Source organism: Eumetopias jubatus, unplaced genomic scaffold (genome assembly GCF_037043125.1).
Source record: "Eumetopias jubatus isolate StellerSeaLion01/CBP00866 unplaced genomic scaffold, mEumJub1_p1.0 scaffold_11, whole genome shotgun sequence".
NCBI lineage: Eukaryota > Metazoa > Chordata > Mammalia > Carnivora > Otariidae > Eumetopias > Eumetopias jubatus.
Window position 1 is genome coordinate 120,161,008 of NW_028274817.1, and position 125,319 is coordinate 120,286,326.

At 48.3% G+C, this 125,319-nt stretch overlaps 1 protein-coding gene across 7 annotated transcripts; it reads right to left on the minus strand.

The window, feature by feature from the left end:
• Positions 1-42,731: 42,731 nt before the first annotated feature.
• Positions 42,732-110,608, minus strand: CLCN4 (Cl-/H+ antiporter 4). Of its 7 annotated transcripts, none has more exons than XM_028115053.2 (14): positions 110,193-110,341; positions 108,749-109,020; positions 83,645-83,799; positions 80,933-81,032; positions 76,080-76,267; positions 73,240-73,362; positions 66,549-66,755; positions 66,347-66,427; positions 64,607-65,152; positions 62,871-63,057; positions 60,773-61,171; positions 53,821-54,037; positions 46,583-46,680; positions 42,732-46,024 (listed from the first exon to the last, which is right to left on the minus strand). In XM_028115053.2, exons 3-13 carry the CDS (start codon positions 83,786-83,788, stop codon positions 46,590-46,592), a joined length of 2,283 nt encoding a protein of 760 aa, XP_027970854.1. In that variant the 5' UTR covers positions 83,789-83,799; positions 108,749-109,020; positions 110,193-110,341; the 3' UTR covers positions 42,732-46,024; positions 46,583-46,589. The 7 variants fall into 7 exon arrangements, with proteins under 7 accessions (XP_027970854.1, XP_027970850.1, XP_027970849.1 ...); XM_028115049.2 differs by lacking the exon at positions 42,732-46,024 and adding an exon at positions 110,445-110,608 and having other exon boundaries at positions 46,511-46,680; positions 110,193-110,218; XM_028115048.2 differs by lacking the exon at positions 42,732-46,024 and having other exon boundaries at positions 46,511-46,680.
• Positions 110,609-125,319: the final 14,711 nt, after the last annotated feature.

Consider the following 125,319-nt stretch of genomic DNA (forward strand, 5'->3'; position numbering starts at 1 on the left):
GCGAGCAGATGTGATGCGTGTCCCTTACGGGCAGAAGCTTGAAGAGCCATGGATGGCTCTCTTTCCCTTGGCCGCGATGACCAGCAAATTACAGATGGTAAATGTTCTTTCAGCCTGGGTCCCCGTTTCTAGTATTCAATTCTCATCTGGTGGGTGCTCAATTTTTCTGACTAGACCCCGACCAATAAAGATGCTGATGTAATTTAATACCCTTGTCTGAACAACAGTTCCTCTGAAGAAGGGGATAGACCATTTTTCCGTAAGTATTTTCCACTTTGCGGGCCATATGGTGTCTGTCACAACCATCCACCTCTGCCCGTGTCTCGGGGCGGCAGCCTAGGTGACAGTCAGCGAACGGGGGTGGCTGGGTTCTGGGAAATCTCCCTTTACCAAAGCAGGTAGCAGCCGGGTTGGACCTTCAAGCTATAGTTTGCCAATGACTCTAGACTCTCAACGTACCTCAGTCTTCTATTCTCTGTGTATTTCCTCCTGGCCAGGGAGGGGCTCCTAGACACTCCAAGGAAGGAGGCAACCATAGCTGACACATTCATTCATCGTGTGTGTCTCAACTGCTGCGGGAAAAGCTTGCTAGAAATCAAAGTTTGACTCGAAATGTAGCAGCAGCAGAGGGGCAGAAATTGCTACGGAAATAAACATTTTGGTATCGGGATTTTTTTCTACAATTATGTGTGCTTTTGTATTAATTCAAAATTCCCCATAATAAAAAGGGGGGGGCAGGGAGGAAAGAGGAGGAGGGAAAAAGATCTCTAATATTTCATGTAAGCTTTTTGGAAGATGATTTCTGGGAATTAATATAATTCATGGCTTTGTATTTGGCAAAATTCACATAAAAAGAACATTATGGCTGGAATCATGGCCAGTATTTTATCTTGGAAATAGCATATGCATTTTTTTTAATGATTTCTCTAGTCCCTGAGAAACTATAAGGGCTCAGCTGGCCCCTTAATCTATATGACATTTTTATGACAATTAAAATATCACCCTAAGGAGGGTCTTTTGTTCCATTGTCAGATTTTATTGGGCTAGCATAAGCTAACAAAGCAGAATAAAATTATGCAGCTAATATTATATTTGAAACATCAATTTATTACATTTAAGGCTATACCAAGAAAATACACTGGCCTTCGGTGTCAACCAAACAAAATGAGTCACACAAATATTTAGGATCTGATTATAGTTTTTCCCTGAGAGTAAGTTTCTCTGGATCAGTTAACAAGATTCCTCCTCCCAGACATAATGAGAATTTTAACAGCCACTAAAAATCATCTTATGTCCTTTTGTCAGTTCCTTGCAGTAGTTGTATTTAAATTCATCTACCTCCTTCCAAAGAAAAACTGCATGTCTTTGGGGGGTGGAGGCACTGCTTTCTCTCTCCGCCCCCCTCCCTTTTGAACTGTAGCGTGACACAGATATGTGATCGAACCATTACTTCCAACACTTGTAACTGTAGGACTTGGGCCAAGTTGCCTTAGCTTTTTGAGTGTTGGTTTCCTCATTTGCTAAAAATAAATAAACAAGTAAATAAATGCCCAGGATTAAACTCTATAAAGCTCTCAGCACAGTGGCTGACCCCTAATAAGTAGTCAGGAATCGCCAGCTGTTTTCCTTTCTGTAGAACCACTAACTTTTTTCCAAAACTTCACTGCCCCTCTTGATCTAGTTTGATTACCAATCAATAATATTTCACCAAAGATCCTGGACTTAGTCTTAGGGGATCCTGCATCCTTATGCGGTCTTGTATGTGGTTAATCTAGTTAAGCTATAGAACCAACAGGGGAGGGGCACCTGGGTGGCTCAGTTAAGCATCTGCCTTCGGCTCAGGTCATGATCTTGGGGTCCTGGGATTGAGTTCCACATCGGGATCCCTGCTCGGGGGCAAGTCTGCTTCTCCCTCTCTGTGATCTCTCTCGCTCTCACTCTCTCTCAAATAAATAAATAAAAATCTTAAAAAAAGAAAGAAAGAAAATAACCAATAGGGGAACTCTCAAAATACAATTTCCTAGACCCAACCCCAGTCCCACTGAGTTGTAAGCGTGAAAGACAGGGCCCTGGAATGTACATTTGTAAGTAGCTCCCAGGGCGGCTCTTAAGCAAGTGGCTCGGGATCATCCACACAGCTCGCCTTGTTGCCACGCCTACGGCAGGGTTCACAATCAATGTCATGATTCATTTCCTCACTCAAGATCCTTGGGCGCTTCTCACACCTCTGGACAATATCCAAACTGCACCTTTCCAGAAGACGAACCCAAGACATGCAAGAAAAATACAAAAAATGCACCAGAAAACGTTCTTTCAGTGTTATGATCTTCAGGCTAACGCCACATTTTATTGCCATTGCTATTTTCAGCTGTAGGGCGGACTGAATTCAAGTCAATACAAACCGGAAGATAAAAAGATAGAGCAGCACAGCCTCCCAAATGTCACCGAAATGGAGGGGAGCGGCCCCTGGCATGACAGGCTTCAGGGTTCTATTCACATTCGATCCGTTCTCTTCATCACTCTTTCTCGAGTCATTTCTGCAGAATAAACGCCATCTCTGAGTGGTGATTTCTCACGCAACGTTGAGTTTTCAGTTTGCTGTTCATAGAGTCGGTATTGTCCCAAGCACACGGGCTGGCGGCAGAAATGCTATTCCCACCAGAGCTCGGACAGGGCCTGCCGCGAAAAGCCCGTGTGCGCAGCCGACCGCAGCGGCCGAGCGGCCGTCCGCCGGGGACCCGCGCCAGCCCCCGCGACACCGGGCCCGCCAGCTTGGACACTGGCCTGGCCGAGCAAGTACGTCTCACGCCAGGCCACTCGGTCCTCTCAGGGGCACGTACGATGACAAAATCAAGCCACGGTCCTCCTTTTACTTCACTTACTCCCTGATGGAGTCCTTTTGGCTCTTGACTGGGTCTTCTCGCTGTTTAAGGGGCGGTCCTGATCAGAGCCCACCTTAGTCAAACAACAACAGCAGCCCCTTTGGGGAAGAATTTTCCATTCTTCTCTGAATTATCGTTTACAACAACCCTAGAAAATAATCTTATCGCCCCCTTCTAACCAGTGGGGTTAGTAAAGGTCTGAGTGGCTTGTCCAAGGGCGAAGGGCAATGGGTGGAGGGGCCAGTTCTCGCCCAGGATGTAAAGCTCTTAGCACAGCCTGCCTCCTTCCACGTGGCCATTTGCAAAAGGGTCAAGGAGGCAACATTGATTTTTGCCTTACTTTTCACTGGCCCAGCTTCGAGAATTAACAGTTCTAGGGGCGCCTGGGTGGCGCAGTCAGTTGTGTCCGACTCCTGATTTCAGCTCAGGTCATGATCTCAGGGTCATGGGATGAAGCACCGAATCGGGCTCTGCGCGGAGTGCAGAGTCTGCTTGGGATTTTCCCTCTCCCCCTGCCCTTTCCCTCCCCATCCCACCTCATGCATTCTCTCTCTCTCTCTCTCTCTAAATAAATAAATAAATACAATCTTAAAAAAAAAAAAGAAGAAGAATTAACAGTTCTAAGATGAAAAGTACAGCATAGGGCATAGAATCAATAATATTGTAATAATGGTGTATGGGACAGACGGTAACTACACCTATCATGGTGAGCATTTCGTAATGTGCAGAATTGTGGAATCAATATGCCATACACCTGAAACTAATATAACATTGTATGTTATTTATACTTGAATAAAACAAAATTTTTTACGAAAAATACAAAGGATTAAAAAGCAGAGTTAGCCATTCTAAATATTTGTACCAAATTAGGTGGGGTGTTTGTTGGAGGAGAAAGACTTTTAAGGGTACACCTCCAATGTTTATGAGAGAATATAAATAGATAGATAAAATAGTGTTTCATAAAGGAAAAAATATCTATGTATATATGTATAAAATCATATATATAAAAAACCTGAATACACATAGAGTTTGGTCCCTTAAGCAAATAAATAACTTATACCCATTTTGCTCATAAACAATTACTATGGCTGATCCACACTATCATGGTTTTCCTCTTTTCATGTTGCCTAATCTTGATAATGTTTACATAATCAGTCGATGCCCTATTTTCGCTGACGGCTAGGACTGGGGTGAATCTTTTTCTCAGTTGAGACAGACATGTGGCCTGGCATGGTCACTGGATGGGGAAGAAGGCGATTCCATCCTGGTTCCAACTCCGCCACAAACCTTTGGTAACTCACCCATGCTCCCAGACCCCCATGGTCTCCTCTGTAAAATGGGTTGGGAGACCCTCACTCCTTAATGTCTGGTCCTTGGACCAGCAGCATTAGCATCATCTAGAAGCTTGCCAGAAATGCAAAAATCTCAGGCCCTAGCCCAGAACTGCTGAATCAGTGCCTGGATTTTAACAAGACCCCCAAGATTCGAATGCACAGGCCCTCATGTAGATGGCTCCTGTGAGTATGAGGGTACCTCACCTGGGGCTCTCTGCACCGCCCAGCTCAAATTCCTCACTCAGTGGTTCTCGGCTCTTGCCGAACATTGGCATCACCTGGAGAGCTTTGAAAACTCGGATGCCCAGACCAGTTAGCTTTGAATCTCCAGCAGCGTAGGCCTAGTGAGGCCACGGTTTAAATCTTCCCACGTAAGCCGAAAATTAAATAAATAAACAAATCTTCCCAGGTGATCCCAGTATGCAAGCCTGGTTGAGCACCTAGGCCTAAGTATTCCTCCCCTGTAGCCCATTCTCTGGTGTGCTTGTTACTCTACCACACATGCTTTTTCCAACCCCCGGGGAGTAAAAACAGAACTTGGTCCCTTCTCTTCTGGCCACTCTCTAGCACTGGTCGCAGGGCAATGACCGTGGCAGCCCAACTTGTCAGCCACTGAGCCCCGGGGATTTGGCATTCACCTTGGACATCTGCAATTTTGGTTTACAGACAGCCAACCACTACTTCTGCCAAAGCACTATAAACAGAACCACCACCTGTAACGATGCCTACTTGTTAAGCTCCTCTGGGGTCTGAGCGCTATAGAATGCAAGGAAGCAGAATAATCACACATCCTGGCCTATTTCTAAACACATGCCCCTTCTTGAGCTCTCGGAAGAGAAGGTCAGCAGAGGTGGGAGGACAGAGAGAGACAAGTCCAAACCAGACCAAAATGCAGGCCAGTCTGGCAGCTGCCAGGTGAAGGTCATGGACGAATGAGACCCGGAGATGGACAACGGGTCCTCATGGAGTAGTTCTCATAGCTGCATTTGACGATGCGCCACACTTCCTTCTTTCATGTTCCTGAGGTCCTGGGCTAATGAACTCCATCATGGATCGTTCCGTGTAGGCCGCACAGTGGTAGGCAGAGTAATGGCCCCCAAAGATGTCCACATCCTAATCCCTGAAAGCTGAGAAGGTGTTACCTTAGATGGCAAAGGGGACTTGGCAGGTGTGATATAGTTAAGGGTCTTGAGATGGGGGATTATCCAGGATTATCCAAACGGGCCCGAGGTCATCACAAGGGTCCTTACACCAGGAAAGGAGGAGGGTCAGAGAAAGGAAGTGACGATGGGAGCAGATTTTGGAGGGATGCCATTGCCGGCTGGAAGGGAGCCAATGAACCAAGAAAGCAGAAAAGGCAAGGAAGGGCTTCTCCTCCAGAGCTTCCAGAAGCTCCCAGCCCTGCCAACAGCTTGATTTTAGGCCCATTTTCAGGCTTGTGGCCTCCAGAACTGTAAGTTAATGAATTTGTGTCGCTTCATGCCACTAAGTTTGTGGTGATTTGTTATAGCAGCCGTAGGAAACTCAGCCCCCAGAAACCGGGAATAAGAATGGCCTTACTGTCACAGTCAAGATTCCCCAGCCAACAGGGGCCAAAACCAGGTTCCTGGCCACCTTGACAGAGTCTCGTGTTAGGAACGTGTCACTCGTTGGGGTGTGGTGCAGGTGACCCAAAGACCTCAGCCCACTGGGCCTGGAGAGGCTCTTCCAGAGAGAGCACCGTCCCCCAAGGGAAGGACACTTTCTCCCGCCCCCCATCCCAACCATGTCCCTTATTTCTTTAACAACTGCCACTGTCAAAAGAGGTTAGGCTTCCCAGTTTGTCTAACCATTTAAGATATTTTAAGAAAAACACTGTATTGTTTTGCCAGGAAATCCTCTGTGACAGAGATACATAATCCACACCACCACGGAAGCCAGCAATTTTAATCCGTTGTTGCAACAGCAAATTCATCCGAAAGATCAGGAGAAGTAATGTTGCCATTTGTGTGCGCACACTTACATTCGATGACGTCATAATGATGCTCCGTCAATACCCTATTATTGTCTAAGCGTTCCATCAGGCTTGACACACTTTGTTCGAGTTTCGCTATACCTTTTGGTACATAACCATAAAGAGACTTTCACCAGAAGCAGGAGATCCCATCAATGGCCCCACGACATCGTATGTCGTTTCTCCAGCAACACCCAATTCTCCATTCTCCACATCAACTGGGTATCGTGCACTTTCATTCAGCTGGGACACTAACTACCCCAGAGGCCGGGGAGGCTGCTCAACCTCCTAGAGTGCACGGGGAGGCCAAGAATTATCCAGCGCCGAATGTCAGCAGCGCTGCTGTGCAGGAACCCGCTAGGGAGCAGGGGTTTCAGGTAAGGCCAACAGGGAGTGATTGCAGACTCTGGGCCGCGGAAAGAAGCTTTCTCAGACAGGGAAGGAGTCAGCTGGCAGGCCTACGCTGTGTGGTCACCACACATGTGTTTTTGCATCCACGTCATTTTAGCTCTCTTGGGATTTAGTCAAGTCTTTTCTGAGTTACGATTCTGTTTTTTTCCTTTATTTTGTTTCCTTTTTTCTCTTAAATATGCTCAGAGTAAATAAAGCCTTTCTCACTTCTGTCAGGCAGAACCAAGATGGAGGGCAGATGTCCCCAGGGCACCAGCATATTTTCCAAGGACAGTGGGATGGTGGTGAGCATGGAAATTGTGTGAGAGAACCCCAGGGGAAAGAAGCAACCCAGGGTGAAGATTCAGGGGTGCCTGGTCCACCAGCCACCTCCTCTAGAGATCTTCTTTCTGGGGCTAAGACCACAGAAGTTTGGGGCTTGGTTGAAGAAGAGGGGCTGGGTCCTTTCCACGTGTAAGTGTCATTACCACCAAAAGTCATGGACCAGAAGGAAACATTTTGGAGACAGCATCTAGAACAGTCTATGGTGTGAGCGCCAAGCAAGTCTGTTCTCAATCATAACCCCCGGAGAACATGGCCTTTGTCTCCGCTTGCTTCAGATAACATTTTGTGATGAGCAACCAGAGGTGGGGGCTTCATAAATGCCCTTGAAAGACGACGGGGCGGTCACTGTCTTCTTGTAATGTTTCATCTGGGGGGAAAAAAAAAAAGAAGTTTCCTACCTGGGATGTGGGCTCTTTGGTGGCAAGAGTTCATGTTCAAAACTCTGAGTTGATAGAGCTCATCCCAGCGGTGGTTGGTGGTTTAGGCTCCTGCCACAGCAACATCACGTAGGACTCGCACCACCTGGCTCCTTGAAGGTGAAGGCACTGGGTTTGAATGTCCGATGGAGGTGCCAGTCTTGGGGTGTGGAGGGGGCCCCTGCACAAACCCAACCCGGGGTCACACTGTGCATTAGAGAAGGCGAGCTGGGGGCTCCTCTCTGGGGTGCTCTCAGTTGTGGGGGGGAGACCTGACTCTGGGACAAGGGAATGCTCATCAGAGACATAAGAACACATCACCACGGAAATAGCAGACGCATGGGACTTTTGCTCCTTTGGTGGCAGGATCTGAACCCCTCTAGGACCCTGAGCCAACAGTCTTTCTAGAGAACCAGAATGTTTCTGTTGCCCATTAGTCAGGGTTGTGCTCAATGGGGAGCAGAAGTTAAATAGAATCTGCACTGAGCTGACCTCGTGGTGAGCCAAGCAGGACCCCAAGATCACCCTGTGTTTAGTTCTCCCAAATCTGGGGTGCATGCTCAGCAGTGAGCTGGACGCCAACTTTGCTCCCAGTCTGTGGGAGGCAGAGAAGCGGAAGGCACCAGAGTCCTCCCTCCATAGCTAGAAAGGTGCTAGCCCTGGGTAATGCTTCCTGGTCATTGTAGTTGTTTCCCCTATGACCAGTACCAACCTGTGTGTATCCCTTTAGTGAAATGACACAATGTTTCCATAAATAAATTGAAGTCTTAGACAGCGGGTCAACTCAAAGAAAAAACCCCTCGTAAATAAAAATATAGGTAGGACAGGGCTGTGGCACAAATCGGAAGTTTGTAGGGAAAAGACTGGTATTTGGGAAACATGATAATCTCTCACGTCTTCCAAACTGAAGAGTAGTGCTGTCCCGGAGCAGGAACCATGAGTTTCTGCTGCAAAGTTCCAGACAAGTAGACCCTCCACTCTGGGTGACCCCAGATAGGTGCAAGTCTAGAAACCAGAATCGTAGAACTGACGGGCCGTTGAAAGACACAGCCAACCTTTTCCCTTTATGGGGGAAAAGGTAGGGGCCAGATTGTTTTAAGTGAGTCGTCCAAAGTCATAAAGTTAGCAATTACTGGAGTTGGAACTCTGGTCTCCCGCCGGCTCACCCCGGTCCATCCCCTCTCCAGATTCTACCCGTTAAGCTCCTGCCCAGCCTTCTAGACAAAGACTCCACAGGCCTACATTTGTCTAAGAGACAGAGCTAGCACACCAGCTCCCACACCAGGGTGCTAATGGAATTTCCAGCCTGGAGATGAGACCCAGAGCCAGCATGTCCAATATCCGGATGGGGTTGTAAAATACAGGAAGCAGGACGGGGGGAAAAAATTGCACATGGTTCATGAGCTGAAAACATTCATCAATCCCCAAACAGTGACTAGCTGTGAAAGAATGAGCCTGTAGGTTACACAGAAAGAAAACTACTTTTAACAAATATTAACTAAGAATCTATGGACAAAGATTTTTCTCTTTTCTTTCTTTCTTTTTTAAGAGTGTATGAACTTGGGGCACCTGGGTGGCTCAGTCAGTGAAGCGTCTGCCTTCGGCTCAGGTCATGATCCCAGGGTCCTGGGATTGAGCTCTGCGTCGGGCTCCCTACTCAGTGGGGAGTCTGCTTGTCACTCTCCCTCTGCCCCTCTCCCTGCTCGTGCTCTCTGTCTCTCAAATAAATAAATAAAAATCTTTAAAAAATAAAAAAAATAAAAGTATGAATTTTATGATGTCAGGTTTGTCTATGTTTGACGATTCATTTCTTATGGCAAATATGGGCCAAAAAAAAGAGGCAATCAGTTGATAGGACAGACTTTCACATACTCTAAGGGCCAAAATAAACTCCTTGGGTGAGAGACCAGGGGACTCAACCTCATGAAATATTTCACCTCTGAACCTGAGGCCTCAAACCAATAGTGCCCTGGGACACAGTGCACTTCCTACAGAGAGAACAGAGAGAAGAACCGTTCCAGTGGTGAATGACTGTGCCCAGCTCAGCTTCAGGAGAGCTGGGCTGTGATGACCTTTTATGTTTTGAGAAGGTCAGGCCATCTGTATCAGACCAACTGTGGCTTATCGTGAATGAATTGTGCCAAACAGATCATGTATTCCAAGTTCGTACCTGTGTTGAAGAAGAAACCAGCCTCCTCGGCTGTTGGTAGAAGGTGCCAGTATTTCTTCCATTTTAGAGGCGGCGTCAGAATAAGCAGAACACATTCAAGAGATGTGGTCAGAGAGCAGCAGATGCCAACACATGTAATCTGGCAGCTGTATGTCCCAGGAACTAGAAGGTTCCCATTAGCAAAATAATGGGTCATTGGTTCCTAGCAAGTGAAAACTTATTACTCAGAATTTATGAATTGATAATCCTATTTATCACAGGAATATGATGACTCATTATTCTCCCACCCAGAAAGGAAGCAAGTTTTTCCCTTTCTTGTAGTTTCCACTGACCATGTTTTTGAGCAAGGTCGACTGACGAAGATCATTTCCCTTGTTACCATGTACAGGTGTGCCTCACTGCGTGCAACAGGTAGATCCAGAAAAATATGAACACACGACATGTCTGAATATGGAAGTCTACTTTCAACCCCCGATGAGAACAAGCAACTTGAATGAAACTCGTGGCGAATGATCGTCTATCGTTAAGTCCTTGTTCTTCACACTGGTCATCGTCAGGTCTCAGAGAAAACTCCCATTTTTATTTATTTCTGTATTTATCAGAGAGAGCACAAGCAGGGGGAGCGGCAGACAGAGGGAGAAGCAAAGTCCCCGCTGAGCAGGGAGCTGGAAGTGGGGTTCGATCCCAGGACCCTGGGATCACCACCTGTGCCGAAGGCAGACGCTTAACCGACTGAGCCACCCAGGCGTCCCGAGAGCTCCCATTTCTTTCAGGCTGCCTCCAACTCTTTTCTAGCGCAGAAGAATGAACAACTGAATAAGTGCATTCATTCATTAATTTTTGATCTTGTACAATAATGAAGACTCCAACACAAGAACATATGACAAATCACAACCTATTTTTTAGTTTTGCAAGCTTTTTAAAATTTTATTTTCTGTGGTACACACCGTGCTATCTGGGCAAGTAAAAGGGCAAAGGTTGGTAAAAACCTTCCAATTAACTGTGCATTAAAATTCCCCGTGCGTGTTGCCGGCGGACTGGGACTGTCTCCAGAGGGCTGTGGGGCCTAGGGCAAGTCACATGGGGTAACTGTGTCGCCTTGTACTGAGATATATTTCCTCAGGGGAAATCGGGTTAAAATGAACTTCAAATATCCCTCAGATATTCTCAGATAGAGAAACCAGAGCTGAAATGTCAAGATCAGGAGATAAAATTGTGATTAAAAGAAGTCATCACAAGATAGGAAAAGTCACAAAGGGCAGTATTCAATGATTTCCTTGCATCTGATGATCGTGCCTCCCCTCTCTGTGCCAGAGGACGGGGATTCCACGACGAAATAGACACCGCCACACATTTCAAGAAACTAGTCAATAGCAATGAAAATGCACTTGCATGAGATGCTGGCTAGTCGCCAAGGGCTAAAAAGCCTGGGGGGCCATGGACGGTTTTGCAGGGGTGAGTATCCAAATCTTTAAAAATATTCTTATCATTTAAAAAAATTTAAAATATCCATGTGCATATGGAGATGGATATATACATTTCGGAAGCTGTGAATTAAATCACAAAATCGTTGGATGAATTTGATTTCAGACTCGTTATTCTGCAGCCAAGCTTGGTGCTTCTCACATTCCCTGAATCATACATTAGCAGCTCCTCTTAAAAATACAATGTAGCCGCTTTCCCACTGTGTTTACAACCACGCCTGGCTCTAAGTTCTAGTAGGAGGAAAAACAAGCTGAGAGAATGATGAAGTTCATGGACACGTCATTATAACAGGATAATTAGGTATAGTTTTCTCTTTTAAAGTTACCTGCCTTTAAAACCGGGACTGAGGTAGGACGTTAGGCGGGTAGCTTCTTCCAGCTGCGTTAAGTGGACAATTTCTTTTTTCCTGAAGCAAAATCCTGTAGGTAAGGAAACAGTCCATTGGTGGATTTCAAAGAGAGTTAGTTTATTTTCCCAGCAAGAAATTCAACTGTAAATTCCCCGAAATGATTTAGGTTTGAAATGACTCAATTCTAGAAAACACATGTAGGCCACAAACACCAAGATAACAGAGACTGTTTTTGTCTTGCTTGACACTGTCCCCCCAGCACCCTGACCAGTGCCCGATACGCCGTAGGCGCTCCGCAGATGGGAGGGTGGGTGGACGGATGGACAGGTGGGTGGAAGAAAGGAATAAGGGAAGGACGGGAGGGAGGGAGGAGGAATGATCAGTAAATTTCGAGTATACCAACCTGGCTCCTTTGGTCAAATTAACCAGAAGTTCTGATCGGCTCCCTAAAAAGCAGTACCTGGACATTATAACACAACCCTACAGTGTATTCTTTGGAGTCTGTGGTTAAGTATTTATTTAACAATATTAAAATGGATATAGTTCCCTTTCCATAGCATGGTTCATCTCTTCTCAGCCAATCTTTTTATTATCTTCACGAAGTCCCAGATTAAGGAACCCCTCTGGCTCCGTTATAAACTGATAGATGAACTGAACAAGCTCCACCTGGCTATCGGAATAAAGCTAAGTGTGCCCAGAGCGTAGGGCAAAACAGGTAAGCAGTAGCCTTCGTGTATTTTCTCTCCACCAGGTTTATTTCTGTCTAGGTTGTGCCCCATTTCACATTTGCTTTTCCAAGTTCAGGGCCAACCCCACTGTGATTTGTGCCCAGAGGTCAACACATTGTGTGTAATGAACGCTAAATCATTACTCAAGAAAAGGGCACTAAGAGCAGTAAGTGCTTGAAACGGAACTTGATTGATCTTTATCCTCAGATAGTGGTTTCTGGCCTCATGATAAGGTACTTCTTTCTCTTTCTATTGAGTGGCAAGTGAATTTCCTTTCGCAACACGCAGCGGTATATTTATCGATTTACTGCATCTGTCCACATGCACCGAATCTTTCTTCATTTAGCCACTTCTTTTGACCTCTGGGTGATACACTCGGGTAAAGCTAGGGCTCCTCCTCATTGCTTCCTTATCCTCTCACCCAGCATCGGCTCAGTCAATAAACCTTTAAAGCCTGCAACTTTACGGAGGCCCTGCTCTATGCCCAAGACATATGACCACACCCCGGAAGGAGCTCGTGGCCCAAGACAGGGAACAGAGAAGTGAGTGAATAATTACTTTCACTTGAAAAAACTTCTGTTAGAGAAATATTTGCCAAGGCTCAAGTATAAGCACGGGAAAGTGGCCACAGCATGCCCCTGAGCATAAAGAACCTTTCTCAGACCTCTTTGAAAGCCAAGTTTCCACCTTCGTGACTCAAAACACAATGAGCAGTCCCATGGGAGACTACAATTCTCTCCTTAACTGGTCAAAACCACACCGAAACTCCCTCCCGTTTCAGTTATCTGTTGCTGTGTAACCAGCCACTCCGAAACTTAGTGGCTTAAACCAGAAACGATGTGGCTGTTTTCCTCATGATTCTGTGAGTTGACTGGGCTTAGCTGGTAGTCCTTCTGAGCCATTTGGCTGTATTCAGCTGGCATCTGAGCCGGCTGGAAGGGCCAGGAAGCCTTCACTCACCTCTGGTGCCCAAGTGGGCTCTCCTCATGGTCACCTGGGGCTTTCTCATAGCACGGTGGTCCCAGGATAGTCAGACCTCTCAAATGGCAGTTGACTTCCAAAGGGAAAGACATTAAAGCAGCCATTCTTCTCAAGGCCTGGGCTCAGAAGTCCCGGAACGTCATATCCTTGACAATCTACTGGGCAAAGCAAATCACAGGCCACAGTCCAGATACCAAGGAAGGGGAAAATAGATTCCACCCCTTGACTAGTGGAGCAGCATACATGTACAGGGAGGAGAGGAATTGATGGTGGCCATCTTGGAAGATGACCTCCCCCATTTCCTAATATGGAATAACCCCCCCCTTTTACCTAAGATTGTCGAGTTACACCTATAACGATAAATTTCAATACTGTGCGACAGGTTACATAAAAGAAGTAAAAATTTGCCACCATGTTGTCAGAAAAGGGGAAATAACACTAATTTTGTAAGAATGCATCTGGAAATTCCACACAAAAGTGCAAACCCTTTGTGGTGATCCTCAAACCCTTGAACTTTAGTGGAGGTATTTAGGGCATCTAAATAGCTTCATGAATGCACATGTCTTAGGGAAAAATAAATGGTGAGTGGCGAAGTGGTTTGTATTAGACAGGGGAGTTAATTACTGCAGTAAACAACTCTCACATCTCAGTGGTCTCACACTTGAAAGGTTTTTTTCTCGGACATACCACAGTTCAATGCAGCCAGTCAGGTAGGCTCTGCTCCACACAGACATTCAAGGACACAGGTCCCTTCTATATAATGACTCAACATCCGTGGGGGCTTGAAGTCCTCCACTGGATGCTCTGCATTAGGTCATCCCTCAGGGAAAGAAAAAGTAGGGGAACTGTTGATGGGCCAGGCACAAAGATAGTGTACAACACATACCCCGTCTAACAGCGAAGAATTCTGGGAAATGTGAGCAAGCTACATGCCCCGGAAAGAAATGGAAAGCCATTTGGTGACCATCTAATCAGACTTTGCCACAAACTCTAAGTAACCCGTCCCTAACTATCCAAAACATAAATGACCTCTGTTCTTGAAAAAAATAAAGTTTAATTTGTGTTAAATGCCTGTTAGCTGCCATTTAAGAAGAATTAGCTACGAGATATGATTGTGAAGAAATATCTGGGCAGGGTCCTGTGAAGAGCTGTAGAGGCCCAAAGCTTAGAAAGATGTAACAAAAACTCCATCCACATCCAAACCCCTTTCCAGATGTCAACCTAAATAAAAACAGTACTGAACTGAAAAAAATGAACGTAAGGAAGTCCAACAAGTTTCTGACTTTTCCCTTGATTATTAGTTTGTTATTTTTTTCAAGATATCTAATCTCGCCCCAAGGATGGGGTGTGAGTGTGTGAGTGTGTTGGGGGGTGTGTACTATTAGTGTCCCAAGCCCCTGCACTGTCTGCCTATCAGATAATCATATCTAGCCCAGTACCCAAAGAACAAATGTCAGAAGATAAGGGACAGGAATAAAAAAAAAACTTTGGCAAATGCACAGTCTTCCCTAGCGCCCTCTATCCCGGCTCCCACCCCCCACCATGACACACCTCAACATTACTTTCAGCCCAACTCTGACCCATCTTGTAGATGGCAGAATGCTGCTGCTCTACATCGCTAAACTTCACGACTTCCTGGGTCCTGGGTAGTTTGGAAGAGAAGACCATTTGAACAGAAAACTTGGGTTTGCATGTGCTCGTTTGTTTTTGTTTACTTGTTTAGCTTGAGTCCTAAAGGAGTCTAACCAGAAGGTTTCTCCATCTAGCTTATTCTGATACTTCCGATATTGGAGGCTGAGATCTCCATACTAGTAATATAATTGTGATCAGCTCATAGAGAAGACGGTGCGTCTTTTCGCAAGAACATGGAAATAAGGTTTAGTCAGCCCAGAGTGGGCTAAGCTACAGTAATAAAACTCTCAAAAGCTTGGCACGACACAGGCTCACTTCTCACTTACGCGAAGACCGATGCAAGCTGGCCAGAGCTCACCTCCATCTGGTGGCTCAGGGGTCCAAGCTTCCCCCATCTGGTGATGCTGCCATCATAATATGTGAATCCCCGGGTTGCCATGCTTGGGAAAGAGGGTGGAAAGGCACACCAGCTTTTCATTTCCCTGGCCCATAAGTGATACATGCCGTTTCCACACACAGCTCATTCACTAGAATTTGTCAGATGGCTACCACTTCACTCCAAAGGAAGCTGGGAAATATAGGGGAGCACAATGTAAATTTGATGACCAATCATCTTTGCCATTTGAGGGAAATAAGTTCGCTATCAGCAAGTTAAACAAGGCAACATTCACATATCAAGGATGCACTCCGGAAGTCAGGAGCATGTGGGTAAATGGGCGACTGAAGAGTCTGGGAGGCATCCAGAACTCCGGGAACAGCTTGCTGCTCTGGAAAATCATTGGTTAATCTAGAGATTAACAGGCACGGGCGCTTTTGGTCCCTGGCACTGGGTCAATTTTTCCTTTGCCTGGGAAAGAAAGGATTCCCAAACTGACACTTTTCTCAATGAGGAAAGGTGCCGCGAGGCTCTTGTTTCAACCCCAAATATGATATAGACGTGCTGCCGAAAGGGAAGAGAACTGCAGATACGAGTCTAAAATTCCTGAGATAAAGCTTCTTCTCCCAAAACGGTGACTTGCTCTCCTAATGATGTTATGAGAGAAGAAGGAGAGAAAGACTGCCCTTTGGTGCTTCCAATGAGAAGAGTAAATCGTAAGCAGAAAACACCAATTCTCATCATTTTTGCCCCCGATGAAATCCAATCACTGGGTCATGCTGGCCAAGCTTGACTGCTGGCTTGCCCCCGTTGGCCCAGCCCTCCGTCTTGAAATGGGCATCCCCAGTTCCAACATTTGAAAGACAGAGAAAATCTCACCAACAGATTGCTAAAAATCCCAAAGCGGCTAACATGTACAGTTGACCTTCGAGCGACTCAAGGGTTAGGGGCACTGACACCCCGCACAGTTGAAGAATCACATATAATTTTTGACTCCCTAAAAACTTAACTACTGGGGCGCCTGGGTGGCTCAGTCGTTAGGCATCTGCCTTCGGCTCAGGTCATGGTCCCGGGGTCCCGGGATGGAGCCCCACGTCGGGCTCCCTGCTCGGCAGGAAGCTTGCTTCTCCCTCTCCCACTCCCCCTGCTTGTGTTCCCTCTCTCGCTGTGTCTCTCTCTGTGTCAAATAAATAAATAAAATCTTAAAAAAAAATAAAAAAATAAATTTAAAAACTTAACTACTGATAGCCTACTACTGACCACAAGCCTTACCCATTAACATAAACAGTCAGCACATGTTCTGTATATGTGTTATATACTGTATTCTTACAATAAGAAAGAAAGAAAGAAAGAAAGAGAAGAAAATTTTATTAAGAAAATCATAAGGAGGGGCACCTGGGTGGTTCAGTTGGTTAAGTGTCTGCCTACATCCCGGGGTCCCGGGATGAAGCCCCGCATCGGGCTCCCTGCTTCTCCCTCTCCCTCTGCCCCAACTCCGCTTGTGCTCTCTCTCTCTCAAATAAATAAAGAAAATCTTTTTTAAAAAATCGCAAGGAAGAAAAATGCATTTATGTACTGTATTGCAAAAAATCCACGTGTAAGGGTACCACACAGTTTAAGCCTGCTTTATTCAAGATTTGCTGTAATTATTACTTGATACTGTCATGGAAAAAAGAAACTTCTTGTGTTTGCCTGCCTCTTAGTGTTTTGAAATGTCCATCTAAAAACTTCCAAGAACCAATAAGATAATTAGGACTATCAAAAAGAATGCCTTGTCCCTGGTTTTGGTAAGCCCACAATTATACCAGCATCAACTTAGAGAGGCAAATCAGTAAGTGATTGTAAGCGATTCCATCGTGTTATATTCTTTCTAAAGAAAGGCTACTTTTTTAAGGGGGCATGATACCAGTCTACCTATAGATTCGAAAAATGTGTATAATAAAAGCCAAATATGGTGGTGTTTACCCAGGAGAGAGGCAGGCACTGATTCTGACAAATACAAATACTCTCATTCCTTAGAGATAAATACTATTGAGAGAGCTGGGTGGTTCTTCAGAGTCACCGGGACCTGGACAGAGTAGCCCTTGGGATCATCCACCAGCCTCAATGTTTTTTAAAGATTTTACCCATTTATTTGAGAGAGGGAGAGAGAGAGAAAATGAGTGGGGGGGCAGAGGTAGCGGGACAAGCAGACCCCCCACTGAGCAGGGACCCCCCCCCCCCCCCGCCCCACGCAGGGCTCTATCCCACGACCCTGGGATCAGGACCCGAGCTGAAGTCAGACGCTTAACTGACGGAGCCACCCATGGGGCCCCCCACCAGCCTCAATTTTAATTTCTTGTTATCTACTCAGTCTTCTCGTTTCTAAGCCAACTCCCCCAATACCTGGACCCCGGGACAGAAGGCTTCAGAGTGGCTGGCGCAAATACTCCCGCCCTATACAAAGTTAGTGCTTACATTTGTGTTCTGTGTTATCCCTCAGTCTCTTAGCAGACTGGTTACCTTGGGTAAATTCCCAAGAGCCCAGCATCTCTGGTGACATCGACAAAATAGGCTTTCTATTCTCGAAAACCCGGAACACGGTGACCCCCTGCATTGCCTTAACTGTCAGCCGACCACCTCATCTCGCCTCACTCACCTCTAACTGCACTAGTAAAGCCTCCTGCCCTGGATACACCCACATTCTCTCACGGCCGCAGGGACTCGGTACAACTTTTAAATAAAGTCATTCTCCTTTGTTGTAGTTTGTAACTTAACAGGAAAGGACACAAAAAGAGCCCAGTTCTTTCAAGTAGAAAGTAGCAATCAGATCATCCTTTGCTGGTGAAATTTATCCAGCTACAAACATGATTGTACCATCGTTTGCCTTCCGTCTGCTCCTTGGGACCATGGGAGAAGTTTTAGGATGCTGTATACTGGATTTCCAGAGCAAAATACCACAGAATGCCATTACTATTTGTATTCATATCAAATCTCTGCAGTTAGAAGTGAGGTTGATGAACCGGACCTTCTATTTCGTTCCCTCGAATGCAGGGCATGAGAAGTCACTATGGGAATGCATTCTGATTCTTGTTCACTCGGAAAAATAAGGATTTTATTCATTTTTGTTTGCCTGCCAGCGAAAATAACAGCAATTTCAGCTCTGTTTCTTCATACCATATGACTTGGAATTTATGCCTTTTACTTGGCTGGCTTCCGATGGCCATTTATAGACCCATAATTTTATGGACCACCTTCCCATAAAATTCACTCCCAGTTTGTAAAGCCAAGGCCGGTGATGCACAAACCAGGTGTTTGGAGACACATTAGACAGAGTAGCTCAGAGCAATGATAACACCGAGTCCAGGTTAATGACAGGTTTCCTTGGACCTTGGATTTCCAGGCTAGGCAAGCTCAAGCCAACCCCCAGACAGAGCGGCTCCAGACCCTTCCTTAATGTGCCTGTTGGCAGAAGGCCACTCCTATGGAAGGTGGTCTTCGGAATTCACGTGGTCCTACGTCGGGGGCTGCCCGGGGTCAATGGCTTGGTTGTAGCCCCTGACTGCACCAATGTCGAGCCCCTGACTCATGAGAGTGCCGTTAATAAGACATCAAAAGATAAAAGCATAAACTCCAAATCCAGGCCTGCCTTTTATTTCTAGGGCTGGTTTCAGTGTGGTGCGTGGGCCAACTCTGGGGTGGTTCTGAGGAGAAGCACGCGTGAGGTGGCGATTGGAAGCCCTTTGTTGTACCCACTCAAAGCTTGGGCTCCTCTCCTTCCCCCTCCCTCCCTTCCTCTTCAAGGTCCCTTACGTCCTGAGTGAACAGCAGTCGCTTTCCCAGGTGCCCGTGGGTCAGGCGAGTTCTCCAGGAAGCAGACCCCAAGATGGAGTTAGGAATGCCAAAGGTGTGCTGGGGAGAAACACCTGAGGGAAAAAAGGGAGGAAGAAGGATTAGGCAGAAGACGCTGCCAGACTTGGATGCGGACCTGATGATTTCTCCCTGAGCCCAACAGGCAGAACGGCAAGAGCAAGAACTACCCCTACAGGAGTCCTGCACTGGGAAGAAATGGCTAGAATCCTGGGAACATGGCCTTGTGCGGTCCTTAGCCAGGGACTGCCCTATGAAGAGCACGACCTGGGTTCTCAAGCTGAGGCAGTCGGCCAAACACACTCTTCACAGGTCAGCGGCAAGCTTTTTCTCGGAACTTGAAGGAGGATCTGGGCACCACATCTCCATGTCTGCCATAGCCAGCCACTCTTCCACGAGGAAATAACCCCACTCCCAATTCCATGTAGCTCTAGCTGGGCAAGGAGTTGAGACCCTTTGCTTTCTGGGTCACAGGGACGAGCACATGCCCCAAGGAGGGACAACTGGAATCAGTTTTGAACATTGGTCATAAGGTGGTGAGGGTCTCTCTCTTTCTCTGTGGTCATGAACTCTACAGACCACATGAGCGTATTGCTTCTTGAGGGCACCTTGTCCCCATGTGGGTCAGCCTGTCTGAGGATCAGGAAGACGCAAGCGCAGTCAAGAGATGGAACAAGGGACAGAAAGGTAGAGACACGCTGTTGGTGGGTGAGACACATTTATGGGCCACTTCAAATCCTCTTGGCCTCTGCCCTGACTCCATCCACTGTTATCAACATTGATTCCATGCGGGCTTGGACCAGCCTCACACAGGGTCAACCTCGCCACCCTGGGACTTCTCTGGGGCTGCAACAAGTTCATTTCTACCTGGGGGCTTCGGTCTCGTGGCACACCTATGGAACCTGCTCAGCAGTCACAAGGGCAACCTATAAATGTGGGAGAAGTCAACACCCATGGGCCACGCTTGATGAATGGGGCACAAAGCCAATGAATCAGAGCTTCTCCCTTTTGTCTTTTGAAGACTCCCACATCGCCAGGCAACCCATTCATGCATCTTTCACTTAGTTCTCCTGCATTCCCTTTCCAATGCCTCTCCTACATGAACTATTGGCACATAAGCCTTTGTCTCAGCTTCTTTTATGGAGGAACCCAGACCATGACAGATAACACTCTTTGAACACCTGGATCCAGCTATCCCTGAAACTACTCCCTTGGACTTCCCAATTCCTTGAACCAATAAAGTTACAAAGTTTCTTTTTTTCTTTCTTTGGTGTGTGTGTGTGTTTAAGCTAGTTTGGGTTGAGTCTCTGTGATTTGCAACCCTTACAACCCCATTTTCCTCTTCTAAGTCATTCATCACCCCCATCGCATCACCGTGCCTCCATGCTCCCCACACGTCTCCACCCTCCCGGTCAGCCCCAAGATGACGAAGCGTCGCCAGTGACTCGTCCCCATCCATCTCCTGCCACGGACAGCCAGATGCCAAATCCTGCAGCCTTTCGGTATTTCGAATTTATAGTGTGGCTCTTATAGACAACATGTTGAGTTTGAAATACCTGAGGGATCTCCAGCTGCATCCAAACAGGAGGTTAGAGAACCGGTCTGCCGTTCCAGAGATAGGTCAAGGCCAGAGATGCAGCAGAGCTGGTCAAAACCGAAAGCGTGGACAAGGTCGCAGAGGCAGGCTGTACGTGAGAAGGCCAAGGCTGGAGCCCCTTTGGAGGAAACGTTGCTTGTCATTGCTCTCCCCAACATTGTAAGCATCTTCCTCAAGCCCAGAGGAAATCGCAGCAGCAGAATGTCAGGTGCTGCGGAAGGTAAAGGGGGCCCTAGGAGGTAGCAGAACCCTTGCTGGGAGTCTCTTTCCCCCAGTTCAGACTCCAGCTGTCTGGGCACCAGCGAGAATCTGGATGAGGGAATGAAAGGAAGCCATTCTAGCATCGTCAGCCACACCTCTGAGCGTCAAGCCTCCCTCCAAGACAGTTCCTTTGTCAGCACCAATCAGATTACTAAAGACTACTGGCTGGGGCAGGAACACGGCTTGGGCAGGGGCTGAGAGCGGCTTGGGTTCTGCCCTCTGCTCTAGCCTCTACTCTCTAATTGGTTATCTTCGATTTCCCGTTTTCCCATTAAAAACCTCTCCACTTCTGGTGGTTGTCGATCACTTCCACGGTAGAGCAGTGGGTCTGAAACGTACTTAGTTCCCAATTTGTGCACAGCTGGACTCGGGGAAGGTCCCCAGGCTTTGCAATCACGCTCAAAGTGCATCCAGAGGGATTGGAAAGGGGACGGGGAAGAGTTGACATCCCACAACCCCGATCAAACTCGGCTCAGACAAGACTGGTAAGTGTGCTCGGAAGGAGGATACACTATGAGGTTAGCTGAGTAAAATGGGAGGTGACAGCTGATTTTTGAGAAGGCATTTTAATAAATTTTCTAAGCAAGGAAAGAATACTTGCTGACAGACAGCGGTTGCTACTGCGATGATAGACAATTTTCTGGGGCTTTGACTAGGAAGGCATTTTGTCTTAACCAACGTGTCCATATTGCAAATGCCAGACGGTTGGCGTGGGCAGCACACGGTTCATAATGACATTTGAAACTTTGAACGCTGGAATTCTCTGCCCTTTTATTTTTTTCCAAGCCTACTGCTTCTAATCTTTGCCTTTGAGGATTACATAGTAAAAGACAAGATAAATTCATCGGTCACCATTCCTAAAACGTTAGTTTGCCAAAACTGATCTATCGCAGGAATAAACAGAGTCCAGCTCCTGGTGCTCGTGTTTTTGCAGGATCGTGGACTCCAGTGAGGTGGTTGGGGATGTAGGGGGGTGAAGAAGCTGAACTTCAAAACGCAAAAGGCACAAATGTTCCTTTCACCTCCCCAATTCTGCGTTCCTCCTTGGCCCACACATTCCTTTGTAAAGAGAGGCTTTACAGCACCCACTTTCCTGAGCCTCCTTGTATTATCTATAAAAACCTGTGGACTAGCTTGGCACAGGGGTGTCGGATGGTTCTTACTGCTTTCAACATCATGATTTTGCAAATGAGGTATGCACTTTGTCCAGCGGAAAAGTACTAATTGAGAATCTGCCATAAGGTCAGACCAGGGTTCGGCCAAGTGTGGCCCAAGGGCCCAATCCCACCTGTGCTTATGTAGACATCACTGGAACAAGCTGGCGCCGTGAGCCAGGAGACCAGCCGGAGCCTCAGCCTCCACCCCCACAGCCCCCTCTGCGCCCAGACCTGCCTCTGGGGCCAGTCACCACCCACCCGCTGGGGCCTCTGCTACTGGCCTCCCAGGGGCCGTTAGCAGCCCAGAACCCTCCAGCTGCCCAGGTTGAGATGGCTTCACTCTTCAAGAGGAGAGGGGAAGGGCGCCTGGGTGGCTCAGTGGGTTAAGCGTCTGCCTTTGGCTCAGGTCATGAGCCCAGGGTCCTGGGATCGAGCCCCGCATCAGGCTCCCTGCTCAGCGGGGAGTCTGCGTCTCCCTCTTCCTCTGTGCCCCCCACTCATGCTCACTCACTCTCTCTCTCTCTCAAATACATAAATAAAATATTTTTTAAAAAAGTAAAAGGGGGACAGGGGAGTGTGCTGGGACCTGGGGGTCACTGAGGCAGGGAGTGAAACTGACCAAGGCAGCATGTCTGTCCCCCGCCAACCCTACCCCACCCTTGTTCCACCCAGCACCAGGACCCAGCTGTAAGGGGAGGAAGCATCTCCAGCAGATGACAGCTGGGCACAGAGTTGCCCACCATGAAAGCCCAGCCCCCCAGGGCAAATGGGGCATGGCGCAGTGGGACGTGTCTCTCATTATCCCAGAACCCACAGAATAGCCTTAATTCTGCCTCCTGGCTTGCAAAGCCTAAAATATTTACTATCTAGCCCTTTACAAATTAAGTTTGAGGGGGAATAGTCCAAGATGGCGGAGGAGTAGGAGACCTTAGTTTTGTCTGGTCCCAGGAATTCAGCTAGATGGCTATCAAATCGTTCATATCAAATCCTATCAAATCATGAACCCCTGTGAACACAACAGGAGATCTAAGAAAAGAAGAGCTGCAACCCTACAAATAGAAAAGTGACCAATTTCTGGAAGGTAGGAGATGCAGAGAAGTGATTCCGAAGTGATATATGGGAAGATAAACTGCGGGGAGAGGGAGCCTCCATCAGCCAGCGCCGGAAAGTGATAGAGCAGCGAGCACAAAATCAGAACTTTTAGAAGTCTGCTCTGGTGAGGGACGTCCCTGCCTGAAAGGCGCTCAGGTGGCAAAGGGGGGTGGAATCCTAGATGAGACAGTGTGGTCCCAGGATCCTTGGGGTCACAGAAAGACTGGGGGTCCCTGAGGGTGGCAAAGCTCCCAGGTATCGGAGTGGGGAAGCCGGCTATAATCAGCGAGCCCAGGAGTGGGTTCTCAGCTCTGGGTGGCCATAAACCCCAAACCGTGGCACGGTCGGGTGATCGCTGTCAGAGCAGGGGCCCAAAGAGTGGCAGACCAGTGAGACCCCACCTCCTCCCCCGGAGGAGCGGCGTGAGTGTGCACCACAGTCTGCAGGGTTTGGAGACTCGAAATGGGGTCCCCTGCCTGAGATACAAATGCTGAGTCACAGGCCGGGTGAGCACAGAATGTGGACGGAGACCAGGGAAACAGGAGTGGTTGATTGCTTTTTTCTGAGGACGCACGGAGGAGTGGGGCCCCGAGCTCTTGGCTCCAGGGCTGGAGATTGGGAGGCCGCAGTGTTCATTCTCATCCTCTAAAGCTGTGTCTTCAGGGAACAAAAGCCACATAGAACAAGCCAGAGCCACTTACTTAGCCTGGCCCTCTGGCAAAGGCAGTGCAATTCCGCCCGGGGCAAAGACACTGGATGATCAGCGCAACAGATCCCTCCCCCAGAAGATCAGCAAGAATATCCAGCCAAGACCGAGTCTACCGATCAATGAGAACTGCAAAACTCCAACACTAGGGGAAATAGTATACAGAATTCATGGCAGTTTTTTCCCCACGATTCTTTAGTCTTTCAATTATAATTTTTTTCCTCTTTCCTTTTTCAACCAATTTCTTATTTTATCAACTCTTTTTTTTTATCTTTTTTAATTGTCATTTTTACAGTTACACTCTATCCTTTCATTGTATTTATTTTTGTATATATATATATAGGTTTTTCTTTCTTTACAATTTTGGGATGCAGTTTCTTCTAACAAACAGATCAAAATACACCCAGAATCCAGTGTATGGCTCTGTTCTCTTCATTTGTGTGATCATATTCTTTTGTTGTTGTTGTTAAAGTCTTTTTTAATTTTCATCTTTGCAGTTACATTCTATCCTTTCAATGTACTTAATTTTATTTTTGTATATACATGTTTTTCCCTCTTTACAATTTTGAGATGTAGCTTCTTCTAACAAACTGACCAAAATACACTCAAGATTTAGTATATTGCTCTGTCCTGTCACCTGTCTGTTTATATTCCTCCTTTTTCTTCTTTCTTTGTCTTTTAATTTTCATTTTTACAGTTACATTCTATCTTTTCATTGTATTTAATTTTATTTTTGCACATATAAAATTTTTCTTTCTTTACAGTTTTGGGATCTAGTTTTCTAACAAACGGACCAGAATAAACACAGGATCCAGTGTATTGCTCTGTTTTGTTCACCTGTCTGATTATATTCTTTTTTTTTAATTTTTTTTTCAGTTTTGGGTCTCTTTTGATTTGTTTAGTGTATATTCCTCTGGGGTCGTTATTGCCATTTTAGTATTTTGTTCTCTGATTCATCTATTCTTCTCTGGACAGAATGACAAGATGGAAAAACTCAAAAAAAGAGAACAAGAGGCAGTACCGACTGCCAGGGACCTAATCAGTATGGATATAAGTAAGATGTTGGAATTAGAGTTCAGAATAACGATTATAAAGATCCTAGCTGGGTTTCAAAAAAGCATAGAAGACACTAGAGAATCCCTTTCTGGAGAAATAAAAGAACTAAAATCTAATCAAGTCAAAATCAAAAAGGCTATTAATGAGATGTAATAAAAAAATGGAAGCTCTAACTGCTAGGATAAATGAGGCAAAAGAGAGAATCAGCGATATAGAAGACCAAATGATGGGGAATAAAGAAGCTGAGAAAAAGAGAGATAAACAACTACTGGATCCCGAAGGGAGAATTTGAGAGATAAGTGATACCGTTAAGCAAAACAATATTAGAATAATTGGGATCCCAGAAGAAGAAGGGGGGCAGAAGGTATATTGGAGCAAATTATAGCAGAGAACTTCCCTAACCTGGGGAAGGAAGCAGACGTTCAAGTCCAGGAGGCCCACAGAACCCCCCTCAAAATCAATAAAAATAAGTCAACACCCCAACATATAATAGTGAAACTTGCAAATCTCAGAGACAAAGAGAAAATCCTGAAAGCAGCTCAGGAAAAGAGATCTGTAACCTACAAGGGTAGAAACATTAAACTGGCAGCAGACCTATCCATAGAGACCTGGCAGGCCAGAAAGGACTGGCATGATATCTTCAGGATGCTAAGTGAGAAAAATACGCAGCCAAGAATACTTTATCCAGCTAAGATGCCATTCAAAATAGAAGGAGAGAAAAAAGGCTTCCAGGACAAACAGAAACTAAAGAATTTGTGATCACTAATCCAGCCCCACAAGATATATTAAAAGGGAGCCTTTAAATGAAGAGAGAGCCCAAAAGTAACACAGACCAGAAAGTAACAGAGAAAAAGAGAGATAAACAACTCTGCATGTTTACATACATACAGTATACATACACATTCTTCTCGAGTGCACATGGAATATCCCCCAGAGTAGACCACATCCTGGGCCACAAATCAGGTCTCCACCGGTACCAAAAGATTGGGATCATTCTCTGCATATTTTCGGACCACAGTGCTTTGAAACTGGAACTCAATCACAAGAGGAAATTTGGAAAGACCTCAAATACATGGAAGCTAAAGAGCATCCTACTAAAGAATGAATGGGTCAACCAGGAAATTAAAGAAGAATTTTAAAAATTAATGAAAATGAAAACACAACTGTTTAAAACCTTTGGGATTCAGCAAAGGTGGCCTTAAGAGGGAAGTATAGCAATACAAGTCCTTCTCAAGAAACAAGAAAGGTCTCAAATACACAACCTAAACTGACACCTAAAGGAGCTGGAGAAAGAACAGCAAATAAAGCCTAAACCCAACAGAAGAGAATCAATAAAGATTAGAGCAGAAATCAACGAAATAGAAACCAAAAGCACAGTAGAACAGATCAACAAAACTAGGAGCTGGTTCTTTGAATTAATAAGATTGATAAACCCCTGGCCAGATTTATCAAAAAGAAAAGAGAAAGGACCTAGATAAATAAAATCATGAATGAAAGAGGAAAGATCACAACCAACACTGAAGAAATACAAACAATCATAAGAACATATTATAAGCAGTCATATGCCAACAAATTAGGCCATCTGGAAGAAATGGACGCCTTCCTAGAGACGTATCAACTACCAAAACTGAAACAGGAAGAAATAGAAAATTTGAACAGACCTATAACCAGCAAGGAGATTGAAGCAGTGATCAAAAATCTCCCAACAAAAAGGAGTCCAGGGCCAGATGGCTTCCCAGGGAATTCTACCAAACATTTAAAGAAGAATTAACACCTATTCTTCTGAAGCTGTTTCAAAAAACGGAAATAGAAAGAAAACTTCCAAACTCTTTCTATGAGGCCAGCATTACCTTGATCCCAGAACCAGACAAAGACCCCACCAAAAAGGAGAACTACAGACCAATATCCTTGGTGAACATGGATGCAAAAATTCTCACCAAGATACTAGCCAATAGGATCCAATAGTACATTAAAAGGATAATTCACCACGATCACATGGGATTTATTCCTGGGCTGCAAGGGTGGCTCAACATAAATAAAAGAAAGAACAAGAACCATATGATCCTCTCAATAGATGCAGGAAAAGCATTTGACAAAGTACAGCATCCTTTCTTGATTAAAACTCTTCACAGTGTGGGGGTAGAGGGAACATACCTCAATATCATGAAAGCCATATACAAAAAGCCCACAGCAAATATCATTCTCAATAGGGAAAAACAGAGCTTTTCCTCTAAGGTCAGGAACCTGGCAGGGATGTCCACTCTCACCACTGTTGTTCAATATAGTCCTAGAAGCCCTAGCCTCAGCAATCAGACAACAGAAAGAAATAAAAGGCATCTGAATCAGGGCGCCTGGGTGGCTCAGTTGAGTAAGCGGCTGCCTTCGGCTCAGGTCATGATGCCAGGGGCCTGGGATCGAGCCCCACGTCGGGCTCCCTGCTCAGCGGGGAGTCTGCTTCTCCGTCTCCCTCTGCCTGCCTCTCTGCCTACTTGTGCTTTCTCTCTATCTCTCTGTCAAATAAATAAGTAAAATCTTTAATTTAAAAAAAAAAGGCTTCTGAATCGGCAAAGGAGAAGTCAAACTCTCACTCTTTGCAGATGACATGATACTCTATGTGGAAAATCCAAAAGACTCCACCCCAAAATTGCTAGAACTCATACAGGAATTCAGTAAAGTAGCAGGATATAAAATCAATGCGCAGAAATTATTTGCATTTCTATACACTAACAATGTGACAGGAGCAAGAGAAATTAAGGAGTCGATCCCATTTATAATTGCACCAAAAACCCTAAGAAACCTAGGAATAAACCTAACCAAAGCGGCAAAGGATCTGTACTCAGACAACTATAGAACACTCGTGAAAGAAATTGAGGAAGACAGAAAGAAATGGAAAAACGTTCCATGCTCATGGATTGGAAGAACAAATATTGTTAAAATGTCAATGCTACCTAGAGCAATCTATGCACTCAATGCAATCCCTATCAAATGACCATCAGCTTTTTTCACAGAGCTGGAACAAATAATCCTAAAATTTGTATGGAACCAGAAAAGACCCTGAATCATTGTTTATATTTCTTTGATGTTGGTTGTAGTTTTATTATTATATGTAATATATAACGTAATATATATTATACACTTTTTTAAAAAAGATTTTTATTTATTTATTTGACAGAGAGAGACACAGCGAGAGAGGGAACACAAGCAGGGGGGAGCGGGAGAGGGAGAAGCAGGCTTCCCGCGGAGCAGGGAGCCCGATGCGGGGCTCGATCCCAGGACCCCGGGATCACGACCTGAGCCGAAGGCAGACGCTCAACGACTGAGCCACCCAGGTGCCCTATATATTATACACTTAAACATTATATGTTAATTGAATTTAAATAAATAAAGAAAAGAAAACAATCAGAAAACAAAACAAAACAAAAACAAATTAAGCTTGAGACCCCTGTGTCCATTCTCATAAACACTTTGTCCAGGAGTCAAATCATGAAGGTGAAGAGGGGGCTGCACAGGGGGGACGCCTCAAGAGCCTATGTTGGGAAATCGGAAGTTCTTAGCATGTCTTCAAAAGAGAGACACAAACTGTATCTTCACAATACCAAGTACACACACTTCTGAGCGTCACATTGACTTCTGACCTTTTGCGTCACTCACACACCAGCCTTGGTCATAGTGGGTATTTGCATGCCACCTACTGGGCACGAGCGGCCCCCATTCAGTGGAAAGGGGGGTTCTCACTCCCACAGCAGGCTGTGTGCGGGACAGTTGGCCGGAGGACTTGAAGTACCCTGCCACAGTCGATTTTCACACTCCTGGCGGAACAGAGTCTCTGAGCCTCTTCGGGGTGGGGGCTGTCCTGTGCATCGTAGGATGTCTCTCGGCATCCCCGGCATCTACTCATGCAGTGGTTTGAATTATGTCCCCCTCAAAAGCTATGTCCAAGTCCTGACTCCCAGTACCTGTAAATGGGACCTTATTTGGAAATAGCATCTTTGCAGATGGAATTAAGTTAAGGATCTCGAGAGGCGATCACCCCAGACTTAGGGTAAGCCTTAAATCCAATGACAGGTGTCCTTATAAGAGAAGGAGAGGGAGACGTGAGGCACAGGGACATCGGGGGGAGGCCACGTGAAGCGGAGATTGGAGTGATGCCACCACAAGCCAGCGAGTGCCAAAGATTGCTGGCGGCCACAAAGAGAGGCATGGAACAGATTGTCCCCCAGAGCCTCCCTGCCAACACCTTTCAGACTACTGGCCTTCAGAACTGAGAGAACGAACGTGTCTTGTGTGAAGCCTCCCAGTTCGTGGTGGTTGATGTGGCAACGTCGGGAAGCGAATACGATCCACCGGAAGCCAGTAGCACCCTCCCCCAGGTGGGACAGCTTGAAATGTCTCCAAATATTGCCAAACGTCCCCTGAGAAGCAGAGTCATCCCTGCTTGGGACCCACTGTGTTAGCATCACACTTTTTAAACTCAAAAGGGAAGGAACCTTCTGATCTAAAAAGAAGGAATGCCTGAGCCTGTAAATGCTCCCCATCACCATACACACTGAGCCTAGGTTCGTGGGAACGTGGGGGTGGCAACTGGATCGCGGGAGTTGAAATGCAGAAATAATCCGTGCCTCTCTTTTTCGTTGGTTAGACATTCTCCCCCAACCGCCACTGGACACAAGCAGGAACCCTTTCTTTCTTTCTTTTCTTTCTTTCTTTCTTCTTTCTCTTTCTTTCTTTTTTTCTTTCTTTCTTTCTTTCGTTCGTTCGTTCGTTCGTTCGTTCGTTCTTTCTTTCTTTCTTTCTCTTTCTTTCTTCTTTCTTTCTTTCTTTCTTTCTTTCTTCTTTCTCTCTCTCTCTCTTTCTTTCTTTTCTTTCTTTCTTTCTTTCTTCTTTCTTTCTTTCTCTCTCTCTCTTTCTTTCTTTCTTTCTTTTCTCTTTCCTTTCTTTCTTTCTTTCTCTTTCTTTCTTTCTTTCTTCCTTTCTTTCTTTCTTCCTTTCTTTTTTCTTTCTTTTTCTTTTCTTTCTTTCTTTCTTTTTTTTTTCTTTCTTTCTTTCTTTTTCTTTTTTTATTGTGTTCAGTTAACCACTGTATAGTACATCGTTCGTTTTTGATGTAGTGTTCAGTGATTCATTAGTTAAGTACAACACCCAGTGCTCATCACCACACATGCCCTCCTCAATACCCATCACCCTGTTACCCCCTCCCCCACCCTCCTCCCCTCTGAGACCCTCAGATTGTTTCCCGGGGTCCATAGTCTCTCATGGTTCATCTCCCCCTCTGATTTCCCCTCCTTCAGGTTTCCCTCCTTCCCCCTATGGTCCTCTGTGCTATTGCTTATGTTCCACATATGAGTGAAACCATATGATAATTGTCTTTCTCTGCTTGGCTTACTTCACTTACCATAATCCCCTCCAGTTCCATCCATGTCGATGCAAATGGTGGCTATTCATCGTTTCTGGTGGCTGAGTAATATTCCATTGTCTATATGGACCACACCTTCTTTACCCATTCATCTGTTGAAGGGCATCTCGGCTCCTTCCACAGTTTGGCTATTGTGGACATTGCTGCTATGAACATTGGGGTGCATGTGCCCCTTCTTTTCACTACGTCTGTATCTTTGGGGTAAATACCCAGGAGTGCAATTGCTGGGTCACAGGGTAGCTCTATTCTTAACGTCTTGAGGACCCTCCATACTGTTTTCCAGAGTGGTTGCACCAGCTTGCATTCCCACCAACAGTGTAAGAGGGTTCCCCTTTCTCCACATCCTCGCCAACATTTGTTGTTTTCTGTTTTGTTAATTTTTGCCATTCTAACTGGTGTAAGGTGGTAACTCATTGTGGTTTTTGATTTGTATTTCCCTGATGGCCGGTGATGTGGAGCATCTTTTCATGTAGCAGGAACCCTTTCTAATGCATTCTGATCACTAAAAACTGAGAGAACTATCATCTGCAGTTCTTTGTGAAGTGGGAGGTGAATCCAGCGTCCATCACATGCTCTGAGACCCTCCCTACACAGATGAGTGTCTCCATCCAGGAGGAAGTACGAAAGTTCATAGAGGGGCTATTTTGGTGAAGAAGGGCTCCCAACCCTTGCCTCTTCCACTACCCATTAAAGGGAAATGCTGACTTCATCTCTATTTCTGGGAACAAACTTGGGCCATTTCCAAACAGCGAGTGGCTGTCGTTACTGGAGAGAAGCGTGGGCTCAAGAATCGGGGGGCCCGGTTTCGGAGGAGAGCTCTGCAGTGCACTGGCGGAGTGAGCCCCTCGATCCCCCAGGCCTCCCCAGCCCTCCCCAGCCCTCCCAGCCTCCCCCGCACAATCATCTGTACGTGGTGTGCTCAGCTCAGAGCGAGTGTTCCGAAGCATAATGAACTTGCAAAGTGCTCAGCCTGGAGTTTGCCTGGCAGAGTAAAGTGTTCAGGAAGTATTTGCCATTATTAACCAGAATGAAGCAGGTTCTCGAATAAGCCAGCGAATTTGCTGGGAACATAAAAGTCACTGGTGCGTTGAAGGCACCACCGGAAGTGCAGAGCCGCAAAACCTTCAGGTTCTGGACCAAAACGGAGAGCGCTCAGGCAGAGAATTTTCAATTATCTGGATGAGGGATTAACCACAGATAGGGTGGGTAATCAAAAGCGGCAGTTAATCCAGAAATAACTAGACCGCAATCAGCTGCTGCCATCAAGAGTGGGTGGACTTGGCTCCCGGCAGCCGCTCACCCACCTGCGTGTGAGGTCAAGGTCTCTGCTCTGAGAAGCTGCCAGCCACAGAGTGAGAGCAGACCTCGGAGAGCCGCCAGGCCCGACCTTGATTTGGTTACAGTTAATCCACCAAGTTGATTCCCCAAACTAACTGAAAATAGACTGCCAGACATCACAATTATGTTGGATCCCCAAGAAGTCATCCAGAAATACATAGTTCACGTCTTTGGGAGGCAACGTTTGTGTCCTCCACAGTGCGGAGCTTCTGACGAAGCAAAGGTCGGATCCAAGATGATCATAATCATGTTAGATTATGAGAGAAGAACTCTGTGGTTCTGTCATTTTTAAGATTGAGATTGAAATCATTCTTCATACACATGAATGCGCTCAAGGGATCTAATGCCTACAAAGGTCAAGGTGCACATGCACATACGACTGGAGTTGCAGTCAAAGGCAGCCACGATAATGCACGTGAAGTCCGGACTGAGAGAGGTCAGAATAGAGGAGTCAGCTCATCTCCAATAAATCAGGGAAGTCTTCACCAAAAGTACCAAAGGAGTCAAGAGAGTGCGGGGGGCCAGGTAGTGAAAGAACAGAGACAGTCTGGCTGTCTGGGCTGGTTAGGGACCTCCTAGACATAGGGGGTCACACCTGCCAATGACTGAAGGGAGTCACTATACACCCCAGCCCCCTTGGCCCCTGTGGGGGTGACAGCTCTGGGGTGCATACTCTCTAGTGTCCCCCACATCTCCGGCTGTCTACAGCAGCAACTTGCTGGATAGCCCCCTTTGTCGGCTGCCTTTCCCTCTCTGTCCCCCTTCCCCCCCGTTCCCTTATGCTGTTCCCTGACATCACCTTGCAAATAAACGGCTTGCACTTGAATCTTGGTCTCGGGGTCTGCCTGTCATGGCGGGGTGCTTGGGAGTGAGGGCAGAATCACTGTGCTTCAGAAGACAGCCACTGGCCAGGTGGACAGATGACAGTCGGGCAAGGCAAAGGGCAAACAAGTGGAAGACCTGAAACTTCTAAGGCGGCCCGAGACACAATAACATACCCCTAGGCCCAATGTCCCTACTTGAGGAAGGCGCAGATGAGTGTTTTTCAGCCTTCACTGTGTGCTCTATCTAACGCTAGGTGTTAGCTTTCATCCTTTCGTAACGTGTCCTCTTTTCATTTATTCAAGCCTGGCCTTGATTCACAGCCACAAACACTTTCTGAGCCATAGAAATGGTTATATTGCATACAAATATACAATGCACTCGGTTATAAGGCTTTGGGATAAGACCAAGAGGAAAAAGATATATTCCCAGTCAGCGGTGAGCTGGTAAATGTTCTCCAGTGGGGGCGGGGCGGGGGGGCGGAGCCTGGTTTATAGTCTCTGCCGATTTCTGTGGCGTACAAATTCCCACCATGACCGATTTCAAGCTAGGAATGTCACAGCGACCAGCTCACAAAACTCCTGCGGATTTCACCATCGGTCTCGTGAGCTGGTACAAGTTCATCACACCACTGCTTAGGAATTCATAATGACAATAAATGCCTAGTCTAGGTAGACGATCTACCTTATCAGATTGACCCCAACGTGGAAAACGACTCAATACCACAGAGCTTTGTTTCTTACTCCGGTGACAGTAGCTGGCAGATAACAGGGAGCCAGGAGGTCCTCCTCCGAAGTCATTCAGAGGCTTCCAAGGTCACCCGGGTCATCTCCCTCCCACCCCAGGAGAGCAGAAGACTGCAGCAGATTGCACATGGGAAGTTTTCGATGGGCCTCGCTTCTGCTCACATTCTGTTGGCCAGGACCAGTACAGGGCCACAGCCAACTGCAAGGGATGCTGGGAAATGTAGTCCAGCTGTATGCCCCGGGGTGGGGGTGGGGAAGGAGAGTGCAGACTTGTTGAGCATCGCCTGTCTCTGCACAATCACAGATTTGAGTACACATGTTGTGTCAGGTAGTGTGCTCACCAAGTTTGTACGGGTAGATGAATTAACGTCTTTTATCGCCGAGAACCGAAATTTAGAGAGCTTAAGTGATTTGCCTAAGGTTGCCTAGGAAGTAGAAGAGCCTGGACTCAAAATCATGTCCATCCTATGCTGAAGTTAAAGCTCTTTGCTTGCTCATCTCTACCTGGCTTCCCCTCTATAAAAATGGTGGCTGGAGGTAAGGTGATCCTAAGTCAGAAGCCAGCCGAGTCGGTTCTCCTTTGAAAAGACATAGTTCTCAGTCTGGCCCCTTCAGACACTGTCTTTTGTCTTCCTGGTGAGCTTAAGTAAGAACGGATTCTTCTGGGTACAAAGTGGGGCCCCATGAGACTTTCTGGCCATTCCAGGGTGCGAGAGCAGACAGCCACCAATAAAGTTCTGCATCGGCAGCTGCCAAGCAGTGTCTGAACAGTTTGTCGACACAAAGTACTCAACCAGGACGCCCGGGTGGCTCAGTTGGTTAAGCGTCTGCCTTCGGCTCAGGTCATGATCCCGGGGTCCTGGGATCGAGTCCCGTGTCGGGCTCCCTGCTCCTTGGGAGCCTGCTTCTCCCTCTGCCTCTCTCTCTCTCTCTCTCTGTCCTTCATGAATAAATAAATAAAATCTTAAAAAACAAAAACAAAAAAACCAAAGTACTCGACTATGCAGACTATTTCTTCTTTCTATAAAATATAAAGCAGTATGTTTATTCCCCCAGTATCCTTCGCCAGCCTTTTGCCTCAGCCTCCTCGAATCCCCAAGAAAGGAGTCAAGTTGCAAACAGTGCCCTGGGATTTGCCCACAAACCCGAGTCCCCCTGTGGGGGTGTTTGTGCTGGTCAACTTCATCCGTCTTGGATGTCACAGCTGAGAGCAACTTTTAGAAACACTTCTCTAAAGATTACGATGCTCTTTCTACGTAGTTATATTCTTGTTCCCCTTCAGATGCGGTTATTAGATGCACCTTTTGGGTAGTTTTCTACAAAAGTAAACAGAATCGCTTAACCTTCTTCTATCTAAAAGAGAGAGAATCTATTAACCAAATCCAGAAATACTGAAATTTAATCTCATTTCTATTCTCTCTCAACACTGAACAGCAAAAGAACTTTCCAGTCAGTGGGGCATTTCTCCCTTTGATGTGACACGTTCAGTAAAGTCATGGGCATGGATTTGCCGAGCCGTTAGTCTCTGCGGCATTTAGAGCCTGCCACACTTCTTTCTGGTTCAGTTTGATCAAAGATACACCAGGACACGTAGAGTCTGCAGACTCGGCTTTCATATTCAGCCTTTGGAAGTTCAGGATCTCTCAACTGAGCAGCCCTTCCCAGGCCATGAAAGACCAAGCCGATTACCATTTTGTTTTGACACGGAGTGTTTTATGTGACATTTTACACAATGGTGGATGGGTCTCTTTTGGGGAAACGCTCTATGTCTCCCGAAAACTCTGCCAGGATTATTTTCTTGATTTATGCCAAAAGGTCACAACGAAAGAGCAGGTTTTCGGCCCTTATCCATTCTTCAAAAATATGTGCTGATTATCGTCAATACACAAGCTACTAGGGCTGACGCTGAAGAACGATAATGGAAACATGGCTTCGGGAGTTTGAGAAGCTCACAGATTTGACCAAGACAGCAAATCCTGGTTTTTCACCTTCAGAGGTCCCACTTTACAAAGCAATACTCTATGTTAGCTCTGGGCCAAAGAAATGAAACAGAATCACAAGTGACCCCATTTGCTTCCAGGGACCGTGCTCTGGAATTGACAAGTAAGCTACTATGGAAAGCGAGGGCTGCTCCTTTTAATGCTCAGACTCCAACTTGAATGTCAAAGGGCGGACGTGAAGCCATCGTGAGCTCACACAGTCCCATCCGTCTTGGAAACAGCACGTGCCTGGCAGTTACATCCTCTGGGTCGAGTAATTGCAAAACCAAAACCCAAATCAGATGCTGTGATTTCACCCACCAACAGCCCTGCTCGGAGCCTGTAAGCATTGTTTATACTTTCCCATGTCAGTCTGCGGGAGTCCCCTCTCTGCTTTTCCTCTCCCATTGGCAGCTGGTGCTGTGAACGATCCGTTGAAACAAACATTCTCTCCCAGGGCAGGCCCGTGTGTCCCCTCGCTCTGGGCGGCCAGTGCACGGCCTGGAATTACGTGTGTCTCGGTGCGGTTTTCGCATGAGGCACGGCAAAGCCTTCAGAGGGGGAGGCTCCGAGGGGGACGGAAGACCAGGCTGGATTCTTCTCTCTGCCACCCCCCTGCCCCCCACGGAGGTGTCCCTTCCCCTTGACTGAGATGCCTCTCTGGGGACAGTTGGGAGCTCACGTTACAGTATGACTTCTGGGGCCTTTGAAGTCCCGGCTGCAGGCGCCAAGCCTTGCAGATTCGGGGCCCGCCCTCCCCACGAAGGGGAGGGCCGCACACGTGAATACAGGTGCTCGGTGAAAAAGGAGCACCTGGCTGAAATCGAAGCAGAGAATGTGCCTTTAGCTCCAAGCAGAAGGGGGTTCATTTAATCACACAAGAATGTTCATCTCTACATAAAGTGCTTGATTCAGAAAAACCCAAACCTCAAAAAATAAAAACGAAACCAAAAAAGCCCTTCAGACTTGCCGGCACAGCCAAGGACTGCATGAGATTTTGCTAGCGCTCCCAGGGGCGCCCCCGGGGAAAAGCAGATCAGCAGAGGTTCCGCAGGAGGATGCGCAGAGGTTTTCCTTTCGGCTGCCCTGGTGTCTTGTTCTGCCACTCACGCCCATGCAGTCTTACTTTTTCCATTCCTTCTCGTGCTCGCTCTGGCTCTCTACACCCAGGCCTAATTTCCCGGAGGTGGTGCCTGGGCCAGGCGTGTGCGGGTACGTGTGCATGTGCATGCCTGTGAGTGTGTGTGTGTGTGTTCTGGTTTTAGCATCTCCTCTCCATCAACACTTTCCCATTACCTTAGACCAGTGGTCCTCAAACTTGAGCTGCACCTGAATCGGCTGGAGGGCTTGTTAAAACACAGGTGGCAGGGCTCTGGCCCCCAGCTTTCTGAGTCACTAGCTCAGGGTGGGACAGAGGATTTATTCAAATCTCTAACAAGCTGCTGGCTGACTCTGACGTTTCTGAGCTAGAGACTGGCTGGTTAGACCAGTCTGACTCAGAGACTTATCTGAGCTAAGGTGACCTGTCATGTTGTCGGAAAAGGTTCCTGGACTTAAAGTCGCTAGAAGAGCCAAGGAGAGCATGAGCTCTAGTCGGACCACCAACTAGCTGTATGAACTTGGGCAAGTCCCTGGAGCCCAGGGGTTCTCAATCTTGACCACACTTGGGGATCAGCGGGCAACCTTTTCTAAAGGTGATGCCAGACCCCACCCAGGATGCACTGAATCAGAATCTCGGGGCATGACACCGGGGCATCAGTGTGCTGTAAAAGCTCCACGGGCATCTCTCCTGTGCTTTACCCTCTCTGGGCCTCAGCTTTGCCCTCTGAACAATGGGTATGATAGTTTTTACCTCGCAGGACCATCGAGAAGAAAAAACATAAATAGTAAAATGCCTTCATAAACGAAAAAGTATGAGTCAAAGTACTTTCCTGGCAGAAAACAGATTTAAATTTTAACAGAGATCACTAATACCACTGTTAGAGTCTCATCAGGACAGATTGTTTCTGGCACAAGTTAAACTGTTGGAGAAACTTGGAGGATAGAGAAGCATTTGAACATGCTCATCTTATTCCACCAACACACACATCTCTCCTTGCTTTTGTTCTGAAAGCAGCTCGTCGTATTTTCCACCCAGTGTAAGAAAGTTGAATTACTCTTGGTCGCTCTCCAGTGGTCTGGTGACTCTGACTGACTCTAAGCCAGGGGTTGGCAAACTTTTCTGTACAAGGCCCAATGGCAGATACGGTAGGCTCTGCAGGCCCTGCAGTGTCTGTTTCCGCTTCAAAGCAGCCACAGACGGTTGGTAAATGAATGGGCGTGGCTGTGTGCCAATAAAACTTTATTTACAGAACCAGGTGGCAGGCTGGACTCGGCCCGCTGTGCTGTAGCTTGCGAACCATTGCTCTAAACTGTCAGGGAAGACACAAAAATGCTCAAAGTTGATTCATGAAAGCAACGGGGGAGTCTTTTGAACGAAACATGGCGAAGAGCCATTTTCTCTTTGTGCCCGTGTGTGCAGGCCGACGGTGGGCTAACTGAGGGCCCGGCCGGGCACGATGCACCGCAGGGGGAAGTGCAGTCTTGCACTTCAAAATTACCCAGTTGGCGCCAGATGTATGCCCGAGGAAGATGACCGCAGTCTTCCCAGGCGTGCGGTTAGGTTCTCTGAAAGAAAGAAGCCAACGCTCCCCCCTTCCTTACGTTGTTGCTTTCTGCTTCGGGGAGGGGGACACTCTTTCCCAGGCACCCAGAGACACCAAAGCCTGTCCACCCTGTCTTTGCCTAACTGTAGAGATTTGCACCCAGCTTTATGAAAAGCTCACCAACACTACCCCGAAGCAGGGTCCCTTTGTCCACGCTTTGTAAATCCCAGGGCTCCCTTCTGCACCATTCGAGTGGGAGGGGAGGGGGACTGCAGCCACGCCCCACCCCTGCACACGCACACCCTCGGCAGCCACCGGAGACACAGAGCATCACGTGGCAGCGCGGTGGTGAGCGGGACAGTTTGGGGGCTGAGAAGTCGGACTTAAGAGACCTCATGCCAACGTCCACAGTAGCCAAACTGTGGAAAGAGTCAAGATGTCCATCGACAGATGAATGGATAAAGAAGATGTGGTATACACACACACACACACACACACACACACACACACACACACACACACACACAGGAATATTATGCAGCCATTAAAAGGAATGAGATCTTGCCATTTGCAACGACGTGGATGGAACTGGAAGGTGTTATGCTGAGTGAAATAAGTCAGAGAAAGACATGTATCATATGATCTCACTGATATGAGGAATTCTTAATCTCAGGAAACAAACTGAGGGTTGCTGGAGTGGTGGGGGGTGGGAGGGATGGGGTGGCTGGGTGATAGACATTGGGGAGGGTATGTGCTATGGTGAGTGCTGCGAATTGTGCAAGACTGTTGAATCACAGATCTGTACCTCTGAAACAAATAATGCGATGTATGTTAAGAAAAAAAAAAAAGATAGCAGGAGGGGAAGAATGAAGGGGGGTAAATCGGAGGGGGAGATGAACCATGAGAGAGGATGGACTCTGAAAAACAAACTGAGGGTTCTAGAGGGGAGGGGGTGCGGGGATGGGTTAGCCTGGTGATGGGTATTAAAGAGGGCACGTTCTACGTGGAGCACTGGGTGTTATGCACAGACGGTGAATCATGGAACACTACATCACAAACTAATGATGTAATGTATGGTGATTAACATAACAATAAAAAATTTAAAGAAGGGGAAAAAATAAAAAAAGGGAGACCTCATGCCAAGTTGCTCTCCACCTTGTTTCTCTGGACAGGCTCCTTCGGGGATGCAATCACCGCAGCCACTGCTCCCTCGTCCCCCGGAAGTTCCCCTTAGAGAATAGAGAACTCTGGATCTTAGAGCTGGAAATCAACTCAGGAGGTCTCGCTCGGACCTGCCACCTAAGGGAAGCGCTCAAACTTCACTCTGCACACAAATCTCCCAGGGAAAATGCAGATTCTGGCTCAGCAGACCTGAGCGGGGCTTGGAATGCTGCATTTTTTTTTTTCTGATGTAATAAATATAGAATTTATGATCATTTGGTTAAGAAACAAGGCTGAGGTTTCTCTTCACCTATTAATCACAAAGTATTTGACTAAGATAGGAAAAAACATGAAACTATTTAAGTTGTTAAAATTAAACATTTTAAAAAAAGATTTTATCTATTGCCATTGAGGTGGGGGGAGGGAGGGTGTGCGAGCAGGGGGAAGGGCAGAGGGAGATGGAGAGAGAGAATCTCAAGCAGGCTCCACACTCAGCATGGAGACCCACTCGGGGCTCGATCCCATGACCCTGAGATCATGAGGGCACATACTGAATGGAGCCCTGGGTGTTATACGCAAACAATGGATCACGGAATGCTGCGTTTCTGACCAGCTCCGGCGACGCCGAAGAGGCCAGTCCCTAAATACCATTCTGGTTATCAAGCGCAAGGTCCCAGCTGCACAGATGATGTGCTGGACGTCCATTAAAGGTGACTCACGTCTCCCAGGCCGTTCAGCTCTGCAAAGAAACTAAGAAGGACACTTCCTGGACACTCACGCTCCCGCCCCCATAGCAGTGCTCCCCAAGGACAGGTCTTTGGAACCCCAGTCCCAGGAGAAAGAACTCTCCAGTTAGCTAGCCACAGAATCCACTCTTGTCCTCGGGCACCTATCGGCATCGTGCGCGAGCACGGGATTCTGGGAGCACTTTGGCAAGTGCGTCCCCACTGCAGGCGGACCTACTCCTTCTCCCCAGTCCTCTCCGCACTATTGAGACTCCTGCCCCACGGAGCAGCTGGACACTTGGCAACTCCCCGGAGAAGGTAAATCACCCACAGCCATTGCCGGAAATGCTCATCTTTCTGGGGACGGACTGAAGTTTGAGAAATGTCAGAAAAGGAAACCAGTCCGTCGAAAGGCAGCTAGCTCCAATTTCCGCTTGGGTTAGTATTGGCTGGAAACAGGTGGGAGCCCCGAGTGAGTGTGAAATGAACACGGAGCCCCGCAGAAGGAAGGAATGTTCTACCAGCAAGCATCCTCTGGACTCAACCTGTCACAGGCAGCCTGCGGGACGAGAGTTTATGTATGTGTTTCCAATTTCTCTGACAGAATCTGTTTGGATTGAGGGCGGCTGTTTAATCTTTGGAATATGTGTTCCATAACAAACGCTGGAATCACATCGAAATTGCTCCCTGCGCTCTGTGAGCCAAACCCTGACTAAAGGGGTTTGGAAATCCCCACAAGGTGCTCTTTGCTTATTGCTCATTCGGAAAGAAAAGACCATTTCTTTAATGAAATGCAATGTTGAGGAACTGCCAAGAATAGATGCTCCCTATCTGCTTTCACATATGGTAGCTTCTTTCTAGCCAATTAACTACCAATGAACTGGGGACGAGCTGTAACAGGCGTGCCGGGCTCCCCTGCGCTGGGCCAGAGCACGTGGCCCCAGGAGGCCGTGGAAGTTTCTGGTCCCGTCTCAATTCATGAAAGCCCAGAAGAAGCCTGCCTGACCCAGACGTTTATTTGCGAAGCCATTCTGGTTAGCTCTAGCTAAGCTCCCAGAATTAAAACTGATGGGTTGTCACCTTTCGGACAAATCCTGTTTGTTCATTCTCCCCCTCTGGTTTTTAACTACATCGTGTTGAGGGGAAATAGCCAAGGCCCACAGAAGGCTGGTCTTTCATGACTTTTACTAATGAGACTTATTTCTACATTAACACCACGCCGGAGAGATTTTTGTCTGGAGGTGCAATGGTATTGGGTTTTACGTTGTCTGAAAAGAAGCAAGTTACACGCAGTCTCGTGTTTCGTGAACTCTTGCTCCAAATTTTAAGCTAATCAATAGTTCAGTACCACGCCTATTTATGCTTTTCTGCTCTCTGAGCCGATACAAAGCTACAGAGAAATGGAATTTCTTACCGAGTGATTTCTTTTCTAATAATTTACCATTACTTTGGAGTCAGTGAGGCTTTTTTTTCCTTTATATTCCTTAAGAGATCTGAGTTTTTGTTTTTGTTTCTTTTCGAGTTTTTGGAAATGACTGCAGATAGAGCTGGAAAGAAGGACAACTGGTTAGCCCGATCTGTGTTACTCATTTTAGAGGTCTTACAACTCAACTGAAAACAACATAAAGTTAATTTTCAACTGAAGCAACCCGGAGGGCTTCATAACGTGAAATGGTCCCTGCCAAGTGCCTTATGTACGTGTCTCTTGTCGAATTCTCACAGCCACGCGGCTGGTCAGGAGCGACAGCTCACTCGACAGAGATGGGATAATCTAGGCTCAGAGAGGTTCAGTCCCTTTGACAGTGTCACACAGCCAAAAGGCAGTGGAGCTGGAATTCAAGTGCAGTCCTATCACTAAGCATGACTCCCTGAAAACTCACTATTGAAATTCTGTCAGAATGTTGGTTGTTGGCTCTCAGGGTATCATTAGGCCATGGAAGCTTCCAGGCAGGGCTTTAATACCACTGATACGTGCCAGTGGCCTGACCTAGGTCTCCAACCTCAACGATTCCCCAGAACTCTGGACTTTGGTGTCCGACAGAGCTCTCCAACGGAGCACTTCACCTAGTCTCGCCCACGTCAGTGAACGGCCACGTAGTCGCGCCATTGTATACCCACTCCACTGGCAAATCTGTTGGCTCTACCCGGAAATATGCCCAGAGTTCAAGAGCTTCTCTGGGACAAGCCTCCATCATAACTCGTGTATTTGAAATAGCCTCCTAGCCAGATTCCTGACTTCCAGTCCCGCTATACAACAGCCAAAACGGTTCATGTACAATGCAAGTCAAAGCACGTCCTCCCTCTAAATTCCTTGTCTGTACCTGGCCCTGTGACACTTGGAAGCATCTGCTTGTATTAGCCTCCCACCGAAGGAAAAACAAAACCAACTTCAAATACCCCACACTCATCTCTCCGCAAGCACCATCCATCCCGCAGCCACTCACCCCTGGTGGGACCCCAGGAAGTTAGGCGTGCTTCCACCTCAGGACATTTGCATTTGCTGGTCCCTGTGCTGAGGACGACCTTCCCTAAGCTGTCCCCAGGCTGGCTCCCTCCCCCAGTTAGAAGGGATTCCTCTCACTGCTTCTTCTAGATCATCAAAGAGATGTGGGCATTCTCTGTGTTTTTTCCTTCATATTTTTGTAAAGTTGAAAATTAAAAAAAAAAGCAACTGGCAGGGAAGGACATAATTTAAGCTCTTGTGATTCCCGAAGTCATAGATAAGAAGTTTGAAGGGGGGACAGAATTAATGTTAGACCATGGCCCAAGCTGTCCTGCCCGGCCTCCGTGCACAGGGCAGAAACACAGATGGCCCGCGGACAGTGGTCCTGCCCCGTCCTTGGACGTCTTATAGCCCCAGTCTGAACTGTTATTTGGCCATCACCCACCAGGCTAAGATCAAGGGATTTTAAAGCTGACCAAACTGACGTCACCATCTTGCGTGAAAATCTTAAGAATCAGTCTTTAACTTCCCCAGATACTTGAGCCATCACCGGAATCAGGTTTCCAGAGGGTCTGCTGGGCAGAAACATGCTGCGAAATCAGTATCTCTTCCACTTACAACATGCTTCTTGAGGACTGTGCTTGTTTTATTTTAAAAGTAAAGTTCAAACATTTAATTTTTAATAAGGTGCCAACGTTTACACAGAAGGTTACAATTAAAAAAAAAAAAAAACCACATTGCTGTGTGGTTGTTCCAACACCAAATGCGAATAGATCTCATAAAAGTCGCATGTAGGCTCATTCCCAGCACACCTAGGACGGCAAATAAATAGTTATTACTGCACCGGTGAAAATGGAGTCTGGTTAATGTTCCCAAGTTAGATACACATGCTCCTCCCCACCACCACCCCCCCCCCCCATGTAAATCATTTCAAAGGCTCGGAGTGGAGGGCGATAAAACCCTGCCCACGTGAAATGAGAATGAAGGCGTACTATTACAATTATGTAACTCGGTAGTGCTCCTCCTTGCGTCTCTCATCGCTTCCAGCTCGGCATCTGATAATGAGCACAGAGCAGATTTGCACATGTTGATAATGTAAAGTAACCAGTTCTCACCTAAGCGAAACAAATTTTGCGAGTTTCTGGGACTTCTTAGGGCCAAAAATAGATCTACTGAGATGTCTTCTCCTTTGTAAGGTTTTTGGGAAGTACTAAATAGAGGACTTGGAGATTGCCTGGTGGTGAGTAACAGCAAACACGGAATAGTGATTTGCTCCTCACACACTTATCTTTCCATGAATGCCATGTGCACATCTGCAGTCCCAGGGGATGCGCTGAAAAACGCAAGAAATTTGAATGTCCCTTTCGGGATACGCTTTATTTGGTGGCTGTCCCTTCTACAATGCATTTCCTTCGTAGCAGAGAGGGAGAACAAGCAATAGGTTGATGTGCCTCGTCAGAGAACTCCTTTTCCATTCTTCATTTATGTTTATTTACATAAAACACTGACTCAGAAAGAATCCAGAAAGTTCTACAAAGGCCTAAAGGCTTTGGTTCTGGAAAAAGATAAAAACACATTATTCCGAGAAATGTTTATTTTACTTCCACATCTCAGCTCTACTCCTCTTGCTCATCAAATCACCACGTAAAGTGGACGAAGTTCTACATCTGGATACAGCAAATACCTTCAGAATCCCTACCCGCAAACTTTTACAAGAAAGAGTGACAAAGAGCTTGGGAGCCAGTCCCCCATCGAGTTTTGTCTGGGACCCCAGGCCGGCAATCAACTCCCCCATCCGTGACCTTCACCTACCTGTCTGACCCCGGCCTTCTGTCGCCAAGAGCCCGAACCCCACAACAAATGAGAGGTTCGACTTATATGAAGGAAAACAAGGTTATCTGAGTCAAGGAGCACTCCCAGTGGTTTCCCGTGAACCTGTGGACTCCTCTACACTAGGCACTGGGGAGGACACAACACAACGCCCCTCGGCGACCTTGGCCCGGAGTAAACTGTCCCTTCATCCTTCCATGGCCTTGGCTGGAGGAGGAGGAAATTCTGTGGTTTCACTGACCTTTGGCCATCTGTTCACTTGTTTCGTGTTCCCTTCCGAAGCTCCTTATTTCAGCTAAAAGGGCGTCCTGGATTATATAAATCCAGGCTATGACTAACAGTCTTTTGGGAGGCCACGTGGAAGTAAGAGGGAACTACATGAAGCAATCTTTAAGACCGTTTAGGATTTAAAGTCCAGAAGAATCCAGCTTCACTTGCATGTGTTCCATGGAAACCCCAGTAACAACACTAATATTAGGATCTGTTACTCGACACTTACATGCCGCGAACGAGACACGAAGATTGAACTCTCTACCACTGACTGGTATTTCCACGATGAAGTGGCTATTCGATATTAGTTTGGAGGAGCCAGCATGAGCTGACTTAACTTTTTTAACCCAGAGAACATGTCAGTACATTTTCTTATGCCAACTAGAAGTTTCTAGGTTTTTATTAGGGCTAAGAAATGATGGCTTCTGACTGGCAGTTCTAGGTCAAATCTGACAGAAGGGGTGGGAAACTATGAGGTGAGGAGAGAGTGTCTAGAGGGTTTAGCAAGAAAGAGGGTAAGGAGGACAGGAAGGACGACAACAGGCACATGATGATGGCACCCAATCCAGCGGACAGCATTCCCTCCCCAGGACCAACGCCCCTTCCTTATTAAGAGAATCTAAATTTCGTTCAGAGACTAATATGTCTAGCTAAAAACCTTCCTTCCCACATTCACATGCAGCTAGGGGGAGTCATGTGACAGAATTCGAGCCAATAGATGTAAGCTGAGCATCTCCGGGAAAGTGTTGCTTTCCTGATACGGGCACTGCCCCTTGGTACGGGTCTCTTCCTCCCTCTTCCTGTCTAAGAAGCAGACATCCTACCTGGCAGCTCAGGAACCACCTTGTGGCTCAGAGGCAATGAGCCAGAGGACAAAGGATGGCAGAAAACAATACCAAAGGGCATGAATCCTTGATGATCATACAGAGAGAGCCGAGAGTGCCCGACCCCCGGGTTTCTCATTCAACTCTCCACTGTCTGTTGGATTTTTCTGTTATTTGCCGCCAAACGCACACCTGCTACGTCAATATCTGGTAACAAGGCTGCAAAGGGTGAGGGCCTCCCAGTGAGCTGGGAAGAGCCAAGACTGATGTGAGGCGGAAAGGGGGAGCAATCATACTCACACCGATCACACCGTGGACCTAAACCACAGCTACGTGCCTTCTCCCAGAAAAGACCAGAGTCCTGACTAAAGAGATAAATGCACCATAAGTTCAATACAAAGGTGCCCAGTGCTCAAACTCGCTGTCTACGATTTAACTCTGCCCTTCTGTGCTCTGCGTACAGGCATGAAAGCGCACGCTTAGACATTAAAGCTGGACGTTTTGCATCCTACGGAGAAGATAATGGAACAGATTTAGAATCAATTTAGCATTTCTCTTACAATCCATTTGGAGGAGTTCCCACTGAGACTTCGTATGCCTCACCCTCTCTGCAGCCATATTTAATAAGATCTGAAAGGAAAAATAAGTAGTAACACTGGGTGGCCTGTTTTGACCCTCACGTACGCTATTTGGAAATTAAAAGCACACTTACGACAAGCTGGCAGCATATAGGATATGGCCCATGGAAAGTGCTGGACTGCTCAATATTTAGGAATGCACGGGCAACAGCAATAAACAGGTGAGGCACATGCAACACATCTGCGACACAACAAGCAGGTGTGTATACCCTCCAAATCAGCACGAATCCCTCTGCGTGGGAGGAAATATGGGCAGCACGAAACACGCCAATAGTTCATTATGCAGTCCCAAGATGCTGGTCTTGCACAGATAAATGATTTCTTCATACTCTGTCACTGCAGGAGACCCTGGATGTTGGTTCGGAAACTGATGGAGAAGCAAAACGCTAGGCTGAGAACAGGAGCAAGAAATGGGATGGTCATGAGTGAACCAACTGGCAAAAACCTTCCAGCTTTCACTATGTTCCAATTTAATTTCTCTTGTCTTTTCCAACAGAGTAAGTGCAAATATCTTTAGTCCGATTCAGTAAAATAGCAGCAAAACTTCAGGAACCAATAAATAAAAGATGCTGACAGGCCAATACTCCTTTGCCTTTTGGACTCAAAGCTTCACAAACATCAGCCTTAAACACAAGGGGCAAACGTTTCTGGACTCAGCATTTGTGTTCCGTGTCCCTGGACAAACCACATCGTTTACACCCACCCCCAGGCCCCCCTGGCAGTTAATAAACTCATTAAGAAACACAGCTGGAAACTCACAAAGGGTTAAAGCTCTAAAATGCCTACTCATTGATGTCTTTTTTTAAAAAAGGTTTCATCCTTCTTCTTTTCAAACAAAGCTTTTTTTTCCCCACTGCCCCCAGCGTACAATCGTTCATTAGGATAATAACATATCATTTGTTTATTTCTTTTAAAATGACAGTTGTGTTTTTCTCAAAATAAATGCCACCTTGTTTCTAATTAAACATGATGGATTCAGGGTCCTGGTTTGCCATCTGGGCCATATGTCTCAAAACATCCTTTTTCGTGATGATGCCAAGAAGTCTCCTGGAGAAGAAACAAAATAGAGAACAGGGGTCAGCTCTGCAACATTGACTCATGCCTGCCCTAACCCCAGGGCCTTTTCCACTTGGATGCACAGCGAGACATTTCCCAGCTTTCCTGGCAGTTGGGTGGGGACAGCTGAGTCAGCTCTGGCCAACGGCACGTAGGTAGAGACGGAAGATGCCCCTCCCGGGTCACCTGCACATTTCCTGACACTGTCTCTCAGGGGGCGACCAGAGGCAGAGGAGCCAGTGAAGGACTCTGAGGTCACAGAGGACTGACCTAGCAGCCACCAGATTCAAAGACCTGGGTCCTTGGATGACTCTGTGGTGCAGAGCCCACGCCTGCTGAAATGAAACCCACACTGGATGTGACGTGGGGGGGGAAATGAATCGCTATTGGGTTAGGCCGCTAAGATGGCAAGCTTGTTAATTAACAGCAATAAACCTACGGTGACTGATACGCTCTCCTAACTTTCAAGACGATAATCAATTGAGAAAGGGCTTGTGAAAGCCATTGTCGAAACTGGACCACATCACAGAAATTGCAAGTATAAGGTATTTTAAGTATAAGATAACAACCGATCCTACTTTAAATCTATCATACTGGACGGGTAAAGTCTGACATTCATGTCTCTGGCCAGACACGTGAATGGCCTCCTCTTCCAAAATTCCATTGCTTTCAACTTGCAAAAACAAGGCCTCTTCCCAAGGTTCCTTGTGTAAGGCCCCCTAGACTACACACTGCACAACCCCAAGGAACACCGTTCACAAACATGACAAGGTAAAGCGTGCCCTGGAGTGTGCAGAACGCACTGGCACAACCATTCCCGGCAGCCCTTGCCTCAATCTCGATTTGATTAACTACTTAAATGACCACCTGCTGGTACAAATCATGTCCCCTCAGTGAAGTAAAAGGTTTGAAAGAAGGGGACGTGCACAGCTTCTCTGGAGAAAGAAAGTTCCACTGGCCAAATGAGTCTGCAAGATGCGGCTCGGCCCGTCCTCCGCACACCCAAGAAAGAAAAGAATGAGAAGGAAACAGTGTCAGGCTAACGCTGTGTAGCTATTAACATGCAAGGCTTCTACTCTGTATCTGTGCAAGATAATGATATGCCGCCACGGCCGAGAACACAATCGTAATACCCTGTGATTTATTTAATCACAGCCAAAGTCGTCAAAGTCATCTCCTGTGAACCAGAAGGGAATGTGAAGAGGGAATGCAAGTATTTGGAGCAGCGTTCGACTCAGTTACCTCTGGTGAAATGGATGCTGGGTAGTGAAACTGTCAGGCTACAAGTCTGACTTCTTTGTCCCTGACCACACTGGACCTTGACCAACCCCGAAAAAGTGATTGTTTTCTGGTTTTAGTTTGCCCGTCTATGACCCTGGGGGAGACAGCGGGTACCACCTGTTCCCCTCTATCTCATGGGAACATCTGCAGGAGAGAGGAAAACTGCAAAAGGGGACTTGAAAAGCATGGATGTCAAAGCGCTGAAAGTGTCACGACTCTCCCGTGATGATCCAAAAAACGGGGGGAAATGTACAAAAGCGAGACAGAATTAGCAAATCGACATTCTGTAACCCCCAATATAATAATTAGTTTAGTCAATAATTAACCATGGATTCCAAAACCACTGGGTAAACGGTTGCTGGAAGACCAAAAATTCACCTGGTCTCAAAGGATCCCTCCACAGATTACGTACAGAGAGAAAAATGTCCCTTTACAATGGAGGGCTCTGGCCACCACCCCCTTATCTAAGTGGCAGAGCTTATCACCAACAAAGCTGGAAAAGCTGACACTGTGACATCATCTATGTTGGCATGTCGCCAGAAACTACTTCAACCAAATCAAACCACGGGGAAGCAATCAGATTCAGAATGTGAGACTACTGATCTGGATTCTTCAAAAAAAAATCTGTGTCATAAATAAACAAAAAAAAGGGCAGGAAACCGTTCTAGATGAAAGACGAAAGGGGCAAAACAACCAAATGCAATGTGTGAACCCTGAAAGAATTCTGGATTGAAATTTGATATGCACTGGATATTGAATGATATACTGAGTCATTGTTAATCTTGTATAATTACAGTTTAGTGGTGATCTAAAATAATTTCCTTAACTCGCAGAAGACGTATGCTTGATTCATAGCTGCCAAGGTTTGAATGTCCTTCAGTAGGTGGATGGATACCCAAACTGTGGTCCCTCCAGACCAGGGAATATTATTCAGCGCTAAAAAGAAACGTGCTGTCAAGCCATGAAAAGCCATGGAGGAACTTTAAGTGCATATCACTAAGTGAAAGAAGCCAGTCTGAAAAGGCCACATCCAACTCTAGGACATTCTGGAAAAGGCAAAAGTATGGAGACAGTAAAGAGATCAGTGGTTACCTGAGTCGGAGGGAGGGGAGGAGGGATGAACAGGTAGAGCACAGAGGATTTTTAGGGCAGAGAAACCACTCTGTGTGATACCGGAATGGTGGACACAGGTCATTCTCCATTTAGCAGAACCCACGGAACGTACCACACCAAGGGCGAACCCTAATGTTAACTAGGGACCTGAGTCAGCGTATCAATATCAGTTCATCAAAGGCAACAGATACAACAAACGCAAGATGTTAATAAGGGAAATGGAGGGGACAAGAGAGTTTAGGTAAATGGGAACCTTGTACTTTACGCTCAATTCTTCTATAAACCCAAAACTGCTCTAAAAAATAGTCTATTAATTAAAGAAAACAAACCCTTGTGGGAGAAAAGTGGTCCCCTGAAAGGAGAGGGGTGCTGGTGCAAAAGGGTAAAACCAGGAACTGCTTTCTGGTCCAGCCGTTTAGAGCTACTTGGCTTCAACTGTGTTCATGTATTACTTTAAACACATTTCTAAAATTTATCAAAATGCAATGAGGTTGAAGATGTCCCATAAAACAAGATGCTGCTCTACTAAACCGGCCAAGCGGAGTCAGAGTCCTGACTTAGCGGAGGCGGCCATAACGAAGCACCACGGACCGGGTGGCTTGACGACAGAAATGACCGTTCTCACGGTCCCAGGGACTAGAAGGCCCAGACCAAGGTGCTGGCGGGTTTGGTTTCTCCAGAGGCCGCTCTCCTTGGCTCGCAGTCCTCACGTGGCCTTCTCCCTGGGCCCGCACATCCCTGTTGCCTCTTGCCTCTTGCCTCTTCCTGTCCTTGTAAGGACGCCAGTCTGATCAGATCAGGGCCCCAGCCCGAGGACCTCATTTAACTCTAATTACTTCCTTGAAGACCCCATCTCCAAACCCAGTCACGGTGGAATGTGGGGCTTCAACATATGAATTTGGGGGGACACAATTCAGTCCACACAGTTCTTCCACTTCATTTAAAATCAAAAAGGGACAGTAAAAAGGCGAGCAGCTTGTTCCTGTAATACGCCACTAAGAGAGCCGGGGTCGGAGGAGAAATGGGAGGCAGCGTGAGCAGCGGGGTCCACGGAGCAGGGGCAGCTAAGGGACGGTCCTCTGTGGTGGGCGGGGGGCCCTCTGCTGCTGGCGATCGCCAACTAGCAGACAGCCTCTCAACTGACACCGCTCTTTTGTCCTTTGCCATTTTCTCCTTGAAAGCCTGGCTCGGGACCTTGCCCTCTAGAACACCTGGGTAACGCCACCCAAATTGGATTATGTCCGTGTTCCCCGGTAGATGACGAGCTCCCTGGCTTTATTATTGTTTAGACACCTTTTGAGCCTTTGCCGGGTCTCAGCCAGAGACACCCAGAAAGAGGGTGATGAAGCTAATGTTACTTTGAAAAAGTAGGACTTGTTAGGGTTTGCAAAGCCATGAGGACTCTGCTATCTCACACACACACACACACACCCACACACACACACCCACCCACACACACACACACACACACCCACACCCACACCCACACACCCACACCCACCCACACACACGCACACACACACCCACCCACACCCCACCCACACCCACACACACACACCCCCCACACACACACCCCCACACACCCACACCCACACACCCACCCACACACACCCACCCACCCACACACACCCCCCCCACACCCCCCCACACCCCCCCACACACACCCACATACACACACACACACCCACACACACCCACACACACCCCCCTCCCGTATCTGTAAAGCCTGCTCTTGTTCCTTCCTTCACCCCGGAGCAGTCTGGACGACGTCCTCTTAAAGCTCTGTAACTCTAACACGGGAAAGTCAAGCTACTCCACAATGTTTCTGGGGAAATACGAATTCAGAGCGGTCTTGGCTTAGAACAATTATTGCAAAAGAGGAAAGCTGAACATCCACCCGGAAGGACGCAACATCAAATCCAGCAGAGATCCTTAGTGGCGCGACGTGTCCTATTAAATCAAGTGTCTGAACTTCCAGCCCCTTTGGGTGGCAGTTCAAGTGAATCGAGGGAATGATAAACGGCCAATCTATGACCATGAACATAGCCAATTAGAATAGCCGGGCTCTTCTGAGAAGGCCACCCCGTCTAAGTCCTGGGGGCCCACCTAGCAGGCCTGGGAAAGCTAACTCAACCTCCCCCGCCCGCTCTGCCGGTCGAGAATCTCTGTGGGGAAGACTGCGCCCAAATGCAGGCTTAGCCACCGGAGGCTCCGTAGACTCGGGGCCTTCGGGGCACAAAGCCTTCCGTGGTTCCTGGTGTGGTTTCACGATGACCTTTGGAGCCCAGGCCCCGAGAAATCCTGCAGACGATGCAGGTCCACGGGACGAGCTGGGGCTCTCGACGCGAGCAGGGAAGGCACATGGTGACGGAATACATCAAAAACGCAAGCTGGCTCAAGACATGCCTGCCCTGGCTGAAAGCCCAAGGAGATGAAAGGCCCGCAAACAAGGATCCCCTTGCCAGCAGTAACGTATCAGCATCTGTGTTTGTTTAAAATATGTAGAGCGAGAGAGAGTGCGATTTTGTTTTCTCGCTGAACATTCGGAGCCAATTTCGGCACCCTGATCTTCACAGGAAAACCTCATGGGGCTGCGTGAGGTGTGAGCGGGCGTGAAGGGCAGAATTTCCTGCCAGAACTGGAAATTCCAATGATAACTGACATTGGATTATTATTTTAAAGGAAAAGAGAAACTGCTATGCCCTTGAGACGCCACGGGTGATCACGGTGGTATTTATGCCGGGCGCTGGAAATTCAGGTATGTAAATGGGCTAGAGCGTTTGGCAAAGTGGAGTCCCCGACCAGCAGCAGCACCCGGGAGCTTGCTAGAAATACGGATTCGCAGGCCCCTCCCAGACCCGAGGGATCAGTAACTGCAGTGGCCCCAGCACTCTGGCTTTAACCTGCAGCTTTAATCCTCTGGGGGAGTTCGGCAGCCCACTGAGTACCTTTAAAAATCACCGGCAGAAGTGATCTCTAGCCCCAAACATTTATTTGTTGCTTACCGATTGTCCCTCCCATGTGCAACACACTCCCCTAGCTGCAGTCAGAGCTGAGGACACCTGTCGTGGGGGCTAGGCGTTCTCTGGGTCAGTGTGCACATTCGGCCCCTTGCACAGCCAGCACAGTAGGAAGGAAGCGAGTGAGTAAGGAGGGCTCACTTGGCTGTTCACGGGCACCTAGTCCACAGTCACTGAGATCCAGAGCGAGTGACCTGGGCCAGTGAGTCTTCGTTGCAACGCGGGCCGTCCCGTGCACTGCAGGCTCTCGAATAGCATCCCCGGTCTCTACCCACTAAGGGCCAGGAGCATCCCCTCTCTCCAGCTGGGACATCCAAAATCTTGGGGGGCAAAATCACCCGGGTTGGGAACTGCTTGGTTGAACTGGAGCATGGGCTCCACGGTGTAAACTACGTTAGAGAGTTATGGCCTCGACACGGTTAGGGTGCCAAGGTCTCCACAGCCCCAGCCCACTTCCTCCCGTCAGCCTATAGAGGAATATGCTGGGCGGACAACCCTAGCTTCCAGGCTACCCTGACTGAGCCAGTCTCCTCCTCTACCCAAGCCTCCGAAGCCGTGGGATTTGGGGTGTACCTCTGAGCCCAAAGAAGGGCCCCTGGGGCACGGCACCTCTCAGGCCATCATGAACCCTCCATCTTTGCAATGCTAGTTTCCTGGCTTGCGGTAACACAAAGCGAAAGTAATATTGCCTCGGCAAAGACAAAGCCATGGGGGCCACCAGATCTCCCAGCTCGTCGGGAACGGTTGTTCTGAAAACGTGTGGTTGTTCTGAACAGATTGCTGTATTAGGGAACAATCTGAGCATAATGTGAACTTCACATTTGCTTATGGGTCATGTCATCCATGAGAAATTCCAGGTGAATGCAGAAAACTGCCCCCAGCTGAACCCAGGGGCACAGGAATACGGTTGGCCCCTGAACAACACCGGTTTGAACTGCATGGGTCCACTTACGTGCAGAGGTTTTTTCAAAACATACAGGACAGTACCATAAATGTATTGTCTCTTCCTTATGATTTTCTTAATCACATTTCATCTGGCTTCCTTACTCTACGAATACAGTACTCAGTACACTTCCAGACAAGATGTGTGTTAATCCACCGTTCATGGTATCGGTAAGGCTTTGGTCAACAGCAGGCTACCAGTACTTAGGTTTGGGGGGAGTCAAAAGTTCCGTGTGATTTCTGACGGCTCGGGACGCTGGCGCCCCCAGCCCGCGGGCGCCCCGGGTTCCACCGGACACAGCTCGCAAGCCGCAGCCCTTACGGTACCCACTTCTACAAAAAACTTCGGCACTTCTTCAAGGTACAGCGATCTAGGTATCGTAGCATTTACGTAGTTCCTAAGCACTCACCGGGCAGAGGCTGCGCTCCGTCTTCCTAGGTGCGCCCGGTGAGCGCGCCCTCGTCTCCTCGCGAGCCTGTGCCCTTCACTGCCCGCGTCCGCACCGCGCCGACATGCGGTGGCTTGCCCGGAGCCCGTGACAGCACAACAGGCTGTCCCTTCTCCCCGAGCCAAGTGTCACCCGGGGCGGGGGCGGGGCCCGCAGAGAAGCAGCCCAAATCCTTCTCCTTTGGCTCCTCCCCTTTTTGACTCAAACCCTCAGCCTCGGGCCGGACAGCAGCCCCACCGGGAGGTCGGCTGCCCCGCGAGGCCCCCGGGGACAGAGACCGTGACTCATTCGTCTTGTTCTCCTTGGGGTCCGGCCAGAGCACTCACCCACTCCGTGTCACCAGGCACTGCCGGAGCCCCAGCTTCCGGAAGATGTCCACCACCGTCTCCATGGGGGTGTGGTCCGTGACCGTGAACGGGCTGAGGTTGAGGACGCGCCGCAGCTTCAGGGGGTGCGGGCTGTTGGCCGGCAGCTCAGGGGGCTCCTCCGTGAAGTACATGATGGAATTGCTCACGATGCCCTCCTGCCTCTGTCTGGCATTCTCTAGAATGGGTGAGCAGAACAGTTAGCCACACAGAGGCCCTTGCTTAGCAACTCCCTCCAGCCCACACCCACAGGAACATACGCTTTCCCTCTATCTGCCTCCTAGAATCCCACAGAGAAGGGGTTCAGAGGGCAAATGCCACGTTCTTAATGAAGAGCTTCAGCCAAACATCGGTGAAATTGGCATCTCTCTTAAGCTAATGCCGTGCAAGGGTCCCCCTGCTGTGACCCAATCGTTCATTGCCAAAGTTTTGACAAGTGGGCCTGAGCAGGGTGACTTCTTTAGGAGAATGTACTGCCTCCTCCTGGGCTCCGGGGCACCCAAAAGGCCCAGGGCCCTCTACCCTTGCTTTCCTAACACTCCGCTCACCTCACCATGGGCTCAAGTTGGACGTGACAAGAAACCTCGCTTAGCTGCCCAACGACCTCAAGTAAGTTGTTTTTCCTTTTTTTTTCTTTTCTTTTCTTTCTTTTTTTTTTTTTTAAACAAACTGACCTTTAACTGGCCCAACTGGCATTACGAATCCTGAAAGGAACAAAAACCAATAGGACCATCCCAGGCTCACAGCCCAGAAATGCAGCTTAATCCCAAATATGCCCCTTGGGACCAAAGAAATAACTCCAGAAAAGCCACATTCCCCCCACCTCTTGGATCTCCTCTCTTAAAAATGGACCATTTTGTGGATTCCTCAAAGAAAGATAGTAAAACCGTTATGGTAACAATTAGCTTCTTTCTATCTGTAGGCAAGGACATGCAAAAGCAGGCCGAAGAAAAGTAGGGTAACAGGAGCTCATTAGAAATACAGCTTTATGCAGTACTAGAAACCCAGGCTATTTTAAGTCACACATGAAATAAATCCATCGGTCTCAAGATATTTCTCCAAGGCGATTTTCCTTCTGTTGGAATTTTAATCTTTCTTTTGGTTCATGGGAAAAGGTTAGGAAAAATGTACAGTGAGGCTTGCCTGAAAATGGATCCTGGTTTCTATAATACATTTCTTGCCTCCTCAAAGACTACTATTCACCGATATTGTTCTTTGAAAAATAAAAATCTAACTGCCTGCTCTAAGGCCGTTTATTGCAATAGAGTACTCTAATGGAAAACTGGCAGCATTCGGGGTCAGGCTGAGTTTGAAAAAGGGCCTCTGTTTAAAAGAGGAACAGTAGGCCCGCTGGGCAAATGCCGGCACATTATGTGGGTCAGGTTAAATGTAGTTGCATCAAATGGGATAGGGTTCAACCACAAATACCAGATGACACTGAGGCACAACATGTTTTCAAGTGTGGATGCTACGTGATACACACCGCACATTTCTCTCCTAAATCACCACAGTTCTGGCCCAGAGCACGGAGGCCAGGAGGCAACCATCAACACGTACTTAGGCGCTGCTCCTTCTCGCAGACCGAGAACTCTCTAACACTCCCACGTGACAGGAACCCATCTATTTCAACAATGAGGTCGACCGGATCAAGGATCAGTCTTCATCAGGACTGGATCAAGCCACAAACCTCAATCAAGAACTGAACACACGATTTGCTGAACCCCTCCTAAAACCAAATACAATTGAGTAAACTGTCGATCCACTTGTCGAAATAAATAACCACCGTCTAGTTCCTCTGAGTCTCCTGATTGGGTTAGAAGCCCTGATTCTCCCAGCAGCTAGTTCAGTGATTTCCTGCTCACCAGTACATTCCCAGCGCCTGGACAATGCCTACTATAGAGTAGGCACACGACTGCTATTTGCCAAATGCATGCATTAGTCAATCAACAGGTGAATGAATGAGTGAGTTCTACTAAATGTCAGCGGACTTGGTTCTGCCTGCCGTGTGGAACAGAGCCTATTTCACGTAGAAGACACTGCGAAGGAAAGCCCACGAGCTGTTCACTGCCGCAAAGCATCGAAGGCCCCAGCCGGGCTCAGAGCCGGAGATGTGGGCCATGTTCCTTGTTACTCCAAGAGTGGCAACTGCACCTCTCTCTGGAAGGGCTCGGCTAGGCCACTTTGGAACTCCACTAGCAAGACTTATCTGAACGCTTCCAACGGTGCGAGCGGGGGTGCTACATACAGGCCAAAAGCTGACGAATGGAAGAACCAGCAAGAACGCTTTTTGCCTCTCTCTGCTAGGGTCAAACATCTAGTTCCGGTTTGGACGGGAAATCTTCATCAGTCACCACAATGCCTGCGACAAACTACAGCATGTATGCTCACAGAGAGCGGAGGCTGACTCCTGCCCCGACCCCCCCCCCAAACCAGTCCTCCCAGCGACTAGAACAGTGCCAGCACACGGTGGGTGCACAAGAAATAGTTCCTGTAGGAAAGCTTAAGCCAACTCCCCACCCTGGGGATGATCCAGCGCTACAAGAGTGTAGACTCCCAGACCCCAGGGACTCAGGGAAGCCTGTGTTGGAAAAGAAACCCCCCCCAAAATGCCCAATGTTTACGTATGTAGAAGACCCAAAAGATAAGAGGGAAATGCACCAAATATTAACCATGGCCTTCTATGCTGTTGGGAAAGTGGGTGCCTTTTTTTATTTTCCCTTTTGCTTCTGATTTCCCCAATATTCTATGAATATGTATTGCTTTTTAAAAAACGGGGGCGCCCGGGTGGCTCAGTCGGTTAAGCGTCTGCCTTCAGCTCAGGTCATGATCTCCAGGTCCTGGAATCGAGCCCCACGTGGAGCTCAGAGCTCAGCGCTCAGCGCTCAGCGGGGACTTTGCTTCTCCCTCCCCCTCTGCCCCTCCCTCTGCTTGCGCTCTCTCTGTGTCTCTCTCAAATGAATAGATAAAATCTTTAAAACAAGCAAACAGGAGGATGGGTTAGCCTGGTGATGGGTATTAAAGAGGGCATGTTCTGCACGGAGAACTGGGTGTTATATGCAAACAATGAATCATGGAACACTACATCAAAGACTAATGATGTAATGTACGGTGATGAACATAACATAGTAATAAAAAAATGTTAAAACAAGCAAATAAGAATGTACCAAACTTCACTTTTAATTGTTTTAAAGGTTAGTTAAGCTGTTCTTAATACAAGAGGTTTGTTATCTATTGTACCAGAACTAGTATCAGTGGCCACAGCTCCTGAAAAATGAGATACATTTTGTGAGTACCTGCTAAGGTACCTTCCACTTTCTAGTGGACAATACAATGGCAACGCCAAGCACAGAGAGGGGACTTAAGAGTGCTGGTAAAGTAAATTTCACAAACTATGACAGACCAAGAAATTTTAAGGCCGGAAATAATCACATATTCAGGAAGCTATTCCCATGGCTTTTAGAGCAATGGTTCTCAACCGGGAGCAATGCTGCCCTGACCCTCAGGGGACATTTGGAAACATCTGGAGCCATATTTGGTTGTCCTAACTGGGAGATGGTGTTGCTACTAGCACCTAGTGGTCAGAGACCAAGGATGCTGCTAAACATCCTACGGTGCACAGGACAGCCCCCACGGGAAAGAATGATCCGGCCCCAAATGTCAACAGTGTTAAGGAGGAGAAGCTCTACTTTGGAGTCATCATATTTTTAGAGAGAGAATACTCTTATCATCCTGTTCATCAAAAATGCTTCCATGTCACAGATGTCATTAACTAAAAATGTTAAAGTGGAAAACTGAAAGCAACTGTAGTGGTGGTCAGTACAAAGAAGATGTGATAAAAATAAAATAAAATAAAAACTATTTAGAAGAACAACCAGATGATTTTATGGTTAAGTTACAGTTTACTGCAGCACGGAAAAGTCCCTCTGTGCGTGTGTTTCAAGCCCCAGCGGAAAGCAGCAGACGACACCACTGTTCCCCGTGGCCTATTCCAATCATGAACAGCCCTCCCAGGAAGAAACCGCCTTATCCCTAAATAGCCCTTCCAACAGATCTGACACTTTGTTCAGTTCTGGACGCAGATCCCTTTCTGCAAGTAAGCATCTTGCACATGCTGGAGAGCCATCATTAAATCATCCACCAGACAAAAAAAAAATGAGGGTTCCCTTAGCTCTTGCCTGTGACTCTAACTTTCCATCCCTTTAATCATCTTTGCGGCTTCCCGCTGAGTCCTCTCTGAACCGGTCCTCACCTAATTGCAGAATTCAAGACTAGAAGAGTCTGAGCCCTGCTGAGCACAGAAAGAGCCTCATGTTTGCAAATAGCACCGAGAGGCAAAGTCCCATTTACCGGGAATTTGCACATGGGTCACACATGGCCCCATGTGTCAGAATGTGATGGGGAAGCGCGCCGCATGTCCTAGGTGGGGTAACCGCTCCCTAACAAGGACATCGGCTATGGTCTGGTATTCCAGAGATGGTTGGAAAACAAACCATTTTCAGCTTCACGTGAGCAGTTGCTACAATTTTCTTTCTTTTTTTTTTTTTAGATTTTATTTATTTATTTGAGAGAGAGAGAGAGCACAAGGAGGAGGAAGGGGCAGAGGGAGAAGCAGACTCCCCGCTGAGGAGTGAGCCCGACGCAGGACTCAATCCCAGGACCCCGATATCATGACGTGAGCCGGAAGGCAGACACTTAACCGAGTGAGCCACCCAGGTGCCTCAGTCGCTTACAAATTTTAACATGATGTATAAGAAAAACCCTTATTTGCCTCATTTACCATTCTTGTTCAAATTATCTTGGTTCTACCTATCTATAATCTTTGCTCCTAATTCCCCTGAAAATGAAACTGGCATGAGACGGTCACTAGATAAATGCTAAAGTCATATTTCTAGATTCACGAAAGACCCCATAATTCTGCAAATACAGGTCACCAATTTCTCCACCAGGGTACTGGGACTCTGCTATTTCCATAGATCAGGGAAACAGCTTTTCTGATTGCTTAGAGTGAAACACCCCTTGCCTTTCCACACACCACGTCAACAGCAGCTTCTATACTATTATCAGTCTGATTGAAAGCACACAGGTATTATTTACACGGCGTGTTGCCTCTTCAGACATTCCAAACATAGCTTCTAAGAGCACGCTCCGTCGGCAAGCCTAAATTTCTTCACTGCCCGGTTGATGACAATTACTGCTTCCCACTTGATTACAGTAATGGGTTTCAGCAAAGTTAGTAAGCTGTCTCTTAGCAGGTGTGCCCGGAGCTGCACAATAGGTAACGGATCCAGTGATGTTACTTTAGTTTTTAAATTTCAGCTTTTGCTTAAAAGACTTGAGGGACTGCATAAATTTTTCAAGGCTGCTGATTACATTATTTTAAAACAAACCCAACCCTGCTCACACGGCTTAAAGCAAACCTCATTATTTATAAGGCAATATTTACGCCCAAAGGCACTTACCTGTTAAGCGACAGGACCTATAATAAAGACAAGCATCACTGAACACATAGGCACGAATGTGCTATCGGGTCTAAAATACAAACCCAGTTGTTGCCTTGGGGGAGGTAAATACGTTTGAGCAACAAACTAAAATTAGAGGATGTGGCTTATCCAAACTTATTTTTTTTTTTATTATCCAAACTTATTTTTATAAAGCCTTTGATGAAGATACTTTAAAGATATTTGAAAAGCTATTTAACATCACAAAGAGATTTCAGAAATTGAGAGGGCGCGTCAGAAATAGTTAACCAAGGGCAGGGATAAGCAAAGGGTCGTCTGGTGAAGGTGTGTTCCCAGTAGAGCGTGCGGCAATCCTACCCGGGCCCGTCCCACCCCGGCGAACTTCTTAAACACCCTGGAAGGCGACATACGTGGTAAAGTCATCAAGCGTCCAAACGAGCCGTGTCGTGGGCCCCAGCCGGCCGTGAGACGCCGGGATGGGGCGATCACGGCAGCAGGCGGGCTGAGCGGGACGGCACCCTGGGGCGGGGGGCTCTGCTGGTCCCTGCCGCCTCACGAGCGCAGGACGGACCCCACCCCGAGGGGGTTTCCGTGGCTCACTGTCCTTCTTCCCAGGTCTCCACGTGGCTCACACCCAGGCCTTTGTCTTGGGACTCCTACCTCCCACCTCCCTTGCAGGGCAGGCATCCCTAGGCTGCGGACCCGGCAGCCTTGCTTCTCTGAGCCACTGCCTTGGGCACACCGCACCCGGGCATCACCCGCCTGCTCCTCTCCCGGCCCAACAGCCTGCCCCTCGGCCCCGCCGCTTCCAGCTGGCACACCGGGGGGGGGGGGGGGGGAGCGTCACACGGAACGGACCCGCGGGCCTCCGAGTACTGAGTGGGACATAGCGCCGCCAAGTGAAGCGAAGGGCTTGTGCGGTGCCCAGGGAGGCGGCTGGGACGGAGAACTCACCCTCGACGTCGGGAAGCCTGCCTGAAAGTCTGTCTCTGAGAGCAGCTCGCCGGGACCAGTCCGGGCTCCCTCGCCTCCATCCTTCCCAGCTTCACCTGACAAGTCCCGAAAAAGGCGGCAGCGGCGGGCCACCCAAGCAGGGGCGAGCCCCAGAGGCCGCGTGCAAACGCCGCTGTCACTGTCCAGCCAAGCGGGTCTCTCCCTAGACATCGTTCCTCACAGCAGCGCCTGGGGACCGGCGGCAGCAGCAGCAGCAGCAGCATTCACCGGGAGCTTGGGAGAAATGCGGCCTTGCCCCCACCCCCCCCCCGAACCTACTGAGCCAGAATCCGCATTTTAACCAGATCCCCAGGGGATAGGAATATGCGCGAGAAAGCGTGAGAGCCCCGACTTAAAGCCCTCGGACCTTTGCAGTCTCTCTAACCTCTTTGGGAATTCAGGGGGGACAAAGGAGGCCACTGGCCTCTTAGGACAGCCTGAGCGTCCCCCTCTCTACTCACTTATCGCGAGAATCAGTTCCCTCCTCTGGGCAAACCCAATGAGGCGCTCGGAGTCCCTGGAGACCACCACAGGGAAGCCGTTGTAGTCGGTCTCCTTGATGAGCGTCTCCACGTCCTCCACGGTCATGCTGTCCTGGGTGAGCACGGACAGAGGCGGCTCGCCCCGCCGTGGCCGCATGACGTCGGTGGCCAGTGTGCGGTGGGTGAACTCATCCTTCACGTCCAGAAATGGGTACCCATTTAAGTGGATATGAGCCTCGTAGATGCCTTCTTTCCCAAAGGCATCGGCCACCCACTTGCTGGTCACGGCTGCCGCCATCAAGGGCACAATGTACTCCAGACCGCCCGTTAATTCAAACATGATGACCACCAATGACACCGTCATCCGGGTAACTCCACCTGCAACCGAAGACAGGAATACAATTCTGAAACTCAACTCCAGACCCTAAGAGGGCATGAACTATGGAAATGGACAAGCTGGCTCTAAATTCTCCAGACACCTGTTCTGAAGAGACGGTCCTACACGTTGCCCGTGGCAGACCTCTGAAACGCCGGCCAGGCTCTGCCGAATGCAGCCTTGCCCCAGCGGCCGTAAGTCACATCTGACTGGGGGGCTTTTCTTCAGTGAGAAGACAACTGGGTTGTCTCTTCACCCAAGACCACAGGCCTGGCTTTTTGGTGAGTGGATCCTATGTGGGCTATGCAGGTTTCCGACACAGCAATTGTGGCTCTGTTCCAAAACCCCGTAAGCTGGGAAACTATAGAGATGCTTAGTGGTTATGGACAGGAGAGGGGCCCAACTTTGTATCCCCTGGTATTAGAAGAAGAATCCATACCAACTCGTACTAGTCTTCCAATGAGCTTAAACTGGAGTTTCTCGATCTCAGCACTAGGAACAACTGGGGCTGGATCATTCTTCGATGTGGGGGCTGTTCTGTGTATTACAGGATGTTTAGCAGCATCCCCGGCCACCACCCACTACATGCTAGTAGCACCACCCCTGCAGGTGTGACAACCAAAAATGTCTCCTCCGTTGCCCGGTGTTCCTGAGAGGCACAACTGCCCCCCGTTGAAACCACTATTCTGGATGGCCCAGCTGCAAGATGGTGGAGACTCCATCATCACCCGGGGCCCTGAATGACTGACTGGAGAAAAGCTCCCTACTAACTTACATCACACACACACACACACACACACACACGCACGCACGCACGCACGCACGCACAGAGCCAATTCTCATTATTCATGGTAGTTATGATGTACAAAGTTGCCACAAACACTGAATGAGCAAATATTGAATCGCTGCCCTAGGGGAAACACACGGTTAGGTTCCTGCGAGCTTCTGCTCACAACATTTTGGTCAACCCATCAATATAGAATCTTATTTCATGTGTATTTCTGTTTAAAGACACCTTATTTAATACATGTAGATGATTCATTAACGTGGAACTCACAGCCAACAGCACTGTAACTCCTGCCTGAGAAGACTTTCTCCGACATGCCTATTTTCTCCGTAAGACACATCCCACCTTCCTGTGCTTAGGATCCCCAGACAGACTTTAGCACTATGTTTGGGGGCCATTTAAAACAACAAAATCATTCACAAAATGCCAAAAAAACATGACACTGACTAGACCACGAAAAGGATACTTGTGTAGGGTATCCGCGCGAAAACAAGAGGGTGGGCCTTCACACCTCGTTCACCCGGAGCTGGGAACATACGTGCTAAAACACCTTACGCTTTCCACTGCTCTTGCGCATGTCCGAGGATGACAGCCAACGCCCCGCGAGTATTGGCTTAGGGGTCACAAACACATTTTAGCACGTAGGCAAATCCCCAAATATGGGCTCCACAAATAATGAGAGCCGACTGCATATGATGAGCAAGCTCTAAGCCCTGGTGTGTTAAGCCACTGAGATTTAGCGCCTTACCTGTGACAGCAACACAACCTGGCCTATCCTGAGAATGCCAGCACTCGAGCCCATGTCCTCCTTCTCACCGGGGCCCGAAGCCAGCGCAGCCTGGTGACGGCGCTTGGCCTAGCTCAGCTTTCCTTGCAGCCCGGCCCGCCCCGGCCCGGCCCACCTGTGCCTGTACCTAGGCAGGCCGCAGCTCCCACCATGGCATAAAGTCCGGGGGTGACACAGTCGGCTCCGGGCCTGCACCAGTTCCTGAAGACGATCCAGTCGTGGTGATGGTAAGCAAGCTGCTCCACGCCGATCCCCACCATCCTGCCCGCCATGGCCCCCACGGCCATGCTGGGGATGAAGAGGCCTGAGGGGATCTCCAGGGGCACACAGGGAAGAGAAGCATGAGGGAAGGTCTGCATGCCCACTTCCCCACTCCCGGTGAGCAGTCGTGCCCCCCACAACACGCTCGACCTGCGCTTGTCTTCAGAGGAGGGGCAACGCTTCCAAATGGAGGTCCACGGGGACAAAGCGGGACAAGTGGCTTCACCCGTTTAGTCAGTCCTAGCTACTGTGACTTGGACAGAATGCAGTTTTACACTTTCGTTTCCTCTCCTTCAAGAGGGGGCCTGGTTCTCCCGCTGGGGATTAAAGAATGAGAAGCCCCACTGCAAATAACATTCGAAGTGTACTCACCACTTCCTCTCTCCCCTTGCGAATCATTCACATTAGCTTTTTTAAAGTTAAATGTCAAGCCGCAGCATGAGAATGGAAGAGAAAGGCACGCGACTGTTCACAAGTCAAACCAAGCAGCTCGGTGCCGCCGCCCAGCACCTTTGGAAGCTTCTCACGGGCTCCCTGTCCCGTTGAGGATACAATGGCCCAACACCTGCCAGAGAGACAGGGGCCATTCCCTCTTCCTAACGAACTACTTTCCAAGAAGTATTCTGAATATTTTCATGCCCGGTGAGAGGCAGCAAAGAACCAGAAGGTCTATGTAGGAAACTAGAAGATCTTGGTGGCAGTGTGTTTCACATTTTGCGGTGTGGAAATGCGCTTTCATTTATCGAGTGATCGGACATGGGCTAGAGAATGTGCCCGACTCTCCATGTTCATGGACACGGCAAGTGATCGCCAATCCTGCCTGGGAGTTGCCCAAGATGGTCATCGAGCTGAGGATGGAAGTGGATTTATAACCAAATTCCAGGTAAGTTTGGATCCTCGAGGATGATTTCTAGACTTTGGGATGTTCCTGAAGAAGAAACTTCCTTTCTGAGTGCCCCCCCCACCCCCGATTCCTAGTCATTTAACTCCCTGTAACTGCAAAGTAGACTTCTCCCAGCAGGCACCAGAAGAGGCTGCTAGCATCTTCCTCAGACACACAAATAATCCCTTTGCTTGGAGATGGCAGATCAGAGACAATTGGCTGCTTAATAAAGTCCACCCACCCCTGCTCCTAAAGCAAAAATTCAGGTTTGTGTTTGACCATTACACACTCAAGTACACAGCTTCTTAGCCTTTTTAAAATGAAACAAATCATAAAAGTCCCACACAGAAAGCAATAGTAGGGGAATGCTACAGGGGTTCTGCAGGGTTTGAAATGTTCTGCTTCGGTTCCTGGGTGCTCATTACACACACAAGCGTGCATTTTATGAAAATTCCTCAAGCTACACACAGCTCTGTGCGGATGATATACTCTGAGCCTTCGCTTCTTCACTTGTAAAGTGATTACAATCTAGTTCTCAGACGTGTTGCTTATCAAAAGCATTGCTTCTTGGTGATTAAAAAGAATGTCAAGTGCCCGGCACGAGAAAACGGTCAGTAAGGGTCAGTTGTTTCCCCCCCCCACCCCGGTCACCATTTTACCCTGGCGAGGAGGTGATGAACTGTCCCCCCCGCCCAACCCCTCCTTCCCCCTTCACTGACCTTCATGCCAAACGTAAAGATGGTAATGACGATTTTGAAGATCAGCGCCAGGGCCAGCTGCCACATGGCCGTGTAAACCCCGACGCCGGCCGGCCGGTCCGGGATGTCATCCACAGGCCGGGTCATGTTGGGGTCATTGATGTAGTCACAGAGCTGGGACGACTCGAGGGCGCCGCAGTCATTGAATAGCTCGGAAATGAGCTCACTCGTGCTCCGGCGCGTGTAGGGGTTGGGGTAGGCGCTGATGGCCGTGATGGCGGTCACCACGATGACCTCCAGCACTGGGTACTTGCCCAGCTTGGTGGTTTTGCGCCTCCTGCACCAGGCGATGTTGCAGCGGATGAAGAGGGTTCCCCACAAGCCTCCAAAGACCCCGAGGAGGATGAAGGGGAAGAGCTCGGCCATATACCAGGGCGTGTGGTATTCCACGTAAAAGAGAACGAGACGGCTGTTCCCAAAGGGATTGATGGATCGTAGCGTGAAGGCTGCCACCAGGGCCGCGAAAAAGGACCTCCACAAGGTCTTCAAGGGAAAGTAGTAACTGACCTGGGACGAACAAGGAGAAAATGAGACTGGCCGAAGAAAGGGCTGCCCTGAGCCCCCAGCCCGATCGGCAGCCACCCAGTGGCGCTTAGCGGGACAGTCACACGGACCAAAGATGGGCAGTACTAACTTCCTCAGGCTAGGGTTCATTATCACCAAGGGGCACCAACAAAGTATTTAAAGGACTCAGTACCTAAAAGTGAAACAGACACTAGTCAAGATGTGTCTGAGCTATTTTTTAAGAGAAATGAAAATACTTCATCCTAATTTTGTTTATGTCACAAAGACCCTCTTAAAATCAAATACACCTCTGGATCTGATTCTACAGACAACGGAATAGGTCAAGGGTTGGAAAACCCTGGCCCAGCAAATGTATTTATATGGCACATGAGTTAAGAATGGATTTTTACGTTTTTAAATGCTGAGGGTCAAAAAGAAATATTTTGTGATATTCAAAATATTCAAAAGAAAAGCAGTATTTTGGGGTGCCTGGGTGGCTCAGTCGGTTGGGCATCTGCCTTCGGCTCAGGTCATGATGTCAGGGTCCTGGGATCGAGCCCCACATCGGGCTCCCTGCTCCGCGGGGAGTCTGCTTCTCCCTCTCCCACTCCCCCTGCTTGTGTTCCCTCTCTCGCTGTGTCTCTCTCTGCCAAATAAATAAAATCTTTAAAAAAAAAAAAAGAAAAGCAGTATTTTGTGACATGTGAAAATTATATAAGGTGCACACTCCAGCATCCACAAGGAAAGTTTTATTGGAATGGGGCCATGCCCATCATGTGAGTGTTGTGTGTGGCAGCTTTCCCGATATAATGACAAAGCTGAGTAGTTCCAACCAAGACCGGAAGACCCACAGAGCCTAGAATATTTACTCTCTGGCCCTTTGCAGAGAACATTTGCTGACCCCTGGAATAGATCCATTCGGGGTGCCAAAAACAGAAATGCCTCATTAAGTTATTAGGAGAAAGAGAGACTGCAAAATTAAAAAAAAAAAAAAGGCAATTTTTAAAATAATACTGGAAAACATATTTAACAGCAAAAACTGTGGCTTCTTAATGAGCTGCAGGAATCTTGTCAATACTCCTTGGAATGCAGTCCTCAAAGGGTTGGAGATGGAGGTCTCCCACTGTGCTAGCCATCGACATGTTCCTCAGCCCCCGAAACCACGAATCCGTCCCCCCACCTGCCACCCCTCCTCACCTCCTCAAGACTGAAGAGCACACCCCCGATTGGAGCCCCAAAGGCCACGGAGACTCCGGCAGCGGCGGCGGCGGAGAGCACCTGTGAGGCAAAGAGCTCTGTGTAAGCCCCCAGCCCTGCCATGCAAACCTGCGATGCAGGCGAGCCGGGACGGGGCTTCCAGAAGAGGCCATCACTGCAGACCGGAGCGGAGCCTGCTCACCTCGCGCCTCTTGCCCTCGTTCTTGCTGTACTTGGAGAAAAGGCTGCTGAAGAAGTTGCCACAGCAGCAAGCCACATGTACCAGCGGCCCTTCTTTCCCCAGGCTCAGGCCAGAGGACACCACCAGCACCAGGGTGACGGTCTTGATCAGCAGGGTCCACTTCCCCAAGTAGCCCCTGATGATAAAGCCGCTCAAAATGGTCTTTATCTGAAACAGAGGATGGAGAACGAGGGTGAGTGAGCCGCTTTGAAGCCGCAGCGAGGGAAGTAACTAATTCCCCAGCACTAGACTCAACTTGATCATACCAAGGAGAAGTTACTTTAGTTTTGGATCTGACTATAATTTCATATTAACAGAATTTATAACAACATATAATTTTATATTAATGTTAACTTGAAACCATTCAATGCGTAGCACATCTTAAGAATTTCTAAAGTAGGGGCGCCTGGGTGGTGCAGTCGGTTAAGCATCCGACTCTTGCTTTCAGCTCAGGTCCTGATCTCAGGATCACGGGATCGAGCCTTGCGTCAGGCTCCATGCTCAGTGCAGAGTCTGCTTAAGACTCTCTCTCCCTCTGCCCTTCCCACCACCACCCCCACCCCCGCACTCACACTCTCTCTCTCTCTCTCTCTCTCTCTCTCTCTCTCTCTCTCTTTCACACACACAAATAAAGAAATATTTAAAAGAAAAAAAGAATTTCAAGAAAAAAAGAATTTCTAAAGTAATAAGAGATCATAATGAGGACTGAAGAAGTAATTATCAGGGTCTCATTTTCTTTATGGCATTTTATCCTGTTCATGTTACCCTCTGTTGTGTTGAAGAGAAACATGTATCTGTTGATTTTAACTGTTAATTTTTGATTATCGAGGGAAGTTCAAGATAAAGAGACAGAAAGCTGGCTAGCTCTGTGACAAAGCAAATAGAACAAAATGTCAGCTCAGCTGTAGGTCGGGGTCGGCAAACTATGGCCCGCGGGCCAAATCCAGCCCACTGCCTGCTTTTGTATGACCCATGAACTAAGGGTGCTTTTAACATTTTTTTAAATGTAGTTTATAAACAAGACTACTAGTCTTTTACTGAGAATAGTTGCTAGATTTTGCCTCTCAGCTTACAAAGCCTAAAATAGTGACTCCCTGCCCTTTACTGGAAAAGTCTGCTGACCCCTGCTGCAGGCCAGGGGTATGGGAGTTTACTGCGCAATTATTTCAACTTTTCTGTAGGCTTGAAAATATTCTTAACACGATGCTGGAAAAAGAAGAGGCTCAACATTCTAATAACACATCTCCAGGGGACGTAAAGATGATTGACGCCAGGACAACTCCTTCCCTTCCGTCGAATCCTGCCCTCTGGTATTGAGAAGGACTTTGACTACAGGTAGAGTCATCTTGCTCCATTTTCAGATCTGCCACATTTTGTAAAGGCCAAAAAAAAGGCAAATACTGTCTTTCTTCCTAATGGTGCAGTTCACCTTACGCTTTTAGAATTCAACTGGCCGCCAATCTCAGTGATGAATTTCATATACTGGGAGTCCTCTTTACCTAAAACCCCTATCTTTGGATACAGAAGTATCACCAATGGGTAATTTTTTACCCTCCACCTCTCCCACAACTGGCTGAAATGGAGTGAATGTTCACTGTGTGAGCTGGCAACTTACAAGCCTATGATGAGTGAGTCAGCCAATGAAATCTGTGGTCAATTTCGGTTTTCCCGCTGTGTTAACACAATGGGACAAGGTTATCTCTTGTCAGTATCAGGATATTTGCATATCTTCAAAGTGCCTCCTAGTGGACACTGCTCTGCCGAGAAATTAATGTCTCAAAAAGCTATTACAGTCCTCAAACCCTTCTCAAGGCCTTGACGCCCACTGGAATCACCTGGGGAATTAGATACCAGTGAGCACTGGCTCTCCCTGTGGAGATTTGATGCAGTTGGTCTGAGGTGTATCCCAGGCATGGGATACAGCCTCCCCAGGTAATTCGAAAATGCAGCCCAGGTGGAGAACCACTGCTCCATTCCTGAAAAGAGTACTACAGGTATTCCTAATTTCTCCTTACTCAGGGGACGGTCCCAAATCACTCTGGCATCATGTCACCTTTGGCGATTTGGGGCGGGTCGTGAAGTGAGCTAATCCTCAAAATTTTAAAGGCGTATGAATGGAGCAACTTCATCTCAGGCATTATTGATAGAGATCTGTTTCTTAATTCACGGAGAAAGGCCACGCAAGTGAGCGTGCAGGCACGCATTTCCCAAGAACTCAATGAGCTCCTTCCTTTAAAGCACGAGTGAGGTCTTCTAGCTAGACAGTCGGACAGTGTTTCCTGAACTAGCCTCTAACTAATGGCAGACAGACTGCTCGTGGTGAAAGTGGTCTTTAACTAGTGGCAGTTGGCTTATTTGAGCCCATGCTCGGGGGATCGCAGATCTCTTTATTTAAGGGATGTTTTATTATGCCTGCCACAGTCCTGCCCTTTTGTGTTGCCTCGAATAAAATTATCTATAATTTTTTGTCAGTTAGTTAATGTGGATTTGGACCCTAGGGTACAGTTTAAGAATGTAATACCATTTAGAAGATTACAAGCATCTAAATTACCTGAGCCTCTGCCAGCCACGACATGTGGTGAAATGAACAATGTAATAGGTATTTTGTAATTCTCTATAATGATTTTATAAAATCGTCATGATCAAATTAGGGACTAAAAAAAGCAAATTCATTCCCGGGAAATGCCAAAACCTAATCACTTACTTAGTATGAATTAATAGAGACTGCATCAGGCAGTGCTTTCACAGGATGTATTGGGGTGGTTTTGCAACTTGCTGGTGTTAAAGGTAAAACCTTTCTGGTAAATAAATATTTGTGAGAGTGCTCACTTTTTGTAATGAACTGAAACATCAATTCAAAACAAGTTTTAAGAGGACGTGATTTCTTATAGAGTCAACAGGGGTTCTACCAACAAAGCAAACAGCAACAGAAAGAGGGACACCCTTGCCATCTTCTAACTCCCCATAGCCAAGAACACTTTTCAATGTGCTCTAGAGAGCTTAAACAAGAGCATTTATTACACAAAATAAATGTCCTCTAAGTCTGCATTTTTAAAAATGTTTCCAGGGGCACCTGGGTGGCTCAGTCATTAGGCGTCTGCCTTCGGCTCAGGTCATGATCTCAGGGTCCTGGGATGGAGCCCCACATCGGGCTCCCTGCTCAGCGGGAAGCCTGATTCTCCCTCTCCCACTCCCCCTGCTTGTGTTCCCTCTCTCGCTGTGTCTCTCGCTGTCAAGTAAATAAAATCTTTTAAAAATAAATAAAATAAATAAATAAATAAAATAAAATGTTTCCAAAGGAATGTCCATTCCAGGCAATCAAAATGTTTCAGAAGCAAATGCTAGGGGGAATGAGCAATTTGTAAACGTGCCAAAGGGCACCACTGCCCAAGTCCACTCTGACACTTCAAGTCACATGACATCACCTCGGACGAAGAGTTTATTTTCTAAATACCTCAGTGAGTATCTTTGCTAAAATGAGGGAGAATGGGCCTGCATCTCAATTCGAGTGAAGTCGGTTTACACAGCTAGCCGGGTTTTGCCTAGGAGGTTCTTTTTATGCATGAAACATTTACCTACATTTCCTTTTTACTCTGTCCCTTTCCTCCAAGAGCTGGACCCTAAGGTCAGGAATTTGAAGCTGTCCCATAATAATAGTGAGAATTCTGCTACTACTGAGTCATACTAACCAAAACTTAATTATAAAACCTCCATGGGGTTCCTGGCACTTAAAAAGATTATTGTGGGGGCACCTGGGTGGCTCAGTCAGTTAAACGTCTGCCTTGGGCCCAGGTAGTGATCCCAGGGTCCTGGGATCGAGTCCCGATGTGGGGCTCCCTGCTCCGTGGGGAGTCTGCCTCTCCCTCTGCCTCTGTGCTCTCTCTCCCCTCCCCCCACCCGCTAGTGCACACTCTCTAATAAACAAAATCTTTAAAAAAAAAGATTATTGTGAACTCTTTCACAAATGGAGAAGTGAATCTGTTACATGTAATATATGGTTAAAAGTGTATTAATAAAACAAGCACCCATGTGCCCACCAGCACATTTCAGAGAAGAGTGGGTACCCATGAAAGCCCTGTGTTTGCTTCCTCAGTGGAACCTTCCTGCTCCCCGAGCCCAATCATTTCCTTGCCTACCTTTATACATTGAGCATACGTGTGTGTCACTAAACAGTGTGTGGTTTCACTGTGGCTGTTTGTGGACTTTGTATAAATAGAATCATACTTTATATATTCTTCTGCCACTTTTTTCATTTGCTGCAGCTCTCCTGAGTTTCATGCACACCAGCGTGTGCTTGCACGTCCCCCACATAGGGAATATCATGCTCGACTTCGGATTTAACTCCTTTCGAGTTCAGCTGTCACAAATAGATGCCCACTTTGGATGAAGACTAAGTCCAGGCAGCCCCTCCCAGACAGAGCTCACGTCCAAGCCCCTTGTCTGTCTACAAGATCACAAGCTGAGCCATGTGTCTCTGGTTTTTGGAAGGGGACGATGGGATTGCCATCACCCCTTTTATTGCTGCTTTAAATTTTCCAATTCCCCATTGGCCACCTGCTCATTTTGGAAAGGCAGCTTGGGTCCAAAAAAGCCTACTGTCAGGCAATGGGGTCATCAAACTGAGAGGCCAACACCAGTCTGTGCTCTTTAGCGTCCAGGGGGCCTCGGGTCTTAGATACCAAATACAACACAGTCTGTTCTGCCATAATGCTGGTTTTGAAAACACACATTTGTTCCAGTGTGATTCAGGCATTGGGGAAGAACTAGAGCATAACGTAAATTTCGTGTCTGTTTATGCCCAGTTTCATCTGGGAGAAACACGTAACTACACAGAAAAATGGCACCACCAGAACGGAGCTGGGCAGGAAGGCACAAAACGCACACAGTGTGGGCCTCCAACGTCTACCAGGTCACACGTGCGCTAGCAAGTCTATGTTTCTTAACTGTTTCACATGTGTAAACCGGGCTACTGGGTTTTTTTTTTTAAAGATTTTATTTATTTATCAGACAGAGAGAGAGCACAAGCAAGGGGAAGGGGAGAGGGAGAAAGCAGGCTTCCCGCCAAGCAAGGAGCCCGATACGGGGCTCAATCCCAGGACCCCGGGATCATGACCTGAGCGGAAGACAGATGCCCAACCGACTGAGCCACCCAGGCGCCCCTGGGCTACTGTTTTCCTAGGTTTCTATCTTTTCACATGTGTCACTGATGAAGTTTCTGAGTGTTGTGCTCATGCTGCCGTTTGCCCCGGCAGGGTGGAGCGCTTGCCCGTGCCATGCTGCACGGCCCGGGACCTGTAGGAATGCCCGTGCTGCACGGGAGCAGAATGGACTCTACGAAGGCAACAGCATGGTGCTGCGGCTTGCTCTTCCAGTTCCTGCCGCAATATGTCAATGCAAACCAACAAAAAGTCAGCATGACATACTCTATTTTTCTCTCTTTCCTGGAACAGGACAACGTTGGGCTTTGTTTTTGACAATCTTTCAATTACTCCAGCCCTTTCCAAGAACTGCCTGGAACAGCGGCTGTGTTGGCAAGTACCACCAAAGAGTGTGGGTGCAAGGGAGCAGGCACCAATGCGGGTCTGTTGCCACCACGGGTCGCATCTTTAAACTCACCATCTCCACCTCTAGGGGCACTGCTGAAGCACCAGCTTGATTATCGTGAAAATATAAGAACTTTTAAAAAACATGTTTATTTATTTGTTTTAGAGAGAGCAGGGGAAGGGGCAGAGGGAGAGGGAGAGAGATTCCTAAGCAGATGCTGAGCTAAGTGAGGAGCCCCACGCAGGGCTCCATCTCACGACCCTGAGATCGTGACCTGAACTCAAAACAAGAATCAGTTGCTTAATCGCCTGAGCCACCCAGACACCCCAGTATAAGAACTTTTAAACTTATTTCTGGCTAAAATGTTCACTGTCTGGCCTTTTGGAGGAACTTGCTCAATTATCATTATTGTAGCCTCCTAGGTCTGAAGTTTAATCTCAAGCATTCTTCTCTATCAATGAGGTCACCTCCCTCACACTCGGGTTACGTGGAAGTGCTAGACGATATAAGAGCTCTAAACTCACAGGGGTGCATTCACAGTGCATGCCCTTGAATGTGGATTTACGTTTTTTAGAGATTGCTATTACCCTGTCACCAGAGGAGCAAAACGTGGCAAGGGAGTTGACTCATAAGAGAGTTGACTCATCAGTCAACGTTCCGAGCAACAAACCTCCGTTACTGTCTTTTTCACCTGACATCATAGGTGCACTGAAAAGTTTCTCAAGTGCCACATTTATGTATGCGGTTAATGAACTCGGATTCCACAGGCTTTAAGAGTTATGCCTGGTTTGCAAAGACAAGAATTTAATTGTTCTGAGAAGCGAAAGAGCATAAATCCTGAATACAGAGCATAAATCCTGAAGCCAGACAGCTGGGTTCAACTTGTAGCTAACCAGCTGTGTGACCTCAGCCAAGTTGCTTAACCTCTCTGTGCTTCAGTTTCCTCAACTATTGCATGAAAAATAGCAGAACCTGCCTCACAGGCTCACTGTAAGGACTCAATGAGTTAACAGATACCAAATGCTCAGGACTGTGCTTGGCACCTAAGTGCTACGTAAGTATTTGCTTTTCTCATTATTGGCACAAAAGAAATCCAGCCACCACTCACCTCTGGTATACCCGAGCCACAGGCATATGGTGCAAATACGCGCACCAGGGAGACGGCCAAAAAGGCAAACAGCAATGCCCACAGGATGTACATGAGGTAATTCAGAATGTAAGCACTGGCACCCTGAACAACACACACAAAACGAGAAAGAACACGTGAGCCTTGGCAGAGCCGAGCTCCGCCCCCCCGCCCCCCCGCCCCCCTCCCCCCCCCCCCCCCCCCCCGGGCAGCGGGAGCTTCCGGGGGCTTGCGCAGCTTCGCCTCCGGCCCTGTGTCCGCAGGGAGGCCGGTGCTGGTTTCTGAGCCGTTGCTATTGCGAGTGCAGGTACACACCAACCCAGTCCCGGGCGTCCCTCCGGGAGCTGTTTCCACGTGCCCTCCACCGGGGGAGATCTCCGCCTGCATGGATGCGGCGGACCGCACGCGGCTGGCATTGTCACTCGCGCTAGAGGTCACGAAAGGCATGACGCCGAAAATTCTGCCGCGGAGCCCCTGGAAGGTTCGTCTTGTCTCGGCTGCGATGCACCGGCCTCCCTCGGCCTTCATGAAGGCCACATCCACGCCGGGGCAAGCGGCAGAACTGTATCCCGCTGTGGTCCCGGACCCGCAGCATCAGCATCCCCAGGGCACACGGGCGAAATGCAGACTCTCTGCCCCGGGGCTGCTGAGTCAGACACCCCGGGGTGGGGGGCGGTGAGGGGGGAGCAAAATGTGTTTCAGGGAGCCCGCCAGGCACTTTTAGAGGGAAAAACACGATCACCTCCTTCAGAATAATGCACCGAATAATAATTCCAAATTATCTGATGAATGAAGAATGCTCTCTGAACCAAACACGCAGTCTGGGGTCTTTGATGCTGAGGACCTGGTCTGCTGGGTGGAGACATTTCTCTCGGCCTCAGCTTCTTGCCACCATCTGGATTAGTCAAGTGAGGGGCCAAGGGAAGCGAGGTCACCTACAAGTCAGGCTATGGATAGGGCCACATGTGCGTCTATTAAATGCAAAACCACGTTCCAGGAGACCTGGAGGCCTTTACAATCACATATATTCAACCCTATGCGAGAGAAATCAGACTGAGGAATACTTTTCACCCACTTAAAACCGTACTTTTTTGAGACTAAAAATAACTTCTCATTCTTGCTAACAGTGATTCTTTGAATCAAAGTATAAATCTTAGAAACGGTTGAAAAGATGGATGGCCATATTTCCCCCCAAAAAAAACGTAGTGCAAATAGGAGACAAGAAATAAAATATGGTGTCCAGCCAATTCTGCCTGCCCACTCCCATCAGCCCAAGTAGAGAATTTTTTGCAGAAGTAATGGAGAGCACTGAGAATGTGTGAGATTTCAAGATCCCTGTCTAACTTCTGAGATTGGAAGGAATTCATTTTCAATTCCACTGAGGAAGAGGTTTAGCAAAATGGCCAAGTGCACTCCACATATCTTTCAGCTGTGGTATCGGGCAAAAAAAAAAAAAAAAAAAAAAAGGGTGTGGTTGCAGGGCTGGGGGGAAAAGGGATAAAGCACATCCATCTTCCAGAAATACATCCTCACATTACCCCCCCTGTGAATCTCACCAACCTAGCTCCCCCACCCCACCTGGGTTTCTGATCTGTCCGTGACCCAGAGTCACTGTAATCGCCACTGAATTCAGTTACAAGTTAACCTTCTTCCCAAATGAAGACTTTTGGACAGATGTGAAGCTCTAAGCGCCGTGAAGGCAAGTGCCAGTCTGTAGTTCACCGGGACACTCCTATCACAGAAGGCCCAGAAACATCCTCCGCAAGGCACTCCTAAAATGCACTGGAAGACGAGTACTTAAACCATACTGAGATGGCACATCACACCTGCTAGGATGGCTAGAATCGAATCCAGACAATCACAAGTGCTGACGAGGAGGCGGACGAACAGAAACCCTCACACGCAGTCGGTAGGGTTGGAACATGGCAAAATCACTCCGGAAAATATTCCTCAAAAGGCTTAACACAGAGTTGCCATAGGACCCAGCAATTCCCCGACTAAGTCTAGACCCAAGAGAGATGAAAAATATGCCCACACAAGAACTTGTGTACAAACGTTCAAAACAAAATCATTCCTAACAGCGCAAGAGCGAGAGCAGCCTGTGTTCCTCAACTACGGAGTGGATAAATGTGGTCTAGCCATACAATGAAACAGGATTCAGGCACGAAAAGGAAGGGAATGCCAATTTATGCTACAACATGAATGAACCTAAAGAAAAAGCATGCTGAGTGAAAGAAGTGGGACACCAAAGTCCACATCGTGTGGGATTCCACTTGGAGACACAGAGATCGGGGGTTGCTTAGGGCTGGTGGGTTGGGAGGAGTGGGCAGTGGCTGCTAACGGGTACAAGGTTGCTTTTGGGATGACGGAGGTGTTCTAAAATTGTACTGTGGTGATGGTAGCACAACTCTGTGAATCTTCTACAAGCTAGTGCTCTGTACACTTTAAATTGGAGAACCATACAGAATGTGAATCATATCTCATAAAGCTCATATTGTGTTTTACAAAAGAAAAGATAACTTATCAGAAGGTATAAAAAGCAACGCTGCTTCTTCAGCACAGTCAGCAAACCACTGTCGGTAAGAGAAACAAGACTTTTACGAACATATACATATATCGTGCATGTGAATCAGCAGGGAAAGCTTTTCCAGCGCTAGTTGGCACATCAGAGCTGGAAGAAGCCAAGTCGCACTGGGACCGAGCCAAGGACAGTTATCAGAACAAACACTGGAAGGAAGCCCAGACAGGCACAGAAGGCCCAGTGGTGTTGCACAGCACCCATGAAATGGCGGGCATCCCCAGCCAGGACCCCAGAAACCCACCTCCGACTGATTCACCAGCAGCTCCGACCATTTCTGCCACAGGGGACACTTGTCCCTGTCCTCAAAAGTGGTCTCGTTGGAAGTCCAGCAGCACTGCTCGTGGCTGTACCAGAAGGCAGACAGGCAGACCCCCTCCTTCAAGTCGGTCATCCAGTCGACGGCGAGATCGATGACCCCAGCCAAGGTGCCTGGAAGAAGCAGCAAGAACCACTCAGAGGAACCATCCTGTGATGAGGCAGGAGAACACAGGGCCCGGGGGCCGACGCGGGAGCCCAGCAGCCAGGCGCGCCGAGCCGGAGGCCGGTGCGGGGGCGACCTCACTGCTGAAGGGCCACGGAGAGGTCTCCTGAGCACTTCCGCTGTGGGCAAGGCCGTGCCAGCCCCATGAGAAACGGAGGCCAAGGATAGGTGGTGCCCGGGTGGCTTAAATCCAGCAGGAGCGACAGACATGCAGGGCTTAAGTCATCACAAGCCACTGGGGCCAAGCAGCTTTTAGAATTGACCCCTTCCAAATTCTAGAAACAGGGTACACAGGCCCTATAAATGAGGTAACCCCCTCAGTGGCTTTTGGGGCCTGATGCTGGGATCACAAACATTAATATTTCTCAGGCAAACCTGACAATTCAGACAAAAGGGAGGCATAAGGACTATAATAGCCTCATCATTTAAGTAACATTTTGCCACCAAATTTGGAAAATCCCACTTATCAGAACTTTCTGGATTTTTTTAAATCATGGATAAGGGATTGTGGATCTATATAAGTAGGTAACTACTTTAAAGGCGGGTAGAAGTGAGATAAATAAGTGTGTGCAGTGGCCCACAGAAGGCTCCCTTGGATCTCTTTCTAGAATAACCCATTCCAGAGTCTTTTAGGGAGGCAGGGAATACTTTCAGGCTACTAAATTTTTCAAACTTTTACTGGATCCTTATAACAACATCAATTCTCCATCTGCATCTGCACACCTGCACCAGGGCTTACCCGTCCCTGCTCTCCTGTTACATCAAAAGCTGCCCACTGTTCTTGGGAGAACGCCTGAATCCTTAGCAGGTGGCAGACTCGAAGAGCTGGCCCCTCATACCCTTTCCCACCTCATCTCTTTCCATCACTAACTGCCCCCATCCCACCCACACCACGTTCCTGGAGCGCACCAGGCTCTCCTTTCTACACCACCTCAACCAGCACTGTCCTTCCCAGACCTGCCAACCTCCTATTTATCTTCCAGATTCAATATTGACATCACCTCCTCTGAGAAGCCTCTCCTGATTTCCTAAGTCTGGGCTAGATGTCCCTCCCAGGCATTCCGCCATCATCATACCTCTCATATCCTAATCACATGAGTGTGTGTGTGTGTGTGTGTGTGTGTGTGTGTGTGTGTTACAGTGTCTAATCCATAAGTGCAGGGGGGGGTGGAGATCCTGTTGTGTGGTTTGTACGCCAAGTAGGGGTCAGGCCAGATGTCCAGACTCTGTGTCCACTCTAAGTGGGCAAGGGCCACCTGCCTTGTCCACTGTTGTGTCTGTGTTGGGTACGTGGCAGGAACTTTATATCCATAAATCCATAAATGAATGAAAATCAGAAAACCCAGGTCCATCCATTTACTCAAGGGGTAGTTACTAAGCACCGAGTTCCTATGTGCTAGTCCCTGTTCCACGCCCCGGGGATATGGCAGGGAACAAAGCCGACTCAGCTCCCAGTCTTCATGGACGTGCACATCGGCGGGGGTGGGGGGGGGTGGACAGGACACTGGACAACGTAAGTAAATCAGGGCTCTGTGAGAAGACAGTTAAGTGCTAGGGAGCACATTACAGCATGTGACAAAGGTGCAGCCCCTTTGGAAAACAGCCTGGCAGTCCCTCAAACAGTTAACCACAGAGCTGCCATCTGACCCAGCAATTCCACTCCGAGAGACGTGAAGACATACGCCTGTGCGAAGACTTGCACACGAATGCTCACGGCAGCACTGTTCACAGTAGCCAAAAAGTGGAAACAGCCCATAGGCCCATATTGCTGAACAGAGAAATCGAATGTGGTCCAGCCACACAATGGAATCGTAATTGACAACAAAAAAGGACGGAGCACTGATGCCTGCTCCAGGACAAACCCCAGAAACAGGACGCCGAGTGAAGAAAGCTGACCACAAGACTACATACCGGAGGATTCCACTTATACAAAATGTCCAGAATAGGCAAATATGCAGAGACACAGAGTTCGATGAGCGGCTTCCTGGGGCTGGGAGGCGGCTGGGGGCAGCCGGGCTTGATAGCTAAGGGGTATGGAGGTCCTCTGGGGGCTGACAAGAATGTTCTAAAATGGAGTGTGGTGATGGTTTTACAACTCTGAATATGCTAGAAACCGCAGCACTGTATGCTTTGACAAGGTGAACTGTATGGAATGTGAATTATATCTTAATAAAGCTATTACACAGACACACACACACACACACACACACACACACACACACACACTGGGGCAAGGGGGATGAGGCTGCGAGAGGAAGAGGTGACTTTTAGAAAAGGTGGTCAGGGAATGCCTCAAGCGTTGTAAGACATTTGAACAAAGACCTAAAGAAGGGGCGCCGGGGTGGCTCAGCTGGTTGGGCGACTGCCTTCGGCTCAGGTCATGATCCCGGGGTCCCGGGATCGAGTCCCGCATCGGGCTCCCTGCTCGGCGGGGAGTCTGCTTCTCCCTCTGACCCTCCCCCACCTCAGGCTCTCTCTCATTCTCTCTCTCTCAAATAAATAAATAAAATCTTTAAAAACAAAAAAAACAAAGACCGAAAGAAGGCGAGGGTGGGGTCCTGTAGCTATCCAAGGGCGAGACCCAATGATCATCCCAGATTTCGTTTGCAAGCAGCTCATCCCTCCCCCAGGCTTCTGGGCTGACTTGCCCGACAGCGCCGCGTGGCTCGGCTTCGGTCGGTGGAACAACAGCGACACCCAGTGGGCACTCCCGATAAGCGCCCCGCAGAGGAGCCGCCGCTTGGGCCTCTCCATCATGGGAGTCAGAGTATAACGTCCAGGGTGTCGCTGAGGAGAGAGGACTGGCCAGGCAGGGGGACCCCCTGAGTCCTCCCGCACTGTGAGAACAACTGGGGAAGAGAAAAGTGAAGGGGACACAATTTGCTGGCTTTCACCGGCACACTCTAGCCACCTTCACGGCCAGTGTCTTCCCCTTCGCACCTTCCTCCTGTATTCGTCTGGGGGGCGGGGTCCACAGAGCACCCTTCGGCGGGGGTGCTCAACCCTGGCTGCGCAGCAGGATCACAGGTGGAGGGGGCTGGGGGAAAGGAGGGGGGCTTTACCCAATGCTAGGGCACCATCTCCAGGGATACTACTGACTTGAAGCCCAGGCAGCCAAATTTTTTGCTTCCATTCCCCAGGTGATTCTTCCTGAAAGAACTGGAGGAAATTGGGTTGACAAGGAAACCAACTGGTCAATACCAGATTTGTTCGAGAGAGCCCAGGCCGGCTCTTACGTTAGTCAATAAATCCATGCTGTGCCGTCTGCTCTGGCGAGACGCTAGAACATCTATTCCAGATTTCTGCATTCCCTCTCTTTACTTCTCCTGCCTAGAAGCCAAGAATAATGATACGGTATACAGTTTCTTAAATCTATTCTAAATAAAGACATCAAAATTCACAGAAAATCCCTCCCCTGCCCACTCACAAAGGTGTTGGTGGAAGCAGTCAAACAAATTCGTGGCAAAACACCATATAGGCATGAAATCGGATTCCCTGCCAACACTGCTGCTGGTCTATACCCGGGCTGCCCCTGGGAACAGAAGGCTCAAATTGGGGACATGCGAGGACAGCCACCGTGAGTAGAGGGAAAGGATCCCCCCTTCAGCGCCGGCTGCCCTCGCTGGCAACCAAGCCCCTCCCACGACTGTGTACGGGATCAAGGAAGGAATGCCCAGAAATCTAAACCCTCTGTAATCACACAATTTGTATCTATGCCCCGTTAGTATTCTGTCTTTCTTACAGCATTTCCTATATTCTGCCTTTATGACAGTCATTTGGCTGATCAATCCTACAACCGCAACTATTATGTTACTACAGGTAGGTGATTTTTATTAAGGGAATTGCTGTTAGTGTGCTCAGATTTTTTTTTAATCTTAGACATTAGCCTTCAGAGCCTCCTAAAAGGAAATAATGTCTCAGGACAGAATTTCCATGGAGAGCTGGTACATCTGATATTAGAAGGGCAGGTTTCCCCTCCAGATACGCCTCCATTCACTCTGGAAAACATCGACTACTTGCAAGCATGATGCTGGGATTATAAAAATGGAGGATGCAGAGTCCCTGAGGGTCAGAACAACGCACGGGCTGGACATATTTGCCCTGGGCCTACCTCAGGCCCTACAGGTGTCTCGGATTATTCTGAGTATCCTAGGACGTGTACGATTCACTCCAGGGTCCGCCAGTATTGGTAAAGACCACTCTCAAATGGCACTTTATTATTAGAGATCAAAGTGTTCCCATACTTGCTTGCCTTCTACGTAACCCAGTACTACAGAATGCAAACTATGTGCTTTCGATAAAATCCAGTATGGCCATAAACCTGGGTGCTGTGCAGACACGGCCCTCTAATTACAGCTTTTTTCCAACGACCGCATCTGGGCCCATGCCTTGGGGGTCTTGCCTTACTGATGATACGCTTTATGTTAAGTGTATGGTCGTGTAGTTTGCTCTGAGGCATTTCAAGTAATAAATCGCTTGCACGGGGGTAAAAGAGAACCAGTCCACTTTCAGAACACCAGCCTGAACAGGAAGAGTTGGTGCTCTGGGGCTCGGCGGCACCTCCAGCCCCGGCCCCGGGGGCAGGGGGGTACTGCGTGTGCCCCTCCACGTACCCGCCAGCAGGCCGATGAGCAGCATCACCACCCAGCCTGACCAGGCATCCAGCAAACTCTTGATGAACTCCCATATGGACTCCTTGCTTTTGCTGGTTATCTAGAAACAGAGACACAGTAGTTGATTCGGGATACATTTTCCAATTCACGCTTCCTTCCCTGAAACAGTTTCCTCCGGGAAATGGGGTGAGTGAGAAAACAAATGTAATTAAGCGACTAAATTGCCACTTTCGTCCCCTCACCCGCTACCCGGTGCAATGACAAAGCGGGCTTTCGGGTTCACGCAGTTGCAGAGATGCCATCGTAGCCACCAAAGACTTAGAATCCCCCCAAAATTCACTTAATTAAAAAAAACTTCCTCAGTGTGATTTGAACTTTGAGGATTCAGAAGCCACTCTGAAGGGAGACAGCCATTCGTCGTCACCATTTTAAATGAGAATTACCACTTTAACCCTCACCTTACGGCCTGCTCACAAAAGAAGCTCTTCAACAGAGTTCATTTCCTTCTTTTGTTTTCAAGGTCAAAGGTTAGCAGCAAGACCTCTGAATGGGCTAGCCCGGGTCACCTTCAGCAGGCGGATGAACGCGTCTGAACACACTGTTCCGACGCCATTCCTCCCTGAGCTCCTTAGAGCATTTTCTGGAAAGATTTTTGACTCTGCGGGTCAGCCGGCCTCTGTCCCGACTACGCAGCTCTGCTAGGGGGGCACAGAAGGAGCCGTGGGGAATGTGCACGCGAACGGGCACGGCTGTGTTCCACGGAAACTCTCCTCACCAGAGCAGGTGCCAGGCTGGACCGCGCTCGTGGGTCAGAGTTCAGCAAGCTCCGCTCCGGGCCGGAGGCTGCCCCCTCTGCCACTGTCCTCCACACCGGAGCCAGGAGGCTGGCTCATCTCCCGGACTCCCTACCCCACTCCTGCCAACTTGCGGGAAATGATGGGACCGAGCGGCGCCCCAGACGTCACTCCCCGTCCCGCTCGGAAGGTGCTCTCCCCGAGGCCGCCGCCGGCCCCCAGGCTGCGGGGCTGCCTCCTACTTTACCTCTCCACGGAGAGCAGCCTGGCTGGCCGCCCCGGCCTCACCACTCTCTCCTCCTCTCGCTCGCGACCGCTTTGCCGGTTGCCCTCCTTCACCTCTCTCCCCGCCTCTCCCAGCTGTCTGTCACAGGCGCCCCGCCGACCTCCCACTGCACCTGCTAAACCTCGGCAGGGCCCGGAGTTCCCGGAGTTCCAACCCCCTCCTTACTTCTCCCTCTCCGTGCACACCCAGGCCACCTCGGCCACTTCTCAAGCTTCGGCGCCCACTCACATGCTGGGGCCTCCTCCTTCGGCACCGCAGCCCTGACCGCACCCTTGAACTACAGAGTTCTCGCCGCCTGCCAACCACCCCCAGCTGCAGGCTGGGTAAACAGCTCGAAGCCAAAGTGGCTGAGACAGAACTCACCGGCCTCCCCCTCAAATCTGTTGTTCCCCTTTCCTTCCCTCTTGCCAACAAGGGCATCGCCCCCTTCTAACCGCGGCCCGGGCCTCATCCTGGACTCCACTCCCTGCCTACCCCCAATACCCCACCCCAAATCCTGTCAGGGGCTCCTCTGAATAACTCTTGACCCTGAGCCTCTCTCCATCTGCACTTCGCTGCCTTTCGTCAGACCTTCTTCCTCTTTTCTCCTGATTTCCAAGCTTCCTGTTTCTCCCTCTGCAATGCATTTTTCTTGTATTCTGTGACCATGAAGATGAAACCCAAACCCACCTTCATGGCCTACTGGGTCATTCCCGGGGTGGCCCCCTGCCCATGTCCTCCCGTCCTGTGAGCCTTCCCCCAGGCCAGAGAGCTCCCGAACCACCTACTGTGCAGTGTTCTCTCATGCCTTGGTGACTTAAAAAAGGGCCCCTCTTGATTTTAGAATCTTTTCCCCTTTCTCCGCCTAGCAAACTCCTAGTCAACCTTTCAAGGCCCAACTGAAATGTCACCGTCTCTAAAAAACCCTTCCCTAACCATCCCGCCTGAATGATCCCACAGCACTTCTACCGAACTTTATGGTGGCCACTAAAATAGAGATTGATCGGGCGCCTGGGTGGCTCAGTTGGTTGAGCGACTGCCTTCGGCTCAGGTCACGATCCTGGAGTCCCGGGATCGAGTCCCGCATCGGGCTCCCTGCTCAGCGGGGAGTCTGCTTCTCCCTCTGACCCTCCCCCCTCTCATGTTCTCTCTCTCTCTAGCTCATTCTCCCTCTCAAATAAATAAATAAATAAATCTTAAAAAAAAAAAAAGGAATTTAAAATAGAGATTGATCGCCAACTAGCTGCCGGGCACTGTGGTATGTGCTTCCATACACAGGCAACTCAACTCACTCAACCTTTAGATTTAATGGCCTCCACCTTTAGAGAGGAGACACCAGGGTCTAGAACTGGCGCCCCAAAAGTCACCCAGCCTAAAGGCATCAAGGGCAGGATGTACCTGATTTGTCTGCTTCTGGAGTCCCCTCATCGCCCTCCACACCATTCCTCCGTATGACGCAGCCTCCCACCCAACGCACGTAATCTCGTTATTACCTGTCCACATCTCGGCCTCTCTTGCCAGCCCTTCTCTCCTTCAGAATCCCGCCCAGGAGGTGACATGTGACCTAACCCTACCTCAGCAACTGCCCCACCAAAACACGGCCCAGCCACCTGAAGGGAGCCCCTTCGACATGTCTTTATGAATGCCACCTACCTTCCTGTGTCTGTCGGTGTCCCGGGACTTTTCCCGCAGCCAGTCGATGGTGTGGAAGTCCTCATACGTCCCCACATCAGGGAATGGCTCATCGAGGAAATCCATCAGGTTTCCAGAGCCGCTCATCGCTCCTGCATTGACCATGCTAGTTACACCTGGGAGAGAAAGCCTGGGATGAAAACCATCACTCAGGATATCTGCAGAGACACGGCAGAACAAGCCACATGTAGTACTTTCTTATGCAAGAAAGAATTGCCCCCGCACAGGTACCTCTGCCGTAATGAAATATAGATACAGCCCGTCTTAGTCCTTTCAGGCTGCTCTGACGGAGTACCGTACACTGGGCGGCTTAGAAACAACGAAAATGCGTTTCTCACGGTCCTGGAAACTGGAAGTCCAAGATCAAGGCGCTGCAGGGTCGGAGTCCGGTGAAGACCCCCATCCTGGTTCACGGGCAGCCATCTCTTCACGGTGTCATCACATACCGGGAACAACAGTGGAGCTCTCCGGGGGTCTCTTTTATAAGGACACTAATCCCACTGATGAGGGCTCAGCTCTCATGGCCTGGTCACGGCCCAAGGGCCGCACCTCCTAACCACCACCCCGTCGAGGCTTAGGTTCCAACACGTGAATTTCGGGGAGACACCAACCTTCGGTCTGTAGCACAGTCAAGTTTTGTTATTTGCAGCCGCCTCGTTCTATAAAGTCCCCATGAACACCGAATTAGCGGCTACCAAAGCAATGTCCCTAAGTGATACGCAGGGCTGGGTTCCTACAAGCCTCTGATCACGTTTTTGTAAGCCAGGCAATATACAACCCTGCTTTTTTGCGGTTCTGTTTTAAGACATCTTCTTGAATATATACTGCTGATTCATTTCCACTGAGGTCACGGCCGCAGTGCTGCAACTCATACCCAAATGAAGCTTATCTGCCCAACGGCTTCTCTCTACAAGGCGCACTGCAGCCTTCTTGCGCGTGGAAACACCAGGGGCGCTCCAGCCCTGCGTTTTGGGCCCACGACAAACAGCAAATTACCAATAAAAAAAAAAAAGGCACAAAAATGTGAAAAACATGGCACTAAACAATCTGTACAAAGGACACTTGCTTATAGTCGGAGAGCTGAAGTAAGATGGCGGAGCCAGGAGGGTGCCTTTCGGGCGACTCAGACTTTTTGCCACTCCGCACACGCACATGTCTGTGACTAACCAGGAGAGTACCGCATGTATCAATTTGGGGTTACGAGTACGTCTTGGTGAGTAGACAAATGCACAAATGCAGAACCACAAAGTAAGACTGACCACACAAATTTCTGAAAAACCTCAAGTTCTGCAAAAGCAAGGCATCAAAACGAGAGGGCCAGAGGGGCAAACAGGGTCGAGGCCTACCACTCCAAATCCAATCACTGCAACCGAACCAATAACTGGTTCTCTTGTGAGATAAAGTGCACCACTCAGGCAGGCGGCCTACGTGTCATCACTGAGGATATTCAAACCCTACAGCTAGAGCAGAGTGAAATGCTGGCCAGGCATTAACCCACTGGTGGAAGCCAAGACAATCCGCAGAGGGCAGAGGCCCTGTGTAGGGGCTGCAGGGTGGAGGCGGGGAGGGGGGCCCCTGGAGACGGACAAGGCAAGACGACAACCTACCACATGACCCGTGCTATGGTCTGAATGTGTGTGTGCCCCGGAAACTCGTATGTTGAAATCCCATCCCCCTGTGTGATGATGTTAGGAAGTGGGGCCTTTGGGGGGTGACTAGGTCAAGCAGCCCTCGGGAATGGGATTAGGTGTCCTTATAAAAGAGACCCCAGAGAGCTTCCTCACCCCTTCCATCGTGTGAGGACACAACGAGAAGTCTCTGACGGAGAAGAGGGCCCCCACCCAACCGTGCTGCCCTCCCCCCGCCCCGGTGTCAGACTTCCAGCCTCCAGAACTGTGAGAAATGAATGTCTCTTGTGTAGAAGCCCCCCAGTCTGTGGGATTTGATCATAGCGGCGCAAACAGACTAAGACAAGCCAAGAGCCATGCCCGGCTAGCAGCACACCGCCCTGGGCAAGGGAGCCGTGGATACAGGCGCTCACTTTTAATTTTTCTTAAAATACAGTCAAAAGGGCTCCTGCTGCCAGGACAGTAGCCAAGCTGAGAGTTTCTCCTTTTCCTAAGATAACAATTCCACTCCCACTCTCCTGGCTCCCTGGGTCTGGAAAACAACCGCAAATAAACCAAGACACCTTCCATGTTATACCACCATCAGAGCCTGATTTACAGATCACATAGGAGCTAATTTGAGATGAAGAAAATGCTTTGCAGCAGGACCAATGCTCCCCACCAGTTAGCAGGAAAAAAATAATACACTCTCACAAAGACAAGAAGTTGGAATAAGCACTAAATAAAAATTACTTTGGCAAAGAGCACGGAAATTTGAATTATAGGACGAGGCCCACAAAAGTGCTGGAGTAGATGGTTAAAGAGGGGAAGGGTAGTTATAAAGATGCTTGAGCATAGGCTTCTCTCATTGCTTTATGTATTTTTATACCTGGAGGACTCAACCACGACCTGATGAAACTGCACTTTAATCAAACTGAAAAGTCGCTATGGGCAAAGCGGGGTAATCACCTTACAAGCAATAAAGTGGCGATAGTGAGTGATTTATTGACCGTCTGTGCAACTCGGCTGCTTTAAAACTTTAAAAGTTTGAGGTTTGAGCCATGCCAAGCCGAAAACTATACCTGTTGATGAGTACCCAGGGAAGAATCATGTTGCATAAGTCAGTAGCAACCAATAATAAAGGGGAAGGAGTAAAATTAGAAAGCAAAGATTTCGTTCTCATTTCTACAAAAACAAGGTGGTAACCTTGTTTGTATTATATGTGGTACAGAAAATCTCGGATGGGAAAAATAAGGGAGCTGACTGTTGACCCACAATGGGCAGCCCTCGTGAGAAAAACCAAGCCAGCAGATAGAAGAGCACCATAGACTTGGACATTCTATGAAAAGGGAGTTCACGTTACCTGAGATGTAACCAAATCTCTAGTCAAGCAACAACTCCAGGAAATAATGGTTGAATCAAAAAGTCACTCTCGGGAACAATTAACATCTTTGAATTTTGATGGAGCATGTCATGGTCGTGACAATTAGACACATAATTGGTAAAGGAAAATAAACAAGATCTAATTTGTAGATCTAATCAGGGGCTTTCCTGGGAGCCCAGAAGGAGGTGCTGAGGTCACTTCTGATGCCCAGACCCTCCTGGGAGAAGTGTAAGAAGAGGGCATCCAGGTTAGAAAAACGGAAAGAGGGGCGCCTGGGTGGCTCAGTCGTTGAGCGTCTGCCTTCGGCTCGGGCCATGATCCCGGGGTCCTGGGATCGAGCCCCGCATCGGGCTCCCTGCTCCGCGGGAAGACTGCTTCTCCCTCTCCCGTTCCCCCTGCTTGTGTTCCCTCTCTCGCTGTGTCTCTCTCTGTCAAATAAATAAATAAAATCTTAAAAGAGAGAAAAAGAAAAATGGAAAGAATTCTATCTGGAATCCATTTGGGAGATGTGGATGGATAAGGAATGAGAATCCAGCCAAACATGGGAGTGACAAGGAGTGAACTCCAAGGACTTGCTGAGAAACAAACTTAACCTATATAAGTTCATCATGGAACAAGGAACAACCCCAAATGGATACAAATAGTCATTTGTACCTTAGCAAGGAGCCCTTGCTCCTCTCAGTCTGTTTTTATTTCTTCACTCCAATAAGAGCACTTTTGCTGACAGATGACACCCATGCTTCTGGCCTCAAGGCCTTGGTTCCAGGAAGGACAACATCCTAGAACCTGGATCGGAGATCCCTACTTGGTCTGGATTGTCCAGGTCAGGGCTCAGCAAACTGCAGCTTGTGGGCCAAATCTGGCCTGCTGCCTGGTTCTGTAAATAAAGTTTTAGTGGAATACAGCCATGCCCAGGCATTTATATATTGTCTACGGCTGCTTTTCACATGACAAGAGCAGAGTTGAGGAGTTATGACAAAGACTATATGGCCCCCCCAAGCCTGAAATGTTTACTATTTTGACCATTTACAGAGAACATTTGCTGATCCCTGATCCATGCAGTGGACGGATTACAAAAATGGCCATATTCTCTACCCCTCCCTGGATCTACCGCATTTTCAGTGGGACTTCCCAGGTCCTCCTCATTAAGAGGCAGAGTCTATTTCTCCACCCACTGAATCTGGACTTGCCTGTGACACGCAGCAGAAGTGACTAGCGTGCATGTGCGAGTCTGGATCCCAAGAGGTGATGCAGCCTCTGCTGGCTGGTTTGTTGGTGGTGGTGGTGTTTTTTTTTGGGGGGGGGGGCGCTCTGCCTCTGCCATGAGAAGCCTAGACTAGAATGCCAGAAGATGAGAGACCACATGGCATGGAATGGAGCTGGGTCAGCTCAGCTAAGGCCATCCCAGGTCACCTAGGCCCAGCCAGGCACAGGTTCCTGAGTGAGCCCAGCCAAGATCCGCCGAGTTTGGCCCAATCAAATCACCCAGCCCACCCACAGACTGTGAGAAAAATAACTGGTTATTGTTTCAAGCCGTTGGGTTTTTTGAAGGGGTTGTCACGTAACAGTGTTCAGCACTGTTGCTTGGGCTCCGGAGGGAGAGGAGCAATGAAGACAGGTAAGTGAGCTGGGGCACCGTGGACGGACTTCCGGGAGGAGGACAGGAACAACGATGGAGGATAAAACTGCCAACAGAAATGGGACGGAATCAAATTGCAGGCTGGAGGCGTCTGGCCCGACAAAATAACACCCGTCCTACCGAACCGTACTTACCTACAAAGGGAATCTGGAAGACACACTGCGCACCTAGATCTTTTATCCAATCCTTTCAGGCAAGAAAGTATCTATCGGTTTGGTCTTGCAGTATGACGGCTCCAAGAGGCTGGGGTCCAAGGGTTCACCGGCGGATGATAACAACAGACCCTGTCCGGTAAAGCTCACTTCACCCAGGGCCCGATGAACACAGCACGCATTAACTGTGAGGGTATCAGGGATGTGATTTATGACTTTGATACTGAAAACAACTCTAGATGGCTTGGCTCACCCTCAAAACAGGGATCTGTGCCATTTAAAGGAAATCTGGACTTTGCATAGTCGGATATTGGCAATAAAAAAACGGTTTCTAGAAGATGAACGAAAGCAGGAAATCACCCAGATCAAGGTAAAGAAGGACAGGTTCTAAGTCTGATCAAGGCCACGCTGAATACAGAGCACCCCATGCTAGACTAGTAAGGATCATCAGCATGTCAGGCAGAGGAAACCCATTCGTCTGAGTGTGCTGTGCCCTCTACCTAGAACAGCTCTCCTGTCCCGACAGGAAAGCTCCTATTCACCCTCCAGCATTCTCCTCTGTTTCGCACTCTCTGTGCCACGTGCATTAATTTCCCCAGAGAGAACTGGGAGCTTCCTCCTTGGCAATCAAAAACATTCTCTTTTTCTCTCGTGTTTTTAAATGGTTGGTAGTTAACAAAATAATAACACAAGATCCACCCTCTTAACAAATTTTCAGGGTACGGCCAAGGTACCCCGTGCAGAAGGTTGTACAGCAGATCTCTAGAAGTTTTTCGTCTTCCCTCACTGAGACTTTATACACACCGAACCACGACTCCCCGTTTCTGCTCCGCCCCCCCCCCCCCCCGCCCAGCCCCCCGGGAACCACTGCTACCTTCTGCTTCTATGAGTTCGGCCCCTTGAGACGCCTCATACAAATGAAATGATGCAGTGCGTCTTTCTGTGACCGGCTTATTTCACTCCGCGTAACGTCCTCCAGATCCATCCGTGTTGCTGCCTACGGCAGGACTTCCGCTTCAGAGTCCAGTGTGTGTACACGTCCGTTTTCTCCGTCCACTCGTCAGCTGGTGGGCATTCAGGTGGCCTACTTGTCTCTGTCGTTCTGCCAGTGGAGCACGATGCTTCTGCGGCTAGGTAAGGGGCACAGGCCTGCTGGTAGCTCTGGCACCTCGGACAGGGGTCTGGGAGGGAGCCGATGCCCAATAATGCGACCCACTGCCTGTTTTGGTAAATCAAGTGTCAGGGGCACACGGCCAAGTGCCTTCGGTCACGCCGCGCCTAGGGCTGCTTGGGGCTCCCGCGGCCCAAGGGAGGGACTGCGACACGGGCTGGGAGGCCCACAGGGTGGAAAATCCTGCCCACCCGGCCCCTCCCTCGAAACACGAGCTAAGGCCTGAATGGCAGCTAAGTCACCACAAGGGGACGGGCAGGGGACAGGGGGCCGGGACAGGAGCAGTCTCTACCGCGCCCGCCCTGGCAGCCCGTCTCCTGGCCCTCAGCCCCGTGGCCACCGGCGCTCACCGGACTGGCGAGGCTCTGCGTCTTCTCATCTGAGCTCGGATTTTCTGTTCCATCTGCCCAAGTCATCTGGGAATTAGCTAATAGAGAAGCCGGCAAATAAGACAACATGGTCTGATTTGGGAGAGGAATACTGGCAGAAAAACTGTCAGTGTTTTTTTGTATGGCGCATGAGCTAAGAATGTAAGACAAAAGCTGGAAATAAAAGATTCCATTTATATAAAGTTCATAAACAGGCAACACTAATCTGTGGTGTGAAGGTCTGGGTAGTGGTTACCTTTTGGGGTGGGGTACGGCCTCCTGGAAGGCGCCACAAAGGGCTTCTGGGGGCCAGTCGCATCCTGTTCCTTGACCTGGGTGCCGGTTACAGAGGGGAGCTCCCTTGGCAAAAATTCATGGAGCTGTACACTTGTGATTTTTGCATTTTTATAGGTAGATATTTACTTCCATAAAAAGCTCAGCTAAGAAAAGGGATTTCAGTCTGGCAGCACCTCAAAAGGTTAAACACGGAGTTGCCACGTGAAGCAGCAACTCCACTTGCAGGCTTAGACCCAAGGGAACTGAAAACATGTCCGCACAGAGACTTACACACAAATGATCAGAGCAGCATTATTCCCACTAGCCAAAATGTGAAAACAACCCAAATGCCATCAACTGATGAACAGGCTAGACCCCAAAAATGCAACTAAAGGACCTCACTAGCAACATTTCAACCTGGAAGCTTTGGGAAAATTGAAAAGGTAGTTTCTAACACTAACGTAAGTGCAAGTGCGCGCGCACACACACACACACACACACACACCTGGAGGTTTCTGTATCCTACAATCAGAAGTTTCTCCGACTAATTAGCTATCCTAATGCTTCAAGACTGCAGACGCCCTTGGCTCGTGAATAAAGATATGATCATACCACAGCTCTTAACAAAGTGTCACAAGATACCACACAAAAAGCTTAGGACCCAAGGAAGAAAGGATCTAAGAATATGGAGTTCAGAGCCAGATCCTGGTCAGACGGCACCCAAAAGAGAAACAAACAAACAAAACAACCTCAGAAAAGCTTCACTTCCTACGTCTTTGCCAGAAGTTCCAGAAGTCATCCCACGCAGCCACTACGAAGCCCCTTTTCTTGCAGCCCCTTTGCGCTGGCCGCTACCGTAACGGCCACCAGGCTGGGGGCCCCCGGTCAGGGAGGCTGCTTTGCCAGCCGTCCTTCTGCCCAGGTGCCCTGGAGTGTCCGGGAAGGTCCTGTGGGTCCAGGACACACATGCGGGGACTGCCTCCTCCTTCCCCCATCTCTCTTCAACCTGTAAGTCCCACCTGCCCTCCAAGAGAGGGCAGGACCCCCCCCCCCCCGGCCTGCCTCACCGGCGGTCCTTCCCTCGGCCTCCTGTAGCCGGAAGTCCTGCCTCAGGTTCTGGAAACCTCGTACGTCCAGAGCCCACGGCTCTGGCTCCCTGCTCTGAGCGACTGGAGGGCCACTCCCTCTCTAACCCACGGCCACTCCTCTGTCACCTCCGGTGCCTTCTCTTCTTCTCCCCACGCTCTGGCTCAAGTGTTTCCCAAAATGGGCCTGCAGTGGATGAGTCACCTCGGTGCAAGGCCTGCGTTACCGTGATCACCGGCATGACCAGCTAACCTCACTCCTTCCTGGTCTCGCCTCTCCTCCGAGGGCGGCCAGGCCAGCTCCTCGCCCGCACTCGGTTCTCTGACAGGGGGAGGGAACCAGGAGCTTAAGCCGAATGAAGATACCGTCCACCCGGCTGCCTTCGTTCTGAGCCAGGATCTCTGTGCACACAACACCACGACACACTTACGGAATGTAATCCGATACAAATGCACTCTAGCTTCAGATTACACAACACAGCCTGGTTCTCTTACTTCGCTCACGTGGACAGAGCAAGAAAAGGGTTCTTGCCATGAAATTTGAAGCTGTAGCACACATTTGTTTATCTGCCATTTCTGCTGCTCTGAATTCAAAGACTGAAAGAGGAAGTTTAAAATACAACAAATGGGGGTGCCCGGGTGGCTCAGTCCATAAAGCGTCCGACTCGTGATGCTGGCTTAGGTCATGATCTCAGGGTCCTGATCTCCTGGGTCGTGGGATCCAGCCCCCCATCCAGCCCCAGCGTTGGTGCTGGGCTCTGCCTCAGCACGTAGTCTGCTTGAAATTCTCTCCCTCTGCCTCTTCCACCACTTCCACGCCTGCACGTGAGCGCTCTCTCCCTCTCTCTAAAATAAATAAATATTTTTAAAAAATAATTTCAAAATAAAACGGGGCGCCTGGGTGGCTCAGTCATTAAGCGTCTGCCTTCAGCTCAGGTCATGATCCCGGGGTCCTGGGATCGAGCCCCGCGTCGGGCTCCCTGCTCAGCGGGAAGCCTGCTTCTCCCTCTCCCACTCCCCCTGCTTGTGTTCCCTCTCTCACTGTGTCTCTCTCTAGTCAAATAAATAAAATCTTTAAAAATATATAAATAAATAACTAAATAAATAAAAATAAAACATAACAAATGTACCGGGATTTTCTGTCCCCACAACACACACACACACACACACACACACACACACACACACACACACACACACACTCTTTCCCATCCAGCCAACAGGCAGACACAGAAAGGCAGTATCCATCTGTGGCTCTCCCTGTGCCTCCAGGCCCAGCGATTGGCCTGCACAGAGTTCCTGCCACACCCGAAGGAAGTTATAGGGAAGCCTTGACTTTGGTCTCTTCGCCCAGTTATAAAACCACCACATGACCCCATGCACATGAACTGCCCTATACATGTGGCTTTGCTGTCCTCACCCAATTTCTAGAACAACTACTGTATCTGATGCTGCCAGCACCCCACCCACATTCCTCAAAACCTTCCAGTAAGCTCCAGCTTATTTCCAACTGGATCTCTATGCCTGAATGCGTTATTAGGAGCAGGTATTAACTGATGACTCTCAGGAACTGGTGTATAAATATCCCCACTCCCTTACCCCCTGAATGGAGTCATTTCAAGGCAAGTGTTTTATAAGGCAGAAAAAATTGACCACTGCAGGCCTGAGCCTGCTCTCCTTAGAAAGGCCTGCGGGCAAGGTTGGCCCTTGGCTAGCAGGTGGGAACTTGCATTTCAAGAGGGTTCCCACCAGTCCCAGAACTGATGAGAATGGCTCAGTGTGCCTACACTGGTTGTCCCAAATAATGTTATTGATGCTGAACTCCTGCTTTCTTTCTAAGAGACTGGAATTTTGATAATGAGCCAGACAGAGGGTGCCTATAGGACCAACCTCCAATAAAACTCATGGGTACTGAGACTCTAACGAGCTTGCCTTTTCCCTTTGCTGATTGTGCCCTATATGCCTTACTGTAATAAATCATAGCCAGGAAGACAACTGTATGCTGTCCTGTGAGTACTCCTAGTTGAACCCAGAGATGATCTTGGGGAGCCGGGACACAGCAAGCTCTGTTTCCTAGAGTTTGCAAAGCGTAGCGTTGGCCTCCAGTCACCTGTTGGGTGAGCTGCATTACCAGCCCAGCCTCTACTGGCTGCCTTCTTTTCCGGGTCACACCTCCCCACGCCCCTCCCAGGAGACCCTGCGCCTCCCACAAAGCTCCCTGCACTGGGATCCTTGTCTCCGGGGCCACTTCTGAGAGAATCCAAATGAAGGCAGCATGGCATTTTCTACTGCATCAACCAGCAATGCCTTTCTTTGCCTCTGTGAAACCCATGAGTGAGGTTTCTATGGCTCTGTACAAACGGGCAAAACCTTCACGACCTGGGGCTAAGCGAGGAGTTCTCAGAAATGACACCAAAAATATAATCCATAAAAGAAAAAACGGACAAATTATACCGATGGGCAAAGTCAAACTTCCCATCCATGTAAGAATTCAGAAAAACTCCCAGATACACCCAATTGATTGCAACAGATGAACAGTCCACCAACACAGGGGGTCCAGGCTGTGCTGCGGACTCTAGCAATTCTGGGACAAGCTGAGCATCGAAACGGCCTGTCCTACGCTCCTGCACAGAACACTGGTGGCCGATCACTGCCTAGACCGGAGATACACAAATAGCAGTGTGCGTCAGCATGACCAGCGGGGCTGGCCAGGGCCCACCCCCCTACTTTCAGCTTCAGCAGGTCTGGGGTGGGGCCCAGGGATCTGCATTTCTAACAAGCTCCCAGGGAGGCTGATTGATGCTGCTGGCCCACAGACTGTACTTGGAGAACCACCCGCCCCGTCACCTTTGGTCCCCTCCTATTCTCCCGCTCTCCTGCATGCCCTGCATCCTTCCCATTGTGTCTTAATCACTAAAATTTTTAGTATCAATCTTATTTATCAATAGCATTTTGTTGGAATAATTACTTACAAGCTTGCTTCCTCCCCTACCGGATTGTGAGTTCCTTGGGGTCAGAGGCCTGTTACTCACCCTTATTTATTATCTGGACATTGACAAGTGTTTGCTGAGGCCCGCTCTGCCGTAATCCACTAAACCTAAAAAAGCTTAGCCAATCAGCATACACTATCTCTGTTCTAAAGAAACCGTTACTAATACTACAATCCATCGATAGATAGAAACTCTATGGAACAATCAATGCGTATTGCCGTTTAAAAAAAGAAAAAGATTGTATTTATTTATTTGACAGAGAGAGAGAGAGAGCCCAAGCAGGGGCAGCGGCAGGCAGAGGGAGAGGGAGAAGCAGACTCCCCACCGAGCAGGGAGCCCGACGCGGGGCTCCGTCCCAGGATCTCGGGACCATGACCCGAGCTGAAGACAGACGCTTAACCGACTGAGCCCACCCAGGCGCCCCCAGTTAAATGCTTTTGACATCACTGCACAGACATGCTCAATAATACACACAAGAGAGATTTTATCTGTGCATACACTTCGGACGAAAAGAATATATAAACCAAGCTGAAGTCACTACACATGTAAAATGCGAGTGGCTTTAAAACGTTTCTTTGGCTATATGTCACCTTTCACACGCACCATCCCACAGTTTTATGATTTATAACAACGCAAGTCTGAAGAGCATGACGAGCTTTCCCTAGTAGGTTTGTAGGTTTTTCTCCTAACTGCTCGATTCGTCTTGATTTTCCTTTATTATTTTTCACACGTGGAAAAAGTTGAGCTGACAAATATGTAGACAGATCTCCTCCCCCAGTGCAGCTGCCCCGTGGCCTGGCTGATGCCCAACCACAGGCATTTGACACCGAATCCCTGGGGGCCTGGGGAGCGGACTTTGAACCCGGTGTAGTGGCTAAAAGCACCACGAGCCGACAGTTCCTTTAGGCAAACCCTTCCTCGCCATTCTTATCCAAGTGGAGGAGGTGATAGGGACATGGGTTGAAAACTCCCTTTAAACTCTCTCGAGACGGTTCTCTGGAATACAGGACGTCTGCTGCAGCCGTTCCAGTTCTTTTTTTTTTTTTTTAATAAAGATTTTTATTTATTTGACAGAGAGAGAGACACAGCGAGACAGGGAACACAAGCAGGGGGGGCGGGAGCGGGAGAAGCAGGCTTCCCGCGGAGCAGGGCGCCCGAGGCGGGGCTCGATCCCAGGACCCCGGGATCCTGACCGGAGCCGAAGGCAGACGCCCAACGACCGGGCCACCCAGGCGCCCTGTACCCATTCCAGTTCTACACCAAGATTTCAACTATTAGACTACAATCCCAGACACAAGAAGCTCAGCAAACCCCAAGCCGCAGAAGTAAATAAAAAAGCAAACCAGACCACACCAAGGCATATCATAATCAAATTGTTAAGACCGGTGAAAAGGAGGGTATCCTAAGAGCAGCAAAAGAAACAAGACACCCGGTACAGAGAAAACTCTTCAGCTACATCCAACTGTGAGGCCGAACAATGTAGCGCTACACGCACTGAACAAGGATGAAGCTTGCAACCCTAACGTCGCACGAAAGCCAGACACGAAGGGGTACACACAAGTCCACTAATATAAAGTTCCAACGAGCACAACGAATCTGTAGTAGCAGACGCCCTTGGGCGGGGAAGTGACGAAGAAGGGGACCTGCAGGTGGCTTCTGGGGACTGGTCATGTTCCAGTTCTTTTGGGCCCTGGGTACCCAGGTGTGTTCACTGGGTGAAAACTCAGCAAGCTGTGCATTTCGGCTCTACACACTTTTCTGCACATGTATTTCAGGGCAAACTTTACTGAAGGGCAACAAGAATTGAGTCGCACTGCCTCACTTTACCGAAGGTAGACTTGTAGCTGGCACGCTACGACACTTCCTTGATGTGCCTGTGATGTACCTTCTTTTCTCTTGAAATATCTATCACATCAGCTCTTACAAAAGTGACCTCCCACCGAAATAATTCACGTGAAAAGTCTGAACCATCTGACAAAGCAAAGGCCCTGGGGTTGGGCCCACCCGCCGTGCAGCGGGCAGAGGATATGGGCTCCACGCTGCATGGACAGGTCAGGATACGTTTCCCCCGCGCACGAGGTAAAGGGGAGATGGCCACATCCTACATCGGCAAATGCTGGGTGCCCGCAGTGACAGCCAGACATCCAATCCCCACTGGCATCCGGGGGTTATTGCACGAAGTCTCCAGGCGATGCAGACGAACACGGGCATATACATTGTGGAGAATGAAAAAAATCAGCACACTCAAACTCATCATCAACACCCCCCAACTTCCAAAGAATACACCTAAACCTTGCATGAAGCTCACCGGACAGAGGGTGGGAGAGGGGGCAGAAGGGGGGGACAGAGGGAGAGAGACCACAGCACGAACAGAGAGGGAGCAAGGAGAGAGGAGTGGAGCTTCAGAAGGGGCAAGAGGGGGGCAGCCACAGCCTGGGGGCTGACCCCAGGAGCGGCCAGCGCTAGGCCCCCTCCCACAGAAGTTTGGGTTCTTACCATTGTATTCGCTATCCAATGCTGGGAAACAAATTACCCCAGAGCTTAGCAGCTTCAAACAATAAACACGTATGATTTTTCCAATTTCTGTGGGTCAGAAATTCAGAAGCAGCTTGACTGGGTCCTTCTTTTTTTTTTTTTTTAAGATTTTATTCATTTATTTGAGAGAGAGAGAGAGAGAGAACACGAGCAGGGGAGAGAGGCAGAGGGAGAGGGAGAAGCAGACTCCCCATTGAGCAGGGCTCCATCCCAGGACCCTGGGATCATGACCTGAGCCGAAGGCAGACGCTTCACCGACCGAGCCCCCCGGGCGCCCCTGGTTGGGTCCTTCTGGCTGCAGCCGATGGAATCAAGAGGACGCACTCACAAGCCGGCCCCCGGACGGGGCTAGCAAGTCCGTGCTCGCTGCTGCTGGGAAGCCTCGGGGCCGCTCCCTCCTGCAGCTCGGCAAGACTGCTAGAGCGTCCTTAGGACGGGGCAGCTGGCTTCCTCCAAAGCAGCTGATCCGAGGGAGCAAGGAGGAGGCAGTAGAGTGCCCTGTGACCCACAGCCGTGGAAGGCCTCCGGCGTCACTGGGACGGTCCCCTGCTGGCCGCACAGGTCAGCCCCGAGTGACCAGAGTGGGAGGAGACCGCATGCGGGCCTGAGCACCAGGACACGGGGTCACTGGGGCCCACTTTGGAGGCTGGCTCCCACACCAGTCAAAGCTTTTCATCCTGGGCTCCTGGGTGGCTCAGTCGGTTGGGCGACTGCCTCCGGCTCAGGTCATGATCCCGGGGTCCCGGGATCGAGTCCCGCATCGGGCTCCCTGCTCGGCGGGGAGTCTGCTTCTCCCTCTGACCCTCCCCCCCCTCATGTGCTCTCTCTCTCTCTCTCTCTCTCTCAAATAAATAAATAAAATCTTTAAAAAAAAAAAAAGCTTTTCATCTCACCTCTCCACCTTGCCTGAAACCACACCAGTTTCAAATTCATTTGAGATCACGGACTCTCGCTTTTTAAAACGCAGACACCTTTAGATGAGGGGCCATGATTCATTCGCTCCTTCCAGCCGATCCTCCAGGCTGGGCTCCCCAGAGGCACTGACAGAGGAGCCCCCTGGTGGCCATGTGGCAAGGGGCCAAGGGCCACAGGTCCAATGAGAGTCCCAAAGAGAGGGAAGCTCAGAGCCAAAGGACAGGCAGAAAGACTGAAAATTAACCTTTGCCTGGAGCCAAAAGAGACAGGGGAGGGCCTCCTCCCCGCCTCCTCCTTCCCTCCCTGCTTCCTCCTTGGCCCGCCTCGGAGCTCCTAGCACATCGCACGCCTTCAGTTAGCGCTTGCCTTGCACAGGACTGGGGAGCTGGTGCGGGACCGTGACCCTCCCTCCACGGCACGCCTCCGACGGCCCCAGGGCCACACAGCTGTTTGTCACGATTGGGAACACAGCCTGCGTGTTGGAAAGGGGATGAAGCCAACTGCATGTGGCCTCAAGTGACACAACAGACTGAGGTTCTGACATCCCCACTGCAGAGGCAGGGAGGGGAGGCCCGAGTCTCTGTGCTCCTGGTGTCAAGGGCCAAGGAATGAGAGTCTCCCCAGAGACTCCTCCACACAATAAGAACTTTTTAAAGATTTTATTTATTTCACAGAGAGAAACACACTGAGAGAGGGAACACAAGCAGGGAGAGTGGGAGAGGGAGAAGCAGGCTTCCTGCCGAGCAGGGAGCCCGATCCCAGGACCCTGGGACCATGACCTGAGCCGAAGGCAGACGCCTAACGACTGAGCCACCCAGGCGCCCCAAGGACAACTTTTCATAGGACTCCGTGTGCCAGGCACCATTTTTAGCACTTCACATATACTCAGTCGCTCGGGCTCTCGACATTCTCTGCATTAAATACTGTCACCCTCAGGCCCACGCCACAGATAAGCAAACTGAGGCAGAGGAGACGTTCGGTCACAGGTACAGGTCGCACAGAAGGTGAGTGGGGAGCCAGATTCGAGCCCAGGCCCCAAGGGCCCTTCCTCCCCAACAGCCTAGCAGGCCTTGGTCCTCTCCGGGCCTGAGAGCTACCTGCCTCCATTGACAGGGCGCTGCTGGCCGCTCCTCGCCTGGACTGTGCGGAGCTTATGCGGAGCTAACGTGAAGGCAAAGGCGCCGGGCTACCCTCTGACCTGTGAAAATGCTGCCATGCTAGTCCCCTAGGGCTGCCCGAACAAAGGGCCCCAGACTGCTCGGCTCAAGTAACAGAAATGTACTGTGCCACAGCTCTGGGGGCCAGAAGTCGGAGACCAGAGGGACGGCGGGGTCGCTTCCTTCCCAGGGCGCCGAGGGCGAACCTGTCCCAGCCTGTCCTGGGCTTGTAGAGGGCGGTCTTCTTCCCACGCCCCTTCACGCTGCCTTCTCTCCATGCCTTACCGGGACCGCGGCCATGCTGGAGGACAGCGACCTTAATGACCTCATTTCAACTTGATTACCTCTATACAGACCCTATTTCCGAAGTAGGTTGCCCTCGGAGGTCCCGGTGGGACCCCAACGTATGAATTCTGAGGGCCACGATTCAGTTGCTGAAGACAATGCTGGTGGGAAAGAGCACTCTGGGCCCCTCCCGCTCTGGGGACCTTTTCAGACGGAACTTCCATTGACCCTTTCCTCCACAACAACCCATTTTCTGCTTATGTGGGGTATAAATAAAATTTAAGCAGACACTCGAGATCTCTGTAAAGGCTGAATGCAGGCGGTCATCGAACGCGGCTTGGGGGTGTTCCTCCTGGAGCTCTCAGAACAAGGCCACCGGCTGGCTTAACTGGGTTACCAAGGTGAGGGCTGACACGTGGTCCATTCGAAGGTTCTGGGCAAAAGGGGTGCTGGTGGAAGGCATGACTAAGCAAAGAGGAAAAATAGCTCGTCTGTCATCTCTGCGGTCGGCCCTCCTATCTACTCACCACAAAGCCCTCCCAACCAAGCAGCGCCTCCAAGGGGTACCAGGGAGGGAGGAAAAATGTTTCACAGTGAGGCGGGAGAGACACGAAGAACCAAGAGACAGGGCAACAGAGCCAACCCACAGGGAGACAGGGTAAGAAGTGCCAGGCGGGCACAGGGGAGGCGGCCTCAGCCCTGAGAAAGGAGCCGGCAGCTGCCGGGCCGCCGGGCGAGGGGCGGACTTCCCAAGCGGATGAACAGAATGCAGCAGGTGCGTGCGATTCTCCCTCCAGCCAAACCCCACGCCGCCCCGGGCCTCCGAGCCGCTGCTTACGGCAGCGAGCCGGACACCGTCCTCAGAAGGTCAAGGGCCTCCGTAGGACTTCAGGAGGGCTCACGGTCCCCTCTGGAAGTGAAGGCTCGGGTCTCAAACTTCCAACGCAACCGACGACCAGGCTCTCTGCTCTCAAGAACGGCACCAAGACCTGCCCGACAGCAAGCAAGAGCCTCGGTGAGCGAGATGCAGTGTGAGTCTGCCCGGAGGGAAGGACAGGCGACAGTGCTGCGAAGTAAGTCAGAGGCCTGGGCCAGCTCATGTGGTCACCCAGGTCACTGGTCACCCGGCCACCATCCCAGCCTCCTCACCGGCCACCCCGCTTTCTCTCTTGCACACCTCTGACTCTTCTTACGACAGCCAGAGTCACCCTTTCAAATGCACGTCCCCGCGTGTCACTCCCACAGCCGAAAGCATCCAGCAGCTTTCCAGCACACTCAGAATAATCCAGGATGGGTGCCCCTCCTGCCATGTCCCTGCATGGTCGGCCCTGGCCACCCCTCAGGACACCTTTCCCACCATGTGATCTCTGGGCTGCTCTTCTCTGGACCTGCCGACCTCCTTGCTGTTCTTCAAATGCCTTGCCTCAGGCCCTCTGCACTGGCTGTTCCCTCAGCCCTGAACCCTCAGGGCCTAGAAAAATCCAGGCCTAGACACATAGCAGGGATCCAACAAATATTCGCTGAACAAGGAAGTAAATGAGGGAGTGAATGCATGAATGAATATTGAGGCTCATATCTCAGGGAAACATCTTTGCAGCCAGATATGAAAGCGGACATATCATAGGATTCCCATGTGTATGAAGTTCAAGAACAGGCAAAAGTAAACTGTGCTGACACAAATCAGACTAGCGGCTGCCTCTGCCAGAAGGTTTGGCTAAACGAGGGTGAGATGGGGCCCTCTGGGGGTGCTGGGAATATTCTCTGTCAAAACCACCTGAATTAAAAATCCATGCATTTTGCTCCACGCAAATTACATCCCAATAAAGCAAACCAACAAAGCATTATATACATCCTAGAGATGGGTGTATTTGCACATTTTCAGAAACCATATCCCATGCCAAGTTAGCAGTGGCTGCCTTTGGGAGGAGGCCCCGGGGACTGGGAACGCGAAGAAAGCTTCGATTTCTTTCCATAACTTTGATCCTGCCGGAAACTCTCACTAGGTGTATGTAACACGGAAAACGAGTCATTCAAAAATACTTCTCACGATCTGTGAAGGAAACCCACTCCTGCCCTTAGAAAGGAAGGTTTATCTCGGCCGTCCACTGAAAGAGTGGTTAAGCAACCGTTTGATAACAAGTTCTCCCCGCAGCCAGCACGGCAGCACCTGCTGAGGGAGAGTGGGGGGGCAGACTGTCCCCCAACACCTGCCCCCACGGGTGGGGGGAAAACGGATAAGCCTCACCGTGAACTAACACCACTCGATCTGGCTCGGGAGGGTGGAGGGTTGGAGGAGAGGTGGTGTGCTGGGAACCGCTGCACCAGCAGGCTTCAGGTGGGGCCTCGGGTCCTTCGGGGGCACCTAGAGCTCAGGTTAAAAATGCTCCCGCTGGGCCTCACCGCAGACCTACCCAGTCAGAATCCCCACATGTCCCAGAGTCCACATTTCTTTTCTTTTTTTAAAAGATTTTATTTATTAATTTTATTTATTTATTTTTGAGAGAGAACGTGCAAGTGGTGGGAGGGGCAGAGGGAGAGAATCTCAAGCAGACTCCACACTGAGCGCGGAGCCCGACGCAGAGCTCGATCTCACGACTCTGAGATCACGACCTGAGTCGAAACCAAGAGTTGGATGCTTAACCAACTGAGCCACCCAGGCGCCGCCCCCTTTTCTATCTTGTTAAAAAAACTTTTTATTATGGACATTTTCAAATACACAGAACATTATCCAGAGAGTCCAATGAACAACACCAATCAAATTCAGTTAAGTGTTCCCATTTGGCCATATTTGCCTCACCTTTTGCTCTCCCCGTGTAACTGAACCATTTACAAATAAATTATTTATCTAGAGCAGTGGTTTTTCATAGTGTGATCCAGGGATACCTTGGGGTCCCCAAGACCCTTTAGGGGATCCATACTGTCAAAAATATTTTTATAGGGGCACCTGGGTGGCTCAGTTGGTTAAGCGTAGTGTCTTCGGCTCAGGTCATGATCCTGGAGTCCTGGGATTGAGTCCCATATGGGCTCCCTGCTCGGCGGGAGCCTGCTTCTCCCTCTGTCTCTCACCCCCCCAACCTCTCAAATAAATAAATATTTAAAAATTTTTTTAAATATTTTTATAATAATCTTAAATTGTTATTTGCCTTTTTCTCATTCTCATTCTCTTGTGAGTGTAGGGTAGAATTTTCCAGAGGCTACAGATTGAATGTAGAAGCAGAGATGAGAATTCATCTGTCTTGTATTCAGCCATACATTAAAGAGATCTCCAAAAATGTTTTTAAAAAGTTTCAGTAACTTGTCACCGTCATGACACTTCATCCCTAAATACTTCAGCATGCATCACCAAAAATAAATAAATAAATAAGACTTGTACATACTCACATGTTAGTTACCTATTGCTGTGTAACACATCCCCCCAAAACATGGCAGCAGGAAACAAACATGCATTATCTCACTGATTCTGTGTCAGGAATCTCGGAATGGCTTAGCTGGATGCCTACCACCCCACAAGATTATCACATCTAATGAAACTTCCAGTAGTTTCCTTATATCATCTAACAGCTGGTCACATAAAGATAACACCAGGTGTCCCCAAGTGCCTATTACAGATGTTTGTTCAGGCCAGGGCCCGATCAGGGGCTCCAAGTTACATCTCGTTATTGTCATGGACTGAATGTGTCCTCCCAAAATTCATCTGTTGAAACCGACCCCCTAATGGGATGGTGTTTGGAGACGGGGCCTCTGGGAGGTGATCAGGTCCTGAAGGCAGAGCCCTAGGGATGGGACGAGTGCCCTATAAAAGAGACCCCAGAGAACTAGTTATTCAGTCTCTTCCTGCCGCGTGAGGAGGCGAGGAGAAGGTGGCCGTCTGCGACCCAGAAGAGGGACCTCACCGGAAGCCAACCGTGCCGGCCTCTGGCGCTGTGAGAAATCAAGGGCTGCTGGGGATGAGCCCCCCCCCCCGCCCCCGTCTCTGGTCTCTGTCACAGCAACAGAGGGGACTGGGACACTTAGTCCCTTAAGTCTCATTTGATGGTGAATACCCTCCTTTTTCAATCTTCTTTCACGATTTGGACTTGCAGCAGAGACGGGGCCAGAAGGCCCAGCAAGGATGCCAAGCCCCCCGTCAGGCACGGGGGAGCGGGGGACCGGCTCCGGGACAGGCTGAGCGGGGACCCGGCCGCCCGGCCTCCCGCACAGCCGCTCTCTCACACTGCAGGCCAAACCGCCCGCGGAGACCGATTTTTATGGGGCCCGGAAGAGTGAGAGAGAAGGCTGCCGGCAAGGCAAAGGGGGGGAGGGGGGACGGGCACAGGGCGGTCCCACGCCCCGGGGGATGGCGGGGGGGGGGGTCTCCCGGCCATTCTAAGCCTCCCAGGGCCAACCGCGCTGCACACGGCCCACACCTTGCAATGCCACTGCCATCACTGCTCCCTGTCTCTTGGGAGCCTTCCAGCTTGCAGATCCTCTGACACCCCTCCGATCCCCCCTCAAAAGCCAAGGAAGAGGCAGGATCAGCGAGTACCGGGGGCCCCAAGTCATGGACCCAGCAACTGCTCCAAGAGGGGAAGTGATGCAGACAAAGCCGCCCTCCGGGGTCAGAGCCAGACGCTCGAAGCAGGTGAGCACGCTGCCCGGGGCGGAGCGGGGAGGCGGGTGGCGTTGGGTGGCGCGGGCAGTTGGCGTCGGCCTCCTGATGCTAGCTACCCGAGACGCCACCACCAGCTTCTCACCACGGTCGCTGCCGGCACCACCTCTGCGCCACGCTGCCCGCCCCCTCGTGCAGCTACGGAGGGGACTGGGCTGGGAGGCCTGTGCCGGGGTCTCAGGTGACCAAACAGTGGCGCCCCGGAGGCGCCAGCGCACGCTGCTCTTGGGCCGGGCGGCCCCTCTCCCTGGCACTCTCCTCTCTGCCCAGCTGGCTTCCCAGCCACAACTGGCGCACAAACAGGCCTCCCCTTTCGGACAGAAGCTACTTCTGGAACCCCACAGCGTAAAAAAGCTTGCGCATTGTATTTTCCGATATATAGACGCGATGAAAGGGAATCGGATCTCTGATCAAAGGCTTAGCGTCAAACAAATCATAAGAAAATGAATTCTAGAATACTGACGCCAGAAGAACTTTTAGAGATCATCCAGATCAGTCGTTCTCGACCAGGGGCAATGCTCCCTACCCCAGAGGGAGAAGTGGCAGCATCTAGAGACATTCTGGTTGTCACGGCTGGGGGAGGGGCGCTACTGGCACCTAGCGAATGGAGCCCAGGGATGCTGCCCAGCCTCCCACAGTGCGCAGGACGCCCCCGCCCCCCGCAACAGATTGAATCAGCCCCAAAGGTCAACAGTGCTGAGGCGGAGAAACCCTGATCTAAATTTCTTGGTTACTTTGAGGAAGAGAAAATTGAGGCCCAAAGACACAAAGTAACGTGCCCAAGGTTACACAGTCCGGAAGCCAGAGTAGAATCCAGGTCTCTACATCCAACTCTATCACCCGTTCTGCTCTGTCTAGGGCTGGATGAGGGAGAAGGAAGGAAGGGACCCGAGGATCTTAATCCCTGTGGCCAGCCTGAACCAAATGAAGGAAATTGCAATAAACAAATTGCTGAATTACTGCAGCAACACATCAGGGTGTCCAGACTTTGTGAGAAATGCCATATACAAAATTACACCGGATACAAAAATTGATTCGAAATAGATTAAAGACTTGAACATTAGACCTGACACCATAAAACTCCTAGAAGAAAACCTAGGCGATAAGCTCCTCGACATAGGTCTTGGCGATGATTTTTGGAACGTGACAGCAAAAGTCAAAGAAACAAAACCAAAAATAAGTAAGTGGGACTACATCATATTAAAAAGCTCCACACAGCAAAAGAATTCATCTACAGAATGAAAAGGCAACCTACTGAATGGGAGAAAACACTTGCAAAGCATCTATCTGATAAGAAGCTAATATCCAAAATATAAAGAATACAGTTCAACAGAAAAAAAAAAAATCTGATCAAAAAATGGGCAGAAGATCTAAATAGACATTGTTCCAAAGAAGACAGGCAGATGGCCAACGGGCACATGAAAAGATGATCAACATCACTAATCATCAGGGAAATGCAAATCAAAGCCACAACTAAATAACACCGCACACCTGTTAGAATGGCTATTAACAAAAGGACCAGAAATAATAAGCGTTGGCAAGGATGTGGAGAAAAGGGACCCCTCATGCACTGTTGGTAAGAATGAAAATTAGTGCCCCCACTGTGGAAGACAGTACGGAGGCTCCTCAAAAAAACTAAAAATAGAACTACCATACGACCCAGCAATTCCACTTCTGGGTATTTATCAGAAGAAAACAAAAACACTAACTGAAAAAGACATTCACACCGCTATGTTCATTGCAGCATTATTTACAATAGCCAAGGCAGGGAAACCACCTAAGTGTCTGTCGATGGATGAATGGATAAAGAAACTGTGGTATATATTTACAATGGAATATTATTCGGCCATAAGAAAGAATGGGGGCGCCTGGGTGGCTCAGTCGTTAAGCGTTTGCCTTTGGCTCAGGTCATGATCCCAGGGTCCTGGGATCCAGCCCCGCATCGGGCTCCCCTGCTTTGCGGGAAGCCTGTTTCTCCCTTCCCCACTCCCCCTTGTGCTTGTGTTCCCTCTCTCGCTGTGTCTCTGTCAAATAAATAAATAAAATCTTAAAAAAAAAAAAAAGAATGAACGAAAGCTTGCTATTTGCAACATGGATGGACCTCGAGGGCATTATGCTAAGGGGAAGGAAGTCAGGCAGACAGAGAAAGTCAAATACTGTAGGATCCCTCTTATACATGGAATCGAAGGGGGAAAAAAGCTCACAGAGAACAGACTGGTGGTTGCCAAAGGCAGAGGGGTAGGGGGTGGGAGAAATAAATTTTTTTTTAATTGAAGCTTCAAGCATGGTTGGATCCAGGAACTTGAAAATGATTAATGAAAAATGAAGCTCAGTTACCAGCTAGGTAATGAAAATTGCTAGCTAGCTCCTTGAGAATGATTTCAGCCTGAAACGTGCTGCCAAATCCGGCTCGTCCCTGACTCCTCCACCAGCGGGAACAGCAGAGGCACCGCTGATGGTTTAACCCCCTCTGGGGTGAGCAAGGTGGCTCTCGCAGGCCTTCAGGATGTGTGCAATTGCAAAACATTGACCGATTTCTTAAACAGTAACTAAATACTCCCAGTACCACGCCCAGTGCTGGAGATGGAGGAATGAACAATACATACACAAATCCCAGGCTTCCTGGACTTCATATTCTAGCAGGGAGAAACAGACTCAAAACACAATAAATAAGTAAATTACTAAAAAAATTTAAAAAGAAGAAAAAACCACAATGAGATACCATAACTACCTACCAGAATGGTTAAAATTTTTTTAAAAACTGACAATAACCAAGGGGCTGGAAGGGAATAATTTACATATGGTAAGACTCATTCACTTAAAAAAAGATAAACACAAAGAGATAACCCCTACATACCTATGAGCATGGCTAAAATTAAAAAAACAGAACAAAACCAAGGTGCTGGCAAGGATCCTGAGCAACTGAAATTCTCATACATTGCTGGCAGAAAAGCAAAATGGTACACCCACCTTGGAAAATAGCTTGGCATTTTCTTATATAAGCACAATTTTTTAAAAAGATTTTATTTATTTATTTATTTATTTATTTATTTATTTATTTATTTGACAGAGAGACACACAGCGAGAGAGGGAACACAGCAGAGGGAGTGGGAGAGGGAGAAGCAGGCTTCCCGCCGAGCCGGGAGCCCGATGTGGGGCTCGATCCCAGGACCCCGGGATCATGACCCGAGCCGAAGGCAGCCGCTTAACGACTGAGCCACCCAGGCGCCCCTATAAGCACAATTTTAAAAAAAGACTACAGTAACAAAGACACAGCTGTAGAGACAGAAACATGAATGTGTGGATATATAAGTATATAGGCGTGGGTATGGACAAAGACATGATGCTGACATTTGGATCTCTAGGCTGAAGTATGCAAGGGTACGTCTCAGTATCTTGCCAGCTCATTTTCTGACATAGCATGAATTTCACAGAAACATTATTTTGATTTTAGCAAAATCAAAGGTAAGTCTCACTGACTTCACCCCATCCCCATTTTTCTTTGCTGACTTCACCCCATCTCCATCCCCGTTTTTCTTTAAACAGGGCTCACATCCTCTTTTCTCCTTGATGTCTTCTGAATGGCAGTCTTATAAAGTTCTAAGTTGGAAGAGAATTCCCCATTGTTTTTATAGCTTCACCTTACTGTGAAATAAATCATCAGAGCACATCAACTGAAATTTGGTTAGAAAATAAAGCAGAGAGAGGAAGTCTATAATCCCCTTCTTAGAGCCAAAGCTATCTGGGCTGCCTGACAGTAAGCCCACCGTCAAGGGGAAAAGAACAAAAAACCTTTATATTACCAACTAAAATAGCACTGCTTTTTAACACTGTCCTCCAACAGTTGCTGGGGAATCAAATTATTCATGGTGTGAGTTCCAGTACAGTTTACTGCCACCCCAACTTCCAGAGGGGTCATGTTTTACAGATTCTCCTCCTAAGGGTGCCCACCCGTGTCCCGGCCTCAGGCCCTATTTGAACCAGAGAAAGGCATGTAAACAGGTCAGAACGCTTAACAGAGTCCATTAAATGCCCCCCCACCGGCCAGAACTGAAAAGTCACCTGACCCCCCTCCATCTGCCGCTGAGTCATCAAGCCCCTTCTTCCAGCAGGCTAATTATTCAGCACGGAAATTAAAAAGAACACTGGGAATTCTTCAGTTCGGGCGTTCATCTCCACCCCACCCCCTTCTAAAAACCATTTTGTTCTTCAGAGATGTAGCTGATTCGCTCTTACGCTCGCAGTTAATCTTCGGAGGCTGCATTTTATTTTATTGGATACTGTTATTTTCCAATCTACTTAAAACACCTGGAGGGGGAAAAAATGCGTTTCTGACATATCCCCTTTAAACGCCGGAACCTTGCAAAATAATGCAAAACGATTTATATTGCACACTGAGCTCTTTAAATTGCTAACCAGTAAGTTTCCATTCCATTCAGAGCAAAGCAGCTTTTGCTTTACAAGAAATCAGGCTAAATACTGAGGACAAACCCCTGGAAGGAGAATTAGTAAATGTGTCATTATTCAAGAAGCACAATGACAGCTAGAAAACAGTTAACGGTTATCCTTGACGAGCCCCTTTCTCTCTTCATTCCAGATTTTTTTTTTCTCTCCTGAGCAAGAGGCCCCGGCGGTCTTCCTGTCTGGCCCCTGCCCACTTTCCCGGATGGGCATGCCAAGCTCGAAGCCACGCGTGGGCCTGCAACACCCCCCCCCACCCCCGGCATCCCCGCCTGGGGCATGCAGCAGCCGCAGCGGCCAAAGACCCCCACTTTCGCTTTCTGGGGCGCCGACGGGCCACAGGCCTGCAGGCCCGGGCTGCGCCGGCAGAGTGGGCGCCGCGCGTCTCTTACCTGCAGTGCCGCATGGCGCATCCCCGCCGCCCACCTGCACAGCATCCTAGAGCATCCTTTCTTCGGCGCGACGGCTGCGAGCGCGGTGACGTCACCGGAGGCGGGCCCCACGCCGCCACGTGACGCCCTCGGGGCGAAGCGGGGAGGGGGTGGGGGGCGAGGAAGACCCTGGAAGTCCCCGGAGGTGAGGAGCAAGTGGCCGGGAAGCCCCGCTCCGGCCTCGCTTCTGGGCCGTCTGCTGGATGTGCGCAGCTTTCCCGGCCTTTCACCGACTGTGGGAAACAAGCAGCACACAGAAGGAGAAATCCAAATGATTACAGGCTCCAAGCATGTAATAGGATTTCAAAAGAGTTAGCAAGAAAGGGATTAGTAATGAAAGGGAACAATTTAGGGTTTTATTTTTAAAAGTCTTTATCAAAGGCAACGGAGAAATATATTTTGTGTAAATCAAAATGACAGTTAAAATAAAAAGTGCATGGAAATACCTAGCACAGAGGTTCAGTGTTTCAAGTCATTTATCAAATATATCAAACACTTTAATTTGAAGCATATTCATTATTGGATATTATGCTAACTGCACTGGTAAATAATGCTTTTATTTACTCTCAGTAGCTACATTCTAATACTAACTTGCATTTGCCACAGGGGGGAAAAAGGGTTACCACACACTCATACTACTTACTGGAATATTTGCTTACTTAAAATAAAGCACTATTGCATGAGCATGGTTGTACTTGTGTGTTTTCTTAAACCTTCTGGCAAGGAATCTGGTCTCTCAGACATGAAAGAGTTAGTTCACAATAACTCATTATTTCACGCTTTTTAATTTTTATCACATTCTGCAGGAGTCACGTTACTATTACAGAAAATATGCACGACGTCAACATTTCTCATTCACAGCTGAAACAGCCTTGCCTAGAAAGCCTTAGAAAATTCCAACAGTGATCATGTAAACCTGAAATGGCATTTTTCAAACTTAAGCAGTGAACCCATTAAGTTTTCTTCTGCCAAACCATATAAACGGTTGTGAAATGTGAAAGGACAAAAGCAGAAACTGGTCTTACTTGTATTCCCGTTTCACATACTAGTTTACTTTCCATAGAGTTTAAGTCACAGTTTTAACATTGCCTCACCTGCTACCCCCTAAAGAGATGTGAAATAGATGGTTTTACAAGCAGGCAAGAGTTACCTACTTGCTGTTTATTCCAACCGCTCTGGTGTCCTTCTATGTTTAACCCGGGCCCTTTTGCCACCATTCCCTCCAGACTAACCAAATCTCCGTTCAGAAGGTCAGCCTCTAATTTGGGACATAAATATGGGCCCTTGCCCCTCACAAAGATCTATTATTTTCTGCACCGGATTTTAAAACCCAACAATGTGGCCGGTCGTGTGGTTTTCTAGTCACTCCTCTGAAGCTTATTTTTCTAGGTGATAAGTAACTTACCTTTTGCTTTCTGGTTCCGGAGATACCTAAACAAATAAATAAATAAATAAATAAAATGCAGGCGCGATCCCCCGCTCCCGTGGGTGGAGGGTCTAATGGAGACGGAATCTGACAGGCTCACTCCTGCCCCAGGCAAATGTCGATTTCATCCTCCGGCGCCCAGGGAGGCCCCACCCCCACCCCCCGCGGAGCCGGGCTGGGTGGTCACGTGCTGGGCCCAGCCACTCAGTCCGGCCCAGGCAGCTGGGTCACCTCTGGGCTCTGGGTGCCCGCCACGCCGGTCTCGTTCGCCTCCTACACCCGGCCAGAGGGGAACCTAGCGGCCGCGACACGGGACGCCCTGCCCCGAGAGGCCGGGCTGCACCGGCTACTGCGACAGAGCGCCCGGACTCAGCGGGCCGTGGGGAGGGCGGGGGTCTGTAAGATGGCCTCCTGCGGTCTTTGAAATGACTTGCTCGGTGGTGTTCCGGCTGGGCAGAAATGAATCGAGTAAAGGTACCTTCCTCATTGTGGGGCGATTTTTTTTTTTTTTTTTTTTTTGCCAATAGGTTGGTTTCACCTTCTCTTTTGGAGGGGATTGCTCAAGTGTAAAGAACATTACAGCAAACAGGCGGTTCAGAAAAGGCCTAAAACGGCCATGTCATTTTGAACAGAATGACATAACTTCTGTCAAAAGTTCAAAATAGCCAAAAGAAAACCAAATGAATCACTGAAGTAGCAGTCAGTAAAAAAATTACTGTGCAGGCCCCAGAAAGTTTGCAAACCGGGAGCATTCAAGCCAAAACATGGAATGAGGCTCAGGGCTGCGTGGTTATAAAGCAGCTTATCCAGTGACAAAGCTGTGACTGTTTATTCTTCACAGTGATTAGTTACAATATTATAATTTTCGGTGGTTACCAGTCATACCAACTTTGGGAAGCAGTTCAAGTTTTGCTTATCATTTCCAGAGACACAAGCAAGAAACGACCAGGTCCAGTTAGCCTTGCAGGATAAGCCAAATTAAGCTTTGCCAGCATGACCAAACTGCTTCTGTCTGCTCAGCGACCCTTCAAGCTTGGTCTCCCTTTGTTTCTAAATTTTAACGGTTTCCCCTGCTTTGGGTCATAGCTCAGCAGGCTCAGAGTATGACCAGCCATTACGGGCGTTATTCTCCACTACCATGGTTGGTGACTAGTCAGGCTGGAAGATCACACATTTGCTGTTTCCATTAGTTGAGTCATCAGGCCAGAGGGCCATGTAGTCACTATCTTCATCATTCACGTGGTGGTTGTTGCTTTCATCCAGTTGCCTGCTCTTGATGGATGCCATCTGCCATGTGATTGGCTGCCAACAGGCATTTAAAAGCTTCGAGAGTCTACAAAGCACAAGAAGGGCCAATATGATGATTGTAGGGAAAACAATAGCCAAGCATTGAAAACTTCCCCAGAGCAGAGATACGCAGGAGCCAAGGTTTAACTAACCAAATAAATCCAACGGGTTGTAATCAGATCCAGATTTTACTTTACTAAGTCAATCTGCCAAAAAAAAAATTTTAAGTTATTTACATAGGCATAACGTGATGTATTAGCAAACACATATCCTCACGATGACCCGAGGCAGGATGAACTTGAGAATGTTGTATTTCAGGAAGTGGCCTTACGCATGGGCTTCGGCATCTATATGATGTGAGCAATCAGGTAATTTAATGAGAGGCATTTCTATGGAAACAAAAGAAAAACAAAGATGAAGAGTTCAAGCAAATTAGAAATTCCGTTTTCTGAGTTTGGAGAGCAGTCGGTTGAGAAGATTTCTAAAAGTCGGATTCTAAGCATCTTTAGATAGAATGCAAGCAGTGCAGTCAAGCAATCAGATTTTCGTGTTTGCAGTGTGAATGTCCCCGGTGATATTTCCGAGCAGGTACAAAGATTGTCTGCACATGGGCTGCTGGGATTTCTTTGAAGTTTATATCAAGTTGTCCAGTTTCAGCTTGCATGGCTTCGGGGTGGGGGGTGGGGGAAGGCAGGTTTAATTTCATAGTGATTCCAAGTGAAAGTAGTGGGAGAAAATTGGCCTTTTCAGCCGGCCACACAGACCCTTCCGTTGCCTTTGATAAAGACTTTTAAAAATAATGATGACCACACGACCGGCCACATTGTTGGGTTTTAACCCAACTAGTCTGGAGAGTTTTAGCCAAATATTGGAGGAAGCTAGAACTTGGGATCCAGTCCAGTTTACAAGTAGAAAATAAACCTCAGAGATGATTAACAGCACTAGAATCTAATATCCACAGGGGTGTATTACTGAAACATAAATTTCTCTCCATAATCATTTCCATTTCCATCAAAGACAACCATGGCAAGGCTAAATTGTTTTGCAAATTAAGTTGACTTTTATTAAGCTTGGCCTGATTATTTATGTAAGTGCAGCAGGAATAGTGATAGATCATGTTCTTTCAGATCCTTTTAAATCTGCAAACAAAACATTAAAGAACCAGCAATATTTTAAATGAAGTCACAAAAATTCTAATCATCTTCATTAATTCATTTGGTCTCCTGTAATTAATTCTTGTTGATCTCGATCTTTTGTTAGTTGGATCAATTCATCACTTTTCCATGAAAGTTTTAGAAATTCTTACCCAGTTCCGTGTTACAATCTTAAAGTCATCAGAAACCTGTATTCTACAGAGTACTTTGTGTGTGGGGGGAGGGGGTCTTTTTTGTGAATCTCCTCAAAGATAAAGCATTTTTGCAGGAACATTTTTGCAACAGCATCAGAATAAAACAGTAACTATCTGTAAATGGTAAAAGGCTTAAAAAGTGGCAATGGTTAAAGATCAGATGAGAAGTCATTATGATGCAATTGACAAGAAAATTTGGTTATTTCTCTGACATACCATATTTTAAGACAATAGCTGGAATTATGACTGATAACACTGTGTCAGTACATCAGATCCCCATGAACTTCATATACTTTCTGGAACGTTTATATTAATAACTTCCATATAAATATTTCCTAAAGAAAGTTTAGCATGGCTTCTTATTTGAAAATGCTTCCCGTGAAATTTAACATACCATTAAAAAGTTAGTTGGAAAAAAAACTTAGCTTTTTACATGAAGAAGACAATTTGCTTAAGTAACCTGATGAAGACAAAACACAGAATCTTTGTTTTCTGGGCAGATTACATGAAAGGTAAAGAAAAACCTTTGTTTGCAATTGCTTAGTAAGAGCGGACCAATAATCTAAGAACACTTTGTCCTTTTAACAGAGAGAAAACCAAATTCTAATTGTGCACCACTGCACTTTTGATATTAAAAGTCTTCCCTTTTTTCTTTTTAATATAAATAAATCCATTTTAATGTCAGTCTGCTTAGCCACACATAAGATTCCTTTCTCAAGAGCCCTTTTCCTCAAGCCTTCTACAACTTTCTGTATCCATTTGGGTTTTGTCCTTTTCTCTTTCTTATTCTGGAACAATGATTTTCCTTTAGGATGAAATTACTTTCTTTTTTCCCCCCTTACCAAAAATGCATCTCCATCCCTCATACCTTCTTTTACCCAAAACACACCTCCTCCTTTTCATATGCAGTCCCTTTCGTCCTTGTTATTTCTAGTAGTTTTGTAAAATCAAAAACAAAACAAACAAACAAAAAAACTAAAAGCAAGCAAACAAGACCCTCTTTTTTCTGACAACTTCCACTTTATTAGTTCAAATGTTATTTTCTCGATTTCAAAAACTTACAAAGCTTATCTAGGAAAGAAATGGCCCAAGGCCGGCGCTAAGGAATAATCACAGATGTATTCAGGGAGGACGGCACGGTCGCCTCTGCACCACGTTCAGTGAATATACATCCCTTCTGTATAGTACACTTGAAACAAACCATATGCTTTCTGTAAATTACAGCATGAGATTCACTCGTGTCTCCTCCAGGCTCGTGCTGACATTGCTCTGTGAGACTGCGGATGATACGACAGGCAGGGCAACAGGATCCCCACGTTATTGCTGAAGGCGCTTGCTCTAAGCTGAGCAGACAGAATACAAATTCGAAAGATGGAACAGCAAGGTCCAAACTGATGGCACAGCTGTAAATTGCTGGGAAGCCGCCATCAGAATTCCCAGCCTTGCAAGCAGTTACAGGAAATGGGGGAAGTGCTTTTAGATAATTTTTTTTCTTCTTTCCCCCCCTTTTGTTCTTTTTCTCCTTTTCTTTTTCTTTCTTTTTTTTTTTTCCCAAGGGTGGTGTTTCTTGCAGTGGCCTTTTCAGCCGGCCACACAGACCCTTCCGTTGCTCAGTTTACTGTGGTAGAAGAGCGGTGGCTTTCAAACACGTTGGATCATTCCACAGCAAGAAAGAGAGTGTATATTACGGCCCAGCACCTACTTAACACCGATAAAACCACGTAAGTAACTGAAATAAAAGTTTCATCAACTGGCCCGTATTTCCTATGTTGAGTATATGCTATGCGTGCACTCTCTTTTGCACTTTATGAAATTATCCTTTTATCTGTATGCAGATAATAAATCCAACTATAAATGATAGATAAAATTGAAGAGACGTAGTATCCATTTATCTAGATAGATGTAGATAATACGTGTATTTTCGATTTAAATAAATGCTAATGCTCACTCCCCAAGGGTCTGGGAGCCCAGTCTGAGAAACAGGAAGTTCCAGTAAATCCTAGCGCAGCAGGAAGAAGCTCGCCTGGGAGCCCATTGCATCTCACCCTGCACAGGGGCGCCTGCGCTCCCCACTCCCCGGAACCGTGCAGGGCTTGTGCGCAGTTAGCTTACGCTTCTTGTTCCAAGTGCTCTGACTTACTCTCTTCTCGGTTCATTTTGCGGTCGCAGCCCTTCTCCCAACTTTTTAAACTATTTGTAATTTTTGCTTTCCAGGGAAACCTGGGAAGCAGGCCACCGTGACCTGTCTATCGTATATCAGCATCCTGTGGTAGATCAGCAAACTGATAAATACATTTCAAAATTATTGGAACTATATTCTTTCTCATAATAATTTTTTTCCGTGGTTATCAATAGACCCACATATTAGTTTCTCTCTGTAAAAATTAAAAAACCAAAAGTAGATAAACTTATGTTTCACATTTAATGTTCATCTTATTTGGAAATGAGTTTAGATGTTCACTGAATAGCCATCATTTCATTTAACGTAGCATAAACTTTGCCCTTATTTTTACACTTGTTTAAATTGCTTTCTTTTAAATTTTATTTTTATTTATTTATTTTTTAATTTTATTTGTTTATCTGAGAGAGAGACAGACAGAGATGGAGACAGAGAGCAGGAGCTGAAGGAGAGGGAGAAGCAGACTCCCTGCTGAGCAGGGAGCCCGATGTGGGGCTCCATCCCACGACCCTGGGATCATGACCTGAGCCAAAGACAGACGCTTAACCAACTGAGCCACCCAGGCGCCCCAAGATTTTATTTTTAAGTGATCGCTACACCCAATATGGGGCTCAAACTCACAACCCCAAGATAGAGTTGCACCCTCTACCCCCTGAGCCAGCCAGGCCCCCCCTAAATTACTTCTTTTTAACAATGATGCTTGGATTAGACATCAAATAGTTAACTGTTTTTCTTAGTTATTTTTTTGTTGACAAATTTTGGAGACGGGCTTGCTTCTATTAAACCAACGAATTTGAATTAATTTTTATTTATCAAAGATTATCACAGATCGTGTGAACTTGAAAAAATATCTGGGTTACTTTCTACATTTCTGAGAGTATACTTGATTTACATAAACAAATTTCTTTAAGCCAATTAAAATAGACTTCTTTACAAATTAGTTTGGGCAATACCATCCAGAGGTAGAAAAATACCACACGTCTATAATATACATACACAGACGTACAGATAATCTGACACACAGAGTTCTTACAGCTCTTGTTTTACAAAGTTTAGCCGTGTCTCAGATACAAAACTCAAAAAAAATAGTTAGATCCAAACTGTGTTTCTGGCACATACACTAAGTTAAGGTTACATGGTCAGATGACCAAAGTTTCTACTGAAGATTTGTATTTGCACACTACATGTGAGGATCCTTTCAGAGCTGTCTTTTGAGGTCATTTTGTCTTTTAGAAGCTTCTCGGCCCCTCTCTCCCTCCGGTCCCCTAGTTTGCGAGACGAGACCTTCAGCCCCGGGAATCTCTGGGATACCTTCCGTGGCCAGCCCTCTACGATTCTAACAGCTAAGGACGTTTCATCTGCCGGAATATTCTCTCTCCCACTTCTCCTGTATCGTAAGGTCCCCGTGAAACTGTACACGTCGTATCTACCAAGTCACTGCCTCGAAAGGGGGCCGAGCTAGGGGGCCAGCGTGCGTGAGATGCTGCAATGAGCCAGGGCACATCTCGGCGCGGGGCCGCTGCACTCCGAGACCAGGAGGGGTGATGCAGATGCAGGAGGGGGGCCGGTTCGTCCCTCCTTCAGGTTTAAGGGCGGGTCGGTGCACACGGGAGATGAGCAGGACGGTGTCTCCCGGGCCTCTTGGGGGAGAGACGAGAGCCAGCGTGCCCCTGTGCTGGCACGGGACGGACACCCGCTCCGCGCGGGTTTGCGGTTCGCGTCAAGCAGGCACAGCTCAACTGCATCCTTGCTCACGATGGGCTGCAGGGCAGGCTGCCCCCAAATATGCCACTTTGGCCTATTGATTGTTTTGAATTTAGTTACACGAGAAACAGCGGGCGCAAGGACTCTCTGACCTCCTCTGTGCCCTGGAAGCAGGACCTAAGTGTCCCCCGGGAAGGTGCCCGCCCTGTCCCGGGAGGAAGGGAGACAGCCTTCTTGCCAGAGGTGGGGAAGTCAAGGCCGAGAAGGCCGTGTAAGCAAACGGGCTGCTTCTTCGCTACTTCGCTACCCCAAGCCCCAACTTTTGTCAATTCTTCACAGATTTATGGTTTCTTTGTCTAAAAGGCGTAAAAGCTGCCAGCTTTGCTACTTCTTGGAGTCTCCTATTTCTACGGGCTCCCATACGCACACAGTTACATTTGTTTTTCTCCTGTTAATCTGTCTTCTGTCGATTTCATTATTAGACCAGCCAAAGAACCCAGAGGGAAAACTTTCCTGCCTCTACCATGTACTATATTTTTACCTACACGAATACCGTTATACATGAACGTAGAAAACAATTAGGTAGCAAACCCACTGAAGTCTCAACCAACACTGGAATTTCACTGGCTGGTGGGATTAGGGGTGTTTCACATTTTTCTTCCTTTTAGCTTAGTTATATGTCCTAATTTTTCTACGATTACTGTGTATTACTTTTGTAACAAGAAACAGTTACTGCTTGTTTTCTTGAAAGCGCTACAGTAGACGAGATGATCATGGAATAAACAATTTTGGCTGCTTTTTAATGCAGATTTCATTACTCGAAGATTCTCACATCTTAACTGCAAAACCCCGAGGGAACAATTCCTAGTCATCCTAGATTATTCTGCTCATGAAAATCTTCAGGAAAGAAGATGCCAACCAAAAACTGGTGGTAATGTTTACTCGTCCGCTGGTCAGTCTCAATTTCTCTTCCACAGAAATTCCTTTCTTACTCTGCTCCGTGTGGAGATAGAAAGCTAGTCCTTACCCAGCCTTCACGAAAACAATTCTCCAGGTACTTGTGTAGCAGTCTCTGAGCTTCTATCTTCAGTAGCGCTACTGGCATCTAGTGGCGAGAGGCCGGAGGTGCGGCTCGACCGCCCACGGCGCGCAGGGCGGCGCCGCGGAGAAGGTGCAGGCCCCAGCGTCCCTAATGCAGAGGTGGGGAAACCCTGGCTTGAGGTTCCTTGTCAAGTATGATTTGATGCCAAAAAGGTTCCGTTTCCCAGCCATTTTTTAGAGTTCACCGTTGCAGGGGTGCCTGGGGGGCTCAGTCGGTGAAGTGTCTGCCTTCGGCTCAGGTCGTGATCCCTGCCCACTGGGGAGCCCGCTTCTCCCTCTGCCTACCTCCCTCTCTCTCTCACACACAAATAAATAAATAAAATCTTAAAAAAAAAAAAAAGAGGAGAGGGAAAAGTGACTGGTGTAGACTCTAAGTACACGCAATCCTGCCCCTCCTGGGCTTTCTGAGCTGTGGTCGTAGACCCCGGCGGGCGCCCAAAAGCTGCAAATGTGGGCCATGTTACCCGACATCCATCGAAAGGGGTAACCTTGAATGATGTGACAAACCACAGCTTTAAAAGCCCTCTGTGCTTTTGCAACAGAGCTGTTGTCAGGGAAGTGGTCATTCTGGGAAGCCTGAGAGAAGACCCCGGGTAGCACTAAGGGCTAAGAGAATCCTTGCTTCCCCTGAGAATTCACGAGGCTGCTTCCCCTCAGACAATAAAGACTGTGTAGCTAGCAGTGTGGGCTTTTTTTCTCCTTGGGTGCCAGGAACCTCAGATTGTGCTCAGACAATTCAATAGGACCGGCCCCTCAAGTTGGCATCTGTACAGCGGCGTGCTGGCCAAGTTCAAGAAGGCAGCTCTGTAAGGCTGCGGATGGGCGGGGGGAGCCCCGATTTGCAGCGTCTGCAGATTACAGTGGCCAAAGTTCTCCCACCACGGCTGGCTTCCAGCTACGGAGGGTGCACTTGGAGAGTGAGATAGTATCTGCACACTTCCTATGGAGGCGATACAAGGAAGCTGTTTCATTGCGCCTGGGCAGGGGACAGCTTTTCCCACCCAGGACCTGATCTTCGAGAAAAGCTGTCACTTGTCCCAGTGCTTTAGATTGGATATATGAATTTTATAAAATTGTACTGCTTCAATATGGAAGCCACTAAGCCACGAGGTGCTGTTTACATTTAAATTACTTTAAAGTCATAAAATTTAGGGGTGCCTGGGTGGCTCAGTCGTTAAGCGTCTGCCTTCAGCTCAGGTCATGATCCTGGGGTCCTGGGATCGAGCCCCGCATCGGGCTCCCTGCTCAGCAGGGAGTCGGCTTCTCCCCCTGCCCCTGCTGCTCCCCCTGCTCGTGCTCGCTCGCTCTCTCTCCTTCTCTCTCTGTCAAATAAATAAAAATCTTTAAAATAAATAAATAAATCCTTAAAAAAATTTAAAAGTCAGTTCCTCAGTCCCCTTAGCCACATGTCAAGTGCCCGATAGCCACACGCACGAATGGCTACACCATTTTAGCACAGATATAGAACAATTTCATCATCACAGATAGTTCTATTAGTGCTGTAAAGCATTTCTTTTAAACCGATTCCATTGCAATAAGACAATTTATGTTTATTACCCGGGGGATTCGGCCTGTAATTGCAGGGTAGGAAAAGCAATCTGGCCAGAGCGTCTGTTTGTGGGAAGGATGGAAAAGCACGGATTCCAGAAGGCCCTGTGCCTCTAGCCACAGGTCCCGGGCAAGAGGGTTCCACATGCCACGAGATGTGCAGCCTCTGCCTTCGGACTTCACTAGGGGCCAGCAAATCTTGTTCCAAAGTGAGGAGAGTGCCTGGTCCCTGCTTCAAAGCAAAAATTGCGATGCATGACAAGAGCACGCACATTAGAACAAAGCGTTTCCGTGGTCAGGTAATGACCCTCCCAAAGGTGTTCACACGCTGATTCCATATGTCACCTCACATGGCAAAAGGGACTTGGCAGGTGTGGTTAGGTTAAGGCTGCTGAGGTGGGAGATGATCCTGGCTGGTGGGGGGAGGGGCCCAATGTCATCACAAAGGTCCTTACAAGAGGGAGGCCGGAGGGACGGAGTCAGAGAAGGAGATATGCCAACAGAAGCAGAAGTCAGAGACGTGGAGCTTGAGACGCTACACTGCTGGCCTGGAAGGTGGAGGGAGGGGCCAGGAGCCAACAAATACAAGTGGCCTCGAGCAGCTGGGAAAAGCAAGGAAACAGATTCTCCCCTAGAGCCTCTAGAAGGAACGCAGCCTTCAGATTTCTGACCTCCATCCAGAACTGTAAGAGAATAAATCTGTGTTGCCTTTAGCCACTAAGTTTATGGACATTTGTTACAGCAGCGGTAGGTACCTAATAGAGGCTTGACTCACTGATTAGCCCGGTTCATACTGATTGAACACCCAGGCTGCACGCCGCCCCGGAAGCAATGCTTTGGACTGACCCAGTGCCTCTGCCCTCAGGGTTTACAGTCTCTGGGGAGATAGGCAGGAAATGAGCCTTTCCCATCGACAGTAGGCAGCGCTCTAACGAGACAAGTCCCGGGTGATGGGGAAACACAGTGTTAGGGGCCAAACTGTGTCCCCCCAAATTCACATGCTGGAGCCCACCCCAGTACCTTAGAATGTGAGTGTATTTGGAGATAGGGTCTTTAAAGAGGTGATGTACATTAAAATGAGCTCATTAGGTTGAGCCCTAACCCAATGACTGGCGCCCTTATGAGAAGAGGAAGAAATAGCAGGGCTGCAGGCACCGGGGGCGGCCGTGGGAAGAGGTGGCAAGAGGACGGCCGTCTGTAAGTCAAGGAGAGAGACCTCAGAAGAACACAACCCTGGCAGGCACCTTGATCTTGGACTTCTTCTTTGTGGCAATGTATTATGGCAGCCTTACGAAATTAATATCCTATGTATGTACGTATAAATCAATCCATTTCTAAACCCTAATTATGCAGAATGTACTGCTTTTCATGGAAACGTTCACAAAAACTGACTATGGAGGGGCGCCTGGGTGGCTCGGTCGGTTAAGCGTCTGACTCTTGCTTTCAGCTCAGGTCGTGATCTCAGGGTCAGGAGATCGAGTCCCGTATTGGGCTCTGTGCTCAGCAGGGAGTCTGCTGGAGTTCCTCTCTCTTCCTCTCCTTCTGCCTCCCCACCCCCCCATGCTCGCACACTCTCTCTCTCTAAATAAATCTTTAAAAAAAAAACCTATCATAGGCCATAAAGAAAACCTCAATAAATTACAAAGAATAAAAATAACACAAACAGGATTTTCTATTTCGCCACGAAAGTAGACATAAATAAAAATCCATCAAGACCCTTGTATCTGGAAAAAATTAGAAGACGTGTTAATAACACCTTTTGGGTCAAAGGGGAAATACAAAGCGAAATTATAGAACTTCTTAGTGATAATGATAATGAAAAAAAACTCAACAGATTAGTTGACAGAGAAGATGTATAGCACTAAATTGGTTTAGCATTATAAAACTTCAAATAAACACACCCAACTCAAACAACTACCCAAATAAGGCAACTAAGTAAGACGCAAGAAAACAAAGGATTCATAAAAACAAAAACAGTATTTCGTAAGACAGAAAAAACAATAGAACAAATGAACTAGAAACCTGGTTTTATTTATTTATTTATTTATACGTCAGCTCTACGTCCAATCGTGGGGCTCAAACACACAACCCTGGAGATCAAGAGTTGCACATTCCACTGACTGAGCTAGCCAGAACCCAAGCTGGTTCTCTTTAAAAAAAAAAAAAAAAAAGTCCAAAAATAATCCAATAACCTAATCAAGGAAAAAGAAGGGTGAAAACACATATAGAACGTAGGAAATGCCAGAGGAAAAGAACCCTCTCGAAAGGAAGGCAGCGCCCCTCAAAACAATCCTGTGCACTCTTGACAAACGGGAAAACAGATGAAATGGGTCATTTTTAAGAAAAATACAACTCTACCGAAATGGACCTCAAGGGACGGGTCTAAAAAGCTCAGTTTCCACAGAAGAAATGAGTAAGTGATTTCAAGAGCGTGCCTGTGATAAAAAGCACAGAGCACACCCAAAAGGCTCCTCAGCAGAATGCTTCCAAACTTCCCCTCTCAGAGCCAAGAAAAAGAAAAACTTCCACATTTACTTTATTTTTTTTTTAAGATTTTATTTATTTATTTGACAGAGAGACAGCGAGAGAGGGAACACAAGCAGGGGGAGCAGGAGAGGGAGAAGCAGGCTTCCCGCGGAGCAGGGAGCCCGACGCGGGGCTCGATCCCATGACCTGAGCCAAAGGCAGACGCTTAACCGACTGAGCCGCCTAGGTGCCCCCCACATTTACTTTTATAGGGAACCGCACTGACCCTCAAGCCGGCAAAGACTGCACTAAAAAAAAAAAAAAAAAATTAGTGTAGCAAAGCAAAAATTATAAATACAATACTAGCAGACCAACTCCAAAGCACAGGAATGTGTATAAATCATGACCAAATGGAGTTTATTTTACAAAAGGTCACTATTAGGAAATCCAGTAATACAATCAGTCATATTTTTAGAGCTAAGGAAAATCATATGATCATTTTAGTAGATGGAGGAGAGGGATTTGAAAAGCCCAATACACATTCATGTTGAAAACACTCAAGAAAATAGAAATTCACAGGTTCGTCCTTTACGTCATAAATGTGTGTGTGAAACTCCCTTCCTGAAGCCAACATTTTATTTAATGGGGAAACACTAGGTTTTTCACTGAAGTCTGTAAAAAAGGTATATAGTCTTGTATGCATAGTATTTATCTTATCTTTATTTTCGGTCTTTAATAAAATAGGCCAAAACCTCCCAAGAAATGCCTAAAATAGAAATGAGTAGAACCATAAAGCATTCCTGAAAGACACAAAATTTGTCTTGAACAAATGGAAATATGTGTAATACATTCTCAGATGAGAGGATTCAACATCATAAAGATACCAGCTCTCCCTACTTTGTAAAGTATTCTGGTAATGATTCCATCATTTCCCTCCACGCCTGGGGCTAGACGAGTTGATTATTAAGTCCATTTGGAAGAACAAATAAGCAAGAATAGCGGAGAAAATGCTGAAAAAAAGGGAAGAGGGACAGCCCTCACAGATAATGGAACATATCAAAAAGCTTCTATGATGAAAGCAGCCTCGCACACGTTTAGACGCTGCGGAGGTATCATTTCTCATCTCTGGAGTGGCAAGTGCTCAAATTGTGAAAACATTTCGCCGGTGACCTTGTGGGGAACCGTGCATACAGCGCTGGTGAGAACACAATATGGCACAGCCCCTACGAGAGGAATGTGGGGGTACCCAGCAAAAGCCCATGTGCCTTTACACTTTGACCCACAGCTCGCACTTCTAGGGATCCCACAGAAACCCCGGCTAAAACAAGAAAAAATGTCTGCAGAAGGCTTTTCATTGCTGAATTATATTTTTAATACCAAAAAACCAGAAACACAGGTGGGTGATTGGATAATGTGCGCCGCGTGCAAAGGTAAACGGGAACGGAGGGGCCTGTAGGAGCCACTCTGGGGGGGTGTGGGGATCTGATGAATGTATCTGGCATGTGGAATGGATGGGAATTTGGGGGAGCCAGAAGGCAGATGGTAGTGGGTTGAATGGTGACCCTCTGAGAGGTCCCTCTTTAACCTGTGAACATGACCTTATTTGGAAAAACCGAGTCTTTGCAAAGGTAATTAAAGATCGTGAGTCGAGATGATCCAGGACCAGCCGGTGGGCCCTAAAGCCGATGACGCGTGTTCTTAGGAGATGAGGGAGGAGTAGGCAGAGAGGCCCAGAGAACGTGATGAAGATGGGGGCACACTGATGGCACGGCTCTACGGCCAGGAACGCCAAGGATGGCAGGTAGCCCCCAGATGCGGGAGGAGGCGGGGAGGACCCCTCCCCCCGACCCCCAGAGCCTTCAAAGGGAGCACGGCCCTGCTGACTCCTTGATCGCAGACTTCTGGACTCTAGAACTGTGAGAGAGGGAATTTCTGTTGTTTTTAAGCCACCAAGTTTGTGGTGAATTGTTATAGCAGCCAATACAGATGTCGGTGATCTCTGAGATAGGTCTTTAAGTGCAAAAAGCCAGGCCGGGCTGCGTGTTGGGTGTGCTGCTGTTTATCCGAGGGGGCAGCGAATACGAACACAGGTGTGGGCGTGCTTGCGTATATACACTCACAGGTACGTGTGTGCACCTTCCCGCACATACGGCTCTGTATACGCTTACATATGCTTATGTATCGGCTTATAGTAAACAATGAACAATGCAAGGAAAAACAATATTCCCCAGTCACCTGTAAGGAAAAGGAAAAATGGGGTGGAAGGGCAAGAATAAAAACAATATACTTTGTTTTGTATATTTGTCTTTGGAACCATGTCAGTATTTTACATAATTATAAAATAAAATTGAAAATCCAAAATAAAGTGAAACACACGTGTACCCAAGTGATAGCCACACAGAATGGAAAGATTCCAACTTACTTTAAAACACCGTACATTTGAGTACATATTCCTAGTGAGATACACCTTAAAAACTAAAAGAACTGAGAGAAAAATGACAGTTTCCAGTAATTAGATTATTGGCCGTTGCGTTGGTTCTGTTATTCTGAAACCGGTGTGTGTGTGTGTGTGTGTGTGTGTGACATATGGGATAAAGTGAACGAGTAATTATGTGACATTGTCATCCCTTTATCCGGAAAAAAAAAAGAAAAGAAAGAAAATATTATCTATTTAAAAGGCCTAAAAACAATGACCAGCCCAGTAGCAACTAGTACGAAGCCTCCCTGGAGAAATGCCCATTTCCAGGTCAGAAACGTGTGGTCATGCGGGCTAGCAAGCAAGCCAGCTTAGACCCCCGGGGGCACACAAAAAAGGACCCAGGAGCCAACCAGGAGAGGTTCCCCCCCCCGCCAAAGACAGGAGAATTTAAGCATCAATAAGGACAACTCCAATGGATTAAAGCACACCATTTTTTTTTTTTTTAAAGATTTTATTTATGAGAGAGAGGGATAGAGAAGAGCCAGAGAGCACAAGCAGGGGGAGTGGGAGAGGGAGAGGCAGGCTCCCCGCTGAGCAGGGAGCCCGATGCGGGGCTTGATCCCAGGACCCTGCAATCATGACCTGAGCCGAAGGCAGACGCTTATTAACCATCTGCGCCACCCAGGTGCCCCAATAATTCATTATTTGCAAAACTGGTCAATAAAGAAACAAATTAAGCATCTATCTTGGTTTACCCAAACTGTACCACTAGGTAACCAAATAGATGGGTTTCTCTTTATAAAGGTATTTCAAAGTAAGTTTTAAAAAATTAATAGAATTAGAATATCATCACTGTGCAACCTTAGTGAGTTAATGGATCTAGGCATTGATTGCCAAGTTTCAAACATTAAAAAAAAAAAAAGATATCGTAAGTCACCTGATGGGTGAACATAGGAATTCTCGCCACCCGTTCCCTGCCCCTCCCCCCAAAAAGGGAAGGAAATGAACTGGAATCGGATCAAGCTTCTAGATTCAACAACAGCTCCCCCCCCCC

What these genes read in the sequence shown, in the direction of transcription:
- CLCN4 (XM_028115053.2), bottom strand. Translation starts at nt 83,788, where the DNA reads ATGGTCAATGCAGGAGCGATGAGCGGCTCTGGAAACCTGATGGATTTC. An exon ending in GCTCATCGGCCTGCTGGCGG is followed by an intron (nt 76,268 to 80,932) that starts GTACGTGGAGGG and finishes TGCTTCTTCCAG; the next exon opens with GCACCTTGGCTGGGGTCATC. An exon ending in TGCTGGTGAATCAGTCGGAG is followed by an intron (nt 73,363 to 76,079) that starts GTGGGTTTCTGG and finishes TGTGTTGTTCAG; the next exon opens with GGTGCCAGTGCTTACATTCT.